Consider the following 144,179-nt stretch of genomic DNA (forward strand, 5'->3'; position numbering starts at 1 on the left):
TTGTGGCCACAAAGACAATGGCAGTTAAAATGGCTGCTTGTTGCGGCTGTTGGTGGCCAGCGGCGGCGACAAGCGGCACATCAACGTCTTCAGTGGCGCATCGACAGGAGCAGCCACACAGCCACACAACCACACAAACATGCACTCTCACATGTGGACTTCTCCAGCTAATCTTCATCAGCCGCCGTTTGTAGTTGGCGCAAAGTGTAAGCTCACACAAATCCCTAGACACACGGAGACAGAGATAGAAAGAAACAGATAGACCGAAAGACAGAGAGAGAGAGAGAGAGAGAGAGCAGCTTTATCTGCTCAATAGATGGACATTTGGATATATTGTTCTTGTTTGGCTTTGACGGCGTTGCCCGAGCATGATGGGCTTAGCTGCGTGCCAAGCACTCCCCCTGAGCCGTCATCTCCATCGGTCCGCTACTGGCACTGCATTATGAGATTCTATCATCCGAATAGCTGCTGTTGATGCAACCGCTCCATCTTCAGCGCCTTGGTGGCGTTGTGTCATGTCCGAATTGTTTCACAGACACAGTCACGGTAGCTCAATAGTGCAGTGGCATACTCTTTATAAAAACTACCATATGTCTTGGTCTTTCGATTTTAAGAAAATCCAACTGGAATAATACATCAATTACACAAGTGGAATGCCTGTAAGGCGTTTTTTGAAATCGTTGAAAACACAATACATGTGCTTTCATGAGAAAGTGTTGAAGATCAACAGAACAATCCGGGTAGTGCGATAAATCTTTTAAATGTGTTTATATCAGAAGTTCTTAAAGTTAAATTTGTTTTAATTTATTGAAGAGTTCCTTAAACATTTATTGCTTATATTTCAACAATTACGAAATCGTATCAACTTTATTATAAATATGAATGGAAATATATTGCCAACACATTTCTATTATTTATTTCATTTAGGTTTATATAATGTTTTAAAGTTAAATAAAGCATTCGAATATACGGTTCCAATAATGAAAAATAATAGAAAATATGTAAGAAATGTAAAATACTTAATAAAGCCTTTGACGAGTCAGATTTAATTTAGTTTCTGGAGAGTATAGAGTTAAGAGTATATAATTAATAAATATAAAGAATTAATATATATATATTATATATATATATATATATATATATATATATATATATATATATATATATATATATATATATATAATTTGTTCACTTATTTGAGAGAACCAAGGAGAAAATGTCACTATTATTGATACTATCAGTCGAAGAAAATACAATAATTAAATCTATAGGTTGAAAAAGGCTGTAAAGGCTATACAAATGCATAATTCAACTATTGTTTCAAGAAAAACTTGTCTTAACTTTATAGTTTAATTTCTTTATCTTAATATGTCAATGCATTTTTTGGGCTGCGTGTTATATTTGAATTATATAAAAATGTATTAAAAAACACATCTTCAAGGTTGTAGCATAAAAACATTATGAAAATCGATTCCAAGATTCTTATAAAAAGTAATGGCTTCAACTGAAATTCTATACTACGAATAAAGATTTGAGTAAGATCTGACATTTTTATAGTCTTTGAGAAATTTCTTCCTTGCGCGAAAACTTCACTAATTATTTGCATTTTTAAACTCAGCATCTAAATTTATGTTTCTCCAATAATCAGTTATTGTTGATAAAACCAAGTTTAAACGAAATAAAGGAAAGGTTTAATCGCACTTGCTTTAGAAAAGGCTTCTGTTCGAGCAACATGTGAAGGGCATTTATTTTGCGTTGAAACTTCAAGGTTCAGTCTCAATTCCTGTTGTTGCTGTTGCTGGTGAAAGCCAATAACATTTGCAGCTATTATTATATTTTAATGGTTGCCTTTGTGCGACTGCCAGCCTCTTGCCCTTCTGCCTGGATAGTTGGATAGATGGATGGATGGATGGCTGGATGGAACGATGACTACGGTTGTTGCTGTTCATGATCTGCAATGTTTCTATTGCAATTGTGGCGACTCCATGTAGACAATGAGGAGGACGCTGGCATAGGCGACGAGGGCGAGTTGCTGTGCCATTATTGCCAGATAGCGCGTGTTCTATTATACATTTTTTGCGTTGCGTTGTTGCTTGTCAGCTTCTAATGGATGCCAGAGCACTGCCCCGCCCTATAAGCCCCTTCGCCTTCTGCCTGCTGCTGCCCTCACAGCATTTTCTGCATCGCTCTAGCTTTAGAGCGGTTGAGCAGAGGCGCAGACATGAGAATGTTTATCCATAGGGAGCGCCTGGATGGCAGTGGGGAGTGGAACTGTGGGCATGGCAAAGCGGCGCCAATGCATTTCACAAAGATATCAAATTACATTTGACGTCTGCGTCCGCGTCCGCATCTTCGTCGACAGCGGCAACGGCGACGTCGGCGGCGGCGGCGGTGCAGACTCTTTGAAGCCTCATATGCTTCAAAAGCAGCGCTCAAATTGCCTAATTTTTATTTTGGCTTACACTAACGGAAACGGAAATGTCCAGCGAACGCAGTTCATATAAGAAAACAAAAGACTTAGACAACGAACTCGCAACCAGTCATCAGCTGCAATCTGCATTCGCTGTTTATTGTCTCGCATCATAAATGGATGTCTTGTGACAATAACTTAAGCATGTTAATTGGTTTTATAATCTCCTGAGGTTCTGTTATATATACACCTAATTCTGTTCTTACCCGGTCTTTTTTTTACACGATTTTGAAATAACAAGGTTTGAAAATTAAAAATTTCATATGTATATATTTCTTTAGGGATAAGGAACCAATCCCCTATTTTTGCATATGATCAATGTCTCTTTTTTACACGGTTGTTTCTGGAACCAATCTACCGAGTAAAAACTGAATTAAGTGTATTTTTTCAAGTGTATTATTCTATTAAACTTTAATTTTCATTCTCCAAAGCTGTGCTACTTTTTGCGACGTTTAGAAAATTAGCTTGAATACTTAACGCGCTGAGGCTAACCACTTAGGAGTGCTAGCGTTATATTAGCATATTAGTTGAGTATTGGTTGGAGTACAAACTGATATATTTGCGGTGCTGTGATATCTGATATCTGGCCATTTATCTTAACTGATGCTGCGTCTATTTATTAACTGAAGGAGCCTGTTCGTCATGGCCGCGTGTTATCACTGAACTAAAATGCTTTACAGTCGCAATCTTAACTGCCGCGGCTGTCATAAAAAATTTCTTTATTGTGCAGCGCCCCGTGGGACGTACTCGTACTCGTGGCTCGTAACTGCGCCAATCACGTCAAGCAATTAGCAATAGCAGCAATTGCCGGACGAGTTACAGCGACTTTCCGGCGATGGCGGTGGCAGGGCAACAAAATTATGCGCTCTGCCGCATTTTTCGTGGTAGCAATTATTTTCGCATTTGTTCGCCCAAGTTGAATGTTAATGTCGGGCAGCTATTGTTGTTGTTGTTGTTGCTGTTCTTAGCGATGGTTGTGGTGCTGGTGTTGTTGTTGTTGCTGTTGCTGTTGTTGGCTGAGACTGAGCTTATTAGTGCAGCCCAATGGCCACAAAAACGAGAATCACACAGCAATAACTTTGAACAATAATCAAGCGCAAGGCTATAAAAGTAACACACACACACAGACACACTTATATACTCGCATATAGTGGGGACTTCAAAGGATTTACGTTGCGAGCGGTTGACGTTGATGTGGCGAACAGAGCTGGGCTTGCCGCGTGCGGCGGCAAGTGTTAAACTGACATGCGAAACTTACAACAGAAACGGGCATAACTAAGAGCCAAAGCGGCCATAATTCTGCAGATCGGAGAAGTCACACATTCGGACACTCACTCGCTCGCCCGTTCATTTGAAGCGTCGCCTCGTCGTCAGCTCAGCTCAGCAACGTGATCAGGCGGGTTGGCCGCGAGTTTAGCAAACTCAAACGAAAACTCAAAGTCAAAGTCAACTTTAGATGGCAATGGGAATGGCTATGGCTATGGCTATGGCAATGCGAATGCGAATGGGAATGGCGACGTAGGCAGTGCCGAGCAGTCAGTTTAGCGTCACCCGCTCTGCCCAACTGCGGCGCAAAGCTCCAGCTCCGACTCCGGCTGCGGCTGCGGCTTCGACTCCAACTGCTGCGCCCCCATAACTGACACTTGCAATGAAGACATTAGCCGCTAATGGAATTGTTATTAAGCCGAAGCGCGCGTTCCAAGTCAGCATGCGCTTTGAGCTTCATTGCGATGCCAACTGAAATGGAATGGGATGGGATGTGTGTCTGGCTGAGCGGTCCGAATCTTCAGACACTTCACAGCTTTAATTTGCTCATCAGTCCAGCCATTTGAGTTGAAATAAAATTATTATTGTATTTCTTCTCATTTAATACTCGTACGCACCAAACTTGATGATGTTGTTGAAGTTCTTCGCCCGTGACGTCCTCTCGGGCAGACTTTTGTTTTGCTTTATCCAGCAGCTAATGAAGTCCTTTTCTCTCTGTCATAGGTGGTTCGGACACTTACAAACACACACACACACACACACACACACACACGCACACTCGACGTTATAAGTGTCTGGACAAATCATTTAAACAGCAGATTTGTGTCTTGGCTCGCACCTATCATGAAAGTGTTGCTTACGAGATAAATTATTTTCATCGTAGGGCCCCCTTACATATGATTTTAAGTATTAATAAAACTTAAAAGGTTAAGGATTAGAGCTTTCATTTCAATATGAGGAGTTTTTGAATGAAGATTGAGCTGTTGAAATATACAAGGAGTACGATGATTTATCGAGAGGATAAAAAAACATGCTCCTAAATTTTGTATATGGTTTATTTGCTAAAAAATGTTTATCTTACGATTCTTTCACAAATTAACATTTTTTTATATACATTTCTCCAAGTCCCTTTTACTCGATCTTTTACAGGGATAGTGCCAACTTTTCGCTGCTATTTATTGCCGTTGAATCTTTGCTTGCTCTACAAGCGGATTATAGTTTGATCCTTTATTATTTCGCAGTGTGCGAAAGGAAAGGCTAAACATAAGTAAATCCCATTAAATATTTATATACTTACTAACTATGCTATAATCTTAATTAGCTGTTCTTTTAATAAAGGCAACGTATTTAAAAACTTGATTTTAGACGACCTTTCTAAAGCTGTACTGATTCATATAACTCATTATTAAACTCCCGCCCTGCCTTAAGAGCTCTGCATGGTTCTTTTAGATACAGTTCGGAAACTATAATCCTAAGATTAAAGGGTGCTGGTTATTCCGAAGTTATAAAGTGCCGAGCTAATAATCAATTGATGTCCAAATATAGCGAAAATGGAATGAGATCTAAGAATTTTAGAGACAGGAAGGAAAGAAAAGCCGCCTCACCCATCACCTGGGTGGACTCTGCACAGCTAGTTTCTATGAATGGTGGCTGTCATCAATTTATCTGTTTTTGGTTCGATTTGGGTCTCCACCACTCGATTATGAATAAGGTTTAGAACAGTACTATATGTTGAAAGACTTTTGCCATATAGTGTGCCATCTACCTGGCTTTAGCATCAAGGTTGTCTGTAATTTTAATCGCTTTATTGTGCGCTTGATGTATTGACAAATTATAATGGCATAAGCTCTCGTGCAGTTGCACATGCCCAGAACTGATTGAAGCTTATCACGCAGCCAGCAAAATCACTTATTTTGCAATCAGCTGCAAACACAGCCCCCAGCTTTAGCGTCGAAGCCAACTTCCACTCTATGTTATTGCTGTGCCACCCTGAGAATAATGAAGCATATCCCTTGGAATTGACAGTGGGCATGGCGCAAAGTTGTCAGTTATTGGTGTTAGTGTTGTTGTTGTTGTTGTTGTAGGTACGCTGCGTTCCGTTTAAAAGCTGTCGATGCTATTTGACAGCACTAGCGTTGAAAAAATGTTTGTCTCGATGCTCTGGAACAGGCAAGAACAATGCACAGCGCCTATAAATACATAGTTGCCAGGCCACTTAAATGGCTACAAAAATAAACCAGGTTCTCAGTTGTGTTGTTGTTGTTATTGTTCTTGTTGTTGCCAATAACAAATTAAGGCTTTTCACTTTTATGGCGAGGCACAAAGCGGCACGGAGCGAGCGACGGTGTTGGCCACGTTGTCTGGTACACACCCCAAAAAACAAAAAATGCGCTCGCATTGCGCTGGCAACTTCACGCGGCCAGCAACACAAAACAATCAGAGCCTACGTAAATAGCTGAGCGCATATGGATGGGATTGGGCGGCGATCGGCGATCGGCGTGGGGCGGGGGGCAGTGGGCAGGCAGAAGGACGGGCAGTCCGTTCAGCGCCAAGCAACCCATAATCATCGTCATCATGTGGCAGCGTCGTCGTCGTCGTCGTCGACGCCGCTGAGCCGCATAATGCAGGGCTTTGCAGTAATCCAGCGGCTGCTGAACTCAAAGCCCAAAATAAACTCAAAGAATCCGATATACACACACAGATGTATTTATATATATTTGGTATATATTTCCGAAACCTTAAACAAAATTGCGGCCCCTAATGAAATCTAAATAGCTTTGTAATGAGATACAAAATGGTTTACAAAAATAATAAAATAGCTTCTTCAAATTTCCTGAAATGTTTTTCTTCAAACAAGCACTAATAGTTGCAGAATATGTTCCACATGGTGTTTTTATGATGAAGAACTATATATAATATACAAACATTTTTTCATGTTAACCCTAAAATTCACATTGTGGTCTTACAATACTTCGAATATAAAATATAAATATCAAATAATGAGCAGTACATCGCACACTTGAAGATCGATCAACTCTACAAAATATTTACCAGAGTATTTTTGGTTTTTGGAAATAAATTGAATGAACACACGAAATCCCTTAAAGAGTTCATGAATAATCAGAAGCAATTCAAAATTATAATAGGGAAGAATAACTTTAAACTTAAAACTTAAAATAATGAGAGGGAAAGTTAAATATTATATGAGTAGAGAGGAACATGAATTAAAAGCAATACAAATCAATAATTATTTATCTAATACAATACGTCTAAGAATTACATCTATAAAATAATATAATATTTAAAATAATAAAATAATAATAATAATTAAAATATATATTTACTTCTGTGTACACACTATTAATTATTAAAACTTTCAAAAACATTATTAATTCAAACACCTTTTTTATCAGTTTAAAATAAACACCCTCCGGATGAACATCTGTCAATGGTTTTCCAATCCTCAAAGAAAGCCGATCCTTTTCTTTCCTTTACATATAGAGAATATGTTTGTCATTAAATGTATTGCAACATTAGCCGTGGCTTATTACTTAATTGTAAAATTAGTTAGTCTAAACAACTTCTTAAATATACATATGTAGTATAATTTGATTTCTGTCCAACCAATAATATGTTACATTTTCATTAGTGAAGAAATTGAAAGCGGAATGAATGTCTTAATGAGCAATCAACTAGATGCAATTTCCTTAATTTATTTATACAAAAAATATCCTCCCTTTTTCTCTTAGTGCATGTAGTTGTTATTCTTTGCATTTGTTATTCATAATACGCATTGACTGGGCAACTAATAATACCTATGCGCTTTTAGATATGACACAAAGGTTGGTGTTTCTGGGCATGCGTGTTTCAATGACCAAATTTTGGCAACGAAAGAGCAACAGCAACAGCAACAACGCCAACAACCGACAACAACAAGAACCAGAACAAGAGCAGCAACTGGAGAAGGAAAGAAAAGAATGAAATACCCATTCGAAACTAATTTCAGCAACTTGTGTTTGCCTGTTGATCTTCTGAAATTGATAGGAGCAGCAAATGGAAATAACTCAAGGCATACAGAAGAGCGCTTGAGCCGCATGCCGTGCCGGCCAAAAGGAAGAAGCGTGCAGGAAATAATGATAATGACGACAGCGGCAGCAACAGCAACAGTAACAACAGCGGGTTCGAGGAGGTGTGGTGCAGGCCAGAAATCAGCAACAAATAAATGAGTTCATGCAACGTCTTTGAAATGAAGACAAAGTGGTGGCCAAGTTGCCTGCCTGCTTGCCTGTTTGCCAGTTTGCCAGTTTGCTGACTTGTTGGCCAAGACAAAGCCAAAACCAAAGCCCAAACCCAAAACCAAAAGGCATGAAGAAAAGCAGTCGTATAAAAATGATGTCTGCGTTGCGTCTAGAATTTGTTTGTGAGAGCACCAAAGCAGCAAATCCAAAGTCAGAGCCACAGCCACAGCTACAACGAAATGAAGAAACACTGGCCAGCATATCACAAAATATCATCGCAATCGGCCCAGCCAGTGCTGTGGAAGTTGCTTGTGGTTTTGCGTATGTGACGTGCCAGTTCAAAAGTTCAGGCCACGTTTCGCCACCTACAAACATAAGTGGCAGCCGCCCCTGTGTTGCGTTTTCTTTGAGGGCGTGGCTGGCACTTTTGCTTTTTCTGCTGTCCGAAAATAAAAAGACAAGAAAAATTGCAGCGGACAGGCGTTCTGTCTGCAATTCATTTCATTTTAATAAAACGTATTGGCAAGTTTTGTGCCACCGCTGCAATGGAACGTCTGTCACAATGGCAAGCTCTATAAATCTGCAGTACTACTCGTACCCCAGCCTCGACTCACTTTGTCTGCCTTGGGCCCGAAAACTTTAATGGATATTAATCACAAATACAACAACCATAATTTATTTTCCCTTCTTTCTGCGCTAATAACACTCGTCTACAAAATTCGAGCTCCATCGAGATGGCACTGCTGATAAATCTATTTTTTATTTTATTTTACGATATCTTGAAGGCTGAAGGTCGAAGCTAGAAATGTACCTTTTAATTATATTATATGCATGTACTAGATGTGGGATTTCTTTCAACCATACAATATCAGCTCGATAAGTCGTAGCTTAGAAATTTTAGCTTCTCAGTGCAGCTTACTTATTTGTGCTTGTTCAGTCTATACAGATTTTATTCCAGGAGGATGAAATAATAGAGCCAATTAGTTCTGGGATACATTGTTCTTTTACTTCCTGCATTTCTTATTTCTTCGAATTTTTTTTTGAAAATACTTACCCATGCTGAGTAATTTGAAATTTTTGGCTAAGAAATATTAAAATCAATAAAACCGCTGTAATGGCTTGTAGCATCCGAGATTTTGGATGTTTGTCGTCTGCATTTATGCTTTGATGTCGGGAAATATGAATAAATAGCGTACTTCCTCTTTCTGAGACGAGTTTCTTTCAAACTTTTTTCCTTAACCAACTTGTATCTGAAACATACTATAAGTGTACATACTTACCGATATTTACTGAAATCGCAATCCTCTTGAACAGTGTAAAAAATACCTTGAGTTTCTTTGAAAACATTTTATTTTTGATTTCTTTCGCTATTAAAAACTAATTTCTTTTTATCAGACAAATGCTTAGGCACTCTACATAGACTTAATTATTATTGATATCGTAACATTTTTTACAGCTTTGCTAAAAGGTAGAAATTAAATAGCATCACAAGTGTGCAGAAGAAAAGGCTTGTGAGTTCGTTTTTAACTAAAACCTAGCACGGATCGCATTGAACTTTTTATAAACTAAAACATTTACAAAAAGTCATTAAGACTATAACTAACTTTTTACAACTTCCTACAACTCGCTCACTTTGCATTCAAGTTCAACTTCAAGTTTATGTTATGGATATGGATTCTTGATTCGAGAGTATGGGAATGTGATGGGAATGGGAATGGAAGCAGACATGCGATTCTCGTTTACTCGTAATGTTGAAGTGCACTTGGTATGTTTCTTTAGGCTACAAACTAGTCGTACATACATTACTATATATACTATATACTATTTTTATGATGATGAAATGCTTATATCTTATGGCTGGCTGTTGTCTGTTCGTTTGTTTGAGCAACTAGCGAAAATTTCAGAGAGTCTTTGTTGGCTTTGTGTAAGTGTCTCATTTTCCTTATTGTGGTGTATAAACAAATACTAATCTATATATACAATTACTTTTACGGTGAGTATTTAATGTTGTATGTGTGTGTGTGTGTCTGAGTTTAATATAAAATGTGGGTGGGTGTGCATGGGTTGTAAGTAATACTAGGCCTGTACAACTGCGTCTGCTTAGGCGCTTTATTCACGAGTCAAATGGATTGAAGCTGCTTTATTATCTTAAATTAATAAGGAAAGGAAGAAAAGTGACTCGTGTAAATGGGCCTTAAGGCAAGCCGTCTGGGCTCTACACTACGCTATTAAATGTGATCACGGTTTTGGCGTTTTCTCTGGGCTGGCGTCCCTGCTACATGCGCGTTCCCACATTGTTGCGTTGACTTGGTTGCGGCGCATGTCGGGGCATCGAAACCATATGGTGCGTCGTCGTCGGACCACCCAGGGGCGAAATGGATGGCGAGCGGGTGGCCAGCGGGGATAGCGAAGGCGAGAAGCTGGGTGACATGGCCGATGAGGTGCTGAACCCGGTCGTTGCGTCATGACTAATGGGTGAGCGGGGCATCAGATTGTTGCCATTCATGCTAAGATGATGTGCTGCGCCGGGTGGTAGCCGGAGAGCGGCACCATTTCCTAATACTGGCAAGTTGATGGCCCGCGGCGCCACATTCGTAAGCAGGGGCGGTGGTATATGTGGTTTCAGCACCACACTGCCCGCCAACGATTGCTTGCTTTTGGCGCTGGACGACGCACCACTATGGCCACTGTGCACGGACATGGTGTCGTCTTTCAGTCTTGCTATCTCCGAGAATACATGCGCCAGCGGCTGGTACTGGGGTCCCCAATCGAGCAGATAGTCCCAATTGTAGCTGCCCGCCAGCACCTCCTCGCTGTGCACAATCGAGCTGAGGGAGCCATTCATCGGTGGGCCCACATTGTTGCCGCCCACAACCACAGGCACTTCGCCATAGCCAATGACATGATCGACGGCGGTGCCAATGCTGCCCGCAGTAGTTGCTGCATCATCCGCACTGCTGCCCCGATCCGAGGCGGCTCCGGTCACATCATTTAGCTTCGCGTATATCAGATTCGTAATGTCCGAGCGCGCTGTGGCGTCTTCATCGAACATGTGCATGGGCATGGGCAGGGGGTGGTGTATGTGGGATTCCTTGTTGGAGCCCGCCATGCTCTCAGAGCAGTGGCGAGAGGAATTCGACGCACCACCATTGGGATCGTGATCCACAATGCCCAGGCGTGCCAAGTACTCCTGTGTGTTCTGAACAGATATATCCGAAATGCGTCCATCGTCGCTACCGCTGCCCGCAGCACCAGCTCTATGATGCAGTGGGCCACCCTCGTTGATCATGCGGATTTCTTCATCTTCGCCGTCGTCCTCCGCCGAGCCGCGTCCACTTGAGCCCGACTGCTCGGAGCCGGAAAGCTCTGAGGTCGTGGCAGCGCCCGAATTGGAGCTGCCAGCGTGTGGCCCATAGGGTGGTATTTCATCGTACTTAGGTGGTGCAAATTGTCCAGTAGCCACGCCTGCTCCACTGCCGCCGCCCGTAACAGCGTTGGCGCCCACACCCACGCCACCGCCACGCATTGGAATGGTGTCGAAGGCACTGGGGTCCACATAGCTGTTCGAATTTCCCACTGTATCGCTGCTTAGGCGCGGCTTCACCACATTGCGGGGCTTTCGGCTGCGCATGTGCACAAATAGGAAAATGCCAGCGGCGGCGCATAGTACAAGCAGGAAAGCAATGAGGAGGCCCAAGGCCCAGTCGCTTAGAGAGCCGCCGCTTGCACCGCCCCCGCCAATGCCGATGGTGCTGGCCAAATTGGTGCCAGGGTCCGCTAGCGGGTCCAAAGAAATCTCCACCACCGTCATGTTCGTCAGCGAATTCTGCCGGCCCGACGAGGCCGAGATGACCAAACTGATATCGCGGCCGTCATCGAAGTTGTCGTCCAGCTTTCGTTTGATGAGAACCGCACCATTGGTGCGATTGACCTTAAAGTATGCATGCGGTGCGCTTAATTGGTAGACAACACGTCCATCTGGCCCCCTATCTGCATCTGTGGCCGTGACGCGGCCCACAACAAAACCAAGCGGCAGGTAACCTGAGGCAGCTGCCGATGGCGTTGGCAGCACAAAGCGATATGTGCGCTCCGTGAACTGTGGCGTGTACTCGTCCCGAGAGTCGATTTGAATGCGCACGCGCACCCGCGCCTCCTGTCCCCCCACATCGCTGGCGTGCAGCTGGAAATCGTACCGCGATCGCTGCTCATAGTCAAACACTGCCAGCGAGGTGACAATGCCTGTTTGTGGGTCTACGCGGAACAGCTTCCAAGAGATGTCATCGCTCTTGCCCTCCACAATGCTGTAGTTAAGACGTCCAAAGGGGCCGCGATCCAAATCACTTGCACGCGCCGTAAACACTGAAGTGCCCACCGGCTCGTTTTCACCCACAAACTCCACATATTCGGCCAAGGGGAAATGGGGCGCATTGTCGTTCTCATCGTGCAGCTGCAACCGGAACGTTTTCAGACTGCACAGAGGCTGTGGAGCGCTGTCACAGGCACGTATAATTAGCTCGTAGCTCTTGGCACCCGTATCAAAGTCCAGCTTATTGTTTACAAACAACACACCGCTGACCAAGTCAATGGTAAACATATGCTCATCATTGCCCGAAGTAATGTCATAGACCACCTCTGAATTGGGTGTGTTCTCTTGATCCTCGTCTATTGCCAGCAGTTGGGCAATCGAGTAACGTAGCGGCGCCAACTCGCTAATATTGGCCTCGTATTTGCCACTGGGATCAAACTCGGGTGCATTATCGTTCGCATCTAGGACAGTGACAAAGACATCGATTGCCGCCGCACTAGAGTTGCCACCATTCCCGGATAGTTGCTGTTGCTGCTGCTGTTGTTGCTGCTGTGAGTCAATCAAGACCAAACGCAACTTGTAGAGATCATTGCGTTCGCGATCTAGTGGCTTAACCAACACAATGGCCTTTGACTGATAGAGCTCGAAGACGCCATCCTCGTTGCCAGCAACAATGCTGAACACAGCGTTGCCCAAATCGGCGCTGCTATCCAACACATCTTTGCTAAGCTGAAGGACCACAGTGCCCAACATCGCATCTTCGTCGATTTGTGCCCGATACTGGGTCTGCAGAAACTGTACGTGCGCGGCATCATTGCCACTTGGTTGTACGCGCAAAGTTGTGGCGCCTCGTAGCTGCGGCTTGCCAGCATCCTGAGCCAACAGCTGCATAAAGTAGTCCCCGCTGCCGGATACTCCAGTGCTTGACAAGCTGCTCATATTCACAGACACTATGCCCGTTTTCGGGTGCACGCTGAATCCCGACAACGGTGGTGCAATGCTGTATCGTATCTCCGAGTTGCGACCCTCGGCGTCCGCATCCGTGGCATTTACTTGCAACAACTCTATATCCGTGGTGGACAAGCCATCAAGCTGATCTGTGGAAACGGCCGGCAGTATGGCAAAGTAGGCAGGCGGATTTTGTGCTTGGAACATGGGTGCATTGTCATTCTCATCGCCCACCCGCAAGGTGAGCATTGTGCGTGCTTCGTGCGCCTCGTCCGAGGCTATAATCTGCAGTTGATGCTCCTGCTGTAGTTCGTAGTCCAAGTGTCGTTTGAGCACAACTTTTCCGTTGTAGCGATCAATGGAAAAGATCTCTAATTGCTCCTCTTCGATGCGGGAGTCGGCCCCCAGACGATATGTTAGCGTTGGAAAGGTGTCCACATCGTTGGCAGAAATTGAGGCGATTACCGTGCCCAGCTCTGTGCCTGTAGATGAAATTGAAAGTTTGGAGAGGGAAGAGAGAAATATATGAATTTAAGAAGGTTAAGAAAGGCTCGAAACTATTCAGGAATGTGATAACCCGAAACCATACTAATATACATATTTCAACTGAAGTCCTTTGTAAGAAACTCTTATAAAAACTAGAATATATTTTTGAGTTTTATGTATGAAATAATTCCACTTACCCTCACTAACGCTGACCATATTGTTGGGTGGAAACGTGGGCTGATTGTCATTAACATCCACAATTTGCACATGTATGGTTGCTGTGCCTGTCAGCTGTGGCACACCCTCATCCGTTGCAATAACCTTCAGGCTATACACGTCGCGTATCTCCCGATCCAGTACAATATTTGTCTTTACAATGCCACTGAAGGCGGGCTCAATGACAAAGGCATTGTCATGATTGCCATCCACAATGTGATAGCGTAGACGCGCATTTGCCTCGGCATCCAAATCATAGGCCGTCACCTGCACTACAAAGGTGCCTTTGCTCTTGCCCTCCCAGGCTGTGGCCACAAACTGTTTCTGCGAGAATTGTGGACTATTGTCATTCTCATCTTCCAGCTCCACAATTAGTTCCGAATAGCAGGTGAGCAGGGGAGAATCTGCGCTTTTGGCCACCAGAACCAGATGGAGCTCATTGGGCTGTTTGTTGGTCAGAGCGAAGGAGTTGCCATGCAGGGCGCGCTCACCTCTCGTGCTGCTGGCATTCGTTTCTGGTTCTGCATGCTCCAAAACCTCCTCCTCATAATGCATAGCACGAGCCCGACTGTTATCCGCGAGGGTAGCAATCGTATAGCGATCGAAGTCCAGCAATGCTGCATTGGCCACTCGCAGCTCACCGCTGAGAGCATCGATGGAAAATATGCCATCCTCGTTGCCCGCACCAATGGAGAAACTCATTTTCTGCTTACGACCGTCACTTCGTAGAGCATTTACTTGCAAGAGTCGAGTGCCCGCTGGCGAGTTCTCGCGCAGCTTTACGCGATAGGTTTCATTTTGGAAACGCAGCTCAGGCAGTTCGCTGGGAAGCTCCCCGACCAACAGTTCGATTAGTCCTACTGAGCTCTGTGGCGGGTTACCCTTGTCCCTGGCTATCACCTCTAGTTGCAGCAAACGACCGGCTTCGCTGGCCAAACTTTGGGTGGCACTTAGAACTCCAGTGTTCGGATTAATGCGGAATTTACTTCGAGTGGTCGCTGTGCTAAGTGTGCTGTCCACTTTGAGGGCATATAGCACCTCACCGCTTGGGCCCAGGTCCGCATCATGGGCCTGTACCTGGACCAGCATCTGCCCGGGCTGTATGAGGGGTTGCACCTGTGCTTGGTACGGGTAGCGTTCGAAAATGGGTCGATTGTCGTTCACATCGTCCACATTGATTTGCACGGCCACATTGGCAGAGCGTACCTCATACCGACCACCATCGTGGGCGAACACCATAAAGTTGAAGCTGGGCTGTATCTCCCGATCCAGTTGGCTGTGAAGGAGAAGATAAAAATAAATGCTTGAAATAACAATGCGAGTATTTATGTTCGCCCTCTATCTAAGACATTCTTTAGCATTAGCTGCCGATATGCCAATTACCATCTGCGAGAGTTCACTCTGGAGGAGAGCAGAGTGAAATGCAAGCAACGAGGCGCGAAATGAACAAATGATTAATAGTTTAGGAAGTTAAGCTTTTAGGGGTTAGCTAATAGGGCGCCAACTATGCGACACTAATGACTGTTCCCATGCATAATCCAAGCACAATTAAACACACGATCACGATTTAATGTGCCATTGATATAAGCCAGGAGAGTCCAATGGGAAGATGGAGGTAGCGGGAGAGCGGGTGAGAGAAAGACATGTGCATGGGTAATTAAGTCATTTGTTTGGCGTCTCAGTACAAACATGCCCTGGCGGCATACACACACCGTCGACCTGCCAGGCACTGATGCAGTCAGGGAGCCCAATCATTGCAACAGCTGCTCGTGAAATGCACTTCTCAAACTACACGCTAATCCGCTGGCGCATGCACAAATGCCTGACCATTCAAGCCACCTACCCCAGCCAGCCCAATCTACGGCCAAAACTGAACAAGTTTAGTGCCTGGCTGGCAGGCTGTCTAGAGTTGCTTGAATGCCTCGCTGCCTTGCTGCCTGGCTGCCTCGCTGCCTGCTTGCTGTTTGCCTGCCGCAAATAATAAACTAAAATGATTACAATCCTGGCCAGCGTCCATTTTCGTTCTTATTGCACAGCGTGCTTGCTGCTGTTGTTGTTGTTGTTGCTGTTGCTTGTGGTTGCATGTTGGCCAATAAAACGAATTTAGCAAATTACAAGCTCATCCAGCTCCATGTTGCTCTTGCTCTTGCTGGGCAACATCAGCAAGCAAGCAACCAACGACAGCAGCAGGGTCATTTTATGAATTGAATCAGTCAAAGTGAAGGAAAGGCAGCCACAGCCAGAATACCAGTAAGAGCAACAACAAAACCAGCAACAAAAATGCTTTCAAGGGTCAGTCAACATGGTCTTGGTCTTGTCGCTGTTGCTGTTGTTGCTGTTGCTGTTGCAGCTCTGAGGCTGCTTTCGTTGGCTTGTTGCCCGCTGATCGTCAGACGAACATGCGAGCCTGGCATTGGCATTGGCACTGGCACTAGGCCGCTCCGCCTGCCGCCTGAAGTCTGTCTTCTGTTCTCGTCTCCTGCAGCTTGTCCATCAGTCAGGCTAGGCGTCCAGTTTTAGTCTTGTATGTATGTTACACACACACACGAATATATTTAAAAGAAGAAGAAGAAAAAAAAAACTAGTGAAACGAGCAACAGCAACAAGAAAGCGGCAGCAACATTTTTGCTTTTTTCAAGCGTCCCAATGAGTACGACTATTGCCCGACCAAGATCAAGACGAAGACTGCGACTGCGACTGAGACTGAGACTAACAACAACGTCACGAATTGTTTGTTACTGCTCTACAATTCTCTGTGCCATTACCTTTGCTTGTTGTCTCATTTCCCTCCCTCGCTGCCTCGAAACCCCCCCTTTTTCAGTTGGGTTCTCTGTTCGTTTCTGCTCTGGTCTGTTCTGTTTTTTTTTTTTTTTTTTTGTTTTTGTGCATTTCTGGGCAGGATTTCGTTTTTATTGTTTGCCGACAATCAGCGCAAGATAAAAATTGGTACATGACAGCGGATCGCGTTTGTATAAATGGCAACACTGACGACGCTGACGCTACTGTCAAGTTCAAGTGCGGCAGTCCCTGCTGCTGCTGCTGCCGCTGCTGTTCGTTCCAACAATCTTTCACTGCCTGACTGACTGACTGCGGGACTGATGGACTCACGCGTCGACTGACTGACTGACTAACTGACTGACTGGCTGGCTGGCTGACGCTGTGCTGCACATTCCGGAACTGGGCAGCAACCCCTACAGTCAGCCAATGGCTCTGCGGCCAAGTCGTAGGCTGTCTCGCGGAACAAGCAATTGTTGTCATCATTGATTGTCAATAAGCATAAATTTGCACCAGAGGGGGCCTGGCCTGGACGAAGCGACAGCATCGACAGCACCGACAGCAACAACAGCAGCAGCAACAAAAACTCGAAAATTATTTTTATACATTGACAAGCCGACTTACTAGTGCGCTCTTAACTCATCGGGATACCCTAGGATCAAACTATGCTGAAGTTAAATGGAAGTTTCAAAAATTAGTTTAAAGGAATATCTTTCGCATTGAATGCGTAAGAGAAATAAATTTAATTATTTTATATTTTATTTAATTTCTTGAAGGTCGAGTCTTGTGTTGCAGCAAACGAAGAAATTAAAACAATTTGTTATTAAATCAACAGTATGGATAATCAACCAACAAGCTGTACCTATTGAACGATTTGAGCGAGTTTTGAAATGCTGTGCAATAATTGGAATATTTTAATCCGAAAAACTTTGCTTGAAGGTGCATATCCAATTAATTTCATTTGAAGAATATGTCTAGCTCTATTTTCCCTAAGCCCTTCCTCACAGCTACTATCAAGTAAAGATGCCCCTTTCTGGCTAGAGTATTCCAAAAAGACAGGGCCAACCCTTTTTTGTGCGTATACTTTGCAGTTGGACACACACACAGCCTGCAGAGATTGGAGACCCCATAGCTATTTATAGGAATGCGTGCGCGACTGTCTGCACTTTTTGCTATTGGCTTTGGCATTGGTTCTACGTACTGCCATGGCCTCATGTCGCAGAAGGCGGCAGCCCTGGCCCTGGGCCATAACATTGTCGCAACGCGTAGGCTGTGGTTACTCGCATTAGTCGATGTTCTTATTGATGAAATTATTTGCAATGTTTGTGCGTCCTTGCGCCAAGATTTAGCCGGCAGATAAGATGCTGTCAATGCATTGACCGCACCCAACATCCTGCCCAAAAACTAAAACAAAAACCACAACGAAATACTGGTATTTATGCAAAACTCACCCGACAGTCGTGATGACGCCGCTCTTGCTGTCAATGGCAAATTGCCACTGAGTCTCGTTCGCCAGAGCATAGATGAGGCGGGCATTGGCGCCCAAATCTGCGTCGCTAGCCTTGATGCGCACCACACTGGTGCCAATGGGCGCGTTCTCGGGCACACTGGCCACATATTTGGGCAGCTCGAATCGAGGATCATTATCATTCTGATCCTCGACGAAGACGCTGATGTTGCAGTGTCCTTGATAGCTGGTGGGCTGACCGCGATCCGAGGCCTGCAGCTGTAGTGTGTAGCGTGTGTGTTGCTCACGATCTAGGGAGCGGGCACTCAGCGCTCCAGTTAGAGCATCAATGCTGAACTTGTTGCCCACATTGCCACCTGTGGAGGACAAAGAAGAATAGGAAGCAAATTGTAGTGGGTGGTGCAGTAGAACTAAGAAAGACTCCCAATTTCGGGTCATACTAAGTAGTAGTTATTTAATTTAGTTTTGTGTGGATAATTAACACTTACCGATTATGCTGTAAACGATTTCTGCATTGGCGCCCTCATCCAAATCCGTGGCCACCACAGTGTGTATGACTGACATTTCGCTGTTTTCGGGCACGGCCAGACCGTAGCAGGAGCCCGGTCGAAATTCAGGTGCATGATCGTTCACATCACCTATGGTGATCACAATTGTGGCTATATCGAATTGTCCATTCGTTGCCTGACCCGCCGAGGAGCGTTGCTTGCGAGCAGCAGCTGCCTGCGAACTGCTGGCCAACCGATTCAGATCGCGCACATAGATGGGTAGCGTGTAGCGGGCCTGCAGCTCACGATCGAATTGACCGCGTGTGGTCACAATACCGCGCTGCCAGTCCACATGAAAATGATTATCGGCCGCGCCGGGTGGCAGCTCGTAGCTGAGATTGGCTGCAGCGAGAAAGAGAAGCGGGGAGAGAGAGAGAGAGAAGGTTGGGGTATTGAAGCAGGGTAGGGATACAACGATTTGTGTTAGATCGACTTACCACTCTCGCCATGAAATGCTTTAGCCGTCACCTGCAGCACAAAGCTACCGCTGGGCGTATTCTCCAATATGGTGGCCTCATACACAGACTGCCCGAAGCGTGGCGGGTTGTTGTGACTGCCCTGGACGAGCAGCTGAAGTGTGAGCAGCGTTTTCTTGGGCACCGGTGCGCCATGATCACTAGCGCTTATCACGAGACTGAAGCGGCTGTGCGATTCGGCATCGCTGGCCGGCGGCAACGTCTTGGCCAGCTCGATGATTCCTGTCTGACTGTTGATATGAAAGTGTCCGCCACTGTTGCCACTGACAATGTCATAACTAATTCGTCCATTGTCGCCAGCATCGGGATCGATGGCCACGATGTGTGCCACCAGTTCCCCAATGCGCATGCCATCGCTGAGATAAATTGAGGCCGCCTTGGCTCCATTTGTGGCAGGTGCCACGAACTTCGGGGCATTATCGTTGGCATCGGTAACCTGCAGACGCACCGTCACAGAGGTTTGCAGGCGTTCAGTGACATTCGAGGACTGGTCCAATGCCTGCACAATGAGGATGTACTTCTCGATCGACTCGTAGTCTAGAGGAGCGAGCAAGCTAAGCGACCCCGTGTGCGCATCCACAGCGAACTGTTCGATGCTGTCGTTCAGATTCGGCGTATAACGCAGCAATTTGTATTGCAACTCTCCATTCGTGCCCGTATCCGCATCGCTTGCCGTGAAGTTGTATATAATCTCACCCACAGGCATATCCTCGCGCACTCGCAAGTCAATGGGGTCCTGGGCCCATGTTGGCGCATTATCATTCACATCAGCAATTTCTATCTTGACGGTGATGGCGCTGCTCTGTGGGTTATTGCTGGCTGTAGTATCCAAGGCGCGTATTTCCAAGCGAAACTCCGACTGCAATTCACGATCCAATTGACGAGCTACCACCAAACTACCCGTATGGCGATCTATGTCGAAAGCACCCTCAATGGCGTCCTTGGTCAGAGGATTGAGCGTATAGGTAACAAATAGCTGACTATCCAGGGTGCGCGACTGCTCGGCGCGTTCGTTGGGTGCCAAAGAACCAACCACTTGGCCCACGTTCGCATCCTCGCGTACCTGTGCGCACAAATAAAAGTGGAAGGCAATTATAGATTATTTTAAGTTGCGAAAGGGTCTGGGAGACTGAGGGTCAATCTCTTGGCAGAAAATACTGCCAAACTGACTGGCCGTGTCCGCGTCTGCGTCCGCGTCCGCGTCGTATCTTAATCTCAACAACAGTGTTGAAAATCCAATCTTAAAGCAATAATTCATACTTCAAGATTACGAAGGCAGCAAACATTTAAAAATTTCATTCGTTGCCAGAGACGCGACGACGCACAGCGCCCAAAGCTTCCCAGGCAAGGACGGTAAACAGAAAAAAATTAATACAAGAAGAAAAAAAATAACAACGCAAAGCAAACGACAACAGAAAAAAAGCGGGAGAGGTAGCGGCTTCGCTTGGCAATGGCATTAAAAAGAAATTATGCATTCCGACCAAGTTGGCGGCCCCAAAAATCAGCGAAGAAAAATGTGAGTCAACTGGCAGACAGTGGTCTCCGGCAAAGGGGAAAGAGATAGAGAGAGAGATAGAGAGAGAGGAGAGAGAGGGAGAGAGATACACTCATATAAGAATTTAATATGCAAAACCGCAAAAACCGTTTCTGAGCATAAAACAAGCATGGGCCTTACCTTTGCCCACAAAAAGCAAAGGCTGAAAGGCCGGCAGAGCAGCAGAGGAGCAGAGAGAGAGGAAGCCTTGCATTTTGGTAGCCAAAGACAAAGTGAAAGATGTCCGGGAGTGTGTATATGTATGGTTTTTTTTTTCATCTTCTTTTATATAACATTGCAAATATTGTTTGGCTGCACCAAAATGGAGACACAAAAATGACAGTCAAGAGATTTATGCCTCGACAAAGATTACGCAGTGCGTTGGGCACATCAGAAGCTGCTGCTGCGGTTTCATTTCGGCTTGCCAAATTATGCACGGAGGAATTGCAGCCAAAATGGCGCATGATTTGTTGTGCACTTTTGTGGGCATCTTAACCCTTTTGCAGATATTTGAGTTTAAAAAAAAAGAAGCAACTCCATCGGAAGTAATAATGTAATTATTGAACGCAGGAGCTTTCTGTCTGACAAACCTCTAGACCAGCAAATTAAGCTTCTTGCTCTGAACATTATAGAATCCTGATGTTTGAAGGGTTTCATTAATGGATCATGGATATAACTCCAACAGAAACGATCGAAATGGACACAAATCGTGTCATCATAATCGTTAAAGGGGCTTGGGTTAGTTAATGGCTTAAAGGGTTTTTTTTTTACACAGCCCAACTGGACTACAAAAGGCATATGTTTTAAAAGCAACACACCTCTCTTCATCTGTTCCACCTAATTCCTCCGCAAGTGAATCTCTTTTAATTAGCTATATATTGCCTTGCTGTTGTCGATTAAATTGTCGCAAGTCTAAGAAAACACAAGTCTCCCAGGAAAAGCGGTTCATGCTTAATGCAATTTCCGAAGCTATTAGTGCGTACTGATTGGGCAAGCACAAGGGTTAAGCATTAAGCAGCTTACTCTTGGACTTCACAATCCCACAGTTCGCTCTTGCTCAGAGCTTAACCGCATCATTTGCTTGCGGGGAATTGCTTAATTACGCCATATGCGCATTATGTGGCGCAGATTTATTTGCGAAAATGCGTTGTCGTTCACGTCCTAAGAGTAATTGGCCAAAAGGAAGCGTGCGGGCCACGCCAACGCACACACATACTCACACACCGTCGAAGTAAGAACAAAGAGCCTTTACTCGTATAGGAATGGCCAAGCAGAGGCGCAAAGAATTCAAAGGCAAGCCGCTTGCCAACTGCAGCTGTGTGTAGTCGCGAACGCAACGAAATGTGTCAATTTTAATTGTGGCCGCAGCGGATTTAAGGGCCCCATACATGACAGGGGCAGAGCGCTGGAGAGCTGGAGAGTTGGTCCGACAAGCGAGTTGAGCTGAGCTGAGCTGAGTTGAGGCGAGTTGAGTTGAGTTGAGCGTTGTGTCTGGCAAGGCAATTAAATGCATGTCAAAGCGTCGCAGGCGTCAGCGGCCAAGCTCGTGAGCTAGTATGGGTTTGTCGGCATGTGTGTGTGTGTGTGTGTGAGTTTGAATGTCGGAAATGCTCGGCGAATGATGAGCAGCAGGACCAAGATGATGATCGTGCTGCTGCCGCTGCTGCTGCTGCAGATGATGATGAGTGCAGGGTATGCAAAACATGTGCGAATCGAACGTGATGAAAATGTTAAAGACGACGCGACGCGTCTGTGCCGAAAAAAAGAGAAGACAAAAGACGAAATATTCTAAGCAGTGCCACGGACCAACGGACCAAGTAACGTTGCGAATCGCACTTAATGGAAAGCTGGGAAGGGAACGCCAAGTAGAATTGACGACGATGACGATGACGACGCAGAGGACCAGCAATGTCAGAAGTGACAATTACATGACGCTGGCACGACACTTGGCATACCCATGAAGCTCACTCCCACGCCTGCGCGCGCACGTCTGACGTTTGCTTCCGAGCTGTTAAGTAGCAAACAGTCAGTCCCAAGTCCTAGGCAGAGACAAGCCCATGGCTCTGAGGCTGAAAGTCGTGTTCTTGACTATTGTCACGTGATGCTACAAATCATTTGCCTAGCCAACACCAAGTACACACACACAACGCCGACAATGCGCGACAAACGCGCAACTCACGACATCGTGTAAAACTGGAAGCATCAAATGGACAAACGTTGCTGTTGTTTTGTTTTTGTCTTCTGCTTCTTCTTTCTAGGAACTGCTAGAGAGCTCGCTAGGACCATGACCCCGCTATAAATCTACCACTCACCCGGAACACTAAACTGGAGCTGGTGAACGTCGGTCGATTATCGTTGAGATCCAACACCTCCACTCTGAGCATGCGCAGCGTTTGCTTTGGCGGATTGCCGCCATCTGTGGCTGCCACGGCCAGGCGATAAATGCTTCGCTCCTCATGATCCAGAACCACACGCGTGCGTATGACACCAGTATTGGCATCGATGCCAAACAGCCCGAAGCCATCCGAGTCCCGTCCCTTCAGTATGGAATATGTGATGGATGCGTTTTGGCCATTATCCCGATCTATTGCGCGTATGCGAACCACCTCAGTGCCCGGCGGTTGCTCCTCGCGCACGCTCACCACATCCTCCTGAGGATCGGCGATCTCTGGCGCATTATCATTCACATCCGTCACATGCACTTTGATGGGGACGCGGGCGCTGCGTGAGGGCGTGCCCTGATCCCGTGCCTCCACCAATAAATCGTAGAGAGCACGCAATTCGCGATCCAGAGGCTCGCGTGTGCTTATCTCGCCTGTAAGAGAAAGAACAAGAGCAGGAATTGCAGTGTGAGTGAAAAAGTGGTGGGAAATGGTGTCAGCAGCAAATGAAACTTTCCATGCATTCAAGCAAAACATCAAATTTTACATGCGACACGGTGGGACTAAGTTGCAAAAGGGGCAACCAGAAAAAATTCTACAAAGGTGAACACCTCATCTCTACTCTTAAATGAAGTCTAGTGTTCTATTTTTATATGATTTGTATAAATAAAGAATTAGATTTGAGTAGTTGAGATAATCTTATTATAGAAATGTTTTGGCTGCTTTCTTTTTCTTTCTATTATAAGATAATAATTGGACTTGTGGTCTAGCACTAGTCAGAGTTCCCCCAGAGGCCTAACAGAACTTGGATGGGCATGGAACCATTTTGATCAATGTTGTTGAGATAATCTTTCTGGGTTCGTTGTCTAAGAAGTGCTATATATTACATAAATATTTTTGATGCTTTCTATTTCTCCCTAATCACAGCAGCTGCGACTGAAGTCTTTGTGAGACGTTTCAAAAATGGCGTCGTAATCGAAGACAGCATACCCCACGAATATATGGAAAGTGATCGCTAAATAACAGATTGTTCTTCCATAGTACATTGTGAACTTTTTCTGCGGCTCTCAATCAAGCGGAAATTGCAGATTTTGTAAAATTTTCAGAACCACAACAGCGACAGCAGTAGAGGCGGCATAGCCTGGACCCAATCGTCTAACTATTGTTCTAGTCTGCATAGAAAATGTGTCTTGGATTTGGGTCGCACATGATTAATGCACAGGCAACGACTTTGGTGCAGGCCATCAAAATTCTATAGCTGGCAGCGAAAAAAGAAAATCATGTCAGTGCCAAACCAGTTTTCCCAGTTTCCCTAACTGCCGCCGCTGTTGCTGCTTCTGCTGGTGGTGCTGGAGCGCCAGGATTAGACGCACGCGATTTCCATATTTAATTTAAATGAGTCAATGCGGCTGAACCAGCAGCAGCCGGTTATTGTGGTGGATGTGGCCCCCGCCATGGACACGCACACAGTGGCCAGAAAATGTCAACCCAATGATATTCCATTGACGGATGAGCTGACAGCGTTAAAACTGTTGTTGCTCAAACACTAATGGTCATGCGCGCCTGCTGCCGCTACAGATGCTGCTATACGTGTACTCGAAAGAGGCTGCCGGCTGCCGGGGCTTGAGAGCGTATCGCAAACAGATCGCATTTTATCGCTGCCCCATCGTTGCCTGCTGCCCCAATGTGGTCACCTTGGCCTGAGTCTCTGCCTGCGGAACAGGTTTTCTGCCCGTTTGATCTATGGGCGACAGCACGAGCAGAAGCCAAGCCAAGCCAAGTCCAGCCAGGCCGATGCTAGAGCAGCAGCAACAAAGTGGACCAGTAATGAATGACCGTGGGTCATGGCTGTTGGCTTGACAGTTGCTGCCGGCGGCAGTGGCAGCCACCGCCACCGCTGGTGCCACTACATTGGCCACGATCAAGTCAGCCAGCGACATTGAGTGAGTTGTTAGAAATGGGTGCGCATGTCGTCTCCACCCTCCACCCAGCACCCGTCGTTCCCATCTTCTACTCGTAGTGGCCCGCCAACACAAAAGTGACACTAATTTATGTTAAAAGGAAGCACATAAAGAAAGCAGCAGCGCCTGAGACTCACCTGTAACCGTATGCACTTGAAAGCTGGAGTTGCTCGGCATTAGACTGTAGCGTATGGTTGCATTCTCGCCCAGATCCACATCACTGGCACGCACCAGCCCCACGACAGCACCTCGTCTCAGATTCTCCTCGATGTGAAACTCATATGCGGTGCGCTCGAAACGCGGATCATTGTCATTGACATCGAGGACATTGATTAGAACCCGCGTCTGCGCGTGCGCCGGTGGTGTTCCATTGTCGGTGGCCAGCACGGTCAGCTCGTAACGATTGCGCGTCTCGCGATCCAATGTGGAGCGCAAATATATCCAGCCGCTGTTGGGAAATATGCCGAAATGTTGAGCTACATCCGAATCCAGGCTGGTCGCTTTCGTGACATTGTCGGCACCCGCGTCCACAATCCGATACGTGATGCGTGCATTGTTGCCCGTGTCCAAGTCAACGGCATTCACCTGAATGAACTGTCGGGGAGATAGAAGAGAGAGAGGGAGAGAGAAGATTCGTCTGAGTTAAAATTCACTTGGCAATTTAAAAGCTAGAGCAACAACTGGCGGCAATCTTTTGGTTTCTTTGGACTTCTATGGGCATCGGCACTTGCCAAATGCCAAACACGGTTGGCGGTCATCAATCATCCCAACGACTGCGGAGCATCGGAATCTGTGATGCATGTATGCGTAAATCTCTAGAGGAATCCCTAGAACTGCAGCCGCACACAGCTTAAGGCAGTGGCTTGATGCACAGTGGGTCAAGGGCATAAATACATGGCTACTCTCCTTAACTATAAATTTATATCTTTTTATGGACCGTTAATGGACGTATTCATGAAAATTGTAGGAGGCAAATAGTCGGGTTTGAATCCCCAGATTCGAGCATATTTGAGCGTCTATAAATCAACTATTCTTAACCACTGTACCCTGTCTATGGACCAGACGCACGATGCCAAAGATATGAAGTGATTTTATGATCAAAACTAGTTCAGCAGGCGGCACTGCCGGGCGAGCGGAGGGAGGGCGCTGATCGAGGTGGGCACGCGGACTTCGGCTGCAGTTACAGCAGCTGCTTTGACGTCGGCTCCACTCTTGGGTGTTGAGATATTTTAAACAAGATATGACGCCTGCCTGACAAAAGCGTGACTTTTAGTGGCTGTTAATCAAATTTATGTTGCGCATTTAGTTTGCATTACAAAAATCTATTTTTCAATAAAACACAGAAGGCAGTTGCCGCTCAATGCCGTCGATTCCGTCGATGCCGTGGCTGCTGAGCTGCTGAGCTGCTGATCTTTGCATAACAAGTTTTATGATGGTGCAGAGTCAGAGAGAACTTACCTGAGCATTGACCAGCAGCGATTCGAGCACATCCACCGTGTACTCATCGTGCTCGAATATTGGCGGATTGTCGTTGACGTCCTGCACATCGACATGAATGGTTAGATTGGCCGAGAGCGGCGGCATGCCAGCATCGGTGGCCGTTACAATTAACGAGTGACGCTGCTGCGTCTCGTAGTCCAGATGTCGTGATAGCACAAGGTGGCCCGAGCGTGCATCGATAGCGAAGAGCAGTCGCGCTGCTGGCGCTGCTGAGGTAGCCACTGCGCCGACTGACGTCAGCACTGTGGCACGTTGTGTGGCATTCTGTGAAGCTGGTGCTGTGGGCAACATGATCAGACTGTAGGTCACCTCGCCGCTGCGACCCGAATCCTTGTCCTGGGCATGTGCCGCATAGAGCGGCGTGCCAAGCTCTTGATTCTCGGGCACCGAAATGCGCACAAACAGCGCCTCGAACTCGGGTGGATTGTCGTTCACATCCTCTACCTCGATGTTGACCTGTGTGTGGCCATAAACGGGCGGTTCGCCACTGGTGGCCTGTATGTTGAGCAGCACCTGCGACTTGGCTTCATGATCCAGTGCCTGGGCGACACGTATACTTCCCGAGCTGCCCTCAATGCTGAAGTAGCCATCGGGATCGCCGGAGTAGATGGAATAGCGCACGGGACTGCGAGTGGCTGCAACTGAAGAACGGAAAGAAAGAGGAAGATCATCCATTAAAATGTTTCCAAAAAGTAAACGGATTGCTCGCTCATTAAAAGCCATTCAAGGTTCTCGAGTCTGCATAACAAAGGAGCGTATGGAACAATAGAACGAAACAAGCATTCGATGAACGAAAGACTAAAGATTGACACATGAGGCGCAGGAAGAGACGAGGCATTGAAAGGAAGTGCACAGCGAAAGCGGCAAATTAAAGCGCAAAATCATTTTGCATGGCCATCCGAGACTAAGTTGTCTCGACACAGAACCGGCCAAGTAAGGGGGATGTTTGACTAAATTTGGGCAAAAACAGCTTAAGAGCAGCGGTACGAAAAAGACAAGACAAGACATGGAATTAATATTTCTAAGTTTATGGAAATTTACTTAAATGTGCAATACATTTCCCAAAAATTTCATGATTTCTATAAAATACACCAAAATGAAAGATTGATAGTCTGTCTGTCTATAAGTATATGATTTGTACTTGTATATATTCGATTTTTAAAACTCCACCTCTATCGGAATTCAACTTCTTAAAAGTTCATTTAAAATGATGCATGAAACTTGAATTTCTTGAAGAAGTTAAAAAACTTGCTGATAAAATAATTAATATTAATATTAATGTAAAAGAATCTATAAAGCTGGTGTAATAAACGAAATGTAATGCATTTGCTTAAAAATACATTTCTATGTATGAATGCAACTTGCATTTAAATTATTTTAATTAATTAATTTTTTCATGCAATAAATTAAAGTAAATTAATTTTAAAAGCAGATATACAAATTTAAAAATCATGCTTTTGCATTCAAAATGCTTTAAAAATTATGAATGCGAGTTGAACTTCGTAAAGAAGAAAAATTAATTTTTTTGATGCAATAAATAAAATTAATAATTTGATTAAAGAAAAGAATCTTTAAAGCAGATACATTTTTTTAAAAAATGCTTTTGCATAGAAAATGCTTTAAAAATGTTAAACGTAACTTGAATTTCTTAAAGAAGAAAAATTAATTTTTAGCTGCAATAAATAAAATGAATCTTGCGGTTAAAGTAAAAGAATCTTTAAAACAGCTGTACACATTTAAATGTAATACTTCTGCCTGGCTTTTGCTTTGCTCTCGTGAAAGTTTTCTTTCGCAAACAGCTCAACATTTCGAGCCACCCTCGCTACACACACACAAGAAATGAACGTCATGTTGATGGGTGCAGATTTCTGCCGAAATTTGCGTTTGAAGTGCTTTGTATTTGGCTTGTATGCCAAAAAATGTGCTGAGGCCTCTTACGAGTATATGCTTTGCCAAAATTTTTATTTTTCTGTAAGTTGCGTTGTCTCTGTTTATTTTGTTGTTTTTTGTTTGTGCTGTTCCTTTTGGGTCCGTCATATGCGCATATTTTGTTTTCCAACTCACTGAACTAATGAATGCGTTCCAATGCAAAACGTGGCTCAGTGATGACACTGACGTTGCTCATGCCAACAACAACTGAACAGCAGAGAGAACAACGACTACGTCGAACAATGAGCATTGGGGAGACAAAAGACTTAGGCAACGAACTTGCAAAGTTCAAACTCTGCTTGTGTGTGTGAGTGTGTGTTTATTTGTTGGCACTCACCTGTATCGCTGCTTGTGGCTATAACCGTGCCCACCACCGTGCCCCGCGGCACATCCTCCTTCACATAATAGTTGTAGCGCGACTTCTCGAATATCGGCGGCCTCTGCGTGGCATCGATGATGCTCAGAAAGACTATCGCATCGCTGCTGCTCCTCAGACCTCCGCCATCGGTGGCCGATATGTTCAGCATGTGGATGGGCTGTGTGCGCACGGAGAGCATGTTCGGGCGATTAATAAATATTTCGCCACTTGCGCGATCAATGCGAAAAATGCCAGCCTCATTGCCCGCCACAATGCGATAGGAAACGAGACCGAAGCGTCCAGCATCCGGATCGGTAGCCACCACCGAGACAATGGGCGTGGCCGAGGCTTGGGCACTCGCCGATTCACGCAGGGATACATTGTATTCCCGTGGATAGAACACCGGCCGATTGTCATTCACATCCGTCAGCTGTATTTTGATCATCGCCGTAGTGCTAAGGCCGCCACGGTCGGTGGCCAGCACCGGAAACTCATAGCTGCTACGCTTCTCGTAGTCCAAAGGGCCGGCAATGCAAATTTCCCCCGAGGCGGAGCGCACCTCAAACTCGGTGAGATGTTTGAAGCCCTCGCCCAGCGTATAGTTGACCATGGCGTTGACGCCGCAGTCCGGATCGCTGGCCGATACCTGCAAGAGAGCAACGTTGAAAAAGATATGAGTACACTGAGAAAAAATTGAGTAAACACAATTAAGAAATGAAAATAATTAGGTTTAAGAAATTAATTAAATCCTAAAGTAGCTCCATTTATATGAATAAAGAATATAAATTTAGTTTTCTAGTAATATTTCAACACTTTCAAAAACTATTTACATTATCAGCTTAAAATCTTATGTTCTACAGTAACGATATAATAAGCTGTCTATGTATTTGTCTTTGTCGATGTATAGAAACAAACTATTCACTTAAGAACTTTAATTTGCTTACTCGCCAACAATTCTTCAATATAGTTCGTTATTTCAAGTGTATATACCCTTAACATTTATAAAAGTTGCTTAGGGCCTTTGTACGCTGTTAAAATGCCCAACAATTACAAATGAAGTTGTCAAAATTTTAATTTGATTTAATGGTATTGCCCGATCCTTTCCTTCTCTTTCATGTGGTTTATCGCCGCGTCTTTAATTAGCAAGAAATACCTTCAATTTTTTACGCTCTGTCCGCAGCTGGAGGGCAAACAATATATTCTCCAACTCGCGCATATCAAGCAAATGTCAACTTAAATTTTGACCAAAACACCCGCTACTGAAAAGGGCAGACGCGGCCTCAAATATGCAGAGGCCTTATGCCTCATCAGCATCATCATCATCTTTGTAAGGCAGATATTTTGAACATGTTTTCATGGCGGCTCTTACTTAATGGCTGCCAATTAGCTTGAATTTGCTTAATCAACATTTTCTTAATTTTTTTTTTCTTCTTACATTTTACATTCGACATTGGCGACAGGGCCTGTGCCTGTGCCTGCCTGTCTCTAGTCGTGTAGTCCGGCCAGCCCACGCCCGCCGCCCTATAAATAGCCCAGTGGGGGCAGCCAACGAGGCTGGCATTTTGACGCCAACGAACAACGAGAAAAATCAGCAATTAAAACTGTCATTATTTCACTTTAAATAGTGGAATCTTGAAGCAAGTAAAACAAACGAAGGCAGCAAAACGAAGACAAGACAAGCAAAATAGCACCAACAAAAACCAACTGCTACAGTGGAGCTGCATAATGGTGAAATCTGTTGCCACGCTCTGAAAAAACATAAGCAATTAATTTTTGCTCCGAAATATTCTGTGGTCGTTAGAAAATCAGAACTTTTTTTTACAATTCTAATCAAAGCTTAAGGTTGTTAGACAATTGAGCTTTGGAAATAATTTGTTTTACTGATTTGGAATTGTAACTATATGTTGCTTAGCATTTATTTATAGAAATGATCATGATCTAAAACAGCAGCAACATCCATAAAGAATCTATTTTGGAAAAAAAAAGCAATGAAAACTTTCGAAATGTCGTCTCTAATTCTCTCCCTTTCTAAATCACTTCAGCGCTGTAGTCGCTGTTTGTCAAAAATTCCTCATTGGCTAGTTCCTTTGTACCGATTGCTGCTGCCGGCTTCAAGGCGCTGGGTTCTACTGCAACATTGTCCGCCAGACTGATATGCATTTAAAGCGAAACGTGTCCACAAGCTGAGCCTCACGTTGAATTTCTGCGCTAATTACACTTTTTGTAAGCCAAAGGCATCGAACTGCTGATGTAGCTGCTGCTGTTGTTAGTGATGTTAGTGTTGTTGTTGTTGGCTGCCAGTCTGACTGTCTGTCTGTCTGTCTGCCTGTCTATAGTCTGTTCGACAGACTGGCAGAGATCTGCTTAGATTGCTGGCGTGCGGTGTCACTAAAGACTTTCATTAAACTTAGTTGGCAGAAGCTTAAACTCGTTTAACCCGCCGAGTGAAATTGTCGCCAGAGCCAAGAGCTATGGACGGGCACGACGTGGACGTCGTCGTCGTCGTCGTCGTTGTTGTCGTTGTCGTAGTCGTCGTCAGCAAAGGCTCAAACAGATTGGCAATTTTATCTGTCAACAACATTGAAATTTTGCAACTGTGTAAACGAAACACACGGCCCAAGCAGAAAACTTTGAGCGCTAAATGAATTCGCCCGCCCACACGAAATGCCCAACATGATGGGGGCAACCTACCGAGCGTTATTTTCTTTTCTTGTTTTTCGTTTTTTTTTTACTGTACAGCCTTCTTTAAGCCCTGGGCAGTGTCTTACAAACTGTGGGCAGGGTGTCAACTCTGATAAAGCAGCAGCAGATTGAAGCAGCAGCGACCATGGCTATGTCAACAAAATGCGCAGTGAAAGGCAAACTGCACAGCAGCCGAAAAATACACAAGCAATTGTCAACAGAAAAAAACACAAGAGTAACCGAATCCAATGAAGCTTTAAATACTCTTTATAAAACTGACGGTGTTTTTAAAAACGAGAAAATTTGCAAACGCATTCGCAGGAGTTAAATGAAATGGCAAGATAGCCTCTAATTTTATGAATATAACTCTTTATTTAGAGAGTGTATTCGAAATGAATATAGTTTGAGGAAAACGGCATCTCTTAGATATCTTTCTATCTCTCACAATCTTTTAGAATGTAAAGCGAGCAATAAAGTCAGCTTCAGTCTGTTTAACTTAATTCAAAGAAAAAATGCAAAGTTCTGTTTCTGTAATATTTATGTATGAGATGATCTATAAAGTGCTTGTAATATCTTTAATGGAACAACACTTTCAACACAATCAAATTAACTTCAATAATTCGCGACTTTTATTTCTAACATGAAGATTCTTTAGAGGGATATAACTTATGTTCTTCTTAAGCTATATCTCCCATTTTCTATTAATGAATTTAAATATGGATATGGAATTTAAACACAAAAAAGATTGACAATGCATGTTGGGCTTTTATACTTTGAATTGGGATCGTTCAGAGCTAAACATTTGCAGTTCCTCAACAATACTCTCATTTGTTAGAGTACACGCATATCGACAAAAAGCCACTTGAGTTTGCTGCTTAAGTCTTGCGTTTGCTTGCACAAAAATATCTTTAGTTGTCGTCGTCGTCGTCGTCATCCTCATCATCGAGAGTTATTCATCTTCACAGCACGCACTTCTCACATTCCGCTCTGCAGTTTCGAATCTCGGCATCATTCAATGACCAATTATGGCCTAACAAGGCCTCGGCTTTTCGCTCTTCACCTCAGCTGTTGCGGCTGAGACTGAGACTGAGGCTGAGACGATGGTTACGGCTCTGACTCTGGCTGCGGCTGCCGTTGCTGTTGATGTATGCAAATAAGCTGTCAAAAGTAATTTCATTCAATTACCTTATTTACAAAAAATACAGAGAGGAAACAGACAGCCAAAAGTGTAGAGAAATTCTGTCATGGCCAAAACCAAGTAGCAGCGGCAACGATGCAATCCATCAAGCCACACATACGAGTATGAAGAAGTGGCCAGTGATTGCCACAGCCTGTCCGACAATGCTTCCTATTGGCCAATTTTCGCACTCGTTCTCATCCCAATATTTGTTGTTGCACGCACTTTATAGCCCGATTAACACCTTGACTCAGACCAGGCCTGATCCGTTCCGTTCCGTCCCAGCCAGAAGTGGTTGCAGGGAACTTCCTTCCAAATGTCGGTCGTGTCGTTGCCGTGGATTATCAAAACATTTTTGATAAGACACAGAGGCAAAAGGTAAGCCACCACCTTCTCCTGCCTTCCATTCAAGTCGTTGGTTCGCAGTTTGTTGCCTAGGCTTAGTGTTATTATTGTAGTTGTCGTCGTCGTTGTTGTTGTAGTTGTAGTTGTTGTAGCTATAGCTGACTCGACTCAAAGCTGTGCATATTTTTATGCAATTTCCGGCAGATGTGGATGATTTACCTGCCGCTTTTCTTTCGTTGTTTTTTCTGCCCGTGTGTGCCTGATGAGAAATGGCTACGTGCTGTGGCAACATCAGCGGCAACAACAGCAGTGGAAGAAGAGAAGAAGAAGCATGCTTATGGTGCCAAGTGTTTTGTCTATTTTGCGGTTTAGAAGAGGAGGAATAACCCAACATACTATATAACCAGATATTTGACGCTTCGTTGGACACTAGCTTGGCACTAGCTTGAATACTGGCCTCTTTGTTCTCAAGTAGTTGATGAGCTCTACTTTTCATTCCAAACCATGATTGAATTACAAAGCGTCCAATCATTCTGATTCGATGATGAACAAAACTGCATGCAAAATCTTTCACTTTGAACAAAAATGTCAAATTGTAAGTATGTATGTACTTGCAAATGGATCATAGATTTATTTCTATTGACTTGGTTTCATTCGATTTATTTGATTTACATTTGTTGTATTTTATTTACAAATTCCCTAACTCAAATCAACGAACCCCAAATCTCAAAGAGTTAACTTCAAACTCTGATTTATATATAGACCATTATGTCTTTATTTTGTTTCTTTTAGTCTTGTTTAATTATTATTTTATTTAATAATTAGATTTATTTCTATTGACTTGTTTTCATATGATTTATTTGATTTACATTTGCTTTAATTGATTTAAAAATTCTTTAACTCAAATAAACGAATCTCAAAAAGTTTACTTCAACCTCTGATTTATATATAGACCATTATGTTTTTATTTTGTTCTTTTTAGTCTTGTTTAATTATTAATTTATTTAATAAATTGATTTATTTCTATTGACTTGGTCTCATATGATTTATTTGATTTACATTTTGTTTATTTAATTTACAAATTCTTTAACTCAAATAAATGAATTCCAAATCTCATAAAGTTTAGTTTCTTTTAGTCTTGTTTAATTATTAATTTCTTCTTACAAATATATATCAGCTAACAGAAACCTGTTAACATTTAGTGTCCGGAAGTAACTTTTGAGCAGAATTAATCATGTTATGATTTTGTTGTGAACACTTTATTGAAGCTCTATGAATCTACAAATCTACAATTACTTCTGACTTGGGGCTTTCAAATAGACTATTTCTATAACGGATATTAACTTAATATTGAACACATAAATGCCTTAAAGACAATGTGGTTTGGCCTTTGTTTTTTTTTTAGTAATAGCTGTGCTCTAGCGTAAGGATTTTGTCTAAAAGAAAGCTTTAAGGGCAGCCTATATAGCCTAATAGTTCTCCTATAGTTTATCCTAAATTGATAGGAGCAGAATTAGAGACGGACTCTTTTAGTTTTAAAATAATTTCGAGTTCTCTAATGAGTTTTGAATGACCAAAACGGCAAATAATTACGAATCTATTTGATGTCGATGTCTTCCGAGAGGAAAGGGAAAGGTTTTGTAGAATTAAAGTCTGATTTCTCGGTCAACTTCAAATCATAATGCATGTGAGCAGACTCCTTTAGTTTTAAAATAATTTCGAATTCTAAAAATAATTTTGAAATACAAAAACAGCAAATATTTACAAATCTATTCGATGTCTTCCGAATGGAAAGGGAAAGGTTTTGCAGAAAAAAAGTCTGATTTCTCGGTCAACTTCAAATCTTTTTTGTTGCTTTGCGATTGATTGGATTTTGACAAAAACTGAATCAGAAATTCATCAGCAGCTGTACTCGATACGCATGCCTATTGGCCTATTTGTGTCTATCGGAGCGTAATCGTAATCGTTCCTTTTTTGTTGGTCCACTGTGGGTGTGAAGTGTGTGCAAATGTGTCAGCACTTAAGTGCTTTATTTATGTCATTTGGTGGCTCTGTTGCAATATCAAGTGAAATTGAATATCATTGGCATGCATTAAGCAGAGAAATGAAAGAAAGTGGTGTTAGTTGCCGTGTGGGCGGCAGTCGAGGCGTGTGTGTTTCAGTCATAATGTCGGGGTGTAGAAAGCGTGAAGAAAAAGTGTTTGTGGTTAGTCCCCTCCTTCCCCTAGAGGGGCACTGCTTGCAATAAGATTTATAAAGACATTAGCCCTGCTCCAACACGCCCAAGTAATGGCCAATTGCAATGAACACTGACCGGGGCAGCAGCGTGCGAAGATCTCACACCATTACATCGATTAGTCACAGGTGAGCGCGGTATTGGCTGCTGCGTCTTTTTCTTCTTCTTCTTCTTCCACTTCGGCGACGACTTTATATTGCAGTTTGGCTGATTTATGTTGACGCCTTATCAGCGGCTTTCAATATTTATTGCATTATTTATAAATTATATGTATGTATTTGTATGTATATATATTTTTTGTAAATTCTGTGCAACCTTTTGCCGCTGCTGCGTTGTCGAAGATTTATTCGTGAGCAGATGTAAGTTTTGATGGAGCTGCGTGCGTAAATGTGTATCTGTGTGTGTGTGTGTGTGTGTGTGAGTTTTGAGAGTGTGTGTGTGTGTGTGTGTGTGGTTAGTGAGTGGCAGTTATTTGAGATTGCAATTTAAAGTTGCACCACATTTCTCTTCTTCTTCGCTCTTTTTTGGTCGCATCGTCAAACACCAAAAAGCAATTCTAACTGTTGTCGCTGCTGTTGTTGTTGTTGTAGTTGTGGTTGCTGCAAACTCCTTGCAACTTGACTTGTTATTAAGAATTTTTTAATTTTCCGGTATAGATTTGCAAGCGGCCCCACTCACTTAGAGTGCCAGGCGGTGCGCCGCCGCGGCTCTACTGGTTGCATCATCAAAATGCATCTAACAAGGTTGTTAGGTGTTAAATAAGTGTGCTTAAAAATTTATCTTGTAAATTTTTCCACATTTGATTTATGTTTGCTCGCTGCTAGAAGCAGGCAAATGAGCAGAAGGCTGCCTTTCAGACTTTCAGACTGGCAGCCAGGTCGGCAATCCCAGGCCCCATTGGCACTGGCACTGGCACGGGGACTGGGACTGGCACCGGCAAAAGGCACTCACTTTGCAGCTGTCTGTTGGCCATGGCCAACAGAAACGACAGCAACGCATCGCGTCAGAAATCAGCAGCAACTGCAACAGCAACAACAATTATAACAACAACAACTGCAGAAATAGCTAAAAGAGCCTTTCCCTCCGTAAACGAACGGGCGACCAAGCAAGCAAACAAACTTTTGCTTTCGCCATTTGCTGCAGGGTGACCATATTTTGAATCTTCGAATCTGAATCTCTAAATAGGAATTGCAATTGTCTTAAAATTTTCACTACAGCTTTAATATAACGCCTGATTGTTGCCTGATTAAAACCTGTGGTTTAATCTTAAAAACTATCAGTTAGAGGCAAATAAGTGAGGAAAGTTATTAGCTAATGGAATATGATTCTGAAATGGAAGCATATGGCAATAATTTATATGAGAAAATTGTAATTTATTGGGATTTTAATTTTATTTTGAAAAAGAATGTGTTTTTTTTTTCGTTTTAAATATTAAATCTTTCGAGCTTGCTTTAAAACTCTTAAGTGCCTCTTAAGAGCTAAAGCCACAAAAGAGCTCAAAGAATGCAGCCAACCAAGAATATAAATTTAGCTTTGAAAACATGCTAATTAATTAAGTGGTTTGTTGAGGTTTGGCAAAAAGAGGAGATGTAAATAGAAGCAAGAAATAACGCACAATAGCAGTTGTTTATTCCACTCTTGTAAGTTGTGTCCATTCAAATAAAATAATTGAATACGTGCCCCTTAAAATGATGGGATAGATATGGCAGGGTTTTAATTAGTAGCACTAATTGAAATGAGCTGTTATTAAAACAATTTTAAATAAGTATTCACATTTAAAGCAAAATTGTTATATCTTCCATCGCGTTAATCATTGGCACTAAATTTTCCAATTCAAACTTCGCAATAACCCCTCAAAAGTTTGCCGTTTTCATGATCTGACTATACTTTTCAGATAACAATACTTTTAATTGATATCAAAGGAATTATTTACTAATGCTGTAGTGTGCTTTTTTCTTATTATTTGTCACAAACGTTTTTCCTGATTGAGAAAAATTGAGAAAATACAATTTATAGCTACTTTTTATTACTTCAAGATTATTGTTTGCGTTCAATTTGCATTGTGAACCCTTTCTTAGTCATTCAAGTAATTTACTAGTAGTTTATTTGTTTTCGAAAACTTCAGGTCACCCTAATTTGTTGGCCACTTTTAGCCAATAGTCAAATACTATACTCGTATTCACAGGCCCGCCATCTCGGCCTATTCAAGCGCCTCTATTGATAAATCAAAATAGCCAATACATGCGTTAAAGAGTGTTTTTTTTTTTCTTGAGAGAGACTGCAAGCGAGAGATTTGCATTTCGCCGCTAGCCAATGGCAACAAACATTGTTGTTGTTGTTGTGGGTCCACGGAGCCATGGTCTTGACTGTGACGCAAAATGGCCAAAAACATGCGAGCCCAGCCAAAGCCCAAGCTCAGTAAACAAAGCGACGAGCAACAACAACATCAGCAACAACAACAACAGCAACATCTTTGAGGAGCTTGCGAATGCGTTTCTTGTGTTTTTGCGTTTGTAAAAATGCCTTTTTGCTGTTGCAGCTGCCACCCGCGACTGCGTGCCCCTTCCTCGAGCTCACGATGGCTCGAATCCGTGGCCAAATCTTGTGGCTATGATGATGGATCGTTGCATAAACTAAACTCTGAGGAATGTGCTGTAGTTGTTGTTGTTGCTGTTGTTGTTGCTGGTGTTGTTGCTGGTGTGGATGCGTTGCTCGCAGCTGTTGCAACAACAACAACAACTGACAAAGTTCATGAACTTGTTTTGATTGCTTACAAGCTTTGTAGCTCGCTCATTGTCGCCCGCAATCTCGATCCGATGCGTTCTAATCAATATGCTGCTCCTTCCTCATCAAACTGCAGTTCCTTTTCGCCTATATCTACACATATGTACGAGTTTGTACATGCTTGTATTTATATATATGTATACATATGTATATAGACTGACTAATTAGGGCTGGGATGCATGCCTGAATGCTTCGCTGACTAACTGACCGCCTAACGAGTCCTTGCTGCAACGAAATCGAGTGGCAGGAAGTAACGCGTCGTCCATGAAGCCAAGCCACCTAATCAGCAGCCTCCACATACGTATAAACATATACATACTCGTGTATATATCTTCAGGTATATGCGGGCACTCAAGTGCGCATAATGCCTTGCTAGTCAGAAAAGTGTCGTCTGCGTCTGCTTCTGCTTCTGCCGCCGGGTGGCGGCTTCGCAATAAAACATTCTAATTGGCACAAAGCGTGGGGCTGACTGGATGGCTGGTTGGTTGGCTGCTTGGCTAGGCTCCTCAGACAGTTAGCCTGGGTAACAGGATGGACCACAAACTAGGCCGAGGCGCCCGCAACTTCTTGTGTGTATGCCGTCATGTTAGGTGTCGGGCCATCATTTTTGTTCCAGCTCCCACCATGCACTACTTTCTAGGGATGGACATGTGATGGGTTCGTAAAACATACATATATTTATTTTTTTATAAGTGACAGATAGTCATGTTTGCCATGAACATATGTATTATAAGAATAGCTTTTCCATTGCTTCCTTGAATAATAAATAAGCAACTAATTTCAATTCATATTTTATAGTAATTCCTTTATCCACCAAAATGCAACAACATATTGCATACTATAATCATTTTAAATGCTTTACTAACACGCTGTATTAAAGATTTCTTTTTAATATTCTTTGCTTCATGTTAATCAATAATTGTTTTCGTTAGGTTTATTTTTCATACTGCCAATTAAAAAAAAGTTAATCAACAGAAATGGAAACAGAAGTTTATATTTTTAATTAGAAATTATTTATTTTTAACTGTTTTTATAAAAACTTTAGTACAGTCCATCGATTGCAAGTAATTCCATTTAGAAGAGTAAGCTCAATACAATAATTGTATCAATTGCTTTATAAACGACTTTTTCAAATATATATGCAATACCTCTATCTAAAATAGGAATACTTTTGGTCTAAGTTTTAGAAAAATAACGAATAAGTTAATACAAATGATTTATTAATTTCCCATGGCTTTTATGTCCTAGAAGTTATGTAAAAAATCTGTACGTTAATCCCAATTCTCTTTCAAGATAAATATGCAAAAAATTGTTTCTGTGCTTCAACCAACGATTTTAAATCCCGTTCTTTTCAATAAAACGTGCAATTGAGAAAAATTTAAAATGGAACAATCAAATGTATATTCGTTTATTTGAACTCGAAACAAATATAGAAAGGTGACATAATTATGTATTTTATGATCCTGGCTGGATAGAAAAATGTTTAAAGTCGTTAACTCAAATAATATTTTATTTATTTTGGAAACTATTTACTGCGGTTTGATTTTTGTCTATTAATAAAATTTTAACTCAATTCAATTCGATACGAGGAAAATAAATATATATTAATCATAACAAAAGATTTATGTAGGGACTGAAATCAAATTGGATGTTTTGCAAAACGTCTGTTACTATATTTTTAATGCATATGCTAAGTTTTGATATAGCTCGGAAGAAAATACATTTTTCTGATATTTCATGTGGAAGCTCGATCGCACCCGTGTTGGCGTAAGTTGTTCAACACGTTTCCCACCTATCGAAATGAGTCGCTTTATTTGCTGTAAATCGTTTCTCACGCTCCCATCACTAGCTGAGAGACAGACACCCTCCATCAACCCACTCCCAGGCAGGCGCAATTAATCAAGCAATCTGAAAAAGTGCGACTGGCGCGCACACTGGAACAACATCAATTAAAGTTTTGTGAGTAACAACTTTGGCACCGTTTTGAGCGCCACGTCGCGTCGTGTATCTGTCACATTGCAAATTGCTTTCCAATGGCGTAAGCCTAAGCAGCTGACTGGCCGATCGACCAACACTTCCGCCCAACACAACAAACAACCAACAACAAACAACAACAAAATAAAATGTGTAAATAAAGTGAAAAAAAAGTAAATAGGCGACGGGACCGGTGCATGTGTTGTTTATGTTGGGCGCGCTTATCGATTGTTTCAACAAGGCTGGGAAAACTTGGCTTTCAATTATGTTAAAAAGTCAACGCAACAATTGCAAATGCAACTAGCGCTCTTGTTGTTGTTGTTGTTGTTGTTGCAATGCCTTTTTGCACATCTTACTTCGTTGTTGGCTGCACAATTTTCCTGTTAGTTTTTAATAAAGCATTTTAATGGCCAGCATTTGTTGCCTGCTTCGACTTTCGCCTTTTCCAAATACACACACACACACACACTAGCCTAAGCACCAAAAGTAGGCAAAAGTAGGAAATTGTCAATGAGTTGCCGTTGCCGTTGCAACTGTTGTTGTTGCTGTTGCTGCGGCTACTGCTGTTGTTGGTATTGTGGATGCCTGCCACTTGCCGCTGACCAAGTGCGGCGAACATTGTGACCATAATGGTTGCATCTGCTGCGGCTGCTTGTCCGTCTACCACTGCCTCCACTGCCATACACTGCGCCAAAATGCTTCGAGGTCTTCAATGTGGAGCAACTGGGCCACACACCAAGCCAAAGATGTTGCACAGCAGTTGGCACAGAAACGCAGTCAACTTTATGTTGGCATTTAACTAAAAGGCAGGCGATAAAAATCTGTGCAGTCCGCAAGCCCTTGCCTTTGCAACCACAAGGGACTGTGGAATGCAAAGCATCGGGTTGCAAACAAAATCAATATCTATGCTCATAACTATTTCGAGAGGTGGTAAGAGATGCAACGGGTTTAATTTGGAAATTAAATTAAACATTACTGAAGCCTAATTGGAAAGCATGATTGGAGAGCAAAAAAAGCCTTCATTAATTCCCTGTTTATTGGTTTTAAAAGACTTCCATGGCTAGACAGTCATTTAGAATATATTTCCATGTATTTGAAGAGAACCACGCAATGTGTTTTGAAATATACAGAGCTCGAAGTGAGTGTCATTAGAAAGATATAGGATTTATCTTTCATGAAATAAATGTATAAAGCAAACATAGAAACAAGGGGTGGAGCTACATATTATGTTTAGTGTTGGCGACTACAATACTTTCAATAATTCACATGCGTATATAATCGACTAAACATTTGAATGGAGAAGCAGATGAACACATATTTCTTCTATAATTTAGAGAAAAAGGTAAACGTTTTAAATTAATTAATATATTATATTTAATAATTTATATTACATTTTCTATTTGTTTCTTTTTTTCTTTAAAGACAGTGTGGTGGTAATAATTACGATTCATTTAAAGGCAGAAATGTAGTGTTGCAAAATGCAAAAATGTGCGACAGTATCACAGATCGTCTAATGAATCGTCTTATTTCTGATGCTTTCTAGTGCACGAATCATATGAAGGATATCAAAATAAAGGTTTGAGGAAGGGACATTCTTAAAACAGAACTTTTGTTAAAATATTTTCTACGTTACAGTTTTACACAAAATCTAGCTCTCTCATCCCATAGTATAAAACTACCAGCCTAACAGACTGAAAGAAATACAGATCGACAGACAATCTAGGCAGTTCCTGCCTTTGGCCAAGGCCTGCAGATTCTGAGCCGGTCAGACCACGCGTTCGATTTCTTTTTCGCCCACGCCAGTCCGCAGCGAGAAGAGCAACAGCAACAACAACAATAACAACAACCTTCGATTTGCAGTCAATCGCCCAGACAAGATCTGTAGCTGGCCAATAACGATGATAGTCATTGGGCCAGGCTTTTGCGTAGTTTGCATAAATTCTGAGCCACTCGCCGGCCCGTTGCAACAAAATTGCAAATTGAAAATATGAAGAAGAGCGCATAAATTGCACATGCGTTGGCCCATTTGCCATTTGAGATTGTGCAAATATTTGCACAACAACTGTTCCTGCTGCTGCTGCTGCTGCGGAAATTGCAATATAGCCGAAAAAAATTATACTCGTATTGTAGAAAATGGCAGTGAAGAAAAATGGCCTAACAGGGTGCCTAGGCGTTGCTTGGCATCGTACCCGACTTATGGCACTATTTTGAACGCTCCAATAAATTAAAAAGCATTTTATGTGCGACAACTTCGAGTCGACTTGTTGTTGTTGTTGTTGTTGTTGTTGTTGTTGTTATTATTATTGCTCCGGCGTCACTTTCGGTTTTGGATTTGGTTTCAGTTTTCAGTTTTCAGTTTTTAGTTTTTAGTTTTCGGAGCTGCCTGCCAACAGCTACTTGGCGCTCGAAGCTGGCGAGTTGTGATAAATGCGCGCCTCGGTCACGTAAAATGGCGTAGCCGGCAAGTGCCTGTTGTCGCAAACAAACTAGCGCTCTAATCTCACACATGTGTCTGTTAATATGCACTCGAAAAAGCAGGGCATTTTCATTTTCATATGAGGTTTGCAAGCCCCACAAGTGTTCTATAATAATATGAAATAATTGGGTACTTAGTTCGTCTGATTGTCTATTAAAAAGTGAATTTGCTATGAAAGTGAGACGAAACTGGTATATGGAAGTACTATTATGCTCTAACTGATCTATTGCAACTAGTTAATTGCATTATTTTGTTCTTATATTGCTTTGCTGTTAAATAAAAGGTCAGAAAAATTCATTGCATAGCAGTTAGACATATTACACGCCTTTGTTTGGAACTAATGTTATTCGTAACACACTTCTTATTAGCTCCAGTAAATCAGATTTTTTTCATTGAAATACTATGTGAAATTTATTTAAATTGTTGCTTAATAAATGTGAGTCTAACAAATAGTTGGAATTAGCAATTATTTGAATGTAGTTTGCGTTTTGCCAGGACACTAGTTGCGTCTTAAGAAGCTATCTAGAGAAGAATCTTTGATAGAACATTCATGGATCAAAGTTATCGCAAGATACTATATAACGTTCTACCAATCGAATTTTATAATGTATATTATTATTCTTAGCACTGTGATCCAGAAGACAAAAGCTTAAAATTTTATATATAGATTAACGAGGTTGTGTTCTTTCATCTTTAAAGAAGACTAACGGATCAGAATACACCTAATTTTGTTTCCACGGCTTTTATTTATAGTAGTACCAAATCTTCATTAGATATACCCTTCTTCTACAGACTTCAAGGCGTAAATGCCTTTGCAACTAGTTCCTTGAGCCTCAGCAAAGCCCTTCCCGCTCGTGACCTATAAGTGATTGTTTAGGTGTTTGGTAATCATTCTTCCAAAACTATGAGTACTTGTATTCCTTTTATTTAAAGAGCTACCCAAAATATGATATCTTCATAGTTATCGCTTCTTTTCCAGTACTTTTCTTCTTAGTCCTTTTGGAAGCTCTGCTTCATAACTTGATTTGGTTTATTTTTTAGAGTACTGAGGTGGCGTTTGGTTAGTTTTGAAATGTATGTAGTTTCCATTTTTATTTTGTGTTTATAAATGTGTGCGGCTATAAGTTAATCAAAAGTTCAAGTTGTGCCTGGTTGCTCCTACTAGCATTTACCATTTGGATTTGCGTAATTTAAAGCAATTCCTGTTATACGGCGACTCTCTGGCCCGCAGACCGCGGTCCGCACCCACACGCCCCGGCGCGCCGCCAAAAAGGCAGCATAAATCAAATAACAAACTGGCCAAGTGCGGCGGACTGATAAATGCGGCAGAGTGCGACGTACTTGCTAAACGTTGTCGTTGTTGTAACGTTTAGTTGTTGTTGTTGTTGCTGAGTGTGTGTGAGTGTGTGTGTGTGTGGAACGCATGTGGAACTAAAGCGGGCAAAAGCGTCGTCGTCTCTTTTTTGGGGCAGGCAAACAATTTATGCGATTTTAAATATCGATTTTGTTGATTTTGCAAGCAACGGCAACAACCAAAAAATGACAACAACAACACCAGCAGCAACAGCAACAGCAACAGACACTCTGTGAGTCAGGCAGGTGGGTCGATTGGTCGGGAGCAGTCGCAGTCGGCAGATAGCAGCCAAATTAATTATGAGTGCGCTGTCCGAGATGGGGACCGCGAGCTGTGAGCCGCGAGCCACTAGCTGGATAGCTGGCTAGCAAATTGAATTTCACTCGAGTGGTGCTGCGCAAGTGGCCGCAAGTGTTTTTCAATGTTTATTTGAAATATTTTTGCCATTAGCCGAAATGCAGAAATTGTAAAAAGCATTATGCAAACTTTGCAATTAAGTTGCCACTCTCCAAAGCCTTCAACGCTGTATGAATGCATGTGTAGATGTGTGTGATTTATGTTTATGGAGCGGTGGGCGTACGGGCGTTCCGTGCGGGTGGGCGTGTGTTAATTACACGCTAACAATGACAAATGTTGTCAGCAAAATGTTCGCTGCTTTGTCTAATCAGCTCTTTGCCTGACGGCTTCAGACAAACTCGTGGGGAGTGTGGCAGATTGGTTGAGGGGGTGGGTAGAGAGGGGCAGACTTGCACCCAGGAGAGGTTCAATGTATCATGGACGGGGCACATTTGGTGAGAACATGAGCAACATTCCGCTTATGACCACAAAAACCGCAAATATCAATTTTATAGTCTGGCGAGTGAAAACGGCCAGACAAATGAGACAGATGAAGTTGTAAGCAGCCAGTAGACGTCTGACAAACGTGCAGCAACCGCAATATAAAGTTGCACCAGCAGCAGCAGCAACAATAATCAAAATCATCTACGCCCGCCATCGACAGCAACGGCAACGACAACAGTAATACTTGTAGCAATTGCAATAGCAATGGCAGTAACAATAAAAATAACTACAGCAAACGCATCTACCTCGCCATTAGTGGCGTCTGTCTGCACAGATCGGAGTTGATGATGCAATGGCACAGGTAATAAAATTGCCTTGCCAAGATGTTGACCACAAAGCTGCTCCGCTGTTGTTGTTGCAAGCCTAGCATTATCTATTAATAGACTGCGTTTCTTTTCTTCTCCCATTGTAGTGCTCAGTCAAGCACTACAACTTTCACTGAGAACCAACTCTGTAAGTACATCAGAGGGCATAGGTCGCCAGCTTCAATTTCCCAAGTGCGGAGTAATTGTAAGATAAGTATTTTTTGCATCGAAAGTGCTTTTAACAATACAGAGCTGTATGCGAGTTTTGCGTTCTATTTAAGCTGCTTAATTTTTTAAGCAATTTATACTAAAGCTTCAACTTGTTTCTATTATTGGTATAAACTTTATTTTATTTTGTACATAGCTATACAAGTATATTTAACATTTACTTTACTTTTTACTTTACAATGCTTATGAATTTGATTTATGTTTTTATATTTTTATTCTAGTTCTTAATTTAGCATTTACTTTAGTCATTCAGAATTGCATATGGAATATTTGTCGCGCTATTCCCCACTATTTAAGCTATTGTCTTCTTGTGGTAAACGCAACTCCGGTAAAGAAGCTGGTTTCCCTCATGCCGACAAAACCGCCCAGTGACTTACTCACCTATAATAAACTTTAAATAATATATATCACTACTTGGATGTAGAAAACGTGACAAACCGTCTCAGTTGATTCTCCCTTCATATCATGTAACCCATATCCAATTTCGATTTGCACGTCAACCGACGACTTAAACGAACTCAACTATTCTTCTAGACAATCTAAAAACATGAAGTCGCTTAAGCTTTCCGTAAGTTTATAGCTATTTTAGAAATGTTTATTTTATTGACTTTATTTAATTTCATCATAGTTTGTGATTGTGGCTGTTCTTTTGCTGATTGGCCAGACTAGTGTAGTAAAAGCAGTATCCGTGCCGGTAACCCTCAGATCTACCAGTGGCTAAGGAATTTTGTCAAATAACTCTTATCGAAAAGCATAACAATAAAAATCATTTTTAAAATAACGGTTTTTCATAAATTCTAATGTTTCAAATTTTTTACATTTGGGGCTATCTGGATATCGAACTAATTTCGTTTGTATAGCTTCCAAACGAAGATGATCTTTTAAGTCTTTACTTGTTATGCAGTTGCCCAACGGAATTTGATTTTTGAAATGCGCAGACAAATAAATAGCGGAACAAGATCAATCGATATAGCCGTGTCCGCATTACAGTTTGTTTCTATGCCATTTCATATATGTGTGCATGCCTAGAAGAACATTTCCGGCATTTCCATGTTACAGGTGTACAAATAATCGGCATGACGAGACGAATCCACAAAGGGATGTCTTTTCCACTCTCTGCCCTTTCGATTGCCCATCAGTTAACTTTCCGGGACCGTTACGATTTGAACAATCCACACCATAGGTTTACAAATAAACTTCCGATTAAATTTGCACTTAAACCAACAGCGAGTTATTTTATAAATATAGACAAGTCTTAACAAAATTCAAGTAGTCTTCTACGAAATTTAGAAACATGAAGTCACTTAAGTTGTCCGTGAGTTCTGCAAATTATTTAAACTTCAAAAATTATAGATTTTTTGATTAAGTTTGCGATTGTCGCTTTTCTTATCAGCTATCAGGTGTTTTAAATATTGGAATTAATCAGACAATTATCTTACTGGCAAAAGCTTGAAAACGCTAAGCCATTCTAAAGTGCATTAGGGAATGAAATAAAATTTTACTCCATTGCTTCATTTAAATTTTTTTAAATTGGATTGGCTCGTATATTTCATTCAAAACAATTCTGTACCTATTCTGTACCTAAACCTAAAAACCATTTCGCGCCTCTCTAGATAGAGATGTCCTCTGCCTTTCTTGACCTTTCGACTGAACCCCAGCTATCTTGTCGAGACTGATCAGTTTTGGTGACTAACTCTAACCTCTCACTTCGTTTTCTCTTCTCAAGATGTAATCGAGTAGCTTTATAAAAATAATTTTATTTCTACGACCACCTATTGGATCACACCAATCAAAGAAGATATTAATTGAAACGAAAATATATTCAAAATAATTCTGTACATGTTTATTCTCGCCTGGACACATAAGGATTACGTTATTTAACAGAACCCTTCTAACCGATCTAATCAGCATGACGAGACAAATCTGAATATCGATGTTTCCGACTGTCCTATCACTAAACACAAAACGTGACAATAATATCCGATATAATTTGATAATATCCGATTCAATCGTACGTCAACCAATGTGGAGTAGCATTACAAATAGAGCCACGTCTTATTCGAAAGTCTTAAACGAAAACATGAAGTCACTGAACCTTCTCTTAATTAATAAGAATTGTGATTTTTATTAACTTTAATTATTATCATTTCAGTTTCTGATCGTGGCTCTTCTTATGCAGATTGGCCAGATAATTATGGCAAAAGCGGTTCGGCTCAACTTGTTGTCGACTCCTAAATTAAGGAATAGGATTTTAGTCAAATAATTCTTATCAAATGTCATTACAATCTTAAGGGCAATAAAAATGTCTCCATGCGTTTCATAACCTCTATTGTTTCTTATCATTTGATCAGTCTGGATATCAGATAATTTGGTTTATTGCTCACTTATTTGTATAGCTTCCAAACAAGTTTTTATGAATTACTTCTAAGTCTTTACTTGTTATGCAGTTGCCATGCGGAATTTGATTTTTGTAGCGCGCAGAAAACGGTGCAGATGCATAAATAAATAGCGGAACGATATCGCTCGAAAGAGCCACATCCGCATTCTATGTATGGTTCTATGCCAGATATTTTGAGCTTAGTATCTATCGAACTCATACATAGTGACTATTAGTTCTACCTTCTGATGTGATTTGAATGCATTTGAAGCACTCAATACTAAATGATGTGGTTTTGAAGTATATTTTCACTATTACTTTTTATATTTGGCCTATTCTTATGCTGCTTGACCAGACAACCTGATTTCCCTTACACCGAAAAATAACGGCCAGTCAATTACTCAGCTGTAATGCAAGTTAAAGAAACTGGAAATTAAATTTGAGGTAGAACAAGTGATTTTTGTCCACTGTTTGCAAATTGGAAATTGAATCTGCATCTGAATTCAAAGAAAACGTTCGTTGTCCCCCGCCTTTCCGCCATGCATAACGCCTCAGTTTATTCTTCCTTATATCATGTAACCCATATCCAATTAGATTTCACGTCAACCATCGTCTAGAACAGTATAAATAGAGTCAATTCTTAACCGAACTCAACTAATTTTCTTGACAATCTAAAAAAATGAAGTCGCTCAACCTTTCTGTAAGTTCTGCAAAATCTAAATAATTTGAGAATTGTGTGTTTTATTAACTTTAATTCTTTTCATTTTAGTTTGTGATCGTGGCTGTTCTTTTGCTGATTGGCCAGACAAGTGTGGTGAAAGCGGTTCCGGTACCCTTGGAACCTTCCCCAAAACCTGTCAGTGGTCCTAAAAAATAATTCAAATAATTCCTATCAAATAGCATAACAATGAAAATTATTTGTTAAGAGCCCTAATGGTGTAAAATATAATTACTATTCATTGATTCTATTGTTTCTTTTCTTCTACATTGGGGGCTGGGGCATCGTCAAGAGCAATCTGGATATCAGACTACTTTTGCTTTTTTTTTTGCACCCATTTCAATAGCTTCGAAACGTAGATTCCATATTGCTGAGGCATAAATAAATAGCGGAACGAGTTGAATTGATGGAGCCGCTTCCGCATTACAGTCTGTTTCTATGCCAGATATTTTTCAGCTTAAGAATTATTGAACTGACACATAGTGAATTAGTTATACCCTTTTTTCACTTTTATGTTGCTAGGATTGTTTAGTTTGAATTTGATTATTGGTAGCCGTTTTAAAACTGTGCTTGTGTTTTCGATGCATATTACTTTTCTCCTCCATTTATTATTGTCCATTTGTTCATTTACCATTGAAATATTTTAAAGATATAGTCTTATTCGTATGTCAAAACGTTCAAAGTATAACATTTGGCTTTAAAATTCTCTTTGTTTTCTTTTTTTTTTTATAATATTTATTTTTTATTGAAGACCTGATCTAAGAAGGACTCTTATTAAATTATATGGTAGCATTGGATTTGTCCAATCATGCGTTCTATCATGATGGTTGTGTAGATCGCTGAGCTATGCCAGACCACACTAGAAAATGAGTGTGAAAGTTTTGTATTATTTAACAAAATGTCTTGAAATGTTATAAAGTTGAAAGGGTTTAGTAGTTTCTTATGTGTATTGCGATGGTCAAATACATTTTGAGTTTGCAGAAATCCTGTTACATATCTGATTTTACAATCAGTTTACTCATATTTCGTTGTCCTACATTTTCGAGTGTTTTTACAACCTATTGTGAGTCTCTTCCGAAAAAGAATTATAATTTTGTTTTGTTTCGTTTTGCTGTGCTGCCTTTATTTGCTGGAAACCAATTTATGAAGCAGCAACTCACAAAGCCGTAGAGTTTGTTATGCTCGTGCATAAGTATGTACACCACATATGTGTGTCTGTGTATCTATGGCTGTGCGAGTGTGTGTGTGTGTGTGTATGGTGTGCGAGGCACAATTTTGTCTTCTATTTCATTTCGAGCGCTCGGCCGCCATTTGCAGCTGTGCTGGCGGGCATAAATTGGTTTGGGCTTTATATTAATGCAAATATCTTGTGGGGATTGCGTCGTCGTTGAGGACGGCGCGCCGCTCGGTGGTGGCAGCATGGGCGACCCCCTGCCATCTTGGAGCGCACAGTCACTGATGGCTAAGCCGATTGTTGCTGTTGTTGGCCGATGTTTTGGGGGCCGAAGCCAGTGTATGGCACGTTGTATTTTGGGCATTGGTGGGCATTTGTGTTGTTGCCGTTAGTTTGCCTGCGCTTGTTACAAACAAGTTACAAACACCTGTCATTACTTTGGCAAATGGTGGTAAAAATCGCAGCAGCCCAGACCCAGACGCAGGCGCTGGCGTTGGCAAATGGAACGTCCCGCCACCACCGCCGCCGCCATCGCCACCGCCACCATCAATGCTTGGGCAAACACACACAATCAAAAATTGCATAAGCCGACAACGAATAGGACGACGACGCCGTTTTGATTCGTTTTGTTGTGAGTTGTTTATGAAAATGATAAGCACTGGCAAATTTATGACCAACAACAGCAATAGTAACAGCAACAATGTTGCTACAAGCGTGCAACTTTTTAATTGGGACGCGCCACAGTTGCCAGTTGCCAGTTGGTAGTCGTTGCCAGCGATATATTCACAATATATGGCTGAGTGGGAGTGTGAAGGTTGGCTGCCAGCCACGAACACAAAATTGCCTGTGAATGCTGCTCAAACATAACAAATTATGGGAACTACAAATAGGTTGCCAATACCGCGTTCGGCTGGCCATTAAATATAAACAAAAGACTTAGGCAACGAACTGGCAGGAGAGCTTTCAATTAGCTGCATGCTGCCACAAATATCCATATACTATACATATAATAAAAACACAGTCGCGCAACTGGCCAACTGCCATCAATTTTTACGACACACAAAAGTGCACTTGTCGTCCGACTGGCTGGCCGCCAAACGTTCCCCACTGACGGTGGTCAGATTTTCAGGCGGCCAGTACCCGCAGTCTAAGTCCAACGACGCGTCGCCCATAACTTTGGCCCGTTATGCAATGCACCAAAAACTTGTTGCTGCCTAATGACGGAAATATTATGCGTTTGACTGCGTCCTCCCTCGGCCACCCCTCCCCACCCCCCTGGCTGACAAGCAAGCTTCTTTCTATCAGCATGCCATTTTAATAAACCATTTTTTCAATTAGCGCATAGCAAAAAACAAAATATCATAAAAAACGCATATGTGCCGTATTAACTGACTAAGTGGAACACAGGCCATTGCAGATTAATGCTTTCTTTAATTTATGAAAATATCTCATAAAAGAAAATCTATTGTTCCAGAAAAGGATTGATTTTAATTTGAATTAGATTTGTTTCTTTTTTTTATTGTTGAAGTCAGCTATCAGCTTGAAATGTTTTGAGTTGAATCAAGACAAACTTAAACTTAAAAAAACCGTAATTTATTTTATACCGAAAGGGTAAAAGGGTGTACTAGTTTAGTAAGAACGTGTTTAGGAGGCGCGGCAAATCCACTTAGTATATATGTCTATGTAAACAACATTCAAAATTGGTAGTAACTAATCAGAATTAAAATTAGTACACTTCGAAAAAAGCATGGAAAAAAATCAAAACATATTTGAAATGATCCTTAAAACTCAATTTACAAAGTGTAATAAAATATTTTGCAGAAATACTACTGTGGTATGCAAAAATGATATATATTTGAATAAGTATAAAATTTGTTCTTAATGATTTCAATTTTCACAGTTTCATTCTAGAAGCTAACAACATTTGAAAACTAGAATTTATTTTCTATGTTAAGGATTGTAAAAATTAGTAATATGCATAAAAAACACAGTAGTAATGTAATAGGGAATGAAAATAATAAATGTAAGCCCCAAACGAGAAAGGTTTATTAATTTTATTTACAATTAAGTTTACAGAAGCTATTTTAGGTCTGCAAGATAGTTCTTCTCCTTTTAATATTATATTATTCTATGTGTTTTTTACGATCAGGTTTTTTTAATTTTAGTAATACTAGTAATTACTGCATTAATATTTAAATATTTTTTTAATAAATATGTAAATCGGTTTTTACTACATGGACAGTAATTTGAAATAATTAGTTTTAAAGTAGATTACTTTTGAGTTGAAGTAGAGAAAACTGTCTAACTAAGCATGCGCAGTAAAGGAAATTAATATTCAAATTTATAAACAAAGACGACTCCTTTCTGACAGACCTTTGCGAAGGCTAAAACGATTAGGATTTTTCAAAACAATTAGATAAACATAAGCCACCACTTACTATACTTATGAATCTTCGCGCGGAAGCGCTCGAGGTTAGGCTATTTATATTTGTTTACATGTATTGTTAAGGTACTAAACCTGTATACATGGATTTAATGCTTATATTAAACATAGAAAAAATATATATTTTATTCACAAAACTATGCGATTGTTCAGCCTGCAAGTGTTCACTGTAGCTGCAAAAGTACAAACAAAAAATGTGTACGACTTTTAGGCCAAAAAGCAATTGAAGTGCTGCAAGTGTAATGCTGGCTAATGGAACCGCTTAGAGCTGTTGCTGCTGCCACTGTCGCAGTTGTTGTTGTTGTTGCATGCATGGCCAGTGGTCAGTCAGTCGGGCTATGAATCTGAACCAGTCTGTGTCTTTACAGTCTCGTTCGCTCGATCAATTTCTGTCGCAGTTATAAAGATGCAGCAAAATATTTTTTGACATTTTTCAATTGGCCGCGAAATTATATGAACTAGCACACACACACACACAGACACACACACACACATACAAACACACACAAGCACTTGGCTAGTTTCGGTGAGCGGGAGTTACGCAATTGCCATCACTTGTTGCAGTTGCAGTTGCAGCTGCCACTTTCCAATGCTGGTTAAGAAAACATAAACGAAAATAATAAAAATAAATGCAAACTGCCCCTTGTCGTCATTTTGATGCACATAATTGAGATTGGAACGGGCAGCGGCGTGCATTATCAAAAGTGTTAACAGTAATTATTTTGTACAAGCCATCGATGCCAAATCAAAGTCACAAGACAGATAGATATAGTAATTGCTCCGAGAGGGGGAAGGCTAGGACAGGCTAGGAAAACGAAAGCTGTCGACAAATCAACAAGTTATGACAATTTTTAATGTTATTAAGTTGTCATAAAAAGGAGCGAGTGGATATTGTATATATGAGTATGTGTATAAAACGTTCAGCATTTGTGCAACATTTTGAATTGCATTAAGCTGGAAAATGCATGCGTTTGTCGGCCACTGCCACTTCAGTCGCTGCCGCCGAAAACTCATTTGATTTTGGCCAATGAAACTTTCAATTAAGTTTTTGCGAGCAAATGTACTTTCTATTTGTTGTAGATGTTGTTGTTGTTGCTGTTGTTGTTGCTGTTGTTGTTGCTGTTGTCGGCTGCTTGCAGTATTTGGGCAGTCAATGCAAATGGTATTTATTGCCACCAACAACTGAAAGCCAATCTACCAGCCACAAAGCTGTGCCAATTTTGGTCAGCGATGCGTGACTTTGTCGTTGTCGTGTTGCACACTGTGATGGAAGAAGAAGAGGAGGAGGAGGAGGAGGAGGAGGGGAAAGAAGAAGACGAAGCAGAGCCAGAAGTGGAGGCAGTGGCAGAAGAAGGCGGAGGCTAGGGCTGGGACTGGGACTGGCATTGGGGCTGGGACTGTAGCTGCCAGTTGTTGCCAAGATGCCAAAATGCCAAAAGAGCCACGAGGTCTATAAACAAATTTGGTCAGGCCAAAAAGGAAGCCTTTTTTGAAGTGATTTATGCTAATTACGCGCAACGTTTGCCAAAGTCCAAAAACCCACAGTAAATGCAGTTACAATAACAACAGCAACAACAACTGCAGCGACAGCAGTGGCAGCTGAAATGACGACTGCCAACAAGCGCCAAAGCGGAAAGGGCGTTTAGCAAACAATTTTCCAAGAGCTCCAAGTCGCCCCCACCGACGCCAACAGCAACAGCAGCAACAGCAGCAACAACATCAACTGTTATAGCAACTGTTGCAGCAACTGCCAGCAGCGACAGAAACAGCAGCAGCAGCAGCAGCGAGTTGCGTTGGCTGAAGAGCTGGACAAGCATACATACAAACAAGTACATACATATGTGGGAAACTCCACTCGTATATATAGAAAAGTAATTTATTTAGTGACACGCCCACTGCGATATAAGCTAAATAATCTAAGTTTTCTTGCCCAGGCAGGCAGGCTGGCAGGCAGGCAGGCGCTGGGCCATTGCGCCAACTGGACTCTCTCTCTCCCTGCTGGACTGAACTGGTCACAATATATAATTAAAATCGAAAAGGCCAGATGTTCCAAGCTGACGCGAAGCGCTTTTTTGCAAGCAAAAGGAATGCAAAAGAAATCAACGCAAGATCGATAGAATTAGTAAGCTAACCAGCAATAACAACAACAACAACAAGAACAGCAGCAGCTATAACAAGAACAACAGCGACGTGGACTTAGAGGCGCTTGAGTCGTACGATTCTAAAACAAAGAACTCAAATGTGCAAAGAGATTGAAAAGGGCGCAGATTGCCAGTTATTAGGCTTAGGCGATGGGCAGCTTCCTTGCAGTTGTTATTGTTGTTGTTGTGGCTTTTGGTGCGAGTCCTATAGCCTGCTGCCCTGCCATTAAAGCAATAAGTTGAAGGCATGAAAATTGCACGCGTTATGCTTGTGACTAGGAAAATGCCATAACTGCCAGAGATGGAAAACAACTTCTGCACAAAAAAAAAAAAGAAAAAGGAACAACAATGTTTTCAACAACATCAGACGATGTTTGATCATGAAGGGGAGTAAGGAGATTTCTACATTTGAAGCATTGATAAGCCACTGTCTTAAATTATTATAATAAATATTTAAAAACTTGAGCATTTTTAAAAACTATTTTGATTTGTGGAAGCTCTTAAAAAAAGAACCTTTAACTTTTCGTTACTTATATTATATACACGGTAGATTGGTTCCTAAAAAAGTTGTGTAAAAAAACGTGTAAAAAAAAGTATTGATCATATGCAAAATGAATCGTGTTAAATGGCATAAAGTCGTGAAACCATATAAACAATTTTTAATTTTCAAACCGTGTTAAATCAAAACTGTAAAAACAGAATGCAGAATTGCATTTGTGTTTATTTTTTGTATAGCTGTACATATTTAGTTCTTCTCATAAAATACCGTCAATTTACAAAATGTTTAGCTTTTTTTCTATGTTTAAAAAATGTTTTGCTATAATCAAAAGCGTTTAAAATGTTCTTAAATTAATTTTAATAATCTTTTGACATGTTTGGTTTCTAATTTCTTGAATATAAAACAGTTTGACTATTGAATGACATTTTAAAGCAGATATATTTTTGGGCTGCTTATTTGATAGAAACATAAATGATTGCAAGATTTGATGAATTTTTAAGCACCTTTATTAAGGCACTATCTATGGACTTTTTATTGCGATCTATTGAGATCTACAAGTAAATGTGACTTGTTTGATAAACCAAAATATGTTTCAATGCAACGTGGCAACACCTTTTTTTTAAAAAACTACAGTTCAATACTAGCGCATATACTGATTAATTAATATAATTAATAATATTTATTTTTATTTATTTATTGTTAATTGCTTCCTAGCGCAACAAGTAGAGTTACTTATATGTTGTAGCACTAGTCACATAAAGAGTTTTACATATGTACTAAATTAGTTAGTTTATAATGAGATTATATTAAAATTTGAGACAGAGAATTAAAATAAGTTTAATAAAAAAATTTATATTTTTTATAATAATAATAATAATAATAATAATAATAATAATAATAATAATAATAATAATAATAATAATAATAATAATAATAATAATAATAATAATAATAATAATAAAAATAATAATAATAATAATAATAATAATAATAATAATAATAATAATAATAATAATAATAATAATAATAATAATAATAATAATAATAATAATAATAATAATATAATATAATTAATTAATATAGTTTTCAAGTCAATAATAGCATTTATTTGGATTTTAGTTCGCTAACAATGTAAGGCATTTCAGAATTGTGTGTCTAAAGCTTTTGAGCTCTTCATAGTGCAGAGCTCAACAGATAAAACCATTTCGAATTTTTTGATAAAAGGATGCTCAGGAATGATTGCAAAAAATGGTTAAAAAATGTTTTTCTTTAAGTAAAAAACCACTTCCTTCCATTTATCAATAATCGCCCGGCTATCCTACAACAAGTGACTCGGTTCCATCACGCTGCCATCTCTAGCATTTGCGTGGCGATCGCTTGAAAAAGTGGCAGAGTAGTAAAGTGAGCAAGGAATGTGTATTGAGTCTTTGCTGTTTTTGCTGTTGTTGTTGTTGTTGCTGCTGTTGCTGCCACCACCGACACTAGTGACGTGCGTCACTATGCGATGGTCTGCCTTGTGGTCGATTCCGGCATGTGAAACATGCGCAGCAAGTGCGCTCTCCCTCTCTCTTTCTCCTGCTCCCTCTGGCTTGTGAATGTAGTAGCTTCGATGGCTTCGTGGACTTCCTCGTCACTTGCCATTTTGTTGAATTAATTTCGCAGCAGCAATAAACTTGAGTTACGTGGTAATGATGCCAGAGAATGCTTATACATATGTGAGAGGCCCAGCAGCAGTTGCTGCTGGCAGTAACAGCAGTTACTGCAGTTACTGGAGTCGCCTAAATTACACCGTGCACTCGCGATTGATGATGAGCGAGAGGGCCCGTGTAATAAGCGACAATGACGACTGGCCCATAAAGATATCAATAAACCGTTGATGGGGCAAAGAAAGTGTTGGGCAGAGACAGGTGTACACACACCTGCACACACACACACACACACACACTTATATACTCGTACGTGTATGTGTACGAGTATCTAGATGGGCAGATAAATGTGCTGGGAAATTGAAATTCTTTGGAGCTTTTTGTCTAATGGATAAGCAACGCCTACAAAAGAATCTCCAGCTAGAAGGGGGCAGCTCCAAAGCCACGCTAATTGCCACGCTCTGTGTGGAAACATGAACACTAACTGAACACATCACATTTTGTAGATGATTTTTTGAGTATGTAACACAATAATAACAACAACAACAACAACAGCAATAGCAACGGCAAAGGCAACAGCAATAACAAAATAAGGGGTGTATAATAGCAATAAAGCAAAGCAACAAGTACATAGTTCTCGCTTCATAGTCTCAAGTGTTTGATGGTACTTAAAAAATACATTAAAAAATAATAACAGCAACAATAACAACAACAGCTACAACAGCCAAGCAACAACGCCAAGTTTATTGAAGAGAGATAAGTGATCTTGTAATCATGGCTGGACGAGTAAGAAAACAATAAGAAATACAAAAATCGATAAAATGGCGGTGGGGTGGGGGAGCGGAAGGGGCAAAAAATAAAATAAAATGAAAACGAAACGAAAAGTATTAAAAGTTGTCGAAGATGAAAGGCCAACTTGACTGATGGCCCGGGTCTTCCGATCGTGTCTTGGCGTGGCATCGTCTCTGACTTTGAGTGCGACTGCAAAAGTGCACAGCATTATTGTTTGTGGTGGTCTGTCGATCTGTCGGTCGGCGGATCGGCGGATCGGCCGATCGGCAAGGTGTGTATTTGCCATAATTTGCCAAAGCGGACGCAAAAGCAACACAAATGTGAATGCCATGCAATGGTAAAATGGCTACCACAATCTCAAGTGCAGTGGTGGCGGCAGCGGGGGCTGTGAGCGGTGCAGAGGGGGGCGTGGGGGCGCCTTGCAGTGACGCGCCAATGTTGCATGAATGAAAGCGACGGTTACAACGACGATGACGATGATGATGATGATGATGATGATGACGAAGCTGACGCTGACGAGGGGGTCGACTGACAACGGCACGTCATCATCAGCAGTTGCATCGTCAAGCTTGATGGGCACTCAAGAGCAGACCACTTGCACAGTGGCACCAAAACTGCAGAGATCATATATTCTAGACAACACAAAAATGGCATACGAACTGGCTTCAAATGGATGAAAAGGGATTCTACAATTATTCCTATTTCCACCCGCAAATGGTCTGGAATTGCCATTTCAATCTAATCTACTTGTATATAGACTATTGTAGCTAAAACTGATCTGTTCTTAAATGTGCATTGAACCTACAAGTATTCGGATCAGAATAGGGATAATAGTTGCTAACTTGAAGCACATTTTGTAACCAATCTTTTGACGGATGGGCTATCTTTTCAAGTAATAATTTGGGCTCCAATCGGAACAGTCCACCGGGTAATGATTTTCCCAGTTTCCCAAAAGTCAGCTGGAAAAAAGAAGCGTCAAAAGGAATAGTGTCTGATTGACAGCAAACGTTTTAAAAATTTAAATATGACGGCAACAAAACGTTCCCACGCGTTGTACATAGTTGAAAATTGCAATTGCTTAACTTTTACGCTTTTGAATTTTTAATCTTGGAAATTACAGAAAATCAATCATATTTTAAAAATGATATCATCATCATAAATATCAGGTGAACAATAATAATAATGGCTCGTAACTTCCTGAACTTAAAACGCTTTAATACGACGAAGGTATAATGGCTTCGTTTGGCTTACAAGATTCCTACCATATAGCTATCTATATATGGTAGATAAGACACATTTGTTTCTCCCGCCGGGATGTGCTCTAAATTATTATAATTTTCATGAAGAGCTTCCATTTTTGACATATTCCTGGTGAGTATTCTATGTTTAAAAACTAGTTAAGTCTCCCCGCAGGCTTTTCAATGATGAGCTTAGACAGCCAAGCTTATGTTTAGGGTCGAATATTTTTGTGAGCCTGCAACCACTATGCAGTGCTTGCTTACACTCTATAAAGTGTAGAAGCAACGGCGGCAACGGCAGCAAAATAACATTAAATTTTTTGGGGGCTGAATAAATATTTTTGCAAAAGCAGATACCAATCACAACACACACAAACACACACACACACAAGAGAGAGAGAAAGGGAGAGAAACAACAACAACAATTGCAGCGCAGACCTGAAATATAGATTGAAGCGAGGGTTGTGGCTACAGAGACAGAGACGGCAGACGGCAGAAGACTGGAGACTGGAGACGGCGGCGCTCATGTGCGCTAAAATTGAACAAAATCATCAACATTGATCGACATGTGAGCCAAAGTTAATAACAAAGCCTTGTGCATTTGTCGGCAAAAGGGCGCAGGCTACAATGATGATCACCATCCTAATGATAATGATGATGATGATGATGGTGGTGGCATGTGGAGCGACGCGAGGCGATGCGACGGTCAATGCGACGGCTGCTGATGAAGCTGAAACTGAAATACGAAGAGCGAAATGATTTTTAATAAGCGATAAAGCAAAACTGCTTATTGGCTGGCTGAATGGCCAGCTGGACGGTCCCGAACTGAAACTCTGACTGAGTCCGAGTCTGAGGCTCAGACTGAGTCTGAGGCCAGGCCAGGCCACAACAAAGGAGGTAGGCTGGCAGCAGAGAGGCGGGTAGGCAGGTCGGCAGGAAGGGTCTTTGGTAAAAATATTTATGCGCACACGTTGCGCGTTCCAACAAAAAGCACAACAACGACAACGACAACAACAACAAAAAGAAAATGAAAATACAAAATTATATTGAAAGCAAATCGAAAAGCCAACAGCAGCCATGGACAGCAACCAACAACAAAGAACGCACAGACAAACTGTTCGATCATACTCATCATTTTTGAAATTGCTTTCAACACCAGTTGGTAGACAATAACAACAACAGCATCAACAGCAACAACGACAACAACAATACCAACAATCGGTGGCAAGGTGTGGTATGGCAAGACTGCGCTTCGCTTTTTGGGCCCTTGGTGCGTAAAGCCATCAACAGCGACGCTTGCATCAGCGATTGCAACAGCATTTGCCATTTAGGGCTAAGGGCTGGGCGTGGGCCGAAGCTAAAGTTGGAGTTGGAGTGGTAGCTGTAGTTGTAGTTGGAGCAGCAGCTGCCCAAAGTTTTGGGGTGGGGGGTGTTGCCCACTTGTCTGTTGTCTGCTGTACGCGCACTTCGTTAGTCTCCAAAGCTCGTCGCCCCTCGTGATAAGCACTTTGCGTTAATTTGCTCGAATGTTGCTTAATGTGCTCTACCTTCCAACGACTTGCAACTGAAATTTTGCGCAGACTCTGCCCCCGCCCGAGCCGCAGTGTCAGCTTCATCTTTAGCTTCAGATGGCTTATCGTTAATTGGCGAAAGCGTTGCAAGAGTCTTGTTTTTAAAACAAATAACAATTAAAAATAAAAAGTTCGCTCTGCTGCAGCTGTTCTCACAAAAGCGAAGCAATAACAAAAGACTTAGGCAACAAACTTGCACTTATCGCCAAGCTCAGATCTTGGCTCTTTGCCACAATTGATTGACAGTCGCGCTAAATCATTTGTGCTGCCAAAGTGTCACAGACCGAAAGGTCCTTGAAACAATGATTACAAAGGGACAAGCCGACACGACACACACACACACACAAGAATCGCATTGAAAATGATAATCAAATGTTATGCTAAAAATCTGCCAAACTATGCAAAGTTGTTGGCGCAGACGGGCGCGCGCATGCGCAAACGATCCTGCAAATGCTCAGTCAGCAACAAGACAATGCGTACAAATCGTTGACAAAAATTTATAGTAGCAAAGCAAAGAAGAATAGGCAGAGGAAGAGAACGAGAGGAGCGGGAGAAGGGCAGGAGCAGAGCAAGGCCCGACTAAAGAGGCAACTATGTAGGTTGTGTGCCAAAAATATGCGCCCAAAGTTTGAGTTCCAAGGCAAGCCACAGTGGCTCAAAATGAATTGGCAACGAAACCAAATCAAGTCTTACAAGCTTAGTTCTTAGAATACAATTTTGAGCTGCTGCAAACATTTCTTAAAAGCAACATTTATTTGTTAAAATTAAATAAAATTCCATATGAAATTTGTGCTGTGAATGCAAAACATTTGTAAAGTTTAAAATTGAACATATTTTTAGACTCGCAAAAAACTTGAACTATCAGAGTAATCTGGTTTTCGTTTCGGACATAATTGAAATGAAATTTTAAATGAATATTGAAAGACATTATTAATTAATTTAATTCTAATTTAATTCATGAATTCTTCTAAAAAACTTTAGATATGTTATCCATGCTTTTACAATTTCAAAGCAGACTTATCATTGAAATTAGCTTTGCTGAAGTTTTTTTCTTCTTGCTTTTCGGTGAAATGATCAGAATATTTTATTAAATATTTCGAAGTACATTTGCAATAATCTTGGATTAAATGCGAAGTTGATCAATTTACTTTATTAGATTTAAAGTGACGTATTTATTAAAATTAACTTGAACTAATTTCGATACGAATGAACATATTTCTGTGATATGGAATGTAAGTAAATAAAAAAGGGATTACGGGAGAGGGAGATTGAAGAGTTTATGGGAGTGATAAAATGGGTCACGTGCAGCAATGTTATTCCGAGATGTGTTCTTAAAATAGCGTAGCAGCTTCTTAAAAACTAGTCAGTTAAACCATAGAGTTAATTATATAAGTTTAATATAAAATTAAGTTTAACATTTGCGAAGAAATGTTTACCACAGCAGAAGAAAAGTAAATATTCAAACAAAAAGGAACTTGTACATTAAACATTCTATTGTAATACGAAGAATTAGCTCCAAGAAGCAAAGGCAGTTTTCATCCAATCTCATCTATTAATATTATATTTATGCATTTACTTATATAGCTTCATTACCATATAAAGTGCTACCATTTCCCATATTTGTTACACATTGCGTTGTAATGAGAGACCACTGTGCACAAACAGAAGCAGAGGCAAGCCAGCAGGCAAGAGTAGAGCGCGCATCCTTGCAGCTATTTTGCATACCAGACTGCGCTCTTTTGTGCACTCCCCCTCCAGTCCAAGTTCCTGAACCAATGCCAGCGAAATCAGTCAGCCATGTGGCTACCGTGTTCTCTGCCCCAACTGACTAGCAATGGTGGCGGCAACGAAGAAGACGACGACGACGACAACGAAGACGAAGACGACGACGATGCTATCCCTACGATAAGAAATTAAATTAACGAGATATGTCAACGATGAATTCATTGCCATGGCTTAAGCGCAAATGCCGCCATTCTTGCACTGATGCTGATCCGCTTTTACCTGCTGCCCAATGCGACGGACGCCGAAGACTGTGAAGACGTCGACGGCAACATCGACGACGACGACGACGACGACGACGACGGCGGCGACTCCGACTCCTCTACTCTTTTACATTCTGCGCTGCAGCAGCGATTAGCTTCGCTTTTGCATTGGCAATGGCATTGGCATTGTGCTTAGCCGTGCCCAGTTAGGCAGTCAGCTATATGGACATTCAGTCAGTCACAGTCACAGTCACCGTCACCGTCACAGCTAAAGCGAGTCACAGGTAGTACGAGTACGAGCAAAGGGTTTTTTATATTTTGGACTTTTTCTTCTTGTTGTTGTTGTTGTTGTGGCAGGAGCAGGAGCCGCGTCTGCTCCTCCTTTGTGGAGTTGGCTGTGGTTTTGGCTTTCAATGTCAATGTCTGCTGGCTGCCATTCTTCAATATAATGACATCACAAAAGCTTCTCTTTCAGCAGCCAATAAGCCCGCCGATGCGGACAGTCTGCATGATTTTAATCACATTTCTTTTGAATTAGATTCGAATTTTGTCTCAACAGTTTTTCTACTGCCTTTTCATGAGTCAATCACGTGGAGGCTGCAAGGAACTGCAACTCAGCCAACCCCACTGTGCGGCACAGCTTTTTTGCATATGCCAGAGGAGCCCTCTTGCTGTTGTTCTGCTTGTCTTCGTCTGGTTTCTGAGAACACACCGAAAAAGCGGTTCAACTCCCAAAATGTACATTTTATTTTCCATACAATTTAGCAATTTTGCTGCTGCTCCTGCTGCTGTTGCTGCTGCTGTTCCCGCAGCAGCTTCTTCTGCAGCTGCAGCTTCAATTCCGCAGCTTTGTCGCAGCCTCTTTGGCCTCCACTCCACTCAATTGCCTTTCGCTTTTCTTGGACATTGGGCATTGCAATTTTATTCGTAGAGCCCGACTGTTCCTTCGTTCGTTCGTTTGTTCGTTTGTTCGCTCGAGCTCGACTGTCAGCGCAGGTGAATTTATGTGCACAAACCCAACTGGACACTAAATCATGTGCACTGTGTTTTTGTTTTTGTTGCTGTTGTTTTTGTTGTTGTTGTTGTGTTACCCTGCGCTGATTGTCTGGCACTTCTTCAGGATCGGGGCATGGCCAACTGTTGCATTTTGTTACTATGTATGTACGTTTCTGTGTGCCTCTCTGTGTTGCTGTGTGTATAAAAATGTTTCAACTGTTAGTGCGGCGACAAAAGTTGGGCTGGCATTTTGCATTTTAGCATTGTTGCTATTACTGTTGTTGTAGTTGCGTTTGTTGTTGTTGTTGTTGCTTGCCTGCTGCTGCGGGCTGGCACAAACTTCCGCTGCAACACACTCTCCAACATGCCTGGGGAGGGGACGGGTCTGGACACGGGACCATTCTGTGGCTTGTTAAAGTGCAGCATTCCATATTACAAATTCAATGTGCAAAAATCAACTCTAACCTGGCCTCGTTTGCTGGCCCATGCTACAGTAAAAACTAACAAAAATCATCAGCGTAGGCTGTTCCAATAGTTTGGTGAACGCAGAGAAGCTCTAGATAACTTAAGAAACAGACACAAAAGCTTGAAATAATTCCTAAATTATTTGCAAAATATTTATAGCTGAAGAGTTTCTAAAATTAGTCCGTTTTGGATTGAGTCCTCGGCTAAAAGTCTTTTACATTTAAAAATGTGTCTTTGTTGTCATTCTTTTTTTTTTCTTCTCGACATTAATAATATTTATTAGGTCTAATTAATTGATCGGTTTGCTTCAGTGCTGTTTAGTAAATTATTTGTTTCTTAAATTATTTGCAAAATATTTATAGCTGAAGAGTTTCTAAAATTAGTCCGTTTTGGATTGAGTCCTCGGCTAAAAGTCTTTTACATTTAAAAATGTGTCTTTCTTGTCATACTTTTTTTTTTCTTCTCGACATTAATAATATTTATTAGGTCTAATTAATTGATCGGTTTGCTTCAGTGCTGTTTAGTAATATCCGTTTTCTATTTTAGTATATCTTTTCCTATGTCTTTGTATTTTGATCAAGTAATTGTAATTACCATAGATAATGAAGTTTGTATAATTTTGTTTTGAAATTCCCGGTTTTATAATTAAATTTATCTATTTTTGTTTTAAATATTATTTCATATAAAAAAACAGTTTTGCTACAGCTTTTTGGCAGCTTAAGCTAATTTTACATCTTCCTCTCTTTCAAAGCGAAATCTTAAATAGGTTTTGAAAAGATAGAAATTCATTCACTTATAAAGTGATGCGAAAAAAACTTGCTTAGCTTAACCTAACTTAAGGGTTAATTTTCAAAAAACTCTTTATAAATTCCTCTAACAAATTTGTTTAAAATATTCAGTTTTGTTTCCATTTTATTTATTTATTTATTTATTTTCTATTAGACTGACAATAATAATGCAATATAGTTTGCAAGTCTTCGAACTTCATGCTCACTTAAAGTCCATCTGATTTTACAAGGATTTTATACATATGTCGATCAGTTAGTGGATTTTTAAACATTTTTAAGAAGAGCCAAAAACACCAATGGGCCAACTAATTTCGCGACTGTCTGATGCAAATCAGTTTCTTAAGAGTTTTTCATTTGAATTTGGAGAACTTCAGGAGCCACCCATGCATACATGCCCGCTCGCTTATGAAAAGCCAAAGCGGCAACAACAACAACAACATCCACACAAAGGAGGTTAACATCATTATTTCACCTTCTAATCAAAATCTAGCCGTTGCTGCAACAACAACCAAGTTGTAAGTCCGTGTGAGTGTGTGTGTGTGTGTGTGTTGGTGTCAGTGTGCGACTCTTCATGCAGGCGGCGCCTTTGCCCGCTTAAATGTCAAAAAGTTGTACAAAGCGCAACTCTGGCGGCAGCTTTGGCTTTGAGAGAGAGAGAGAGAGAGCGAACTGAAGCGGCACACTGATAACAGGCACGTTGCACGCTGCACGCTGCACGAGTGTCGGTCGCATACAATCTTATGGCTCACACTTTAAATGTTATTGCCTTTTAATGGCAGCTCGTAAGTTCGACTTGCCAGCAAACATGAGCAGCACTTGTGGGTGCCTCAGCCTCAGTCTTAGCCTCAGTTCAAGCCTCAGTTCAAGCCTCAGTTTCAGTGTCGGGCTTGACCCAAAGCAGCGCACTGTCTAATTTACTTGGCAATTGGTGTCACATGGTACACGAGTGTGGCAGCTGCAACAACGGCAACAACAACAACAATCAAATGAAGTTATTATGTGAGCGACTACAATTGAGTTGGCAATCAAAGCGCAATTTGATTTGCAAGCCAGCAAGCACTTTATGGCCACTTCATTAGCCTTCCATTTACAGGGTGCGAGAAATGTGCCGTTGGAAGGATTCGTTCAACAGACTAGGCCAATATTTGCATTTTCCAATACGAATAAATGTCTTCGATATCGAAAAGAATATGTTCATATTAAAATTAATATAAAATAAGTATTACGATAACAATTATTATCATCTTCCTATTGCAGTTATGCCTTTTTTACTAAGATTAAATGCACTTAAAGCACTTATTTTTGAATAAAATAAATGAGAAATGATGCCAAACTTAATTTCTGTTTCTTGATTTAAACACTTAAGCACTTTTTTTTGTTAACCCTTCATCAAGAATTTGAAACTATTTAAAGCTGATTTCAACAGAAAGGTGGCAAAATATTTAAAATCATTTACTTGTAACTTGTGTTGCTGGATGAATTTTGAAAATAAAGAATCTGCTGGTATTTTAATATCATTTATGGAAGTAATTATTTAAGTAATTGATTAATAATTTAGAAGACCCAAAACTGGTGGGTCAACACATTTCTCTACTCGATCAAATTACAACGATTACATCCTTTTTTTCAAAGTTTAAAAGCTTAATACAAAATAATTTTCTTGCATTTATAAAAGTTTACAGTCTGTCTGTATGAACGCAAAAATTTCGAAAATTTATGGGTAAAGAGTTCAGTTTTCCTAAGCTGCACAAAAAGGCAGTTTTTCATATTACAAGTATCTGAATGTTTTAAATGAAAAGAATATAAGGGCCTTTAAAGCACCTTTTGTTGAGTGTAGATATGTTCATTCCTTCTATGTATTGTACTTTGCATTGATATAATAATTTGTACAGTTACTATGCAATTATTACACTGAAAAACAATTTGTGGTTAAAGACTTGCCCCCGCCTTTCCCTTTCCCAATTGCATTTGAATATGTGTGTGTGTAATTAAATTTGTTGTCACCCTGTAATTTGCGCACACAGGCTCACACATTAGTTGGAAAACTGGCCCTGAAGCCAAGTAGGAAGTCATTTCCAAACTGCTAAAATTTCACTAGACACCGGCGGCTACATCCCTGGCTGGTTGAAGATTTATCAGCAAAGCGCACTGCCGACCGCCCGAGGCCTCTTCCTGGCTATTTAGGCATGAACATGGTCAACAATGTAGCTTGTACAGGTTTTCCAACATTTGCTCGTATACTCGTATGTTTTAGTCTTATGGTTTGTAAGTACGTTTGTCCGTTCGTTCGTTCGTTCGTTTGTTTGTTTGTTTGTCTATTTTGTCTGTCCGTTTGCTTTTGGTTATATTTACTAATTGAATCGACACCAAAAATGTAAATGCAACAACAAACAGCAACAATGGCAGTGGCAGCAGCAGCAGCAGCAGAAGCAGAAGCAACAGCAACTACAGCATAGACACGAGCAAGAAAACAAGCAGCTTCCAGTTGGACTTGCTGGCTCAGGTGAGGCGGGCAGATGCAGCAGAGGGAAGAGTCCATGGGCAGGCAGCAACGAAGGCTGGCTGGGAAGGAAGGGAGCTTGTGGCAGGCAGATGCGGCAGCAAGCGATGACTGCGTCGGCAGTTGCCACAGACACAAACAGAAGTAAACAATGAGAAAATTTATGTTAGTCAAGTGCGTTTTTCAACGGAAAATAAGCGAAAATATAAAACTATACCGCGTAACGAGCAAACACTCATGAGTGTGTGTATATAGGAAGAGAGTGAGTGTCTCAGTATGTACTTATGTGAGTGTAGTGTGTTGTTGTTGTACAAGTTTTGGGTTTTTGGCAACGACTTCGAACTAAACATACACATTTGTGTGCAAAAAAATTTATTAGTGATGAACAGATGACCAATTACGTGAACTTGAAGAGCACTTGGATTGCTAAGGCCATACACCTATTATATCGATAGTTGGAGTTAAATATATGGCTTGACCTATTAGTTGTTTAACAAAGAAAGAAGGTTGTAAAAAGCTACAATACATGTTTGTAATTTTCTTACAATTCAATTTGGAATTTTTAATGGTAGTATAAAAATATATGTAGCTTGAAGACAATTAGAAAGAAACACTTAATATTCTGTGACCAATTAGTTGATTTCGAACAACTATGATTTTTTTTAGTTGTTTACTCAATAAAGCACGAGTTTTTTAAACGACTATAAAAGCAATTATGGAAGATATGGCATTAAAAAATGCACAGAAGATGTTAGGAAATTTATTAGACATTACGAAAAAGCTATCTTAAATTTGTTTAGAGAAGGTATCTTATGAGTTTCTGTTTTGGTTTTAAAACAAATATATGGTTTTTCTAGTTCCACTAGACTTGTCTTAAATAGCAATGCTAAAAATATGTGAATAAAAGTTTGTTTTTCTTTAGACAGAAATTTGTATTTACAATTTATTAAACCAGTACTCTGCTAGTAACATAGCAGCTTGAGCTAGTTGAAGTTAGTTTTCGAAAGCAAATGAAAAGAATGTCAGACAAATTTTTGAGAAGATTATCCGAGCAATTCGATTGTACTTCGCACTCATCTCTAGAACTTACTCTCTATGCAGAGCGCTGACAATCAGAGACTTGAGAACAGATGTCGCAACGGTTGTCAGGCGTTTGTAGCATCCGCAGCATGAGATGATAATGCCAACGCTTTTGAAACAAACCATCGGCTAACTGTATATGGCCTTGCGGACTTATTGCGTTGGCTGCCTCAATGCGGCTGCGGCTGCACGGCATGCGATAGAAAAACCAGCGCACGACACGCAAAACAGGCATCAATCATGCGGCAACTAACCGCCATTGAATTGAATGATGTCGAAGGCAGGGGCGGTCGAACGAACGGGTGGTTTCGCATTTACATGAGGCGACACCTTGAACTAGTCAGCTATAGTCGGACGCCTACCTAACTGACTGACTGACTGCCTGACTGCCTGGCTGGCTAACTAGCTGCCGGACTGGTCGACTGCCCGGCTGCCTGGCTGGCGTGACAAGCCTGTTTTAAATAATTCTGAGCGTCATAACCCAATCATATCTAGCCTACATACTATACAGCTAGCCATGGAAGCGGCAGAAGCGGAAGTTACAGTTACATATTGATAAGCGCCAAGTGCGCCAACTGATTCATTTCGTTTTAATGAGGCTAATTTTGTCTGGTTGTGCTTGGTGGGAAGCCGCGATGATGATGGCCAGCCAGACCCACGCTCCTACTGCTGTTATTGTTGCTGTTGCTGTTGTTGTTGTTGTCATGTCACGCGAAATGCAAATGTCGCCTGTCAGCCAGTTTGAAAACAGCTGAAAATTCCATCTGACCAGAGTTTGAGTTTGGGGCTCGCGACTGAGGCAACTGACCAGCGTCTGGTCAAGTGTGGACACATGTGATGCCAGCAGGCAGCGTGTAAAATAGGAAAAAACTCCCTTTTTGTGCCTACAGTTGTGTTTGTTGTTGTTGTTGTTGTTGCTGGTGTCACCATGTCCGAAAAAGGGTAAACGTTGCAATTGCATGCCGGGGCAGCTGTTCATACACTGAGCGAATAACTATTCAATGCTAAATGAAGTTGAACGGACATGGAAATGTATTGTTTAAATATTTAATTAGACAATTTATCGATGTTCAATCAACGATGTTTCCGCATATATACATATATATAGAGAGAGAGAGGAGGAGAGAGATTCATATCAATGTTTTAGTTGTTCCCTAAAGGCATAATCGTTGCTTATTCATTTCGAATAAGCCTATGCTGACAGTTTCATGTCATTGTTGGATACTAGACTATTAGGACATATATGTTAAAGAAAATACTGAAATTGTAAAATAAAGATTAAAATAGTTTATCAATATGTACACACTGTTTCTATAGATAGTTAATATGGAACAAATAAACTATATTTCTCTATTGTCTGTCTTGCTAATAAATCAATGTTCACGCTTTATTGTTCGATTAAAATTGAATTTGATTTGATAAGCAACGAACAAGTTGCATTGCTCAGCATTAAAGACAACTTATGGGGCAAATCTTTTCAAGATTTTTCTAGATTTAATGCGAACTGAATTCTAGTTCAGAAACCTCTTCTTCCTGTTTTCACATTTCTCTTCATATATTCTTAAAAGATAACTATTTTGAACATTGTTGATCATAAGTCAAAAATATTGCTCCGCCAACAACTTTTTTCTCCCAGTGCACTGATGCAATGCATGTGTGTATGCACAACAGTTGGCAACAAAAGCAAATCTGCTAGAATTTGCCATTTTGGGTGCAAAACATTTAACCGTTTAGGTGCTTTGTCTTGTAGTTCTTTCTTGTGGCTCGCTCGGCGACCATGTCACATCGCAAGCCAATGCTGGTCGCTAAGGTCAGCCATTTTGTGTTGCATGTTGTTGTCAATTGCTGGGGCAAAACTTTCAGACTGGCCAATGAATTGTAAATAATTTGTAGAGCAAAACCAAAGACTTAGAACACAAACTTGCCATGAATCTTTTGCTAAGCAGCCGCTTTGTTGATGCTTAAATACTTCAATCGCAACATAATCCCACACATACATAGCTCGCCTACTACAACGACAACAACAAACAGCATAAGAGCCTACACCAACAACATCAAGAGTGTGTAGCAACAACAGCAACAACAACAATACCAACTACAGTAAATACTGTACTACTGTGTGAGGCCTGTAGCAACGCCATTTCAGTCAAAAGTTTCACAGTCACGTCATCATCGTCAGTGACCAGAAACCTGCCAGCAAATGGCGGGCTTCTTTGTGGTCTGCACACCTACCTCCCGCCCCGCCACCCCCCTTTCTCAGCCGCCCGCTACCCCTGATGCTGGTCTTGGACTGCTCCGCTTGTGGCTGCTGCTGGTGCTGGTGCTGCTGCTGTTTGTCAAAATGGCCAACACAAGTGGCTTAAAAGGCGGTACAAGCAATCAGTAGCTCTCTTCAACACACAAACTCACAAACACACATACACGCACATACACAGACATGCATGCAAGTATTGTGTATGAAGGCATTAAATAAAGGCAACAACAAACAAAGTTACATGCATGCATACATATTGTTTTTTATATGTGAACAATAAAAAAAAGAATAAACTTTACTCGAATGTCTTCTCTACACAAATGAGCTGGACATAAAAAAAAAAAACGCAGTCAACGCTGCAGCGCATGAGGAAGAGGGAGAAAGAGCATAAGAAGAAGACGACGAAGCAGGAAGACGCAGCCATGAACGACAAGTAGGGAAAATGGCTTCCAATTTCAACAAAATCTTCAGGCAGTTTTTCGTTGGTTTTTTTTTTTAGTTTTTTGCATTAAGAGATCGGTGCCTAAGCTAAGGGCACATTATTATTGGCCATTAAACATAAAGCTATGCTTAAGTTTCTCTCCAAAATTTATGCGCTTACATACGCCTTTAGAGGCTTCTTTGAGGGCGTGCTGGGTTTCCTCGGTGAATGTGTGTGCTTGCTTACCTGCAATGAAAGAAGAAAGCAAAATGTAAATACAAATGAATTTTAATAAGCTGTACTTAAAACTAAAACCAGCAATTAAAGAAATGAGCAGCGATCTAACGGCCGCCCTTCTTCCCCGCCTGTTATGAGTCAACTCAAGTCTCAGACATTCACATTATTTCCGAAGCCGGCAGCGCCCAACTGATAGCGGCTAAGTAACGCCAAAGGTGGTCCGAAAGCAACAAACTAATTTACGTGAAAGTGGAAAATATTTGTGGAGAAAAAAAGAAACAACATCCAGAGATAGAGATGAGTGCGGGAAAACGACAGAGACAGAAACTTTGCTGTGTGTGTGTGTGTGTGTGTGAGTGACAAATGCTATACGAGTATACGTATAGTATACGAGTATGCTGGATCGAAGCGAATAAAAGAAATGCTTTTAAAAATTAATTAAGCTCCTATCTGAAAACAACTGGCACGTTGTTGTTAGAAAGATGTCTGGGCCAAGTTAAGCTACTGCCTCGGCTACTTTCGAATAAGTTAAACATTTTAATTACGACTGCCGCGGCATCCATCCGGACACCGCACCAGTGATGCCCACCACTGTGCCCCATTGACAGTTTTATGGCTTATAATTCTTTGGCTTATGTTCAAATGGCAATTTAACGTTGACCAAATTTGGTCCAAACTATGCCTGCACACAAACACACACATACACACGCACACACGCACACACACCGACACTTCATCAAAAGACACGCCTACACGCACACTCATAAACGCGCCAATAAATGCGCACGTATTTGGCCGAAAACTCGTAAGTAGTTGTGGATATTGGCAAGCACTTGCCTATATAGTGGGTGCAGAAATAAAGACGAATGCTAAGCAGTTGTTGAAAATACTGCTATAAAAGTAAACATTCTACTCTAGCTGGAATTATGTTTCAATCGAAGAATAAAATGCTTCTTATTGCAATGAAACAATTTTTATTTGCCGACTCTAACATTCTAAATGAAAACATTTTTTATATACTTTCCGGATCATTATTACAAATAAGGAAAATTGGAAGCTTTATATTTTTTGTGAATAGTAAGTACTGAAGTAGCTTCTAAAATGTATTATTTTATTTAAATAATTTAAAGAAATAATTTAAATTTAAATAATTTAAAAAATTGGAGTACTTTATGATTCTTAATTGAGCAACACCCGTCACATGTTGAGAATCAGAAATGAGGCTAAAGATGTTATTGGAATATTTAACTATTCTGACTATCTCTGAAAATTATATACATATTAAATAGGTAGAAAAGGAGAAGGCCCCTCTTGTTATTGATATATTTTTATTAAGAATATTTCATGTGGCACTTTTTAAATCTCATTTGAACTTCTAACTTCACAGCTCTACTGTAATAAACTATTCTTAGGGTGTTAATGAATCAAAAATATCAATAAATGATCTTTTGCAAAAAAATTGTCCTGCAATTGGTGCGATGCATTAATAATTTCTTTTTAGATTCTTTAAAGATTGGTGGAACTGATGCTACAACATTTGATTTTCTTGAAACGGGAATAGAATGAGAAACAGGGTATGTTTTTAAGCAAATTGTCAAGACTCAGAATGATTTTACCAAACTTCTGATTATAAATAGTGTCAAAAGAAATTGGCCACTTTTATCATTTAATGTCGTTTTAAATTAGATACAAAGCGTGATTATCAATCGATTAATTCTCAATTTTAAAATGGCTTTAAAAGTGTATACCCTATTTCAGCTTTGGATAACGTTTCTGACAAAAACAAACAAAAATTTCTATTACTATAATATGGAATTGGGAGAAGAAGTGGAACATTACCATAAATTGTACAAAATACAATATGCTTATATGTTTAATACGATATTACTCAGTAAAGAGTAAGAATGCATGTTTTCTTCCGATGCAAGCGAATTCTACAAAAATTGAATGAATGGCCAATATGGAGGTATAATGAATTGCAATAAAATATTTAAAAGGTTTGGTGCAATCCAAGACTTTGATTAATGGGACTAAAACGATATTCATATAAGCCCATCAAATTAGAAACCTCTCTGCTTAATTGGTATCTCCCTATTGATCTTCTCGAAGCGTGTTTAACACCCCTGGTTGTATATCTACCAGTTCAATAGCTAAGGGTATAATAATACATAACATTAATTGAAGTTGAGCAGATACTCTGATCACTAATAATCACGATCACTAATAAAAAACCATTTCATTGAAGTCTTCGGCCCATTGTAGTGAGTGCAATCAAAGTGTTGCCTAAAAGGCACTGCTGAGATGAGCACAAAGCTCATCTCTCTAAACGAACGACAGACAAATAAGTCTGGCACTTGAAGCGAAGCCCACCAGCCATGGCAGCCGTGGCAGTCATGACAGTCATGGATTTTGTTTCAGCCATCGAAGTGTCAAATTTGCTGACAGCAAAAGTTGGTCACGGCTTACGCTGCAGCTGGCCAAATCGAAAGCATTTCGCCACAACTTTTGCGACCTCTCCCCACCTCACTCCCGCTGGCTCCCACTTCCCAACACACATACACACACTCTCTCTCCAGTCTTTTTCTGTGTCAGCTTGCTGCTGGGGCGTGGTAGTGGCTCTGGTGGCTCCGGTGGCTCCGGTGGCTCCAAACGCTGCGATCATAAAAAAGCAAACAGCAATAAAACTTAAAACTATGGCAGCCAAACATTTTGTGATTTAGTTTACAAAAAAACAAAAAGAAAAATACAAAAAACAAACGTAACGAAAAACTGAAATAAAAGCCACATCGTTGGCAACTGTAAAGTTGGAAAAGACAGGAAAACTCGACTAAAAACAGAAGACAAAGCGACATAAATGTCCACCCACTTGTTGCTGTTAAAGTGTCAGTTACGGGTCTGCGGTAGCAAGCGAAGCGACAAGCCACGGCGGTCCATGTGTGTAGCTTTGTGCTCAGTTCCCAGGCGACGGCACTTCATGTTTTTATTTCATTTTTTTCTCTTTTATTTTTCCTCTCCTCTGCTGTTGGCTTCAGCCGCCGTGTCTTGTAAATATTTGGCATTTCAGTTTTCCCCGGCGGAGCTGTGCCAAAAATGAAGTCGTCGTGAAGGTGTCTCCATCGCGGCTTCGTTTGGCTCCACTAAGCTTGAGCTTGAGCATTTCCCTTGGCCAAATGTTCGACATTCGACATTCGGCGGCAGCTTAGACTAAAGGCCTCGGGCCCCGTAAAGCACTGCAGCCACTGAAGTAGAAGAGCGCCAATGCCAGCCAGCTGGCTGACTGCCACTTGAAATTGAGGGTCTGGCACATCTAATGCCGCCGTTGTTGTTGTTGTTTCTGCTGCTGCTGTCGCTGTTTTATTGACCGCTCGCTCGTTCACATCAATTATTTATCTTTAGCACTACTGCTACCGCTTGACTGCGTCCGTATCTCTACAATTACCTCCCAACCCTTTGCTATTTTGACAGCAGCCAGCCTTAAAACAATGCCTGGCGACTTCACGAATACGAAATGCTCTTGCCCCGGAGAGAAAGCTGGAAAAGGTAGGCAAATACGTCTTTCTTCTTTGGGTAATTTCTAGATAAGTGGCTCTGCTAACTATATAGTAATTGTAAATATATTTCGTTCCTGAAGCTAACTATTTCCATTATGACTGCCAAGCAAGACTTTAACTTTATAGTAGAACCGTTCTTCTTATAAATAATTTTATAGTTATACTAACATATACTTGTTAAAATATTTCGATTCTGAAGCTAACTATTTCGTTTATAACTGCCAAGCAAGACTCTAACTTTATAGTAGAACCGTTCTTCTTATAAATAATTTTATAGTTATACTAACATATACTTGTTAAAATATTTCGTTTCTGAAGCTAACTATTTCGTTTATAACTGCCAAGCAAGGCACTAACTTTATAGTAGAACTGTTCTTCTTATCAATAATTTTGTAGTTATTCCTATAAAATTGTAGTCATTTTAGGGTTTTCTATAACGCTTTGAAAAGTATTTTTCTAATTAGAAATTGTACTAAAAAACAAATACTTCTTTTTTATAATAATAATTTAACTTATTTCCTTGAATTTACTTCTTCTGAAGCATCAATCAGAGAGCTATTTAATGAGATTGTTTTTAAAAGTTTTTAAATTCTTTCTAACCTTATCAGTGATTTATTTCTTAGTTTCTTAGTTATTCGAAGATATAGTCTTTTCGAAAATTGAACTTCTGTTAGAGCTTCAGCCAAGCATTGCAACTTTTTGCATTTTCAAACTTTTCCTTCCTAGTAGTAATGGCAACCGGTTCGGCTTTGATTTAATTAACTAAAGCAATTTATCAGATTTGTTGGATGCTCCCATGCCAGTTAGAGCATAGAAGCGTCGTTGCTTGAGTTTTTCGCTTTTGGTTGACAGTTGTTATAACGGTTGTTGGTTTTTCTGTTTGTTTTTACCTTTCCCGCATTGACAAGCGACACTTTTATGTGTCACTGGGTTGGCTGCTCGCCGGCTCCCTTGCATGGTCTGGGTGTGTGGGTGTGTGGGCGCTCACGGAACAAGGCAATTGCAGTCATTATTTTGGGCAATTAAAGGTAAGCGCACGTTCCACACAATGAGCGTTAAGCATCGGGAACGCAATCTAACTCTTTGGGGGCTGGTCGCGAAATCAGCGTTAAATTTCCTGCCAGCTGCTGAGGTTGCAGTCTCGCATGCATAAATTCCTTTTCTAATTATTGCGCCATTTATTTTTTTTTCTTTCTGTTTTTCGTTAGTGGAATCTTTGTACACTCATTACACGCATATTAAAATTTATTGCAAAATTTCTATAGTCATTGCTCATAGAAGACGATGAGGTGCAGCAGCTACCAAGATTCCAAGTGTTTGGTTGGCTACTGATGGCCGCCTCGTCGTCGTCGTCTTTTTCGTCGTCCCTGCCGCTGCTGCTCATTGCTTTTGCAGTAATTAAAGCGATTCAATTTTCTGATTAGTTCGCCATGGCCATGAACAACAACAGCAACAGCGGCCACAACTGCTGAAGTTGTAGCAACAACGGCAACAGCTACAACAACAACAACAACAACAGTAGCAACAAACTCACGTTGCCAAGTGAGTTTTCAAAGGCAAAAAAGTGCAATGAACAAAAAATAACGACAAGTTGGCTCAGCCATCATAAAATGCAAAGAGGCAATGCTGCTGCTGTTGTTGTTGGTGTTGTTGTTGTTGTTGTTGTTGGTGGGCAGCCACACTTGCTGTGAGAAAATGTTGCATTTATGTTTATTTTTTTTTATAGCAGTTGCGCAAATAAAAACGACAGACAAAAAAGTTGGGCAGGAAGGCGGCGTCTTCTAGGTTTTCCTCTGCTTCTTCTTCTTCTTCTTCTTCTGCTTCCTCTTCTTGTTTTGTAAAGTTGCCCGCTCTGGTCAATCAATTTGATGTAGTCGGCCATTTTGCCTGAACTTATAGATCAACAGTGCAACGGAGCAGCATCCAGTTGCTTCATTGTCTTGATTTATTAACCGCTTCTAATTATGAAATGGCAATTGCAATTGCTCGTAGTTGTTTTCTTATTGCAGTCGTTTCGCTCAATCGCCTAAATGGCAAAGATGCATTTTTGTGCGCTCGCCTTGTTGAATTTTAATTCACGAAATTGTTTCAAATATACCAAAACGGGTCATTTTACGCAATTTTGTTACGTTACCTTTTTGGCCAGCCACGTTTGGTGAACCGCGGACCACGGACCACGGTCCCCGGTCTATCGGCCGCTGCCTTATGCGATTGTCCAGGCTTCGTTTAGCTTTCGTAGTCGGTGTTGCCTTCATGGCCGCGTGTTCATTCAAACGAATGCGACTGTCCGACTGACTGCCTGCCTGCCTGCCCATTCATTGAAAACTGTGAAAAACTCAATCAATACCGTGCATGCCGATGCGTTGCTAAATTGCTTTGCCATTTACTCAAAATTTTCCGAAGCGACACTTTTGTGTGTTTTGTGTTAAAGCGGTCCATTGAACTGGTCCTGGCCAAAAGGGGGCACTTTTTGTTGTTGTTGTTGTTGTTGTTGTTGCTATTACTGTTGCCGTTGCTGTTGTTGTTGTTGTGTTTGGGCCCGTTTTTGGTGGCCATAAATTACGCACGGTTTTTTGCCGGTGGCTCCCATGACACAGCCTCCAATAACAACAACGGCTGCCTGCTAATGAGCACTTTGGCATTTGGCCTACGAAAATGTTTGCACGCCGTGCGCCATAATACACAAAACAAATAAAATCGAAGAGTAAAAGAAGATAGAGCACAAGACCGAACCAATAATATTCTTTAAATTAATGTGAATAATTTGAAAATGTAGGTGGCATAGTTTCCAAAACTTCTTTTGTTTAGTATGGTAATTTTTAAAATATAAAGTGTATCGAGTTCCGAAAGAAACCAACGAACCAAATAAGCTCTCACCATATCAGACGATAGTTACGAGAACTATTAATGCTATTAAATTGAATTGTAAAGATTTGTACAATGAAATAACAAAATTATATAAAGTGTGATTAAGATGCTGCATAAATAAATAAATCTATCCATATATATCCAGATATAGAAGTTCTATTAAGTTGTATAAAAATGTATCAAATTTGTATTGAAAATGATGTTAAAAATTAGTATCTTAATACCCACTGGATCGAATATAAACATGACAATAATAATCTATAAGCAATCTATTTGTAAATTAGTCCATATCACTATCACAAATGAATATTAATATCTACATATTAATAGAAATCCTAAAATATATATTTAATAGAACTTCTATTAAATTGTCCAAAAATGTATCGAATTTTTTTGAAAATGTGGACCTATTCAATGATGTTAAAAATTAATATCTTAGTACCCTCTAGATCGAACATATACATGACAAAAAGAATCTATAAGCAATCTATTTGTAAGTTAGTCAGTCGCATAAAAAGGTATTTGTTAATGTTGGAGGTAAAACAAAAATAATGCACCAAAATAATATTTAAAAAAAAAAACTAAAATTACAGATTAATAATTATGCTTGTTTAAGATGAAAGGGAAAAGTGCTTAGGAAGTTTAATTTATACATCTTTTCACAAGATAAATTACAATTAAAGTCACACTGATCCATTAAGAAATGGCATTTTCTGCGTTTTCTTTCATTTGCAACACATTGTCTCGCTTAGCGAACGTAATCGGCGATATTTATAGGGTATATTCATATCACATTGCGTCTAATAAGCAGGGGGCACTGCTTAAAATTTATTTAGCAGCGTTTTGGGCGTTACGTGGACTGCCAAGCTGAAAGCTTAACTGCCAACATGCCAAGCCAAATAAAACAAAACCAAAAAAAAAACGATAATTAATTAAAAATAATAAATTTATGACAGATTTCCGACTGACGTTGCCGCAAACGATGGACGCCACCTCCTACACTGCGTCCGCCGCACTCTCCGCCCTCTCATGCACGTGTGTTCGTTGGCCAATGGCCGTTCAATAATAACGGTTAATGGTGTAACGCCATTTTCTAATACATCGAGCGTCGTGTAGGCATCGGCAACAACAACGAATGCCACCGCAAAATAGGCGCAAACATTTTTAATTAAAGCATTTGTTCGATTTTGGTCAAGGCGGCAGTCTTGGACTGCCTCACTCGGGTACTGTTCCTGTTAGTCACATTGTGGCTATATGTATGTATGTACGTTGCCAATTTGTGGGTGTTGGCATTTCAAAGCCGGCTAACAATGCGCTGCCTGTGCGCATTAACGGCATTGTTTGTAAACGTCAAGCGCGAGAATGAAATACAAATTGAAACCGGCAAGCTAATGCTGCTGCAACTTTGTAATACACACCGCAGATTATTCGGATAATTGCAGCTTACAGATTACAGAGCTCTCAAGCTGATGCAACCTTGTAGCGCATAAATGGTAAGAGATAAGTACTCATTACAAATTGCAAATAAGTAAAAGACTGTTAAAAAAAAGAACGTTCGACTGTACTTGAAGATAGTTAGTAGATTTACGAATGAAAGATTACAAAGCTGTCTGCTTAGTCGAATGAAATCTGCATTGGCAATTCTAATTTAATGCTGACTTCAATTTATTAAGCTATTTTTTATACTTTTCAATAGGGACAGTTCTTCAACCATGGCATGCTTCTATTGTTTCAAATAAGTTGGCAGCACTGTTTTCGCATATCGATTGCATTAAAAGGCAACACTGGCAGAGAATCTTCATGAGCTGTCTCATTTAACTCAACTATAATGATGATTACTGATTGTTCATACATATATCTTAAACCTGAATTTGAATAAAATACTTCTCCCCAGAGAGCTAGCCAAAGAACAATATTGGTTGGCTTTCTAATGCCTTACACGATCAATTTTGTTCATATCAAGGGTAATGCAACAATAAGGAATTATTGTTAAGAATCGTAGAGTATCTTTTAAATCTGATCAGTGAAAAATACAACATCCTAGAGCATTTAAGTAACCCCTCTTAGCTAACCAAAATGAGAATTATTAGAATAAAAAAGTCTATCTCCACCTAAATGAAGTTCCGTTCGGTTGCACACAGCACAAGACAGATGTCATCACTGTAGATTATCGCCCTACCCATTCACAACTTTAATTTGGAACACATTACAAGGAAAATGTTTACAAATAATATCAAATTAACATTTCAAGTCTTCCACCACAATGTGAGAACTTTAAAAATGTCCAAGAATTTCATTTAAAATAAAAGGGCAGCACAGTCCGCATCCGAAAATGTTTCTACTTCCATAGAGTAGAGGCAATAGTTACATATCTCATTGGCTGTTTTATTTTAAAAATGGAACTCACAACTAATTTAAATAACTCGCTTTGCAGCTAACCCAAACTAATAAAAGTGGAGGAGAGAAAAGTAGGGGAAAAGTTTCTACTCTGGCCAATATAATTTAAATTTCCATTTTGTGTTTATTAATCAATGAGTGACAACCCAGTCGATAAGCTTAACTCTCCTTTAAGCCCTAGGAACGAGAAATCTGCCTGAGCATCAGCATCAGCATCGACATTGGCAGAGGGTACTATTTTATTTTTGGTATTGCCCTCCAGTTGTGCTGTCCAAATGTTTCTGTTGGTATTTAAGGCCAATCAATTTTCGGTCTGCTTTAACTATTTTCTCTAACAATTTTTGGTTGCCTTCCTCCCTTTTGCCTTTTGCCTTGTGTCTTCTCCTCTGCATTTTATCTCAACGCAATTAATAGCAGATTATGCAAATCAGTCAAGATATATGATAATACGTTAGACGCGTACACGTTGCCGTTGTCACTGCCGTTGTACCTCGTTTTCGGCTCTTTGTAACACATTTTTCTTCTCGTTCGCCTCCGTTTTGTTTCATCGTTCTGTTCACAACTGTGTCGCCCCCCTTTAGACATACTTGTATGTATAAAGAAAAAATGAAAAGGAGAATACAAATCGAATCGTAATTAATTTGCCAGTGCAGTCTGTGTGTGGAATTTTAGGCGGCTACTTTGCAGCTCACAATTGGTGCAAAATTGAAAATTGTCTTGTGGCGATTAGGCGCACAAATCGATAAGCGCAAAAGCAATTTCCGATTTCGATGAGTTATACGCGGCACGATTTATGTCCGCCATCACCGAGCAATTTACAATTTTTATTGTGCATCCTAGTATCTGGGCACATGTGTGGAGGAGCACAAAGGTGCGATGCAGATGCTCGGGCAGAGGCGACAGAGTCGACTGAGTCGCGGCCGCCAGTTGCTCAAAACTAAAGCAGGCGAATAATACTTACGAGTACAGCTAAAATTAATTAAAGATGGTAAAGATAATTGATTAGTGGTTGCGATTAATACACAGCCTCGTTTGCGGCAGGGCGTAAAAAAAGAAAAAACTAGATGCAGCGATACATGGGTAAGTGAATGGAACGAAGATTTTCTAGCTATACCACCGTCCAGATAAGTAGCCAGTTATATGAATTCTTTGCCCACACGTTCCCTCAACACTTAAAGTCAATCAAGCGCCTTTCGCACACGGTGTCTCATGTATTCGGTCAGTTAGTCAGCCAGGTCTGTCAGCCTGTCAGTCAATCAGTTTTGTTAAAACACTAATTAACATGCATATAGCCGAGCAAAGTGCACGTTCCAGGCATATTTCATGTCAACTCATTTGCAGCACTCGGCAATCGACACACTTGCCAGTGCACTTCCCACTGCGGCACAGTGGCTCAAATGTTATTTGTATAGCGCGCACAGAAAACAATTAAACTGAGTAATGGATGGTGCAGACCAGTGTGCAAAGAAACAAAGGTAGTCGAATTTAAAATGTTATTTTAATGTATATCGGAATTTAATTTATTGCCTTATTTGTTATTAGATATGTTTAATAGATTGCCAATGATTAAAAACGTTTTATAAATATCAGTCTTTTCGATGGCATTATTTTCCAATCTTTATAACTGTTTATACCATGTTTATAAATTTTTAATGATTTCCACAAGTTCTGATGCCTTTCTGATCACCACGGACTGCTTTATTGTCGATAACTCTTCAGTATATAAATTAGAACTTAAAGATAGTATTCAAAATGTCATTGTTATTGCCTGACATAGCTTGAAGAGCTAGCAGGAATTCCACAATGTGTGTTTGTTCCAAAAGCATCTGAGAAATTACGAATAAAATATTTTCATTCTTAAATTCTATATTAGGGGTAAATAAAAGGTCCCTAATTCAATAATTATTTTGACTCTTGAATAACTCTAATAAACTATGGCTATGCTGACTTTATTTTAAGTATTTCAAAAATTTTGAAATGATTGAGAATCGTCAAACTATTGAAAACTTTTTCTTTACGTCGCGCAATAAATTTCAAAATAAACTGATTTTCTAATTAGAATCATACTTCTTGACATAATCTTTTTACTATATATAATTTCGTAGAGTAGATATGTATTGCAATTTATTTGAACAGAATAATATCAATACTTTATAAGATAATTTTCATTTGTTTCCAACCACTGTGGCAGCAACATTTTGTAAGCTGCAACTGCAACTTAAGTAAGCAGCTTCCTGCGGCAAGTTCCTACTTTGTTTATTTTCCTTCTTATTTTTTGTTGTTGTTTTTTTTTTTGTTGCACTGAGGCCAGCAGGCTCGTAAAATTTTGCAAATTATTTGCCAACTTTTGTTGTTCTGTTTTTAGTCTGCGAAATGGCATTGGCCAGCTCTCGGTTAGTCTTGGGTAGGGGAGGGGCGAGGAGGGGTGTGGACTCCTAGGGGTAGAACGCACTGAAATTATGGGACGCTTTGCGCAACTTGTGTGGCTTGTGCGGGCTGCTGCACGTCTTGGCAAATGCTGCCAATGCCAATGCCAATGCGAATGCGAATGCCACAGCCAGTGCGAATGCCAATGTTGTTATCTTTTTTACTGCAAATTATTAGTTTTTACCGCTGACGACAAAAAAAAAGAGCACAGTGGCGAACGCAGCAAAGGCTGAGGCGGCGGAAAATAAGAGGAAGAGAAAAAACAATAATTAAAACTCTAATTGTATGCGCTACTGCCTCGTTTGCAAGTCGTAAACTTTCGACGATTGCAGGCAAAACCCGTAGAGTTGACTGCAACTGCGGTTCTAGTTGTTGTTGTTGTTCTTCTTCTTCTTGTTGTTAATGCTACAAAGTAGAGTTGCCAAAATGGCTGCCACAGCCCAGAGTTGCATGTCTGTCAAAAATCGCAATGCAACTCCGGATTGCACACAAGAATGTGTGTAGTTATGTGTGTGTGTGTGTGTGCAACTAACCACAAAGTGTCTGGGCTGACAACAATGATGACGATTCCGATTCCAATTCCAATTCCGACTCAAATTCTCAACTCACTAAAAACCGACACCAGACGGACGGACGGACAGACAGACAACAACAGCTCCCAGACGGCCCTGGACTGCCGTATGCTTTGATCATTTGTGTTAGGTATTCGATACCTTGTTAAGTATTATTGTAAAAGTGTCACCTGGTCACATTGATCTTGTGCCCTTTAGCTACACATTTTGAATTGTAACACATTCTGGAAATATACGCGGCCTGATACACAACAGAATTGGCGACGAGGAAAATAAAAGTTAGGAAAATAAAGGTTAAGAAAATAAAAGTTAAAGAAGAACAAATAAATGACCAGCATGACTACAGCAGCACCTATAACTCCACAATTTTATCACATGATAAGCATACCCGAGTTTGTGCCAAACAGTGAAACGTTTGCAATTTGGAAAGAAAAATTTGAAATACACATGTGCGAGCAAAGTGTGAGTGAAGAAAATGCAAAAAAATCAACGTTGTTGAAATCAATTGGAACAGGCCCGTATGGTGTATTACACAGTTTATGCAGTCCAGATTCACCTGTATCAAAGTCATACAAGGAAATTTGCGAAATACTTTCAACGCACTACACACCACCTACACTTGTTTTTCGAGAACGAAAAAAGTTTCATATGGCAGTCAAAGGCGAAAATGAGACAATTGCAGAATGGTATGCCCGTTTAAAACAGTTGGCATGTAGCTGTAAATTTGGTGTCTATTTGGAAGCATTCGTACTTAACCAATTTGTGATGAGTCTTCCTAATGCAATATTTGAACGCATGTGCGAAGAAGATGAACGTCTATCTCTTTCTGACGCACTAAGAAAGGCAATGATAATGGAGACCAAAGATTTTGCAAAGAGGACAGGAGAGAACATCAGTTACGTGAACAGAAGCAGCGCAAATCAAAGAAAAAAGCGAAACTGCAACAATAGAAACAACGGCAGTTATGACACTGGAAGTTTCAAGGGCAACGGAAGATCACATGGGATGAACTTCAAAAGCAGTAGCAGCGACGGTAGTGACGGCGACGCAGGCAGAGGCAAAAAGCAGCAGAAATTCTGTGTGCACTGTGGTTGGAAAAATCATCGATCTGAAGAGTGCAAGTACAAACATCTAAATTGTCACACTTGTGGGAAGAAGGGTCATTTGGCGAGCGTATGTAATTCAAAACGAATAAATTGCGTATCGAATTTACAATCTGAAGATCCTATGTTAGATACTAAGCTAAATGAATTTAATTTTTCTGTATTTAGCGTGGCACCAACTTCTTCTGGTGAGGTTTACGTGTTACCGGTTACAATTGATGGTTGTAACATGAACGTCACTTGCGATACTGGAGCATCTTGTACAATTATTCCATATTCAGTTTATGAGAAGGCAGTGATGAAGAAGCCGCTCAGAGAATGTAATGTTCCGTACATGGACTACAATGGTCGTCTTATTGAAATTGTCGGTGAGTACGATGCAACAATTGAATATCGAGGCATAAGAAAAGAAATGGTTATAGTAGTTGCGAAAACAATGAGTCCAGCTTTACTTGGTAGAACATTTTTGAGATCGTTTAATTTTGAATTAGTTCAAGTTAACAATGTTAGCGAAAGTGAACAACTCTCTGTACTTACAAAACAAATAAAAAGTGAATTTGCAGATGTGTTTAGACCCGAATTAGGTTCTTTTAATGGGAGCAAAATTATGTTACAAATAGCGGAAAACACCAAGCCAATATTTTTCAAGCCTAGGCCGCTACCATTAGCATGGAAAGACCGCGTTGAACAAAAATTACGCGCTTTGATTGAGTTAGGAGTTTTAGAACAAGTTGATAGTTCTGATTGGGGAACCCCATTGGTTCCGATTCTTAAGCCAGATGGTGATATAAGAATTTGTGGAGACTACAAAGTTTCCGTAAATAGATCATTAGTCGATGTACGATATCCGTTACCACGAATTGATGATATTTTTGCAGCACTTCAAGGAGGCGTATTATACACTAAACTTGATTTAAGCAATGCTTATAACCAGTTGCACCTAGATGAGCAATCTCAGTTGTTGTGCACATGGAGCACACATATTGGACTTTTAAAAGTCAAACGATTACCTTTTGGTATAAAAACAGCAGCAGCAATATTCCAAAAGACAATGGAATGTTTATTCCAAGGAATAAAAGGAGTCGTAGTTTATCAGGACGACATTACAGTAACAGGAAGCAATCTTCAAGAACACATTTCAAATTTAAAAACAGTTCTTAGCAAGCTGAAATCAGCCGGACTAACTTTAAATGCAAACAAATGTGAATTTTTCAAATCTAAAATTCGTTACTTAGGGTTCTCAATAGACAGGTACGGATTAAGCAAAAATGTTGATAGAGTTTCCAGCGTTTTACTAGCACCCACACCTAAAAATGTATCTGAATTACGAGCATTCATTGGAATGGTGAATTATTATTCAAAGTTTGTTAAAAACTTCGCACAGATAATGAGTCCATTATATGTACTTTTGCAGAAAGATTCAAAATTTGTTTGGACAGTTGAATGTAACAAAGCATATGAGAGAATTAAAAGTGAGATAACTTCAGAACAAGTCTTAGTGCATTATGACGCAAACTTGCCTATTGTCTTAACGACTGATGCCAGTAGTAATGCCGTATCTGGCGTACTAGCACATAGATTTGCTGATGGTCTTAAACCGATAGCATTTGTTTCCAGAGCCTTATCAAAAAGTGAAATTAATTATAGCACACTGGATAAGGAAGCTCTCGCGATTGTATATAGTGTAATGAAGTTGAAACAATACCTTCTAGGGATCAAGTTCATCTTGAGAACTGATCATAAGCCCCTCTTGGGAATATTTGGAGATAAAAAAGGATTGCCACTTATGGCGTCTGCACGTTTGCAGAGGTGGGCTTTAATATTGTCAGGATTTCAGTACACAGTTGAACACATAAAGGGTTCATTAAACGAGGCTGACGGACTTTCAAGGATGCCTCAGTTATACAAATCAAACGAAGATGAGGAATACAATTATATTAACTTCATTCAATCTGATATACCGTTTAAATTGAATTTCAAGAGTATTGCTCGTGAAACAAGGCATGATTCAATCCTTTCAAAGGTGTGCGAAGCCATTAAAATTGGATCGCTACAAAAATTAAACAAGGCTGAATTCTCAAATTTCATAAATAAAGCAAATGAGCTAACAGTTGAGTACGATTGTATCTTATGGGGTCATCGTGTAATAGTTCCAACAAAACTTAGGAATCAAGTTTTACAAGAGTTCCACAAATCTCATTTAGGAATGGTGAAAACAAAAATGTTAGCACGCTCATACGTATGGTGGCCAAATATGGATTTAGAAATTGAAAATTTAATAAGAGAATGTATCGCATGTCAGGAATCACAACCAAGTCCAGAAAAGTCTACTTTGATACCGTGGAAATCAAATGGTCAGGTATGGAGTAGAATACACGTAGATTTTGCAGGACCAATAAATAATTTTTATTTATTGATATGTGTAGATTCTTTCTCTAAATGGGTAGAAGTTTTTAAAACAAAGGAAATTACGTCATCGTTTACAATAAAAACCTTAAGAGAATTATTTTGTAGATATGGTCTAGTTGATGTATTAGTGTCTGATAATGGTAGACAATTTACTTCAGAGGAATTTCGCATTTTCATGGCCAACAATGGCATAAAGCATGTTTTGACAGCTCCTGGTCATCCAGCGACAAATGGCCAAGCTGAAAACTTTGTAAAGACTGTAAAAAAATCAATAAATGCAAGCATTAAAGTTAACAGCAATTCTAGTTTTGACATAATCCTGAATAGATTTTTAATAGATTACAGAAACACGATTCATTGCACGACCGGCGAATCGCCAGCCAAACTTTTCTTTGGTAGACAACTAAAGACCAGATTTTCGTTTTTAAAACCTCCAATTGTACATGATCAAATAAGCAAAAAGCAGGAGGATAGTGTCATGAGTTACAGAGGTAATCGCGACATAAGATTTAAAGAAGGTCAAAAGGTTATGGTCAGGGACTATAAAAATCCTAACAAGGCAAGTTGGACTCAAGCAACAGTTAGCCAACAATTGGGACCTCGATCTTATTGTTGTATCTTAACTCATAACAATCGTGAAATAAAACGACATTTAAATCAAATTAGAAATCAAGAAAGCAAACACATTGCAACAGAAAAACGAGATAATCAAATCGAAAGTGATTGTTCAAGTGAATCTAAAAGTCAAAATGACACTGTAATTCCTTCTGAACCAACACCAACCAGAAGACAGCTAAGACCACGTATAGAGGGAAAGGTTGTTAAGCCTTCCACTTAAAAATTAAAAATAGAAAATGAAACTTATGAATCAAATATTTGCAATTAAGAAAACAAAATGAAATGTATTAAGTTGAATTTAGACCTGAATTTATGATGAAATCTCTATTGAACTCCATGAATAATTGTTTTGTTAATTGTTAAATATCTCATAATGTTAAACATGTATCAATGCAAATGTATATATTTTATTGAGTGTTATGACAAAGCTAAGGAGAGGCATGTTAGGTATTCGATACCTTGTTAAGTATTATTGTAAAAGTGTCACCTGGTCACATTGATCTTGTGCCCTTTAGCTACACATTTTGAATTGTAACACATTCTGGAAATATACGCGGCCTGATACACAACAATTTGCATCGAAGCGCGAAATCAATTCGTCTATTACAAGCAGACAGACAGCCAGCAGAGCAACACAATAACAACAACAACAACAATAACCATAATAATAGCTACAAGTATGCAACATACCCGTACCAGAGACTTACGAAACCAGACCGTGCTCTAGGTGTGGGGCTATGGCTTAAGTACTGAGGCGTTTTGTTTTACATGCAAACGTGTGGTTTACTAAGCACTTTTGGTTTCGCCAGCCCGTCAGTCTGTCTGTCTGTCTTTCAATTCCAACGATTACATACGAGCACATATTTTTATGTCTGTCTTTTTTTTTCAGCCTGTCTACCTGCTTGTCAGTCTGCTGGCCCCATTTCCGAATTGAGTTGGAAATTTGATGCTGCCACACAAAAAACAAAACAAAAACTGACATGGGGGGAGGCGTTGAGTGTTGGCCATTGGGCGCAAACGCTGGCCTCCTCCTCACTGCATTCATTCATAAAACAGCCCACGAGTGCATTAAGTGACAACAACAAAAACAACAAAGACAACTGATGATAGAAGTAAGTGCACGAAACTAAATGTAAAGCACTTTTAAATGATGTATGACAAGCATTGTGCATTTTATGCTTGAAAACCTGTTTCAAACAGTCATCCAACTCTCTACATTTAAAATATGGAATTTTTAAAAATAAATTGGTTCTGAAAATTGTTTAAAAAAACAAACAGTTTTGACTTCTTAAGCCAAATGTCCAAATTAGGGAATAGTTTCTTTTTACATGAAACAAGTTGTTCCTCATTATTTAATCCATAAAGTCTGAGTAGCTAGCTACCCTTGAAGTATATATCTACATAATATTATGAAGAGGAAAGATTTGATTGTTTGTTTGTTTGTTTGTTTGAATTGAAAAGGGCTCCGAATCTACTGGACCGATTGAATGAATTCTTTTACTGTTGGGAAGCTACACTATCGACGGTTAACATGGGCTATATTATATTTTCCAAAAAGAATGGAATCCTTACCAAAATTGTAAAAAAATTACCTTAAAAAACTCCTGAATAGCATTCCTTAATAAGCAGCCTCGTACTATATATACAAATTACAATTAATTAAAAGGTACTACCTAAAATTTTGGAAATTGTTTATTTCGGAGTTAAAGTATCACTAATGTCATGTCTATGGTAACGATAAGACAAAACGTGGGATAGCTTAAGCATTTATCCTATCGCTCATAATATAGCTAGACTGGGGAAATCAATTGACTTCTCCTTTTAACCTGCCTTAGTTAGCTCACCGGATAGTTCTTGGTGCTCTGTTCCTCCCCATATTAATTGTTGAGTACTCTATACTTTTAGGTCGTTACATTTTTCAGAACCTTCCAGGTCAACAATCCTTTTTAATTATAATTCGTTTTACTTTTTATTCTCAATGAAACTATGTCTCCTTATTAAATCTTCTCCTTTGTATAGCCTGTACCCAAAGGGTGAAAGGCTATACTAGTTTTGTGCGCATGTATGTAACACACAGAAGGAGGCGTGGCAGACCCCACAAAGTATATATATTATTGATCAGGATGAGAAGCCGAGTCGATATAGCCTTGTCCGTCCGTCCGTCTGTCCGTCTGTCTGTCCGTATGAACGCAAGGATCTCAGAAAGTATAAGAGCTAGAATAACCAAACTTGGTTTCCATATTCTCCTAAGACCGAGAAAGTACGAGTTTGAGTTTTTTTTCGATGCACCCCCCCACTCCCCCGCAATTCGTGTTTTTTTATAACTTCCGTAATTCTCGGAATTTTGAAATCAATTTTGGTAGGTACATCCAGTTAGTACTAATGTGTCCGTATGCCAAATTTCATCATGATAGGTCAATTCTGAAGAAAGTTATAGCCATAAGTAAAATCGCTGCTCATGCGCTGCCTCTGTCGGCAGCGCTGCCCGCAGCTGTTGTTGTTGTTGCTGCTTTGGTTCAACTTTGTGCTGCATACATACACGCATATAAACACGCATAGGTACGTGATGTAAATGTATGCTATTAAAACTGAACATAAACATGTATTCTCATTTAATTTAATTAATTAATTCATTCATTCATTTTTTTTAATAATTTAATTTTTTAAAAAATTTTTTTTTAAAAATTTTTTTTTTTTATTTTTCTTTTTTGTGGAGAGTACAGGCTATTTTACTGTCGGGCTTGCTCGACTGTAGCGTTCTATCTTGTTAGCATTTGATTATGTTTGCCTTTTACTATATAAGTGTTATAATTTATTATTTTTATACCCTGTACCCGTAGGGTAAAAAGGGTATATTAGGTTTGTGCAAAGTATGTAACATGCAGAAGGAAGCATCTCCGACCCCATAAAGTATATATATTCTGAATCAGCATGACGAGAGAAATCGATCTAGACATGTCCGTCCGTCTGTCCGTCCGTCTGTCCGTCTGGATGAACGCGAGGATCTCAGAAACTATAAAAGCTAGAATAACCAAAGTTGGCATCCAGATTCTCCTAGGTCCGAGTAAGGACGAGTTTATTTTTTTTTTTTAATTTTCCCCCCCTTCCCCCGGTAGCGTCCACATTTCAAATGCTACCTCAACCAAACTTTGCACACATAGTTTATATATAATTGTCTACTGTTGTTCAAAATTTTATCCAATTCGGTCAATTCTGAGAAAAGTTATTAGCGAAACAAATTCTCTACAGTACAACCCCCACAAACTGCAGCAACAAGTTCGCTCTTCTTCTTCCTCTTTTTGCTGCTGATTTGGGCGCATATAACTCAGTGACGGAAGTTTACCTGGGTACAGGGTATTACACTGTCGGGCTTGCTCGACTGTAGCGTTCTCTCTTGTTTTAATTTAGTTATAATGGCCTTTGATTTTTTAATGTTATTTCTTCATCTCCATTTCTTTTTTGTTATGCTTAATAACGACTCTGACATCTCTCTGCTGTGAATCGACGCATAGCTCTCCTTAAAATAAAGTAAAATCCCTCAAAAAAATCGTTCTTAAATATTTTTTAATTTCTATAACCTCTTTTATTATTTAGTTTTATTTAATATAAGTTCTCTTTTGTTCTGTTTGTTTTTTTTTTTTGCACATCGACAACTTTGTTTGTCGATTAAATAAATAAATAATTTTAACAAAATCACAATTTTGTCAGCTGGTGAGCGTCGGGGCTCACAAATTATAGGTCTAGCTTTTGTGGTAGATTCACAATTGCTCAACATTTGCTGAGTTTGGGGTCACCATAAACTAAGCCCGGAGTAATCTCATGTTAAGTATGGGGTAAATCAATTCTTACCACGAAAAAGATATCGTTTGTTTAACATACACTCTGATTTTAAGCCAATTACGACCTGTTTTAATGCAAACACAGCCAAAAGTGCAAGTGTCTTGAGGCATGTTTAAGATTAAGAAAAAAAAGTAGACAACAACTGCAATTTCCTATCTAAATGCAATCTATGCTGGCACAGCTAATTATACTCGTAACTGGCCCATATATAATTGGCGCCATATCGCAATGCCATGTTTCCTATATTCGATCTTATCTGCACTATTGTTGTTGGTGCTGGCTTGTGGTTTTGTACCCACACACAATGCATGGAGGAGCGCGCACGCCAATGTGGAGGTGATGTGCGACTATAGACATTGTTAGTCGGCTAACAAAACTCACCCTATCATCAGCATGGCTTTAATTGTTTTCAGAGAAGTGAAATAAGAATAAGATGTAAGCTAACGAACTGCATCAGAGGCAGCAGCAGAAGATTGCACTGCAGCTGCTTTTGATGCCTGCCTTCTCCTTCTCCGCACTTGGTCAATTGTATAGAGAATGCAGTGAAAACAATAATTATAATGCTGTTGCTTCATTTAAGGCAACAAACAGCGACTAACCGGCACTGGCAACGGCAACAGACGTGGTAATTTCAGTTTTATTGCAACGAAATTGTCTCTGTCTCTGCCTGTGTCCCCCTGCCCCTCCCCCTCTCTCTCTCCAAAAAGACTGAACTTCACTTGGCCAGCTCTGGCGTACTCGTATTTGTTTATGGCATGATTATTGCGTTGATGAAACTAATTATATAGTGCATATGGCGCAAACTAAATCCAATGCTATCCAATGCCATGAAATATACACGTCAAAGTTTTTGATATATGAGACAGGCGATTGCATAACCCGCTGCGACTGGGCCAAAAGCAACGGGATAGCTTGGCCAGGAAAGCCACGAGAACGCATCGAGGGAGAGATACCAGTGGTTGGATAACGCAACTGAACAACTGAAACATAAACGGATCGGAACGGAACGGAACGCAGCGTTCTCTACAACTCTATCGATAGCCATCGATGTCACATTTAATTCATTGTTATGGCCTTCATAAATCCGTGTTGCAAGTGTGGGGAGTCGCAACGACGCGGTGTGTGTGCGTGCGAGTGTGTGTGTGTGTGTTAATAAAAATGTCAACGCGCTCATAAAGCGAACAAAAGTTGCTATTAGGGGGGCTTTACAACAACAATAACAACAAAAACAGCAATAACAGCAACGTCATAGTTTAATTACGAGAATTTAAAGCGCACATAAAAGCGCATTTTCATGTCTAGAATTTCCAGTTGGAATGAAAAAACAGGCTGAACAAAAATTTGTTTTCCCCCAGCAACAAGTTTTTGATTTTCAGAATTTGAAATATGCCTCGTGTGTCCAGTTTTGTTGTTCTTTCTTTCCCTTTATTATGACTTTATTTGTATTTGTTTTATTGCAACGCCGATGCTGCAGTGGCCGCCAACGCCCCAAGATTGCCGCTGATTGACGTGCAACACAAAGCGAACATGGCATTATTATGGCTTTGTGGGCTCAGCGAGAAAACTCATAATGACAGCTGATTTGCTGTGGTCGCCCCAGCCCCAGCCTCAGCTCTAGCCCCAGTCCCAGTTACAGTTGCAGTTGCAGTCCCCAACAGCCTCCACAACTACCTTGGCGGGCGTGGTCAGCGCGCGGGTGCGCTGGTTAGTCTGTTCTGCTCCCAACTTGCCTCTTGCTGTCACGTCATCGGCGGCATCGTTAGCACACATCATTTGTGACGCTGTTGACGTGTGTTGACAAACGTCTGACAAGCGACGGCGGCAACAAAAGCCAGAATTGCAACAACATTACAAACTTACAAGTACAGACTTACACACATACGAGTACAGACATCTCATACCACATGCTTGCCTCCTTTTGATGTTGTAATTGTAGCTTACCTGCAAAGGCAAAAGAAGAAGGGAAATGAATTTAATATGCAAATTAGTAGGTAGTTGTATATTCATATAAATTTAATCCCTACATATTGCAGTATAAATGTTGCTTGTATTGCTGTATTTAAAATTAGTAGCTACTTGTATTTATGAAAAATTTTCCGCGTTCAAAAGATATCTTTAAATCATATAACATTCCTCTCTTAATTTAGATAAGTTTTCTAAGCATAGCATCTCAAATTTCTTTTAATTCCCCCAAAACATTCAACTCGTATTAACATTCTCTCAGCATCTCGCATCCCAATGCTTTACAATTGGCATTTTTCTTTAATCGATTATTTGTGCACACGCATATCCATCTACACACATTTTCCCATTGGCTTGCACATTCCTGGCTATGCTATATATACTAGTATATCAAACGTTATCGAACATTGAAGCAACATCACTGATAAGAGCGTCAACAAAGAGAAGAAAATGCAACTCTTTACTTTATATAATTTTTATTTTCCCCCTAAACATGTTGAGCGCTAATCGCTTTGGCAACTTTTCACATCGCCTGGCAACAATGTTGCCGCAGTGCGCAACAAATCAATGTTGCTCATGCCAGCCCCAACAACAACTACAATGCGCACAACATTTATGAGCAGCTGAGCCCATGGAGCAGCGCCAGCTGAGGCTCTGAGTCTGAGACTAAGACTGCTGCCGCCTGTCTGCTTGCTGGCCCGGCCCGGCCTGGCCTGGCCTGGCCGTGACTATTTCCTTTCTATGCTGCAACGGTAACTCGGTAATGCCGCAGTGAGAACATGGCAACGAAATGACGACGAATGCTGCGTCGAGGGGGCAGGAGGAGGAGGAGGAGGAGGCGGTCGGGATTGAGATGGAGGCGAAGGCAGGCAGCAGGCAGGCAGGCAGCAAATGCGAGAAATGCAACAAAATTAACATCATCAGACAGAAATAATCTATAATGAACATAAATCTCTTTCAGCGCGCACACAGCAAACATCATGGCAAGCAAGAACAGCTACAGTAACAACAACAACAACAACAACTACAGCAGCAATTGCAGCAACAAGACGAGTGCACCATGTGCTGCCTTGCTGCCTCCTTTGAGGAAGTACAAATTTACGTTTGGTGTTGAAATGAAATGCTAGAACGCTGCAACATCTGCAGCTGCCTGCAAACCACACCCCGCCCCAGCTTAAAGCTCCAGCATAAGTCGAGCGAGCGTGTTAGAGCACTAGTGTGTCTGTGTATGTGTGTGTGTGTGTGTGTGCTTAGAAGTGTATAGGTATGTACGTGCTTGTGTGTGTGTTAAATGTTCCATAAGCACTGTTTGTTGTTATTGTGGCTCGTTGGCTCCACTTCATCATCATCGCTTGTTGTTGTCGCCGACTCTGTTTGAAATATTTTAAAAATGTATGCGTTTCTGATAAATAGAGGAAATGTTTTCAGACGGCAAATTATTAGAAAATATGCACGTTTAATAAGCAACCATTGGAAATTTCTCCACGCTCTCTTGTCTTTAGCTCCGGCTGCTGCAAAATTTATTAAGTTGTCAGCTAGCAAAAATGTTGGCAATGTTGCCGCCATGGCGCGCAGCTTGTCGCCGCTGGTGGCCTGCCTCATTCACTAGCTAGCTGACTAGCTAGCTGGCTGGCTGGCTGGCTGGCTGGCTGGCTGGCTGGCTGACTGGCTGGCTGACTGGCCGTCTGCCCCCTCTGTCTGCCCACTGGTTCAAAGTCAAAGACAGAGCCATTATTTGCGCCATGTTATTTGGCCAACGTCATCGCCATCATCATATTTACGCCTAATTGTGTGCGTTAGTTACCTTTTCACACTTGAAGAAATTAACAATACAAGAATTTTGAATGAAAATAGTTCACAAGTAAGAAAATGTTCTTAATTTTGCTTTCCATTTACCTGCTCTTTAAGCAAGGATTTAAGCTCGTATCTGTTCGTACTCGACTCAAATTATAATTAAAAATTGCTTACTGCCTTTAAACATTATTTTTTTTAAAAACTCTGCCAGATGAATTTTGAAAAGTATTTGTGATTTTGCAAGAATAAAAATTCATCTTCAGAGCTCTCTCATTCTCACTCTGATTGAAAGATTAAGTCAATTGAAAAAAATTATATTCTATTTAGAATCGCACTCTGACTTCATCTTTATTAATCTAATAAGATTGGATTGAATTAAGACTAAAATTGCAGTTCAATTCAACTGCAGCCATATTTCTTAGAGTGTATTTGCCTGAGTCTCACATATGATTTCTGTTGCTTTCCATTCGCTTCTCGGCGTTTAATGAACTTTAAGAAATGTCAACTAGCATGATTTGTTGTTGCTTTGTTTTGTGCGTAACTAATTTGCATTTTTAATTTGTAATATTTCCTTTGCACGTCCAAGCAAGTCTGTGTGGCAGAGAAGAAGAAAAATGAAATAAAATTAGCAGCCTGTGTGCTTGAGCTTTGTGCCATTTCCGACATCAATTCGAAGCTGAATTTATTTGTCAAATGTCTCTGACCATGCTCCTAACATGGCATTAGCTACTGAGCTTTGTTCTTTGCGCTTTTTTCAACTGATTTATGGACCCGAAATGTGAATGAGATGTTATAACCAATGCAGGAAATTACTTTTGAGGCACAAAATGGACAATTTGTAGCAACAGCCAACCACGCCCAAGTTGTATTTTAATGATGCCGCATACATGCTGCTCCATTTGACAAAGCTAATGTCTTTAATTGTTAATATTTGCCCCCTTCTCGGCCACACCTTCCCGGACTCGCACAGTGGAATGGTTATGGAGGATGTCAATGGATCGTTGAGAACAGAGAGCGGCGCTTCACATGTCATTAACTTACTTGGCGCTGCTCATTAAAAACTCAGAATGACACTTGTTGGTGGTCCAAGAAAAACAACTTAAGGCGTTCAGGTTGCAGAAGGTTGCAAGAACAACAACAGCAGCAATATCCTCGAGAAATTAAGCCTGCTTCTGCAATTCTAGGTAGGCAGGCAGGCAGGCAGGCTGCTTGCCTGCATGTAAGCAGATCGCCGGGGGGAAGGGGGGAGACTCAAAAAGTGCCCGCATGCAAAGCGACGACAGCGAGGCCATAAAAGCGTCGCACGCTTCATTATAATGGGGCAAGGCAGCTTTGTACATACTGGCACATACATACAAAACACTCATAGGTATGTGTTTAGGTACGAGCAGTAGAAACGAGTCGTTGAAGCCAGGCAGCAAGTGGGCATGGGAATGCTGTCAATGTCCAATGACCATTGCCTGTACGAGCACCTTTGCCCATTGCCCAGCAACAAAGGAAAATCAAGAAAAGGCGCAGTAGAATGCAAAAATCAATATTTGATTACAGACAGTGCCACTTGCCCAGCACCTCGACTGCAGATGCACATTGGAACCGAATCAAATGGAATTGTACTACGTACTGCGAGTAATGTGTAACTCATAATTATGCGACATGAGTTTGCCGAAAATCATTCATTTAATCCCATTAGGCGAAGTAAATGTAGCCGATGGGTTTAATTATTTAATGAACTCAATATATATATAGAGAGAGAAAAGTTGCAATAATACCGGAAGTTCGACTAATAAGATATTATATTTGTATTAATTTCATATTTATTATTTAAAATTCGTACCATGTTTTATTAAAAAAGAAGATATAATTGAGACAATAATTAATTTTTGGTGAATATTCTGATGTGCGAAGTCTACTAATATAAGTAAAGAGTTTCTTTCTAATCCGTTTAATATTTAAAAGACCGCAATAAATATGTAATACTCGTAAGTATAGTACATGTATTATAACGGCCTTAGATTAAATCTATACGTTTAGGCTTTTCATAGAAGTGCAAGCTACGTTGAGTTTTTAAGGCCGATCAATCTATATAAATGGATAAATATTTCGTAAAGCTATAGCACGAAACAATAAAATAAGCCCATTAGTTGGTTGTATATTATAAAGTGTACAACAATAAGTATTTAGTTTTAGTTTTGTTCATAGTTTCTCACAGAAGAAGAGAAGTAGATAAGCATGCTATGAAAAGGCAGGGAAACGCGGGTCAAAAGCTTTAACTATATACAAGTATGTACATAGCATCAGCTTTAACATCTTGTCCACATCGTGACTAACTTGTAAATAACTTGTAAGTTGATTAAATATCAGAGAACGAAAGCTTAACTGGAACTGAAAGACCAGCTAATCACAAAAACTTTGAAATCATCAAAGGTTTTCTAATTATGCTGCAGAGAGGATGAATGCTTTCCGCATCTTATACCAATGTAGACTGCACACGCAATTGGCCCTTCTAGCCCTCCTTCCGCTCTCTACCCGTTCACAGACCCTGGCTACACCCGCCGAGAGAGCTGCAGAAGTGGAAGCTGTGCACGCTTAATGTGCACTGAGTTGGTTAATTTTAAGCTGATTGCCAACATGAGTGCATTTCAAATAGGTTTGGCTGCCCATGTAATGCCAAAGCGCATCAATGATGACGATATCTGATAATGCCGGAATGCCCCCGGCCCCGGCCCCGGCCCCGGCCCCACTGTGTGTTGAAAGTCTTTGAGTAAATACAAAAGACTTAGGCAACGAACTTGCTGAAGTGTTCCATCTTTGATGCGCGCATTTGAAATATAGAATGTTTGCTAATTTGCGTGATTGCTGGCAATGTTAGTCGCTGCGCTTTGGCCACACAACAGAAATAAATAAAATCGCAACGGAGACAATAAAAGCATGATGCTGCTTCTTCTTCTTCTTCTTAGCACACACACACAAAAAAGACTCCAGAGAGTTCCCACTTTCAATTTCAGCTTGCGTTTCGTTTTCAATGCGTTGTCAGGCATGCGCATTTGTAATGCCCGCCTGTCTTGTTGGATGTTACTGCTGTTGCTGTTGTTGTTGTTGTTGTGGCTATACTGACTGCCTAAAAATAGTGCGGCTTGAGTCACTTAAGATTTTGTATGCTTGCCATGTTGCTGAAACAGCACGCCCAACAACCACAACAGCAAAAGCAACAGCAACAAGCTCTGTTGTCTGCTGCTCATCCCCAGACACCAGCCAAGAGTCTGTCTGTCTGTCTGTCTGTTCCGTCTTGGAACCTTCGCCTCATCTTCTTCTGATTCTGGCGAGCCACGTTGCGGCTTTGAGCTTTTTTAATTGTCGACAATGTTTGCTGCAGTTTTAATGAAATTCATTTGTGCATCGATGTCGATTGCATTGTCGTTGTTGTAGCTGTCACTGTTGCTGCCACAACCTCCTCAACTCGTTTGCGGTTTTACGCTCGCTCTCTTGTCAGGCCACATTGCGACGTGTCCTCCAAATAATTCATTAACACTTTGTCTTGTTAACTTTAATTTGATGCCGGACTCTTGTTTGGATTCAATGTTGCTCTTCTTGTTATTGTTGTGTTCGTGTGTTGTTGTTGTTGTTGTTGTTGTGGTTGTTGTTGCTACAAAACTTGCAACCCATCGCCGCTCATGACAGCCGCCTTTGGCATAACTAATCAAGCACAAATTTTCAAATTTCATTTCAAATTTTCATTGTGACATTGAAGGTTTGAGTTTTTATTTTTGGCAGTTAATACTGAAGCAGAAACTACACACACACACACTCACACACACACACACTCACACACACACACACGCATAAGATCTCTTAATCCACCTCCCATGTGTATAAAATTTCAAACATGCCAACAACGATACACTTTCATGTCCATCAAAAACTGTTGAGAAAGAGACCAAAGAAGTGGAGCTTGAAAGCAAAAGGCCAGCAAGGAGGCAAAGTCAAAAGCTCTTCTGTGGAAGTACTTGGATGAATTTGTGCATTCTCCTGCCCCTTACCCCCCCCCCCCCCCCCCTCGCTCTCATACACTCTCTCTCTCTCTGTCTGTCGCTCGACTATTTGGCCCCGGGCTGTGGCTCTTTTAGAAATTTGATACTTTTTTCCCTTTGGTGTTTAATGAGACGTATGCACAAATTTATGATCTGGTAAGCAGGCGCAGTTTTGTTCAACATGCTCAGCTCACATTTATAAGAATCTGTATGTACGTGTGTTTGTCGGTATGTTATGTTAATGTACAGTTAGAACAATAAAACGTTATGCAAAAGAGTTCTCTTCATCGTCGTCGTCGTCGAAGCAGTCAATCACCAAAGCCAATCAATTGTTTGATGTTTCTGCTCGGACAGTCACTATTATTATTACAGTTAGCTAACAAGCTACAACAACAACAACAACAAGAATACGAACAACAGCAAAATGCAAAACTGCAAGCAAAAATGTCATAAATTTGCTAATAAATACGCCAAGTGGGGAAGAAGAAACAATAATACATATAAAAAGAAGTGGCAAATAAATTTGTTGAAATGAAGCCACAAAAATAAAAAAGAGCAACGATAAACAGCAATAACAACAACCACAATAAGTACAACAACAACGACAACAACTACAACAATTTGGCTGTAAAGTAAACACAACAAATGCGCTGGCAGACGAAAGTGCATAAATAAGAGTTTAAATAAAATCAACCGCAACGGCAGCCACAAATGCAACAACCAAGGCTGTGACTTCAACTTCAGGAGTGACTTTGACCATCTCTGCCACATCGACACTGTCCGTGGCATACAACAGTTACTTTTTTTAATCGTTGCATTGGACGCTTGTGCAAAATTTAACGCGCAATGCACAGCTCTGCCGCCTTCTGCCACATAAACCATATGGAAAGCAGGCAGTGGCAGGCAGAGAGAACGACGCTTCAGCAACTGCCCCGCGTCCAAATTAAAATGTTCTTTCAACTACGAACTTTCGACAATAAATTGAATTGAACAACAAAAGAAACAACACCGGCCAACACACTCAAGGGGCGCACAACAATAAGTGAAGGCGATGCGAGACTAAGCACGGCAGCTTACAGCCAAGACGGCCAAAAGCTGAGGCAGAGGCGGGCAAGCAGATAGACAGAAAGTGCTGGTAGCTGTGATCGGCTTGACTTTATTTTTATACCCTTTAGCCCAATATGTAGCAGGCGGAAAATCAGACAAATTGTTATCTGAATCAGGAGAATCGAATTGATATTGGCAGACAGGACTTGTTTAATTCTTCACAAATTAGTCACATTTTTGTGTGTTTTTAAGCAAAAACTATGGGACACTTTAGTGTCTTTAATGAATATCGCTACATATCGGCACTTAATGAAATATATTTTTATTCATTATGCACATAAATAATAACTCCAGTTATAAATGTTTTAAAATACTGAATACAGAAGAAATGTGCATAGTTAAGGTAAGATAATTTATCTGGCGGTGTTTATTTGCGCGAAGAGAAAATAAGGTTCCCTGCTTCAAGAAACTTCGCGTAGAATCCCATGTTAGTTAGCGAAGTAGGACTATAACTTTCAAAGTAGGGTAGGCAAGTTATTAATAATCATATAATCTGAATAATTAAATATAAATATATATCTTGCTTCTATTAAATCAATAATGGGAAAATGATTAAGATCACTACTTTGAAATCTTTTAAGAAAAGTGTGCTTTTTTAGTGAAAATTCGATGATATATTTGCAATTTTATATTTCATGAGATATCCAAACAATAATGCATATAAAATCATATATGAATACAACATTTTTTCATAGAAACTATAGCTTCAGCAAGATATCCAAACAGCAATATACCCGTAAGTTCTTATGTATGAATACATCAGTTTTAGATGACCAGACTACCACATAATAGCAATAAATCAATTGCCATATGGGCAGAGAGCATTCCATAGTCGCGACCATCCGACCTTAGCGCTCTTGTCTTATATATTTTTTGGAGGGTTAAATGCTGTGGCTGTGGCTGTGGCTGTGGCTATGGCTGTTGGGTGTCCGTACGCGCATGTGCTGGTCAAAGACATTTGTCATGTCATTTGTGCCGCAACGAATGCGGCGTACAGGAAACGACATGCGTGCTAAAGTGTATGTGTGTGTGTGTGTGTGAGTTCGAGGCGTTGCCGCCGATACGGCAAGAAGAATGAGTTTATCGATATCAAGAGATCAGCAGTGCACACACACAGGCAGTCAACTAAAAAGCCTTTTCATTTCATTACAACTTGACGCATACCAAAAACAACAACAACAAAAAAGGGCCAGAGAGAAAAAGCGCTAAAAGGAAAGCAAGCGGGTAACAACAGCAATTCTTGCAGTGTCACAAGTTCGCAAGCTGGCAATATTTGTTCTTTTTGAGGTCGCTGGCGACTGACGATGGCGGCGGCCGTTGCGTTATCGCCTCACAAATTAACAATCAGCGGCAATAAATGTTTGCGTTTGTTTATGGCGACTGGGCGAGATCAGCAAGCCAATGCTTCAGGGCGCGCGCACACACACACACACGCGCAAGAACACACACACACACACTCACAGTCGCACGTGCAGTGTGAACTTACACATGTTGCCAGCACACACACTCACACACTCACACACACATACACACCCCTACATTCGTACTCTTTTATATGGCTTGGTGCGTCTGGCTTATCTTGCGAATGCGCTTCGGCGCTTCGCCTTTTTGTGTTTAACAAATTCAATTAAGCATTTTAATATCTTTCTGACCCAAGTAGGTGTTGCAGATTCGCAAAAAAGAAGGACACTGAAATATTAACTTGATTTAATTTATGAATTTTCGCGACCACGCTTCACAAATCGAAAGACTTAAGCAACAAACTGGCCCTGTGCAAGCCCACAGGAAGTTACCGAAGCACTCACAGCTCACAATTTATGGCACAAAACAATAATATTTATTAAATTTACACCAAAAATTATTACGTGTATATAAAGTTGCGTTTAATTTTCTGTTTCTGTTTCCCCAAATCCAACTGCAACGTTAATTAATGCGCCCGAGTGTGCAACTTTCCACAGTTGGTGGTAAGCTGAAACCCACAGTGGGGCCAAAATGGGTCAAAGTTTGTCAACTTGTGTACAACGCTGGCCGTATTGGTTGTCGGCAGTGCAAAGTGCAGAAAGTAATACACAGAGGTTGTTGTGGGCTGGCGATTTTGCTGAGAACACATTACTGCGTATATTCAGGGTAAATGCAGTGAACATGATTTACAAACAATTTTTTTTGTTAGAGAAAACAAATAGTCATGTGCTTTTTTTTGGATATATTAGCAATTTTTTGTGTTAAGGAAAACAAATCGTCATTTGCATTTTTTGATAAATTAGTAATGTTTTGGATTGATTGTGGCAGCAAGAAATTGTTTGTGGTCTTAAGGAAAACAAATATTCATGTACATTTTTTGATATACTTGTACTATATTAGCAATATATTGGGTTGATTGTGGCTCTATCAGAAGCAACCAGAAGCATATTTTCATAAAACTACAATTAATTACCTTCACATAATTACAAAGTAAAATATTAATCGAAGAAAACTATGTGCCAGATCCATTTTATGTAAAAGCAATGCCTGCCTTGCAGCCTTTTTTTTAGCAAAAATATATTTTAATTTCAATGATCTATTTGAAAATAACTACAAGTAAGTCGACACATTTTAAAAAAGCTTCTTCTGTTCCTTTAATTTGTTTTGATGATGTTAATAGCTAAATAAGATACATAATAAACCTTATCAGTTGAAGTCTATTGGACTAAGATGGTAAATAAGCAATTGCATATTAATATTTATAATTTCAAGCTAGATTTAGGAAGTTAGATTTATAAATGATTGATTGGAAGCGTTCTTAGTGCTATTTGGCGAAAAGAAAGAAATACTTTAGTTGAAAAAATTAAATATTCATTCACCATTCTTTTATTAATTTGTTAAATGCAGCTGAAGAATTAAAATTGAATAGTTGCTATATCTATTTTAGATACAAAAAGAAGTCCTGTGATTGTCATTTGATATTCTCGCAGACCTTTTCTCCTATGAGTTGAGATTATTAGTCGGTATTAAGATATGACCACATACAGCTTATTTGTATTGTTTTCAAAGTTTTACGTTTTATTACATTATTGAAGGGAATTAATATATATTAACTTTTCGCTTTTTAGTTTTCTGAATATTTTTTGAGGTTTACTTTATTTATTTTCTAATTGGTTTTATGTGCTTTGCAATTTAAAAGAGTCTGCTGAAAAGACTTTATTTGCGTCGTTGCCTGTGAATCTGGAATAGTCCAACTTTAACTTAGTTCCTCTTTAAAAAGGACTTGCTTTCATATTTATCCCACCTACGCTTTTCTAGCTTATAATGCTTTTTTATAACATTTATATTGTTTTTTTATGTCGACAGTTGTTTGCTGGCATAAAAATATAATAATAAATAAATATTTAATGCAAAATGATAGCCGTTGCCAATATCAGAGCAAGACACAGATAAATTATTTCATTCATGCAGAATTCAGTTGGCTCTGAGAGTAGCTTGGTTTTCAATACTCGAATACCCTTTGGGCTGCAGTGCCAGCAATAACAACCTGTCAAGGCATATACTTGTCTGGTCTGCCCAGTCTTGACTGTATCCCACCCTGGCAAGTATGTACTGTTTGTTGACTTGCCCCCGGGCCCTGAAGTGCTGCAAATGCTGGCAGCAAATTCCGCTTTGGGGCAAGTTCGAGCTAACGTTCGCATATCGTAAAGGCTTATTGAAATGTTCAAAGCAGTTCTGATTTCTTTTTCGCTTTTTGTGCTCCTTTCTTTTGCAAATTGCAACTGCAAATTATTGGAACATATCAATACTCCACTCGCTTATTTGCTGGGCTTCTTCTTGATATATACATATATGTATATATACATATATAAAGTTTTTTTTTGCAACATTGCGTGCGGCTGCAAATTTTGGCATGCCTGCGTTATTTTGGTTCTGTTTTTTGCTGCTGCTTCTTGTTGCATCAATCAGTAATTTGCTGTTGATGTTGTTGTTGGTGCTGTGTCTGTTGTTATTGCCCTTAATCAATAATTTTGTTGCGTCGCTTGTGCCACAATTGCTGTGGCGGCTCATCAACAACTTACATTGTTGCAGTTTTATGATCGCCGTTCGACTTTTGGCGGCGTCTGTGCCACCACAAACGAACTCAGTGTTTCAGTATTCTTTTTTCTTGTTCATTATTCTTTTGTTTCTGCTGCTTAATATTTAGCTTTGTGCGAAGTATTTCCCCTGTCCCTGTCCGTTTGGTAATATCAGTTTTTAATGGGATTCTGAAGCACAGGAAGCAAAGCGTGATTAAAGTCAAGATTCGCGCTGAGACTATGATAAAGACTATGAAACATGCTCCGATGATTTACAGTTCTACAGCTGCTGTTGATTTTCTTCTTATTCTTTGTGTTGTTGTAGCTATATTTAAGTCGGTGGCTTAGCATTGGCAAATCAACACTCAACTTAGCTAATCGCTGCCATTTTTCAGCAGAAGGTTTTTTGCATAAGTTGTCTAATAATCGACAAGATTCATGAATTATCTGCCTACCACAAGTGGTCGCAGCTGCTGAAGAAAAAATAAAATAAATATATAAATAAATACCAACATAGATCTTTGTCCATGCGAGTCTTTGATCAACAAGCTGCTAACAACTACAACGACAACAACCACAATGGCAACAATAGGCACGGCAATGACTGTTTAAAAATGCAAAAGGCCAAAACATATTTATTCGTATTCTTTTCTCAATCGAGTCTGAGTCCCTCAATATTTTTTGTTCTTCTGAAATTTTCACATATAATTTTGGTATTAAGTTCTTTTCACGCACGACCCAGCCAAGTTATAAAAATGATTGACAATTTAATTTCCAAGCCGCAGAAAAGAAACAACAAATTTACAAACAAACTGCCTTGGTCCCACATTTATAGAAAATACTTTGACTTTAGCGCTCATTGTTGTTGTTGCCGTTGTTCTTTAGAAAATATGCAAATCTATATAGACATGTTAACAGTCGTTCACATCGCATCGATGTGTATGTTCGCCATCATCAGGCCAAATCAGTTTTGAATTTTTGGCTGTCGCTTTTGATGCCCAAACAATGGAGCATTTTTTTCCTTTCGGTCTTCTATATGCTAGTAGCAGCAGACTTAAGAGCAGCAACAACACTTGAACACTATTGTAAAAACGCTTAGGAATCGACAAAAAAAATACGAAAAAACGAGCAAGCGATAGATTATGAATAGCGGCCAACGAAAATGTTGAGCAACCCACACGTTGAATTTTTGTTGAAATGTAATAAATTTCACAGCATCGAGTGGTCAAATTTCAGCGTGTGTCTGAATAGACGACAACAACAACAACAACAATAGCAACAACAATAAGAACAACAAGAGCAATAGTAATAAAACAAAGTTCTCTGCCCTAGCTGGCGGAAGCAGTGAAATCTTTAAACAAATCAGCAAATCAGTTAAAAAGCTTAAATGAACAGCAGCAGCAGCAACAAAAATTCAAAGCCGAGCCCACAAGACGACGACGACAAATAAGTAAAAGGCGTAGATGAGAGAGAGGCGGCTGCTGTTGCTGCTGCTGTGGAAGTCTCGCCTGCCATGGAAAGGCACCAGAAGACCAAAAAAAAAAAGGAGCAGTGGAAATTCAAAGATGCACGTATGCAGATTGCCGGCCATTCGAACTCGGCACTGGCTGCAGGGATACCAAATGCCAGAGACAGCGAGCCTGCCAGTACACTACAAATAGTTTTTTACAATCAAACAGGAATTAATCCAGAACTTAGAAATCGTTACTCAGCTCTAAAGAATGATTTATAAGGGATTTTTAAATATAAATTTGCAAACAAGATGCAATAATTAGAACTTATCTTTATGAAGAGTTATGTAGAGGAAAAGCAGGTTCAATCATCATCAACTCTTAGAAATGTTGTTATTTGCATTTCCTTTTCAAAATTGAGGAACATATAAATAGGAAAAAAAACTCATGAAAATCGCATTCTAAAACATTAAAATAGGCTAGCAATAAAGTACGAGTATAGTATTTAAATGAGAAAAGAAAGCGTGGGAGAAAACATGTTAATTAATTAATTTTTAATTATTCAAATGGTGCCTTAATATATATACATTTTTCTTTTTGAAACTTTTGAACAACAATAACTTAGGACTGCAACTGACAGAATTTCTAATATCCATTGCATTCTATTGAAACGATTCTATCATTTAGAAGAGAAGATATATATTCAAGAATATTCTTTTAAATGTTCACAAACCTTAAAAAACCATAACAAAAATCTCATTTCATCAATGCTCCTATGAACAATTATAGATATTTCGCATAGCTGTGATATACATATAGTGATAAATATATAGAGTAAAACAACTCTCAGTTTACTTAAATTTTCCCCTATTTCCGCTTCAACAAATTGCATTAGGAATTCGAATTCTGCAGCAAAGCCTAAAGAGTTAAATCAAATCAAATATTGTAATTATGTTAGATTTAGAAAATGTTCAACACATAGCTTTAACTTTTTTAAAACAATTATCAACACTTAAATATATTTTCTATTTGTTCTGAAGACAGCAGCTACAGAGAATCAAAGAAAGTGGCTATAAGAAAGAGCATTCAGAGGCGAGTAAAGTGTATTGTCAAACACAATTTAGTTTTCTTTCTCAACTGCAGCATGCAAATAAAAAATGTCAAGAGAGATGTTAGCGCAAGCATTGCAATTTTTTGCCGAGTGTAGGAAAAGCGCGTCGCATGGGCTATGGGATGTGATTGTAGTTGTTGTTTTTGTTGTTGCGGTTGTCCCTGCTGCTGCTGCAGTTGCCTTTTATTTGTCTCTGAAATCTTGTTTGCTTAAAAGTAAAAATAATTAACTAATTAAAATTGTGCCCTCGCTTGTTGTGCTGTAGCTGTAGTTGTTGTTGTTGTTGTTGCTGCTGCTGATGCTATTGTTTTTGTTGTTGTTGTTTTTTTCGTACTCGTGTGTGTGTGTTGACTTTGTGTCACTGGCCTGGCAAACATGCGGCGCTTAAGCCAAATAAGCAGCCTTTTACGACAAAAGCTGCTGCAGCACACATTAGGGCCAAATAAGCTGCCAGCTCTTTTTTCCTTCGGCTGTTGTTGTGGTAAATACTTTAACTGCAACAACAACAACAACAACAGCAGCAGCAGCAGCAAGAGGAATGGGGAGACAGACAACGACTGGGACGACGACGACGACAACGATATGCAAAAGCTATCAACGGTGCATCTCGTGCGGCAGCAGCGGCAACGCTGTCTGCACGCCGCCGCTCAACAGGCCAAGTTTTTAGCTCAAGTCTTTCGTTTGAGAGATTGCCAAAGCTGAAGTTGCTTGTTGTTGTTGTTGCTGCTGCTGCTGCTGTTGCTGTTGCCATTGCTGTTGGCTGTTGCCTGTGGCTGTTTCTGCTTTTTGTGTGTGGCTTCTACTCGCTTGTAAGCTGTTGATATGCTCATTTAGAATCGCACGTTTTTCAGCAGAAGTTGTTAAGAGAACGAGCAAAAAAGAAGCATCAGCAGCGGCACCAACGGGAGGGAAACATTACAGAAGAAAAAAAAAACCTCTGCATTGATTGCTCGTATGCAAATGCAGCCGCACACACACACACACATATCCACCCAACATGTCAGGCACACACAGTCGTAAGAGACACACGCCTTGACCTCCAACACCAATTGGCAAAATGGCAGCTCAGTTTGGCAGCTTTGGCAGCTTTGGCAGCTCTGGCAGCTTTGGCTCTTGTTGTATTTGCAATGACAGACATTGCTCCATCAATCATTACACTTTCAGTTTTTTCATCATTCCCTCAATGTTTTGCTAATAAACTTGGCTAATGGCAGCCTAAGCGTTATTTCGCTTGCCCCTAAGCTCTAAACTTCAATATGCATTAAATGCTAGACGCTGTGCGCGTGTTTTCGTTTTTGCCATAATTTCTGTATTGATTTTTACCGACTGTGACGTCGCAGTCGCCGGCATTTGGCCGTGCTAGCCAAGTTAATGGAAAACGAGATGAGTTAATTGTTTGAGCTCTGCCCCCCCCCCCACACACACACACACATTAGACACCACGGAAGTCAGGTAGCGTAGATACGAGTACACAGACAGGGTGACCATTGCAAGTACTAGTATATTCTTGTTGTTGTTAAACAAAACCAAAATGCTGATTGAAAATGATTTGTGCATAAAGCAATAAGAAAAGCAGCTGCCGAACAATGAAAAGAATAATCAATTATTGTAAATAAAGGAACCATTAACAGCTTTTTAACGCACTTTTCTTTTTAGATTTCTATTAGTTTTCATTGAAGTTTTATTTAACGTTGAAATAAATAGAAGTTGAGCGAAATATATGGATCTTATAAAATACCCAAATGATTAATAATAAAGATAAATAATAAATTAATAAAAAATAAGAATAAGATCGTTTTGGAAAAAAAAGAATTCACATTTTCTTAAATGAAGAAAAAATATTACAAAGATTTATTGCAATTTCAAATCAAAGCATATATAGAATAAATGCTTTTAAAGCGGGTTTTTGATTTTTGAATTTATGTATGCTAAAATTACATATTCACTTTATTCGTTAAATATTCGATTTAAACAATAATTTGTGTTGCTCCTGTAAAAGTTCGAAATTCAATTTCGAACCGATACCGTGCTTCCGATGTTGGTCTATACGTTTTTTTTCTTTCGTTTTTTTTAATTTATGTTAATTAAATCTGCTGCTATTATAAACCCAAGTTAATACATATTAGTTCTTACTCCAATTTCTTTAGAGTAATCTATTAGTATAGATACTTTATATAATCTATAACTTATAAAGTTGTTAAAAAAGAATTAGAATTAACACGACAATTGACAAAAACGGTAAGGGGGATCTACTTGTTGCGGATTATAGTATGGTTGTTTCTCTGTTGTTCTACCAGTTGTACTTTGAATTTCACTTACAGCTTCTAACTAGCCAACGGAATACATCTAATTCTGTTTTTACACGTTCTTTTTTAACACGGTTTGTAAATTACAAATTTTATATATGGTTACACGACTTTATTCCATTTAGCACGATTCATTTGAAATATGATCAATGTCTTCTCTTTACACAGTTTTATTTTTACACGACTTTTTTAGGAACCAATTTTTTTCGATTAATTGTATACTATTAGCAACCTATATAAAATGACTTTGGAACTAATGTACCGTGTAAAAACAGAATTAGATATATATGTATAATAGCTCCAACAAATTTTAGTTAATAACACAAGTATGTTCACTTATATGAAACACTTTACATTTTATATATCCAAATTCTTCCTTAGCTTAAGGTGCAAGGTTTCTCAGGCCTTTTTGCGATCGATAGCTTCCACACTTTCTTTTCAATTAATTGTAAACTATTACCAACCTATATTAAATGACTTTGAGTGAAGGAATTTTTGCAATTTTCTATACAGATTTTGGTCACCCTGATCAGCAGTTGAAAGAAGCTATTTTGCCGAACATACTCGTAACTGAAATTGACGGGCAGGCAAAAGTTTCGTGCCTTAGCTGCTGCTGCTGCTGCTGATGATGATGATGCCGTTGCTGATGCTGAAGCTGAGCCTCAACACTGGATGAGGACGGGTGGTGGCGGGGGACAGTGCGCAACATATTTCGCTTTGGCACAAAGTGCGCGCGTTGTCTTTCACCGCCTGGCCAAGCTGGGCCGAGCTGGGCCGAGCCGGGCCGGGCCGGATAACAACGAGTCGGAGCGCAGACGGAGTGCGCGAAGGAGTGAGAGTCTGAGAGAAGAGAAGAGAAGTGAAGTGACGCGGCGGAGGCAGCAGTTGGAGCAGCGGCTATGCAAATGCAGTAGCCAATGCCCTCAGGTTGTTGTGATGTGTGCGCGCGCGCGAGCTTCGAAGCCGCACAATCCAAAGTCCTGACTCCCCAAACAGACGCACACACACACACACACACACACACAGACAGACACAAATACACTGAATGTGTGCGCGCTTTAATTGCACGTTTAAAGGCAGGCACAGAAGCGGTATTTACTAAATATGGACAAGATCGGGCCACAACAGGCCGCAACTTGGGCCTGCAAACTGAAACACGCGTGTCTGGCCTGTTGTCGCGTTTGGGCCGCAAATTGATGCGCATTTGATGTGTGATGACGCTGACGATGACGCTGACGATGACGCAGTGCTGCTCAGCGCAATGGTATTTGTAGGTTGTAGGTTGGCCACGCATGCGCATGCGCATGCCATGCAAAAATGCTCAGAAAGAAAGCCATCCTTCTGGCCAGCTCCTCACCTCCTCCTGCTCTGCCACCACTAGCGCATTTTCTTTTGCTGCTTTTGATACTTGTGCTTCTTCTTGCCATGCCGCCTGTGCCTATCAGTTAAGGTTTATTGATGTTTTGATTTTGATCAGCGCTTGTGGCCATTTTTGCCGTTGCTGCTGTTGTTGGTGGTTGGCTGTTGCTTGTTTCTTCATGGTGTTTGTTATGGCTGATAGAGTGTTGTTGCCGTTATTGTTGCTGTTGTTGTTGTTGTTGTTGTTGTTGTTGCTCTTCTTGCTTAAAGACAGCGATTATCTCACGATTTTTAACTTTTGAAAATTGTGTCAAAAATTATGTTGTGGGCAACTTAATTAAAATATTTACGAGAGGGTGTTTTTAATGGCAGCTGCCTTGTTGCATACATTAAGCAACAACAATCACAACAACAACTACAAGAGAAGCAAAAACCAAACTAAACATGAGTTGTTGGTTGGAGGCTCCGCTCTCGAGCTATGATATAAAAGACAAGTACGGACAAAAATGAAAGAAAAAAGGCAACCGAAAACCGGCTACTTGGCACTGCGCCATGATTTTCCAACCATTTTGTCTCACACACACACACACACACACACACAGAGACAGAATCACACACATTCCCATAAATATACACGCACATGTGCGATTCCACTGATCAAGTTCCACTGAGAGCAGATAGAAAGAGAGAGAGGGAGAGAGGGAGAGAGCGCGTAAGAATCATAAAACGAATTATCAAATGCTGGCTGAATTTCTGAATGGGCCTGGGCGCTGAATGTTGAGCGCTTTTGGCTGAACAACTGTGAGGTGAGTTTCAACTTTACGCTCTTCCATTCTCACACACACACACACTCTCTAACTCTCTCCCTGCCTCTGCGTAGCTCTCTTGCTGGCTTGTTGTCTGTTGCGGCATTTATGGAATGTGAGCGCACAAAAATGCGTTAAAGGTGTTTATAAAATTAAAATTGTGCAAAACAAGTTGCGTACAACACAAGCAAGCAGCCAGAGATAGAGGGAGAGTCAAGAGAGAGAGGGAGAGAGAGAGAGAGAGCGAGAGCGAACTTGAGAGAGCGCCAGCCAGTTAGAGCGCGTTGGGGAGACATTGACAAGCGGTGCGTAGAGCCAACAAACGACTTGGCAGGCCGTGTTTAGAAAAAAGTGAATTGATGCAAAGACAAAGAAAATTGGTGCACAATGCGAATGCCGACAATTCTTCAAAAAAAAAAAACAACACAAAAAAATGGAATTTCAAAACCAGTTCAATGGTCCGAGTAGTCAACAGCATGGGCACACTTAAATATTAAAGCTGCACTCGGATGATAAGGGCGGGCAGACACCACACGAACATTATAGAGGCTGTGCCTGCTACGACGAGTATTTCTCTTTTCCTTCTATTTTCGTAATTGTGGGAGCCCAAAATTGAGATTTACGTAGATTAGCCAAACAATGCGAAATTACAACAACTGTGGCAGCTATGTTTTGTTGCTGTTGTTGCTATTGCCAATCTGTTGCGCGCTGTCAGTCAGTCAGTCAGTCAGGCATTCAAGCAGTCAGTCAGTCATTCAGTTCCTCTATCCGTTTGTCAGTTGGTGAGTGAGTGAGCCCGAGCGGAGTGCCTCAATTTTATTGCACTTTCCCACATTCTCTCAGCTGTACTGGCGAACATGTAATTGCATGTAATTTAGTGTGTAACAACAACAACAACAACTACTACTACAACAACTATAACTACTATTACAACTATTACAACTACACTGTACATCTAAGATGACAACAACACGCTGCACAAATTATGTTGTCTCATGTAGAATGCAACAGACTTCTTACACTCCGCGCTGCTGTTGTTGTTGTTGCTGTTGTTGTTGTTGTTGTTGTGGGTGTCAGTTCGCTACAAAAACAAATCAAGCATTTGTTGTTATCATTTGCATAATGACTTTTTAATTCTTTGCAGCTCACAAACACACCAGCACCTCCTCAGCAACATACATATACACTCGTAAATGGAAACAGACAGTCTGGCATCATAAGTTGGCGCAAGTTCGTTGCCTAAGTCATTCGTTTGGCATTGTGGCCCAAATTAAAGTGTAATTTGGTCAGCCATTAGATGGTCTCTCTGGCACTGGCGGCATTTGATCGCCTCTAATTAAATAGCATTTCCGCTTGAAAATTATACCACTCTCGGGGCCCGCTAATATACACAAATCTATACACACACACACAGACATAGAGGTACGTAATAGGTGCGGCCTAGATGTGAAGATGTGAATTGCGCGAAGTGGCCAAAAACATAAAAATAATACTTAATAATGAAAAAAGGCGAGCGGCATAAAACAGAGCGGAAAAAGCTCGCCTGCAGAATGGGTAGAGAAGCAAACAGAGTTCGTAGTGTGTGCTTTGGCAGAGTCATCCCATTATACCATCATGACATCGTATGGCATGGCACGGCTGGGAAGAGCACGTGTCGCACACATAATAAATGGTCTACGACTTGAGGCTGAATCAGCGAAGCAGCTTGACAGACAATGGGACTTACAGCCCAAATATCAAATTGACAATGTCTAACAAAATTTGATCGGATAACACCACAACAGTACACCAGCAATAATACTTTTGTAAACAGAAATGCTATGCTTGCACAAATCTCATAATTACAACTAAACAGAAATAAGTAGCTTTAGAAATAAAAGGGAGAAAAGGTCAAGCATTTTGTTAAAGCTTTTACGTTTCCTTGTATACCTTTTAACAACCAAAATTTAACTTCCCAGTTCAATTTGCAAGATCAGTTAATATCTCAGCATTATAAAACTTCATAGTTGACAAATAAATAGCTATAAATTTAACAAGAAACTAATCCCGAGCCAACTCAACCTAGTAAAATGCTATTTAAATAAAGTCTAAAATTTCATTACATTGCTGATAAAACAAATATTCAAACTAATTTAATAAGTCAATACCATTAATTGTTTTCTATAAAAAATTCGAAAGAAGCAATTCTTAAAAGAAAAGCTGAGGATAATAAACTTATTCAATCAAACAAAAGTGACTTTACAATATCTATCGAATTTATAAAAAATATTTACAAAAACTATTGTTAGTGAACTATAAACGCAATCTTAAAATAGATCAACATTTTAAGCTCTAAATAGAATTACATTTATCCCTAACTTTTCTAATTTGTATTTTACTTAAATTCTTGTAAATTGTGAAAAAATCTAATCTAAATAAACATATTTGATAAATGTAAAGGGAATCTAAAAAAAGTAAGAATTATTCTAAAACAATTGATTATACAAATAAAATATCTGAAGAATCACGATTAAAAGAGGAGAGACACACTTGGTGAGACGAACGCTGATTGTTTATATTTGTAATTTATTTAACTGGCAATATATTTTACTTTGTTTACTTTTCTTCTTCTCTTAACTACAATAGTAAATTTTGTCAGGTTTAACTAATTAACGCTTCTAATATACAAATGGATGATGAACCATGCGTGGCGGCACAATTCTACTGCCCTAAACGAAGAAGTCGGCTTATAGCAAGAAATGGACTAGAATCGATGTAGTTGTTTTATATCAGCAGCAGGGCTTCCAGTTTCTTATACATACGTTATATGTATGTGCAGATTGATAAGCATTTGTAAAATATTTGTGTTCTTGTTTCATCTTTTAAATATTTATAATTGAGTTATTCTTTGTTTTTCTAAAATGTCATTGCATTGCTTTTAAAGTTTTTCTTTAAAACTGTTGCCTTCATAAAGTTTATTTCTGTTGCATTAATTTCATAATTAATATTTGCTGATAATTTTGAAAAGTTTTATATTATTTACACACAATATTCTAGTCATATTTTTACATACATACATAATTGTATTTAAATTCAAGAAAGCTCTGCTTTTCTGTTATGATATCAATCATTTATTTACCAACTTTATGTTTTAAATGTATTTATATTCCATTTGTTTTTATTTTTTGTTTCTTAGCTTGTCATCTAAAACGAAATTAAGTTGTTCTAGCATACAATTGTTGTTATTTCGTTAATTTTAGATGGCGTGCCTCTTTTGTGTTCTTTTCTTTAAGGCCAAGAGGGCCAGCAGCAGATACTCTTTCATACATACTCGTAGGTATGTAGGGAGCATGTTCTTCTTGTTGTTGTTGGTGTTGGTGTTGGAGTACGTACAACCGAAATTAAAGTTGCTGTTATGACCGTTGCTGCTGTTGATGAAGCTGCAATTATCCTCATGATTGCGAATTCCATTCGCAGCTGCCCGCCAGGGCGCTGACGCGCTGCCTCCCTGCCTCATCGCTACTCTTCGCAGACTCTTCGCCATTCGCGCACACAATATGCGCTCCAAATAAAACGAACCCAACGTTCTTTCGCGCCAGTAACAGCAGCAGCAGCAGCAACAGGAACAGCAACAGCAACTAGTGCCCCTGGAGTCCATCAATTGCAATGGCAGGCGTTGTTTTTTCAGGGCTTTTGGGGCCGAAACGAAAATTAAACAATGACGAGCAGCTGAGAAATATTTTGTGTTCTCACTCAGTTCTGCGCAGTTATGCGAAAGCAGCGACTCGGCTTTTAGTCAAATTCCAAAACTTTTTATTTTCAAAATATATTTCAATTTGCTTTAGTTTTGTGCCACAAAATATGTTCAGCCCTTGTCTCTGGCCTGGTCAGAGCGCTTCTTATTTCAATTTGTTGTCTTCTTTTATTTTATTTTATTTAATTCGGCATTCCAATTCTGCTTTTGTTTTTTGGTTTATTGTCTTCACGAGACCGCAGATTGGCTTTAATATAAAAAAAAGCAAGGCAGAAGGAAAAACGCTGACTACCTACCAAAGTATATACAAGTATGTATATGCGTGTGTGTGTTGCCGAACTGAATTTAGTTTTTATTTCGACAAGTTTTTAGTGCGGTCCAGGCTGATGTTCTGATGTGCTGATGTGTAGATGTGGTGGCTGCTGCTTTTATGATTATTGAGCCGCTTCAGAACGGGCATTAGCTGCCAATCTCTATCTCTTTCTCAAAACATAAGATTTGTATCATGGCCGAGTTGCGAAACTCATTTCACTTATTCTCTTCTGTTCTTTTTTTATTTTGTCTTTTTTTTTGTATTATTATATTTTTGCGTGAGCCAATTATGCGTTTTGTGTTTTCGTTTGTGGTTTGAAGCCACTTAGGTGGTTGCGGGGACGCATGTCCAGACACAATCCAGACAGACCAAAATATCGTATCTCTGCTCTGCTGTGCTGTGCTTTTCTTTCATTGTAATTATGGAAACGTGACTTTTTGTGATTTCATCAAACATTTCGTTGGCAGAATTGCCGTTGTTATTTCTAGCCATCGGAGCCTTTAATTTGGTGCGTCTCACGTTGTTAGTGGCTGAGATGAGATGGGCTCTGATTTGATTTGATTTGATTTGATTGGATTTGCTGTGATTTGCTGTGATTTGCTTTGATTTGCGGAAATGTCTGAATGTCTGAAATTTCAGTTTTCTTTGAAACTACTATACACGAATTATATTTTGGATCAATCGCGCTACGAGTATTGTCTTAGAGACGCGCTAGTCGACGAGAGCCACACACTCGAGGACAGAAAGCAGCTTCATAAAATGTTTTTATTAGATTTAGTTATAAAATTTTGTGTCGCTTTTTATTTCTTGTCTTATTCCTAACTGAGCGCTGAGTTGAAACTCGTGTTGTTAAATTGCTGGGAAGTTTGAAACATTTTGGATTTGTTGTTATTTTTTTCTTCAGCTTTTTCAACTCTTTTTTTTTTTTTGACTGAAGGCAAGAGGCACAAGAGGTCACATTTATGTACATGTGTGTGTGTGTGTGTGTGGTTGTGTATGGAAAAAATGGGTGATAGCAAAGACCAGAAAGCCGCAGCGCAACAACGGCGAACAAAATGCCTTCGTTAAGCGCTAGAAACGGTTTTAGGCTGGTTGTTTCCTATTTCTTTTGGTTGCCTATTTTGTGAGCGGGGAAAAATGTTATAAAAATGTAATTACCCGATGATGAATGGATTAACTACAAAAGAGTGAGAAGCCAAAGAGTGCGCTCATGTTGCTCAATGGGCCGGACAGGGAATTGGGACGGGGGCAAGTGGAGGTTTGTTTGGAATTTTGTTACTCAAGCAGTTAACAAGCAAATGTCTTTGGCAAGTAGCGAACGCAAACGTAAACTCAAACTCAAATAGAAACAGAAACATAAACTGAAACGTTGCCTGCCCGTTGATTCCCTACGGATGTCGATCTATCTGACTGGGTAATTGATGCATGAGATTAGTTTGGGTTTGAAGTACGTAGAAAATCCATAAGTGACGCTCGTTGCCGTGTATCTGTCTGTCTTTCTGAGTCTGAGTCTCTGATTCGAGTCACATGGCCAGCACACTGGCATTTGGTAAACGTTTTTAATGACTTGGCAACGTTTGAGGCTGGCAACAAAGTGGGTCAGCGAACAGCCACCCAGCGCACTGAGTGCACAAACGGGAAGCTCACAAGACAAATGAGACTCTGCACAGTGGGGTGAAAGGTAAGGCATGTGTAGGTTTTCTAAGTCTTGGCGCTGCAAACAAATTCAAATTACATGGGGGGTCACCAATCTGGTGGGGAGTGCTAAATTGCACAAAATAGGTCGCTTGTTTGTGTTCAGTATTAGCCAATAAAATAAAGTTGTTAGTGCGTTTCGTTCGCTATCGAGCAACTTCTTAGTCTTATTGGTCTACCTCGGAGCTCCCAATTCGGCAAGGATATACTGACTGATTTGAAGCAATCTTAAATTTCAGAAACAACCCAATCAGTACTTCCCACTGTGCCGCCACATTACAAGCTAAGGAGAGTATATATTTGAATGCTTAATGACTCACCTTGAGTATACATCTGCCCATGGGCTCGTTTTCCGCCACAGAGACATTGTAGAAGCTCTGATCGAAGATCGGTTCGTTATCGTTGACATCGTGTATGGTAACCAGCACAGTGGCGGTTGAGGAAAGCGGCGGATGGCCACGATCTGTGGCAATGACAGTCAGCTGTGGCACCGGCTCCGTTTCACAATCGATGTGCGATCGCGTGGTGATCAGACCCGTGTGTGCATCGATTTGGAACCATTGGGCATGCGTTTCGGGTGTATCGGCCAGGGCATAGTTCAATGCCGAATTACTGCCCTCGTCACGATCGCGTGCGATCACCTGCAGCACTGAGGTGCCTGGATCGGCCACCTCCATAACATTGGCATGATAGACCTCGTGCTCGAACTCGGGCGCATTGTCGTTGACGTCGGTGACGCGCAAAAAGATCGTCTTGCTGGCATGTAGTGGCGGGGTGCCCTTATCCGTGGCCACCACACTCAGCGTGTAGTTGGGTGTGGACTCGCGATCAAGTGGCAGATTAACAATTACCAAATAGATGCTATTGTCGCGAGTGGTCAAGGCAAAGTGACCATCGCCACCATTCAGGGAGACATTCACATTGGCATATTCCGTCTTGGAGTCCGGATCGTGCACGGAAATGCGTGCCACAAACTCTCCGGGCTGTGCCGACTCTGAAATCTTTGGCGAGGCATCGTCGCTCAGGAATATGACATTGATCGTCGGTTGATTGTCATTCACATCAGTCACACGTATGGACACAAAGGCTGTGGTCTCCAGTGGTTGTTCGCCGTGATCTTTGGCCACAACAACCAGTTCGTGCAGCTCCTTCGTTTCAAAGTCTAGCTGCTTGTTAATATAGACGACACCGGTTTGTGCATCAATGCGAAACATTTGCTCCTTGTCGCTCTGTCGGCGATTAATGGCGTATTCTACGAGTCCGTTCTCATCCGCATCCGTATCGGAGGCATAGACCTGCAGCACATTTGTGCCCACAGTCGCATTCTCCGGCACAGTGGCAAAGTACCGACTCTGATTAAATATGGGCTGATTGTCATTCACATCCTGTATGGTGATGTTTACGGTCATCAGACCGCGCAGTGGCGGCGTACCACCGTCCAGAGCTTCGATCAGCAGATTGTAGGCTGGTGTCGTCTCGCGATCGAGGAAGCCACTGATCTGTAGATCCAAATATAGGACGCCATCGCGTTCCCTGTGCGAGGACAACTTGAAGGCGTCGTTCACATTGCCGGACACAATGTTATAGCGCTGGGTGTTGAAGGGCTCGAGATCAAGATCGCGCGCAGGCAATAGCGTGCGTTTCACATCACGTGGCGTATTCTCCGGAAACTCGATATGCATCACGGATTGTGGAAATGTCGGTGCATTATCGTTCTCATCTTTCACCGTTACGACAACGCGCACATTCATGCCACTCAACGGTATGGCCACCAGACTGTAGGAGGCCCGCGTCTCCCGATCTAGCTTGACTTTGGTGCGTATTTCGCCGGTGATGCGATCTATGGCCAAATCCGTATCCACACCGTTCTCTGCCACTATTATGTACGGCGGTCCGCTGTCCACGCTATCGAAATCGCCAATAAAGCCAATTTGGTGACCCACAGGCACGCCTTCCGACACTTCTAACTTCCTCTCCCGCTCCCTATCATTGCCACCGGATGCTTCTGCTTCGACGCCCAGAAGCAGTAGCAGCAGTAACCACAGCCAGCCTAATCCCAGACCTCTAGTGGTTATTGCCCTTGAGATGTTGTTGTTGTTGTTGTTGCGTCGCCGGCATCTGTGAAACATTATGTAATCTTTTCTGGGCGCAATTGCCGTTTTGGGTGTTTTTCGTTTTGTTGTTGCTATTGTTGTTGCTGCTACTGTTGTTGTTGTTGAAGTTGCAGTTGCAGTTGTTGCTGTTGCTGTTGTTTTTGTGTTTGCACAACTTGTCGTTGCTTTATGCATCGTTGAGTTTTCCTTTTCGTTGTCGTTGTTGCTGCTGCTATTGTTTGCTTGCTAAAAACTCTACATGGCGCTTATACATATGTCTGTATGTATGTATATTTCCATGTATGCTTGTATATATATATATATATGTGTGTATTTGTTTATGCGCTTATGTCGATTTGCGTTGCAGCTCGTCAACCTTGCGCTCAACAGCAGCGACTGCAGCAGCCATTTTGTGCTGTAAATGAATTGAAAAAAAATAAAAAATAATTAAAAAAGAGTTAGTGATATTTTGCATAGACGTGTGAAACCTTTTTCAAAATTCTTCAAAAGCAAGCCGGCATGGCATGACTATTGGAAGTCAAATATCATGCAACTTGAAGTTTTCTCATAAATATTTTTTTAAATACATGTACTTGTAATGAAATGATTTTCTGTCACTAAAGACTCCAAACAGCTATAACGAATGAAAATATAATAGCATTATTATGAGAATTATTTTCCGAATTAATTCAATAATAATTTCATGAACAATACTGTAGTGAAGAAACTGTGAAGCTAGAGCATAAAAGACTTTAATATAAATAAAACATTCGATTTTCTTATAAAAAACAAATGTATGTTTAGACCCTCTAACATACTACAAAACACTGATGGGAGTCTGTCACTGAAATGAAGAGCAAACTAAAGCTAAGCGAACCGTAATTTGTTATACCTATAAAGTCTTCTTTATTTATTTATTTCCTATTTATTTATTAATCGACAAACAGAGCTGCCGATGGGAGAAAAAGAATTGCTTCCAAAAGGATACAGACTAAGCTTCTAGTCAAACATCATCAAATTCAGAACAGAAGAAGCTAATTAAATGAAACTAGTTGAGAGACTAGAGTGGGCGATTTCATTATATTGTAAAATTTGAGTAAGTAGACTCTTTGATTACAACAAACAGACATATAGGTGCATATAAATATCTCTGCATATAAATATCTCTGATTTAGAAATTAAAAAGATACAGATTCTACACTTTTAACTACAATTTCTTGTTGCTTTTAAATAAAAGAATATTATATTATTGTAAATTTGTATGATTCCACGTTTTCCAATTGACAGTTCCTTGTCAGAAATAAATTTAAAAAATAATTTGAAATAATATATTAATTAGAATCTTTACCATTTTATTGACATTCTCTCCCATTTCTGAGTTGAATATGCATTTTATTAAAGGGTGTGGAGCCATAATGAGCAAATCTCGATGTATGCTCTGGGTGGTTGAGCTTTATAACATACATAGCTAATACTGACCTATATAATAAATTGAATTGGGATATGTTCATCATACTTTTTCAGTTGTACTCGTATGCCTACACACTAGAGTTGGTTGATTTTCCTTATTTCCTGAATTCCTTTTTATTTCAAATGCGAACGAATCTTCTATTTTAAACATTCATTTCTAGATCAATTATCAATTGGTTATATCTATATAAGAAAAGGCTATTTTTGAATAAACGAAACCTTAATTAGCAGTATAATAAGAACTTAGACAAAAATCAACTGGGCATTCAAATATAAATGACAAGAAAGAATTGCTCATTTGAAAAACGGCAAATAGGATTCTTTTTAATTACTAAAAGAAAATCTTCTATTCAATTTTATAAGGCTTTGCCAAAGTGTTACCCACAATATTTATTAATCTGTTGCTTGCTTTGCATTCTAAAATATCGTTAGACATATTTAACTAAACTAAGACATTACTCCGACCCACAATTGCATTAAAGCCTTGGCTGCAGTCTTAGTTAAGAGCAACGACAATTACGTATTGCTTCTCCCATACACCATGGGGCTATAGATGCAATGTTAAGTGTCTCGACTTATGCTAGTGAGCAGAGGCCTTAATATTGACTAATAACATGAAAAATCTGCCGCCGACAACATAAAGTTGTTGCTGTTGGTGTTGTTGTTGGTTTTGGTTTTCGTTTTGCTGCCCACGCGGGCCCAGTTAATGGCGCTGACTGAATTGTGGGGCTGGCCAAATGCGCTTAGCAGATACAACTAATAGGCTGATAACTGCACTAAGCACATAAGGTGATTGGTTAAGCTTCCTCTTCTTCTTCTTTTTGTGTCGTCATCATCATAATAATCGTCTTCGAATGGCATTCCATGCTTACGCATTGTGGAAATATGTTTTCTTTTATTTTGTCTGAACTTGGCAACGGCGTTGGCAATGCGTTCGGGCCATTTGAATTTCAAATGGTCGAGAATAGTGCGGCGATAAAGCACAACTAAACGAAACCAGAAACGGAATAAGAAAATTTTGTTCTTTTCTATGTGGAATGAAGACAAAAGAAGCTGCTGCTCGAGCTCGAGATCTCGAACTACCTGCGTGCGAAAGGTTCAAAGGCTAAAAGGGTCTGGGTCTGGGCTCTGTCTTTAAGTCTCCCTTCATCTCTGATTCTGTCTCTGTTTTTTTGGGTTCTGTGTCGGCGTTAAAATATTGCTCAGTACACACACACACATATAGAAATTGTCTGATGGAGAAATCGAACTTGTTGTTGGCATTGTGTGTGAGTGTGTGTGTGTGTGTGAGCCAGAATTTCAAATGTGTAGTTGGCCAAGCAGAAATTCGTGGTCAACAATTTAGTTAACAAGACCATGACTAACACTTTTTTGTGCGGCACATTCGAGTGGCCAAAACAACAATAACAATAACAACGACAACAAATATTCGAAACTGCTGCAATTTGAAAGATTTTTCTCGCGCGATAAGCGAAAAATACAAAACGAACGAAAAAAAAATGAGAAACAGAAATAAAATTATGATTATGGTTTTTTTTTCCTTTTGGTTAACACAGCAAGGGAAATGTTTCAAAAAATTTGTTTTTCACATATCTACTTCGTGATAGTTTTATGAGCACGCTGGCAGCGATAAAGATCAGATACAGAATGTGCCGCCTCATCTGCAGCTGATACTGCAAAGGAAGAGACTGACACACACATATACAAAGCAATTATAAATGAATTAAAAGTTCAAGCATGTATGTGAGTGAGTCGAAGGAAATTCCAAATAGCACTCAATTATAGCTTCTACACGTGAAGAAAAACTGTGCTGGTAAGGCAAATAAAACGCATGTTAAAGGCGGCCAAACATATCAAGATCTTGGCCATTTAAATGGTTTGTTATTGAACTAGAAGTGTCTTAGCCAGAGGTTAACAACACCAGCAGATTCCTATTCCAGAAACAATCTTTAAAGGCGCCCTTTTTCTTACTCTCTATAGGTCTCTTGTGGGCAAATTTTAAGATTATTTATACGCATTTCATCTAAAAACTATATTTTATTAGTGCATTAAAGCAAATAGTTGCTTTTTGGTATCAATTGTTCGATTCTTTTGATTGTAAGTCAACGTCTTTAATTAAGGACTGGGTCTGTTCTCAAATGCATCACACTTGTATAAACATATGCTTTATCTTTTGTGACTTTGAAGATGCTTTGTCTAGAAAGACTAAAGAAATTCCCGCGTTTCTCCTTTCTCAGACTTCCTCTGTTTGAACCACTGCCAATAGGCAGGCATCTGGATAGAACCGAAGAAGTTTAATTGTGCATTCTCGAAGTTTAATTCATATTTAAAATGTGAGACTGTGCTGCCAATTTACACCTTTCTTATTATTTTCAGCATTAAACTATATATTTACTGCAACTACAAGTATATATATTCGAGAATTAATTCATTAATTCCGCCTGCTTAACAATTGAGTAATTAAATGACATTCTGATTAACAAATTTAATTTGTACATGTGAAAAAGTAGATCGTGAAGTCGATTCGATAATTCCTTTCTTTGGCGGCATCTGAACTCGAAACGATTAAAAAACATTAGGCTTAGATAGAAAAATAGATAACTGAAATGCTCAAAGTTTCTATTAAGACACTAAATGATTTCCAATCAAAATATGATGTTATTCAAATTTGAAGAAATTAATATGAATGAGAAGAAAGTAAAACAATGTTCTGCTTTGAGTAAAAAAATATTTAAATTTCTTAATGCTTCTCTATTATAATTGATGTTAAAAGAGGTAAAGAGTTTCCTGTTTTTGAAGTAAATAGTTTAACAAATTAATAAGGCAAATAACTCAACAACTCTAATACAGCTTCAATCTTTTTGTCCGAACATTAATTTTTAAAAATCTTTATTCTTTATTTAAGACAATTATTAAATTTGATGAATTAAAATTAAGAATTCTTGTGTAATACGAATATGAAAATACATAAATATTTTAAGCATTACATTTTTTATCAATCATTTGTTATATTTATATTTGGATGCTATTTATTCATAATTCAGTGCCGCATTTTTTCTGAGTGTATGCACATGTAACCATAATTGATAAATGAGTTTCGCTTTTCGCTCCAGAATACTCGTGCTCGTACCACATGTGAAAAGTTCTTGATTGTCGTAAAGTCTTGATATTTGATTGACACTAATGCACTCTGGCTGGCAGAGCACGCAGCGAAATTAGCCAAGAAAATGATGCCAAGGCCTTTGAAGCTGGTCCGCTTCTATTACGGCTCTAATAACTTTATAATGATTGCGTTTTGCCAATGTCCCTTCCTGGAAATGCTGCGCGTCAGTCCAACATGAAATGTAATTTAATAAAATACAAGTATATACATATGCTCGTATGTACTCGTCCACATACTATAAAGCAGCAGGCAAGAGCTTGAGCGTTAAGCTTGAACTCTTCTGCAACGAGGCATGTACGCAAATTACATGCAGCAAGAGTTGGAGTTGCAGTTGCAGTTGCATTTGCAGCTTAGACTCTGCTGCGGAAACGTCAGTTTGATTTGCAGTTGTCATAAGTTTAGATGAACTGCTAATACCCAAACACATTAGAAAGCGCATAGAGCTTGGCGCCGAGCCACAAACAGCTACCGGATAGCCATACCAGCTCCTACTCCATCTGGAACTTCAGCTGGCGGGCAGATTGCGTGTGGCAAACGCCAATCTACTGGCACTGGAGCCATGCCTCTGACTTCATCTTGGCGCGTTCAGCGTGCCGGAGTCTAATATCAAATGACAAACTTGTAATTACAAGTATATTGTAGATTTGCCAGAGTACAAAAAAATTCACATTTATAAGTAAATATAGAAAGAAAGACGGCAAAGCCCTGGCCATTGCTTTCTGTAGATTGCTGTACCGTTTGACTCTCATGGGCACGGGCATTAAACAAATTATGCTTTTTCTTGTGAGTTTTGGCTTTTTATGGGCAAGGCATAAAGCCCATAAAAACAATAACAAAACTGACAGAAACCACAGCAAATGAATAAAACTGTCCTACTGGGAGGGAGAGTCGCCAGGTTTAGTGGCCTCTGTGCCAATAAAAATCTTCTGGTTAATAGCAAATAAAAGCAACGGCAACAACAACACCAACAACAACAACATCAAAACTAACACCAAACATCAACCAAAAAGAAATCATAAAATACAATAACAATAATAGCGTAAAGTTTACAGCGCAACTAATTAGCGGGCAAATAACGCTGGAGAAAAAAAGGGGAGCACACACACACACACATATATATATGGATGATACTATAACATACTATATATCTGGTTGGATGGGGAGTAAAGTTTTTGAGAAAGACATTAATGTCATGGCTGCTGTATTTCTTAGGCTTTGTTTTTGTTGGCTTAGCTGTTCTTTACGTTTAATGCCTGGCCATTATTAAATTAGACCCATGCAGGCGAAAGAAAGTTACATTTTTAAAGTGATTTTAATAACGCGCCCCAATTATGAGGCACAAAACTGGAGCAAACAGAAAGTAGGCTGTAATTAGTAGACGACTATTATCAGGGACTATTATGTTTGGCAAATGCATTTGACAGTACTTCAACTATGTTTCTACCACTAGATGTTGCTTTACTTGAAATCAAGAGGAATAGCACTTCTTTAGTTTGGTGAAGAACTTTAACTCATTTTCAAAACTGCAGAGTTTTGTTTTTCAAATGAATATAGTAAGCAATCCCCATAATCTGCAATTTTATCTCACTAGCGGCGATTCTAAGCACCTTTTGTCTTATATTTTTGTAAGCTCAATTCGTGAAGAGAGGATTGAGAATCTTTTGCTCATCACATAATTAAAAGGGTAATTGATTGGAGCGTTTACTTCAATCTAATATTAGGTGAAGCCCTCAACGGTTTATTTAAACCAAATGTAAGAAACGTACCGTTCAGTATAAGAATATATATTTTGTCTTGCACTCGCTATAACTACGAATCCTCAACTATGGAACATCACCAACTTTGACAAAGATTATTAATTTCTGTTTATAAAGAAAATACATTACAATTCAAATGAAAAGTTTCAATAAGTAGGCTACTTTCGAAGCGCTTACCTGCCTTTCCTGCCAATGCTGGAATATAGTACCTGGCGCGATAACATATCGCTCTATATCCACCCCCACTTATCTATTCTACACCCCTTCAGCTGCACAGAAATGCATCCGACTCGGGCATATTCTGAATTGGCAAAGCCGGATAGACTAGACTAGACAGTGTTTTTACACTCAGGCGAGCGCGTAATTGGTTAAAGAGTCGAGTGGATTGGCCAATGGCCACTGTGCTTTGGCAGTAACCGCCGCCTGTGTATGTGTGTGTGTGTGTGTGTGTGTGTTAACAACTAAAGCGACTTCATTAACATGAGCTTACACATGTAGTTTATTTATTCAACAAAAGTTGAACAATTAAAAAGCCAAAGAAACGAGCGCCAAGAAAATCAGCTTGCTGCTTTTGTTGTTCTTCTTGTTGTCAGTTGTTGGTTGTTACTGTTACTGTTATTGTTGCTTTTGTTGCTGTTGTTGTCATGATTTAACACAAAATTATGCAAAATTGTTGTCTAAAAGCAGCGGCTAAGTAGGTGGTAAGTAGCGCTTAAGCGTGTTTAATTAAATGCTGAGTAATTAATGGAAAGTGAAGCCAATTGCAATAACATATGTCGCTCGAGAGGGAGGGCTGCGGGGAGTGCGTATCAGAACTGGCTCTAATTATTTGTAATGACTTTCTAATCACCATAAACTAAACGACTACATTGACATGTACAAGTCGTTACGGGCGCACAGCTTTAATTGTTAGCATATTAATTATAAGCTCATAAAAATGCAAATCCTGGCCGAGTCGATGATATCATGCCAGCATAGGAATGCAAACTGAACGACTTGAAAAGCGAATCAGATGAAATCAAGGGGACTATGGGGCCCCCCTCTGCCATAAGTTTATGAAACTAAACTCTTTATAAAAATAAAAATAAAAATTTTTTAATTAGCAAACGCGTCTTTTTTTCCACTGTGTCTGTAAAAGTTCTAAGCAGACAATCCAGCTCAGAGAAGTCAGTATAGTTTTCCATTTGTTATGACTTTTTAATATTATTCAACACTAGGCATGACATAGTTGGTTTTTGAGTTCAATAGAGATTCAACAAACTTTCTGGAATTTTCAGCTTTGAGGAAACAATCTTAAAAAGCTTAATAAATAATAAATTAATACATTTAGTATCACTACATCACCCCCTTTCTCAAACTTCTTGCCGATGTTATACACTCCCCTTTCCTTCTTGGTCTCGTAGACTTGGCAGCTCTCTTGAGACTTACTGATTTCGCACCCTTCCATTGCCATTTTGTAAATCGAACTCTGCCTCTACATTAACGCTTTCGTGAGTTATTTTCCAATTATAACCTTTTTTCTAAAAAATTACCCATCGTTAAAAAAAAAAATCCATTCAGACTATTCCATTATGAATATTCTTCCACGAAGAATCTCTAATCCGATCATACTCTTCTTCTTCTTATTTCACTTTTCGAATTTTATACTAACCTATACTATACTAACCTATAATTTGATTTCTTTGGTAAAGTTAAATGTTTTTTGGTTATTATTATTATTTATATTCATATTTTTTTCATTTCATATTTCTACCTTATAGTGTCTTACTGATTGAGGCGTTCATTCACTAAGCTCCCTCTTCAACTTAAAAGTAGTTGAAATAATAGCCGCGCCTTAATTAAATGGTGTCAAATCTAAATGAGCTGCCAACTGCCATTTGTTGGCATAGTTATCGAAGCATAACCTCACACTACACGAAATTGGAAAGCGTGAAAATATTTCTGCAACACCAACTATGAAGGAAAATGCAAGTGAGCAAAATGAAAAAATGCCCTCACGCTTTTACGCTTCACATCCTGCCGAATGCCAGTCTGCTTTGTGAGGCTGAACATGAACGATTTTCACTTTCGGCACAAGTGTGGGAAATAAATCATGATCAGGGCTTTGGGAATCTTGCCTAATGCCACAAACGACACTTTTTAATTGCCATTGAAATCTTATTTTAGCTTAATAAGCGCTAATTAGTACCAGTTGTCAGTTGTTGGTCAATTCAATACCTGAAGCGGCCGCAGATTGGGGAGAAAGAGCCGATCAAGAAGAAGTAGAGGACTGAATGCAGGCATATCTTATCAAAGCGACTGCAAGAACAACATCCTTCTAAAAAAAATACTTTGGTATATCTATACAGATGTGTGTGTGTGCAGAGGGGGAAACTGTGGCCGGAGCCAGCTGGAGTCGTTGGTTGCTGTTGCAGCGACGTGCTGTGGCAAAAGAACACGAAGCGAAACATATGCAAAATTCATTTGCACTTGCAATAGCAACGGCGTTGAATGCTCCATGCTCCATACTCCATACTCCATACTGGCGGCAGATGCAACACAGAAAACATATCATATATGTAGTTGCCTGTGTTGTTGGTTGTTTTGTGTTGCAGGTCCGGGGCTGCGGCTGGGGCTGGGGCCGGGCACCTCAAGACAACATTCACATGCATTCAAATGCCATACACGAGGTGTTAAATCAAAAAAATATGAAATACGCTCACGTTAGAGATTGGCAGCCAAGCAGCCAGGCAGCCAAGCAGGCAGGCAGGCAGGCAGGCGAGCAACAGAAACCATCTAACGGATGAATGCATTGGCTTCGTGTCTGTGACTAATCTTGGGCAGCGCACCTGTGCCACGTCGCGTTCTCTCACTTGGATTAGAAGCATCCCAATAGATGGCCTGCCCTCCTGCCCCTGCGCTGCACTTGAAGCACATTTTTAAAATGTTTGCTCAGCTTTTAATTGCTGTCAAGTGCAGAAACATCTAAATACACATCATAGCTTAAAAGACTCTTCAAAAAAAGTAAAAAGTATTGAAATGCTTTAATATATGATATGTCTGGAATAAAATAAATAGTCTTAGAAGTAAATGACTTATTTGAATTCAATCTGGGTTTGAAATAACTTCTTCAACAATCTATGAAACGTACAAAAACATTTTAAAATAATAGTTAATCTACTTGATATGATTTTGTTCCAATGCTCAACATACTTGTAAAGACGGTTATTTTGCTTATTTCAGCTACAGATATGAGATAAAGTGCTGTTTCTCCTCTTAGTTTTTTATAGATAGCTGTCTTTATACGATTACCACTAAAAACAAGGTCCCTCTTCTTACAAACTGAATACAAAATAATAACAGTTGACCTAAAACTGCAGCTAATATTCGCCAACTGCTGCTCGCTTCCATTGTTTCCAAAGTGACTCGAATTTCCAGGAATAGCCCTTTGATGATTACTTTTAATATGAAAGCAATTGTCAGATATTTTGATTAAAGATTTGCATGGATTTGCGAAAAGCAATATTCAAGCCCTCATAAAATGTATTAAAAGACTAAAAACAAACCCAACAATTATTTCGAATTTTATGCAAACTAATAAGAGTCAAATGTTCTCATATTTTGCATTGCAGATCACAAATATTTTTCATATAATTTGTATGTAGAGACAAGTTATTCATTGTTTATTGAGAGCCCTTTTTCTCGCAAATCAAGCCTTTAAGGACATTTTCTTGAGAAACCAAAGTCCCCAGTAAGCATTTATCAATAGAAAATTCCAGATAAGCCTTTTGGCCCAATCGGTATTGGAAAACCAAATCCTAAAGAATATTCTGATAAAGAAAGTGACTAAGAAATCAGCAAAGCCCATTGTTTCCTTCCCATTGAAAGACGATAATAAGAAGAATTGATATGAATTGATATATATTTAAAAGAATTATTTCTTTTTAATTTGCCCATTTATCCCAAATAGCCAGCTTTTGGGAGCAGATTGTTCAAAATATTTAAGTAGTTATTTTTTTAAAACTAATGTCCGGATGCATGTTAATAAAATGCTTAGACCAGTTTTTAAGTAAACTGGCAAACTCTACTGAAATGTTATATATTTATATAAATCTGCTTAAATCCGTTCAAATATTGCATCCTAAACAACTCCCAAAACTGAAACAGTTTATATATATAAATAAAATGTTGAGTACTTAAAAATCTGCAGGCTAATCATTTCCTTAACTAGTTAGCATAGGAATATGCAAATTCCCATCAGGAACTCGATATACCTGTTAAATTGGGTATTTTTTATGATTTTGGGTAGCGGGTGTAAATATTCAGAAACCATTCTATGCTTCAAACGGAAATGTGCTCCCTTGGCACGTGTTTATTAATCAGCATTTAGCAATAATTGTTAAAGCCATGATTTCGCGAAGCTGCCGGCCATTCAGTCCATTGTTCAGTTGATTGTTTTGAAACACACCTTTTATAGCCCCTGTTGGGCATTAAATCGAAATCGAATTCGAACAACTACCAGAAGTGGCAAGCGTTTGAAAGCCGAAGCGTTAATCTAGCAGTTCGTTAACCCGCTCCGCTCCCGCTCCCGCTACCAGCCATAAAAATATACATATACATATAATTTTTTCTCAATCAATGAAAATCTGTAACGTTTCGTTTTGTTAATCAGCTGGCCATATAAAAAGTCTCATTAAAAACAATCAAATTATGTAGACTGAGTGTTTATGGCAACCGAATGCTAAATAAAATGCAAAGACAATAAATTAGGCAATTGATTAAATAAATAAATAAAGATGCTAGCGTTAACTAAAAGCCCACATCAACCAACTAGCCAGCCAGCGTGCAATATAAGCGAGCAGCATAGGGCGCCATAAAAAAATATATATACCAGTATATAGCCAGAAATAATGGAGAAAAGTCGAGCATGCTCGAAATTCCCACTCAGGGGACGCGGATTTAGACAAATTAACGCATTTTATTACTTTATTTTTATGTATATTTCTATGCATACACAAAATATTTATGTACTCTTTGACTAACACACAAAAATTGATGATATGCTGGCGATGGAATGGAAATGGGAGGAGGGAGAGGGGCAGGGGCAGTGGCAGGGACAGGGGTAGTCAAGCAAATAGCCGCCAGCGGCCCCAATGAAGACACTTGCGCCAAACGATGAACATATTCTAAACTTAATCACAGCCTTGCACATTCGAATGTCTGCAATGCCAACTCGCATGAGACTCAACAAAGAAATTAGCGAAGTGCAGAGCAGCGCAGAGCAGCGCGTGTTGCAGCGTCCACTCGTATCTGCCTCTGCCTCTGCCAGCGCTCTGCGGCTGGTGGGAGCAGGTGCTGCGTGGCCACATGAGCAAATCATAGCTGCCACAAGCAGCAGCAACACGAAGCCAGCCGCCGCACAGTGGTGCCATAACCAAGTACAGCCAGCCAGAAGCTGTGCTTCTAAATTCGAATTTTCCTCGAGGCCTTCTTTTCGATTTAAAACAACATGTGAATCGAATTGAATCGAATTAATGGAGCTGCGGTCTGACAGGCAAATAATCTGCAGACAAGTTCGTTCCATTCTACAAGTATGTCATCAGTCAAAAGGCAATAGGAACGCTATACTCGTAAAAAAGAAAGTTTTCATCCAAAAGAAAAATATATGTATATATTAATATAGACTTTCAATGGCCTACTTGAATAATTTGAAGATCGTATTTTTTTTTATCATCAACTTATGCTAATAAATTTGGCAATCAAAGTTATTTTTATGATTATTAAAAAAAGTACTTTATAGTCTGTATTAGAAAAAGAAGGGATTTCTAGACTAGCTACAAATATAATTTACAAGGTTTATACTTAGCTGTTCTATATATTTTCGAACCAAAACTATATTTTTTATAATAAATATCTTATTGGTATTAATTCTAATTAAAAACATATCAAAACAATTGCTGCCCGATATAGCCCGTTTGCCATGAACGATTGAAATATAACTTTTGTTTGAGAGACTTGTTGCCTGGAAATACTTTTATTGCAAGATTTCGAAATATGTTTTTATAATAAAAAATTTAATAAGCTCTGAATTTAAATAAAATATAAAAATATTTCTGAATTTATTCTTTTTTGTGTAATTTTAAAATTTAATATGCTTTGCCGTGGTTCTTTGCCAATTATGTGACCAATATAACATTTGAATGTTGTAAACAATAAAATCATTTATACAATTTTGATGAAAGGTGCTTCAGGAAGGAAAACTTTAGCAACTTTTTTAAACAATTTATTTGAGCTTTTGCCAGTTTCCAACTTGAAGGAAGAGGAGCTTTACTTGCTTTACTTTCTATACTATATATAGAATTATTTTATACATATGTCTATTATTTTTGTAATGAAATGTATATACTTATTTATATTATTATTTATTTATATAACATTTTCTATCAAGCTGAGCTGTGTAACGTGCATTCCGTTTCTTAAAGTGATTCGATATTAATACATTTTTATTAATTTATATTTAAACCGCCAACTCCTTGAACATACAACATAAGCTTATCAAACAAAACTACTGAAATGAAGAATTTTATTAAGAAAAAGAAAAGAAACTGTAAACATTGCTTAACAGAGAAGTAGAGCCTTCCATACAATGCATTCTAGGACCTTTCTGTATTCCGAAGCAACTCTAAGCCCAAGTAATGGAATCCACAACAGTTTCTCTATTAAAAGTTATAATTTGTAATCACTGTGCGCACCACCGTCGCCGCCACCGCCAGCGCTACGCACACGCCTGGCTAACTTAAACACGTACATACTCGTATGTATGTATGTATATAGTATAGTATGTATATAGTTTGCACAGTCCATTGCCGTTGTCTAATGTAATTTCTTTCTTGGCGGGACTGCAGCTGCGAGACGATGTGGCTGGTGAGCGTGTGTGTGGTCTGATGTGTGCGTGTGAGTGTGTGTGTGTGTGTGTGTCTGTCTGCGAGAGACTCTGCAGAGACGACTGCAGGCCGCAAAAATAGATTAAAGCGTAATTTTTGTTTGTAAAACGCTAAGCATCGCGGCAATTAGACAGAGAGATGGAGCGGCAGCAGCAACAACAACAACAACAGCAGCGATTGCAATTTAAAGCGCATTAAAGAACATTTTGCAAGTTCGTTGCCTAAGTCATTCGTTTTTTTGGGACGCTTGTCAAAAAGTCTTTGGCAGTGGCGCGTAAAGATAAAGCAAATATAAAACTGTTGTTGCCGACGGCTGCTGATAAAACAAACGCATACAGACAGCATTGTGAGAACTTTTATAAGCACGCTCGTCGTGCAAATGAAAATGGGAAATGAAAATTATATTTCGTTCGCCCTTGCCCACATAATGCGTGCATTTTTTCCTTCATTTTTTTATTGCTGTTGCTTAGTTTTTTTTTTTGTTCATGTGCCCCAGTCATGAGCTCAGTCTTTTGTTTCATGCTGCTATGCCCCCATATTTTTTTGTGCTACGCATTTTGTTGCTTTTTTTTTGGTGGAAAGGAAGTGTAAATTAAGGGCCATAAAAACGCACTCACATTTATTTTGTTTTTGTTGTTGTATTCTTTTTTTCTGTCGTCTTTGCTCTCTAATGTTTCCTCTAGTCATTTTCACTTTGTTGAAAATTTCTTGGTCTAATGTCAGGCTATTTTGGCTTTTAGCAACTTGAAAATTAGTTTATAAGTGCCTAGCCATGCCACACACACACACACACACACACGCACACAATTGCAACGACGCTGTTTGAATTTTCATGGCATTTAATATGCACAATTTGTATGGCCGGCACTCAAGGGGTTAAGGGCATATTAGCTTGTTGAAAATGCACGCAACAGACTGAGAAACGTTCACAAAATATTACTATTGTGGATTAGCATAAGAAGACTGGAGGATCTGTGCAGAATCTCCCAAGTTAGCTGTTTACTGAATTAAAGTAATACCCCTAAGAAGTTGTGTCTGAACTAATTTAAGACTGTATGAAGATCTCAAAATTTGTCAAGAATAGACTAAGCTAACCAAACTGCAAGTTCTGAGTATTAGAGTCGACTTTTCCATATGGGCCGTACCCAATTTTCAGATCTTATTAACATGATAACCCAATTTAATTAATTTTTAAACAACACACCAAAAACATTCTATAAGTTAATTGAATAATTCTAAATCTATTTACAATCACAAGCCAAGTCCATTTAAATCACTTTTCTAGCGCTTTTCATATTCCTTGGTATGCTTTAAAAGTTCCTTGCAAATTCTACATAATTGAGTTGGTCTTTAGCCAGAAACATAATCAACCATTGAGCAAAATTTATTTCTTTTATATTTTACTAAAAACTAGACTTGATTGAGGGGAGATCTCTGGCCAGAAAGAAAATCAACCTTTGATCAAAATTGATTTCCTTTATATTTTACTAAAAACTAGGTTTCATTGAAGGGTATTAAGTGGTTGGCTAGTTTTCCACTTCGAGTCAGTGGTTTGTCTATTAAAGGTGGGAGGCGGAGTGCCTTTGTTTACATTAAGGGAACACAGTGAATTTAGTTTTCCTCAACCCCAGTAATTTTCTATAAAATAGTGCGTAGTTACGGCATTTAATTGGAATTGTGTGCGTCGCATTAAAAAGTCAGTGCACGAGCAACACTTCCTCTAACATTTCGTTTCGGCGGTTTTATGAGGTCTATTACCAAAAAATAAAAACGCTGGCACGTCGCAAATGACAATACGAGTGTGTAAAAGCCACAGGCAATGCAATTATAAAAAAATTCTTGCATGCTGAACGGATTTTCAGTTTTCAGTTCTTTTCATTTCCAAAAATGCGCACAACAAAGCGGGAAGGTTTGACAGTTCAGCACAGTTAGTGTGTGTGTGTGTGTGTGTGTGAATAGTGTGTACCTGTCCAACTATATACCTATATTTATATATAGATGTGCATGAGTGTGTGCGTGTGTATATGTGTTCGTATTGGCCTCACAAATGCTGTGCACGTTTTGCTCTATAGTTGGAAAATAAAAAATCAAAGATCGATTGTCAATGCGAAAGACAGGGCCTCGCCTGCATGCGTGTAGAACAGGTATAAAGAGCCCAATACTGTTTGTTTTTCCACATTTTCCAATACATGAAGAGTGAGAGAGGAATATAGAAAACATGCGGCAAACTACAACAACAACAACAAGATCAGTAGTAAGCGGCAGAGCCAGCAAGGTGTTTACTTTGCCAGCGATGCAATGCATAGACCTAGGCATGTAGGTGTGTGAGTCTGTTTGTGTGTTTCAGTGTGTTGGTGTGTGCTTGCTACCCATTTCTCGAGAGCACCAATTTGATTGTCTTTTTGACTATTTGAAGTTGTTGTTGTTGTGCACCGCTTTTCTTTTTTGGTGGGCTGCCTTTTAAGCCAATACTTTGAATAAAATCAAAGCAAATGCATTTCAAATTTTGTATGTGAATGCCAGAATGGGGTGCAGATGTCATTTTATTTATTTGTTTTTTTAAGCATTTATTAAAATGATAGAATATTTATATAGATATATAGTTTATGGAAGAAACGTGTGTCGTCACAATATATTTTGAAACATGTTATGTTTTTATTTGGCATTGTTATTCATAAATTACTATTTATGCCTGAATATGTTCTCAATGCAGTTCTAGAGTTTTGCAATTTTTAAAAACTTGTTTGTTCGTTGACAAACTATTTTGCGAATTTATTGATCGACTGCCTTTGTTTAATTTATTTACTTTATTTGTGCATAGTTTTCTTCATTTTAGATACCTAAATATTCATGAAATGACATTATTTTTCATAGATGTTTATTTTAATATTTGCTTTCAGTTAATTTTATTCTTTTATGCAGGCATTCCTTATCTATTAAATGAATTTATTTTTTATCTTTTGAATTGTAAATATTACTACTTTGTATTTATTTTTCCTCAATTTCCCTAACACCTTTTGAAATGAAAACATAGCTAGCTTCCCAGAGCATGTACGATTTTCTTCAATTAAAGATTTCGCGATTAAAAATATTAATACAAAGTCCAATCAAATAGCCATCCTAGAACATTATTGCATTTTTAACAATCTCGTTAGTGTCTTTATGCTTTATTATTCTTGTTGATACGTTCTTTAGTCAAGTTATTTGCAAATTCTGTTTCCATTACCAATTCCTAAATTTGACTTGGTCTGTTAATAAATTTGGCAGAAAATCAGAACCAAGCCAAAATCAAGAAAGACATCGATGAATGTAGTATACAAAAAATAATGTTATGGTAATTATTTCATATATACCTCATTAATATAAATGGTTTTCTGTCTTTTCCTTTATTTGCACATATTTTCTATTCATTTCAAAACGAATTATAATTGTAACTTTAGAATTTCTTTCATAGCTTTTCTTCCAATATTTTCTTTGCCACTGCAACCTACTAGTCTTCTTTCCTGTTTTTTGTTGTTTTGTTTATCTTTTTTTTTTTGGTATTTTTGAGCAAAAATTTTTGTTTAGCTTTCTTACTTGTGGCTGCTGCCAATATTTTTCACCAAAGGCGCAAACAAAACTCGCTGCTTGCCACCAATGTGCGTTGTTGTTGCCCCGGCTCCGTTGCTGTTGTTGTTGTTTTTGTTGCTGTTGGCCGCACAGCCAAAGCGAGCCAAAAGAACTCGTTTGACTTGTTGAACAATATTTCTTTTTGCCTTTTTCTCTTTTATTTTTTTATATACTTATGTACACATATAAATTTTTGTTGGTGCTGTTTTTGTTGTTGTTTTTATGCCCGTTGCACATAAAATTCTTGCAATTTAATTGAAATGCAGGCATAAAATAATTGCAATTGTGTATTAAACGTGACAGATGCAGCTTACTTTTTAGGCCCACAAATCTGTAGCTTCGAGACGAACTTTACATTTTCAATTTCTTTTCGAGCGGCGAGAAACTTGACGAGGCAAACAAAATACAAACGCGACGGCGACGACGACGACGACGAAAAGCGACGATGAGGCAGACACACCGGGATGGAAAACGGAGAATGGTTTTGAAAATTTTGTGTGAGGGTGATGGACACGCGTTTTTCTTGCAGCTGCAGCGTGCAGCTTTTCTTTTAGTCGAAACAATAACAGCAATCACTGCACTTACAAGTAGATTCTCAGAGCTTCGGCCACTTTTTTTTTGTTAACTTGAAAAAATTATTGAAACTTGTGGCTTTGGAGAAGACTTTTATTTCGATTTATTCTTTCACTTGTTGTTTCAGAATTTATGCTTTCTTTTGTTAACACTGGCTGCAATTTTTCGATTTGTGCAACCCACGGACGATGAGAACCACGACGACGACGACGACTGCGACAGCGACGAGAAAGAAATCGACGTGAGTTTCATGCGCGCGCTTCAGATTTCCAATGTTTCTGCGATGAAAACACACGACATACTGAGGCTGGTGTTGGCGCGCTGAGCCGCTCTTGGGTCCGAAAAGAGATGCCGCAACAACTACATGTACAACAACAGCAACAACATTGGGAGAACGCCAACTCACCTGTGGTCAAGTGCATGTATAGTGTGGTTTGGTTTGGTTTGGTTTGGTTTGGTTTGGTGTGGTGTGGTGGGTTCCTCGCTAAGGTTGTTGCCTGTTGTCTGTTGTAATGAAGATGGCGAGTTCTGCGCTGTCCCTCCATGCCAGAGTCTTTTTGTGAATGTGTGTGTTTGTGTGTGCTCATGTTGGCGTCTGTATTATATTAATTCACCATAGTGGTTTGGTTGGTTTCTTGCTTTGGGTCCCAAAACGGTCTCTTGACTCTTGGGGCGCACTGCCACAAATACACTGAGCGAAATATTTAATATACCAAATTACAATCATTTAGGAACATCGCATTCATATTTTTGGCTCAGTGTGCACAGCACGCGGCCCGATGTTACCATTGTGTGTTGCAGACGAATGCATGGCAACAACAGCAATAACAACAACAACATCAGCCAGATGAACGAATGCAATGAGAACAAGACAAGAATTTTAAAAGGCGCACACACAATACACAAAAAGAATCGACGACAGGTCCACAATTAGCCACTAATACCAAGGCCCAAAGAGAGTGTGAGCGACGGTGAAAAACTGAGTGAGTGAGTGAGTGAGTGTGCGAGAGAGTATTGTTGTAAAGAGCGAGCTGGGAGCATAAACCTGCGCATGCAGCTTAACACAACGACAAACTCTCAGTACAACTGAGAGTGGAGGCACCCACACGTTGCCTGTAGGCCAACCCGCATTTTAAAAGGAAGCTAGAAGGTATGGCATTTCCCATGCCAAATCCCTTATTCAGTGTTAAGTAGGTATGACGTCATAATAAGCATAACATGCACAGAGACATTTTGTGTGGCGATGCCGCTATTTGACGAAGCCAGACTGTATTGCAGCACAATTAAATCCAGGAACTTGCCTAAATGATATAGACAGAGCTTTTAATAGTGAAAATTCACTTATGTTAAATTAGCGAAGAATATTATGTATCCGTACTAGAGTACAGAAAACAAATACCGCCAACAATGGAAGGGACAGAGTATGCAAATCTATTGGGTACTCGCTCGCTTGTAAGTTTATTAAGATTCACAGTGAGAGTCAAAAGGTTGTAGCCTCTACGGCCATGCCTTCTCTCTGTATCGTGGCCTAGGCAGTTGACCAACGAATGTTGTTGCAACAGCAGTGGCAGCGACGGCAACTGCACATTGTTTTTGTTTGCGCTACAGAGCAATAAAAGCATAAAAGTCAAGTCCAGCAATGCATTCAACGCCTCGCTGCTGCCAAACAGCAACAACGAGTCTTATATACCCTCTGCCCATTTCGTAATAATTTATTTATAATAAACTATCATAATTTATGATGTTTTATTTAAAAAAATATTAAAAATAATGCAATAATACATAAGTTTTTTTCATTTCATCTGAATGCATTTAAAACGCGTTCTGTGGGATTTAACAAAAGCTGCACTCAAACCTTGGTTTTATTTGCGTGCTGATCATAATTAAATATCCTTTGTGGGGTTAGCCGCGGCTCCCTTTTCTTGGTACAAAACCTAAACGATTTCAAAATGCACATTCTTCCTTCGGGTACAGGGTATAACAAAAACAACAACAACAACATCAAAGCATGTAAATTAGCTAAAGAGCTTGGGGAGCAAATGCTGAGCAGGAGCATAAACCGGTTTAGGTTCTCTCTCCAGATTGCTCGCTCAATTACACTCTCATGTTGCTCCCCATGATGTTGTTGTTGTTGCTGCTGCTGCTCACCTGTGTACATGTTTAGCATTGTTGTTGCTGTTGTTGTTGTTTTTGCGTATGTTTGCCGCAGTGAGTGTTGTGAAGTGGCCTGGAGTGTAGTGCGCTTTGGCGTTGAGTGTTTGGTATGCTGGCTACCCCACCCCTACCTCGATGTCCTCTTGTATCTTCCGCTTATACTGTCATTGTGTATATACGCTATATGTTGTTGTTGCTGTTGTTGCTGTGGCAGGCGCACGTTAGCAAGCACGCTGCGGAATGCACCAACAAAAATTAGGTGCTGCCAGCAACTTTTGCGTTAACAACAATGTTGCTATTGCTCTTACTCTTGCTCTCACTCAGTTGCGTAAGCAACATTGTTGTTGTTGCTGTTTCTGTGGCCGTTGCCGTTGCTATTGTAGGTGTTCCAATAACTGACTAATGAATTGGCGTGCTGGTCAGCAAGGGTCACATAATTGCAGTTGAAATTTGGACAATGCCACAAGTTCTCTGCACAACCGTAATTATTGAACAAATTTGATTTTCATTCATTTTCAATACAACAGTGCATTCAGATCTCTGCATTCAGAAGTAAGAAGAAGTAAACTTTTGTTTTCGATCGATCTCTGCGCTGTATAACAAAGCACGTAACTTTCAATAAAAACGGTTGGTATAATCAACGAAAGATGTTAAGTATTTGATAAACTTCAGTAATTATTTTTGTTACACTGCAATCCATTTAAAAGCCTTGTTCAAATATAAAAGTATAAAATGAATCTTTTAAAAATTGATATTTTTAAAAAAGTTTTACGTTCGTCTGTATATATTTTACATCCTCTGTGTCTTCATCTATGCATAAATCAGAGCTGAAGAGCAGAAATTTAAGTACTAATTTTCCTTTGTGGTTGCAATATGATTTTTTGAAAAATGCGGCACAAAAGCGGGGATATTAGCGAGTCATAAGTTTATTACATTCTACCATTTTTGATTCAGACATAAACATTCAAATACATACCGAAATAAGTAGCGTATATTAGCCTTTTAGGATGAGATCCCTAAATCGGGTTGGGCGTGATTTCTACTTAATTAAACTTACAAACTTATACAACATTCAGGGCATGGGAAGCCCAATGAGATAACTAATCACATAATGCACAAGTTAAAAGGATAGCGCAACAACTTTGCAGTAAAATTTCTTTTAATTGATATTAAAATTGAGCTTTGGTTTTCTTATTTTATAATAATTATTAATTATCATAGCAGAATAATGTTCTGGAAATATAGCACAAAACTACAAAAACTGAAGTTAAATAATTTTACTGATTTCAATCATTGACTAAAAAAATATACTTTTAAGGGGACATTTATAGACGCTGGTAGTTGCTTTACTCTTAACCTATAAACAACCCAACGAACTCTTCTACAGCTTTGTTCTTGGCGGGCTCTTCTAATACCATTAGAAATAATTGCATGGCATAGAGTTTAGCTTCCTTTCAACCGCTGAACAGTTAGAGTTCGTCTACTGGAGAATAATAATAATTATAATTAAGAATGACTGCTGAAAATTGTATATTGTGTTGTTTCTGCTGCTGCTGCTCGGCGGCAAATGAGGCAGTGAGAATGCACGTTGGTGGCACAACAAATCAAAACAATTCGAGGGCGTTTTGCGCGGCAATGTCAATTTGTATGTCTGGCGGCTTGTCAAAATTGTAAATGACGTCGCTCGGCTGTCGGCTTGCATTTGCACTTTATTGTTTCACATTACGAGCCGCAGCGGCAGTGGCAGCCACAACGGTAACAGAGACAACAACAACAGCAACAGCAACAAAATCAACTGTGACAGGCACTTGAAAACTAAAACGCATATATCTCAATGTATGCCAAAGCCCACCCACGCCAACACACACAGACACAGACACACTCTTGAGCAAAATGGGGCCCCCTGCTTATGGCCATGCAAACAAATCAGGTAATAGACTTAGTCGGCAATCGCTTACCATTTGGTTGTTCGGTCTTTGATGGATTTATGTGTTGGTTCGAATGCTGCGTTGAGTGATTTTGGCTTAAATTGCGCGTAATTGCCCACAAAACCAACAACACCATCAACAAAGCCAACTAATCGACCCTGAACTGCTCAATAGCCTAAAAAAAAGCGCTGAAATAAACAAGAAGTTGTCTTGCAACATTTGATTTAACATTTGTTAATTTTTTTTTTTTTGGCAAGTCCATTAGATTTGCGCCCACTGCCTACAATTTTTGACCGACCATGCCGCCTCGTCTCCTCTCTACGTCTCTCTGTTTCTCCCTATTACCATGAACTGCTGCCAATCTGCGTGCCAATCCGTCAGTTGAAGGCAAATGTTGCTTCCTGTTTGTCAGCTAGCCAAGCAACAAGTTTCGGGAATTGCAACAACTGTGAATGTTGCTGGCAACATGTGCGACATTTGAAATCTTGCCGTTTAAGAACAACATGCGACTGTTGTCAGAGCCCACACAAAACGAATCCATCATAATATGCAAAAATTACACACAAAGTCAAGAGGCAAATGTGGAAAACAAAATGCGCCACTGCCTGCAAATGTTGCCTAGGCTGCCTGCTTTTGTTCTTGTTGTTGTTGTTGTTGGTTTTGTGGTTGTCGTTGTTGCTGCGTTGCTGTTGTTGTTGTCGTCGTCATCATCCTCGAAATCGTCATCATCGACAACTGCAAACAACATTCGCTTGTCAGCGGCAACATCATAAATTGTTGTTTAGCCACATGTTGCCAGGCCTAAGAGAGCCAGCCATGAATCTCAGAGGAGCGAGAGTCGTGAGCGGGATTCACAAAGGATGAGCAACAAAGATTTAGCGAAACTTATTAGGCAAAATTAGTACGACAAATAATTTATTATAAATTACCAATTACTGAATTAAATGATTTTAACATGCCTTGACAAAAGTGTAAATATATAATAGACTACCAATAAGCAAGCACAATTTTATTTTATTTTCTTTGAGCTGTCAGTTTTTTGTAAATGAAAATGATCAAATTGTTATGCTTTTGATTTTTTAAAAAGGTTTCTAAAAGAACACAAATTTATTTTGACTGCATATTATTAAAATATATTCTGTAATAAACGGTACAATATTAGTTCATGGCTTTGTAAACAATTTACATTTCACCCATTATCTTTATTAGTTCCTCAGTTGTAATAATTCCTACATATCATTTAAATTCCCTTTTCTTTTGAGTTGACTCTAAAGTAATCCAAAAATTTTTTATGTTTAAAAATCTTTTAAGTAATTTATACGTCTTGTGCCATTTGTTAATCATACTCTTTAATTTGTCTCTAAAAGCCAATCAGTCGTGATTCGTGACAACCGTTTGCTTATGCGTAAAGCGTGTTTCATCTCTAATTGGCCGTAAAAATTCTCCCGGCCATGCCGCGTTTCCGTGCCTGCCTCTTTGTTGTTGCTGTTCGACTGTTGGTCGTTGTTTCCGATTTCTTATGGTCGATAGTAAGTTTTATTTATTTGTACATTTGCCTGTTCCCCTCCCCCTCCCCCCTTCCTGCTGCACACATTTCAGCTTTTCTTCCTGCCCACTTGACTGCTTCTAATCCTTTGTTATAGCCTTACCAGGCCTGCTTATGCAAATGCTGGCCAATAGCTCCGGCATTAGCATGCTTAGCCTGTCAACAGACTCATCAGGCAGCCAATGGCATAAATCATAATTACATGTCGTCTGCGCCCCCGCAATTTCCCCAACAGCCGCCAACCTCGACGTCAACGTCACATCGTCTCATCACCATCGTTATCGTTGTTGTTGCTGTTGTTGTTGTGGTTGTTGTTGTTACTATTTTTGTGTGTTTGTCTGCTCAGCTGTCGTCTGATTCTGGTTGGCAAAATAAATTTCACTATTTTATTTCGGTAGCTGCTGCCCTCTTCTTCTTCTTCTTCTTCTTCTTCTTTTTCGAGCTGTTGTTTCTGTTTGTGTTGTTGTTGTTGTTGTTTCGTTCATTAATCTCTAAATTATGCGAATTTTTAATGAACGCACATTTCGTTCGATTTTTCATAGCTTCTTCAGCTGTTACACTCAGAAAAATAAAAACTAACTTTAATTTTGAAAAAAAATAAAATTTTTCAGCTGACAAATAAAAATGCAGATTAAAAAATATTTCAAAAATTTCTTTGAAACTTAAAACTTCGGATATTTAGAAGCAAATTCTTTGAGTCATCTAGCTTGTCTCACTGATTTTGAAATCTGAAGACAGAAGTAATTAAAAGCACCAGTATTAGGAATATCGCAAAAACAACTGTAGAGCTTTTATTTATTTAATAATGTAGGTATTAACTTGTTTTTCTGAACTTTAGAAAGATAAGTTTTAAAAAATATATAACCGAGTAAGGGACAAAGCATCATTGAATTATTTATATGCGACATATTTATCTTGACCGCCTGTCTATTTGTTCCTCTGTTTAGCTGTCTCGTTCTCACAGACTTCAAGATCTAGATCATATCTATTATATCTATCTATTTATTATGTCTAATATATCTATTATATCTATAATATCTATAATGTTTATAATATCGTTGAGTATTTTGGTGACCTTCCTCATAGTTATTTTTATTGTTTGGCCGGCTCGAGGTCAGAGTGAGAAAAACCAATTTATTTAATTTTCTTTTCTTTTTCCGATATATTTCGGTTACGCCACGGTAACCGTCTTCAGGGCAACTACAAAACATATAACATAATTAACATATTAAAACTATAACACAAAAATTTTTATATATAATTACTTATTTAAGCAAGTCTGCTCTGTTTGACTTGGAGTTACTAACTAACAGGTGTCTGTAAATATGCGCGCAATTTTCGGTGTCTGCTTTGTAGTTAATTCTGTATTTGTTAGGTGTGTTGATAATGTGTAGCGTTTCGAGAGTGAATCGCTTACTGTAGTGTCGTTCTTGTTGAAGTACTTTCGTTTCTTCAAAGTTGGGGGTGTGTCCAGTCTCTATGCAGTGGGTTGTTAGAGCAGTTTTTTGTGTCAATGTTTGATGCCTTAGTTTGTAGTCTGACTTGTGTTGTGATATCCGTGTTTTTAGTTTCGACCTAGTGGTTCCAATGTAAAATCTCCTACATGGGTTGTCGCTGTCTCCGTCACATGGAATTTTATAGACTACGTTATTCAGGTCCATTTCTGCAATTTTTGCCTTAGTCCTATTAAAAATGTTCCTAAGTGTATTCTCCGGTCTGTGCGCAATTTGTATATCCTCTTTTTGATAGCAGTCTGACTGGGTGAAGCGTTCTGAGAACCCAGATACGTATGTCAGAGATTTGTAGATTTTTGGTGCTCTTGGTTCTTTTTTCTTTGGGTTCTTATGGTTCTTGATTAGGGAATACGTCAATTTGATAGGGAAGTCGTTTTGTGTCAGTATCCGTTTAATTTCTTCCTCTATTTGTTTATGGTAAAATTTGTCACTTGTCTCGAACATCCGTCTTATACAGTTCTTGGCTGTATTTATTATCATATTTTTCGGATGTTTCGAGTGATAGTTAATCAGCCTACCCGATGCCGTCGGTTTCTGGTACCATTTTGTTTTTAGCGTATTCCCACATCTATTTATAGTCAAATCCAAATAATTAAGTTTCTCGTCATTTTCTGTCTCTAATGTAAATTGGATGTCTTTGTGGTATATGTTGAGGGCGTCTAATGTCTTTTGCACCTGTTCCTTGTCAATAATTGCGAACAAGTCGTCAACATATTTGGTCAGGAGTCTTGGTCTATGGATCAATTTCGATGTTGTGTTTTCCAGAAGCTCCTCCATGACTATGTCCGCTATTACAGGGGACGCCGGGGATCCCATCGGTAGTCCCTTAAGTTGTATATACATTCTGTCCGTATACTTAAAATACCTTGTTTCACGGATGCAGAAATGTACGATGTCCATAAACATTCTCTTTGGGATTTTAGTGAAGCTTTCTATCCTGGTCCAGTTTTTACTGATGACATCCATCGCTAAGTCGATTGGGATGCTCGGGAACAGAGACACCACGTCGAACGAAACTAAAATCTCATCGTCTACTATATAAGTGTTGTTGACCTTGTCTTTAAACTCTGAGGAATTTTTAACGTTATATGGTGAGGTATTGGTCAGGTTCTTTAATATCCCAGCGATGTATCTACTAAGTTCGTGACAAGGGGAACCGACTGACGAACAAATCGGTCTCAGGGGTGTTCCTTTTTTGTGTATTTTCGGTAGTCCATAGATCCTGGGTGGTAGTGCAGTGCTTGTAACTAATTTATTCCTTTCAGTCTTTGTGATTATGTTCAATTGGAGTAGTTTGTCAACGAAGTTGTTGTTTTTATTCTGTAGCCTAAGCGTGGGGTCTTGCCTGAGTGTTCTGTATGTGTTTGCGTCTC

The 144,179-nt window shown here is 39.7% G+C and overlaps 2 protein-coding genes and 3 long non-coding RNA genes across 5 annotated transcripts; 4 read left to right on the forward strand and 1 right to left on the reverse strand.

Moving 5' to 3' along the window:
* Positions 1 to 10,200: 10,200 nt before the first annotated feature.
* LOC115631334 (protein dachsous) lies at positions 10,201 to 118,213 on the reverse strand. Its single transcript, XM_030528055.1, has 11 exons — positions 116,397 to 118,213; positions 28,840 to 29,506; positions 26,861 to 27,208; positions 26,532 to 26,776; positions 25,211 to 25,667; positions 23,044 to 23,546; positions 19,159 to 20,260; positions 18,662 to 19,063; positions 18,157 to 18,529; positions 13,912 to 15,206; positions 10,201 to 13,710 (listed from the first exon to the last, which is right to left on the reverse strand). The coding sequence occupies exons 1-11, from the start codon at positions 118,203 to 118,205 to the stop codon at positions 10,250 to 10,252; spliced, it is 10,662 nt and encodes a 3,553-aa protein (XP_030383915.1). The 5' UTR covers positions 118,206 to 118,213; the 3' UTR covers positions 10,201 to 10,249.
* Positions 45,798 to 46,056, forward strand: LOC115631338. Its single transcript, XR_003996210.1, has 2 exons — positions 45,798 to 45,829; positions 45,890 to 46,056. It is a non-coding gene; the product is annotated as an uncharacterized LOC115631338 (long non-coding RNA).
* Positions 46,489 to 47,584, forward strand: LOC115631339. The gene is made up of 2 exons (XR_003996211.1): positions 46,489 to 46,576; positions 47,414 to 47,584. It is a non-coding gene; the product is annotated as an uncharacterized LOC115631339 (long non-coding RNA).
* LOC115631337 lies at positions 48,081 to 48,601 on the forward strand. Its single transcript, XR_003996209.1, has 2 exons — positions 48,081 to 48,338; positions 48,408 to 48,601. It is a non-coding gene; the product is annotated as an uncharacterized LOC115631337 (long non-coding RNA).
* LOC115631335 (uncharacterized protein K02A2.6-like) lies at positions 82,730 to 86,761 on the forward strand. The gene is made up of 2 exons (XM_030528056.1): positions 82,730 to 83,578; positions 83,673 to 86,761. The coding sequence occupies exon 2, from the start codon at positions 83,734 to 83,736 to the stop codon at positions 86,749 to 86,751; it is 3,018 nt and encodes a 1,005-aa protein (XP_030383916.1). The 5' UTR covers positions 82,730 to 83,578; positions 83,673 to 83,733; the 3' UTR covers positions 86,752 to 86,761.
* Positions 118,214 to 144,179: the final 25,966 nt, after the last annotated feature.

The sequence above is a fragment of the Scaptodrosophila lebanonensis genome, unplaced genomic scaffold, assembly GCF_003285725.1.
Source record: "Scaptodrosophila lebanonensis strain 11010-0011.00,11010-0021.00 unplaced genomic scaffold, SlebRS2 tig00001412-arrow-pilon, whole genome shotgun sequence".
NCBI classification, from domain to species: Eukaryota; Metazoa; Arthropoda; class Insecta; order Diptera; family Drosophilidae; genus Scaptodrosophila; species Scaptodrosophila lebanonensis.

What these genes read in the sequence shown, in the direction of transcription:
- LOC115631335 (XM_030528056.1), top strand. Translation starts at nt 83,734, where the DNA reads ATGAACGTCACTTGCGATACTGGAGCATCTTGTACAATTATTCCATAT.
- LOC115631334 (XM_030528055.1), bottom strand. Translation starts at nt 118,205, where the DNA reads ATGTTTCACAGATGCCGGCGACGCAACAACAACAACAACAACATCTCA. An exon ending in GACCTACAGTCTGATCATGT is followed by an intron (nt 26,777 to 26,860) that starts TGCCCACAGCAC and finishes CCTCAGCAGCGC; the next exon opens with CAGCAGCGCGACTGCTCTTC. An exon ending in AGCATTTCATGGCGAGAGTG is followed by an intron (nt 19,064 to 19,158) that starts GTAAGTCGATCT and finishes TTCTCGCTGCAG; the next exon opens with CCAATCTCAGCTACGAGCTG.